At 42.4% G+C, this 144,179-nt stretch overlaps 1 protein-coding gene and 1 long non-coding RNA gene across 3 annotated transcripts; one reads left to right on the top strand and one right to left on the bottom strand.

The window, feature by feature from the left end:
- Window positions 1-33,780: 33,780 nt before the first annotated feature.
- On the top strand, window positions 33,781-124,915 carry NDRG1 (N-myc downstream regulated 1). 2 transcript variants are annotated; one of them, XM_073632273.1, is made up of 16 exons: window positions 33,781-33,936; window positions 60,809-60,871; window positions 66,338-66,373; window positions 88,013-88,118; window positions 89,867-89,987; window positions 92,837-92,899; window positions 95,930-95,990; window positions 98,591-98,677; window positions 101,137-101,193; window positions 104,464-104,564; window positions 107,395-107,451; window positions 111,526-111,577; window positions 113,979-114,026; window positions 116,877-116,912; window positions 119,627-119,678; window positions 122,896-124,915. In XM_073632273.1, the coding sequence occupies exons 2-16, from the start codon at window positions 60,818-60,820 to the stop codon at window positions 123,132-123,134; spliced, it is 1,170 nt and encodes a 389-aa protein (XP_073488374.1). In that variant the 5' UTR covers window positions 33,781-33,936; window positions 60,809-60,817; the 3' UTR covers window positions 123,135-124,915. The 2 variants fall into 2 exon arrangements, with proteins under 2 accessions (XP_073488374.1, XP_073488375.1); XM_073632274.1 differs by lacking the exons at window positions 33,781-33,936; window positions 60,809-60,871; window positions 66,338-66,373 and adding an exon at window positions 80,088-80,219.
- Window positions 60,768-67,125, bottom strand: LOC141145521 (uncharacterized). The gene is made up of 2 exons (XR_012244572.1): window positions 66,947-67,125; window positions 60,768-62,051 (listed from the first exon to the last, which is right to left on the bottom strand). It is a non-coding gene; the product is annotated as an uncharacterized lncRNA (long non-coding RNA).
- Window positions 124,916-144,179: the final 19,264 nt, after the last annotated feature.

Genomic DNA, 144,179 nt, shown 5'->3' with positions numbered 1-144,179 from the left:
TATATATACAGTCTATATATAGATAGATAGATAGATAGATAGATAGATAGATAGATAGATAGATAGATAGATAGATAGATAGATAGATAGATAGATAGATAGATAGATAGATAGATAGATAGATAGATAGATAGATAGATAGATCTCTATACCTGTTTATCTATCTATCTATCTATCTATCTATCTATCTATCTATCTATCTATCTATCTATCTATCTATCTATCTATCTATCTATCTATATATATATATATAAATTATTTAAATGGCAGTGGACAAGGTCAGTAGTTAATTTCTATTATTTTTTTTATTAGAACTTTTTTACAATTTTATTATTTTTTTTTTACAATCTTTTTTTACAATTCATTATTTTTTTTTTTTTTTACTATTTTTTTTTAGGAGTCCCATTGGTGAAATATCAGGGGTTTAAACAGACCCCTAACGTTTCACTTTTGAGATAGAGGAAGGGACTGAGGACAGAGATTCTTCAGTCACTTTTACTGCAGCCAAGCAGCAGGGGGAATCTGCACAGCACAGCGTGATTAGGGTGTGCCCAGGCATACCTGGCACACCCTGTGCGCACGTCTATGCCACCCAATCCCTTCCATTTGACAGCCGACAGTCGGCTTGTCAGATTGACACCCAAAGCAGGTGGGAGCTGTTAAGACGTATCAGTCATGAGCTCAGACACGGCACTGGATGGCTTTACAGCCTGTTGTATGCTGTGACAGGGAGAGAATACAAGTAAACATTCAAAAAACGTTTTAACCTTGAGCCTAGGTTCACACTGTAGCGATGCGGGAACCAGTGCGATTAAAAATCACTCTGTCATTACTAGTAAAAAAAAGTAAAAAATAAATAACAATTCCATAAATCTATCCCATAGTTTATAGACAGTATAACTTTTGCGCAAACCAATCAATATACACTTATTGGGATTTTTTTACCAAAAATATGTAGCAGAATACAAATTGTCCTAAATTGATGAATAAATTTGATTATTTACATTTTTGTTATCGGGTATGTTTTATAGCATAAAGTCAAAAATATAGTTTTTTTTTTTCATAAGTGTCTTTTTTTGTTTTGTCTATAGCACAAAAAATAAAAACCTCAGAGGTGATCAAATACCACCAAAAGAAAGTTCTATTTGTGGGGAAAAAACTACGTCAATTTTGTTTGGGTACATCGTCGCACGAGCGCGCAATTGTCAGTTAAAGCAACACAGTGCCGAATCGCAAAAAATGGCCTGGTCATGGGGGGGGGGGGGGTAAAAACCTTCTGGGGGTGAAGTGGTAAAAACACTCTTTATGAATTCCTCAGACAGTGCAGAAAAAAGCATGGTAGGTCAGCCTGTTATATATGACAGGGAGAGAATACAAGTAAATATTCAAAAAACAATTAACACCTGAATGGTGAGGCTGCAGGTACTGTACATGAATCTCTTGACCCCAACTTTGTGGAGCGGAGGAGGAAGAGAATACTAAAGTGTACACTTTTTATGAATTCCCCAGACCGTGCAGAACAGAGAACGGTAAGCCAGTAATGAAGAAGCAATCAGCGGACTGGTCCTTTGTCCTCTGCCTGCCCTTTTGGGCACAGCTTCCAATAGTTAAAGCGGAGCTCCGCCCGCCCCTTTAAAAATTTAAAGTCAGCAGCTACACATATTGTAGCTTCTGACTTTTAACAACACTTTAAAGTGTTACTAAACCCAGGACTCTGCATTCATTATATCTGGTCTCCCACGGTACACAGAACATGGAAATGCAATTATTTTAGTAAATATAAACTGCTACATACCTTTTCTCATCAGCAGTATATAGCAGTCTTGTGACTTCTATGAGTGTCCGGCCGAGCACTGGTTAAAGCTTGTAGGAGGAGTTCTCATTTTCCTCTGACTGTCCTATATGACTTCAGGACCCCTGACCCTCTGTCTGGACAGTGCTGATTGGCCCTGTGCTGATCACATGCACCCTCCCAAAAAAAAAATTCTCTGGCAATAAACACCAAACTGAGCATGTGCAGAGTACCCCCAAGGCTCTGTTCTATCATGAGATGGATTAGGGACTGTGGAAGAAGGGGAGGATCAGAGAAGACAGGATCAAACAGTCTTTTTTACACAATGTAGAGGATTTACCCCTTAGGTTTTACAGTGAGTATAACAGGCATGCTTTACTGCGTATACACACTGATTTTACTGTTGTGGGTTTAGTAACACTTTAATTTCTTTAACCACATTCAGACTGCCCGCCATCATTGTACGTCGGCTGTTTGACGTTGAATACCAGGGTTATGGCAGTAGATAGCTGCCATAACCCCAGTATCTTTTTAAACAGCAGGCATTCTGCTTTTAGATAAAAGTGGTCTCTGCGGTGGATTCGCCGCAAGATCACTTTTATCGGGGGGGGGGGGGGCGCAAGGGTCCTCCTCCTGCCACTCCCCGGTGGTCTCCGCTGCATCCCGGAGCCTTTGGTAGCGGTGGAGACAATCGGGTCCTCTCCCCTCTGAGACATGGAGCCGAATGAGGGAAAGATGGCCCCCCCACTCGGCTCCATACCATTTGATGACGGAACCAACATCACTTCCGCCCAATGGTCTTGAAGGGGAATAAAAAGGGGAAAATGTTTTTTTTTGTGTAAATATGAGATCTGAGGTCTTTTTGACCCCCAGATCTCATATTTAAGAGGTCCTGTCATGTTTTTTTTCTATTACAAGGGATGTTTACATTTCTTGTAATAGGACTAAAAGTGACCCAATTTTTTTTTTTTTAAATGGATAGTGTAAAAATAAAAAATAAAAAATAAAAAGTTAAATAAAAAATGTAAAGAGCTCGCACGCAGAAGCGAACGCATATGTAAGTCGCGCCCGCATATGAAAACGGTGTTCAAACCACACATGTGAGGTATCGCCGCGATCGAGGAGACAGAAAAAGGTACTACTGAGTATTACCAAAAAGGCGGACTTTATAGGTCAAGAAACAATGGAGAGGAAGAGTAGTATAAACAGTCAGGTTTATTGAAAATTACATTACATTACATTACACAAAATAATCAAAAAGGGTAAAAAACGTAACATATATGCATCTGTGTTTTTGTGCAGTGAGCCCTTGTGCGTCTACGCGTTTCGCCGTTAGGCTTCTTCAGGACACGGCCAAGGTTCACAGACAAAGCAGATAAGAGAACATATTTCTCTATCTGAAATCCGATACAATGCCATTAAAATCACGACTGATACAAAGACAAACTTGTTTAGAAAGAACCATGTGTTGAGTACTTGTAGATACATAGGTCAAGGACGAACAACAGACAGGTACCTTCGTTTGGATTACATTATCATATATACCCTCGATCAGATGAACGGTGAGTTTTGAAGGTATGAACTGAAAGGAAAAGATACAACCAATTTCAATAATTGACAATTTATAATGTGATGCAGCAAGGTTGTATGTTCTATAAGAACAATAGAACTTACTAAATCGCAATTTATTAGCCTGTGAGCAGGGGCAGAAGAAGGCTTGTATTCCTGGTCTGAAAGAGGCCAGCGAGGCCAAAATAACGTCCATCATATATAAGAGACACAAGTCCTTAATTAGGCTCCAGCAGTGCTAGTGGCTAAATAAAGCCTGACAGCAAACCGCTGTATCTATAAACATAGGATATAAAGGTATAAAGTTAGCAAACATCATGACCAATTAGAGGAGAGTCTGCACCTAAATATAGTACTTACATCTAAGATTCGTGTAAAGAGCGTGCCCCTGGGAGACAGCAACTTACTGCCATGATCGCTTGTATCGCCACGATCGTTAGAGCGAGAGCAATAATTCTAACAAAAGACCTCCTCTGTAACTCAAAACTGGTAACCTGTAGACATTTTTAAACGTCGCCTATGGAGATTTTTAGGGGTCAAAGTTTGTCGCCGTTCCACGAGCGGGCGCAATTTTGAAGCGTGACATGTTGGGTATCAATTTACTCGGCGTAACATTATCTTTCACAATATAAAAATTGGGCTAACTTTACTGTTGTCTTATTTTTTAATTCAAAAAGTGTATTTTTTCACCAAAAATTGCGCTTGTAAGACCGCTGTGGAAATACGGTGTGACATAAAGTATTGCATTGACCGCCATTTTATTCTCTAGAGTGTCTAAAAAATATATATATATGATATTTGGGGGTCATAAGTAATTTTTTAGCAAAAAAAAAATATATATATTTTAACTTTGTAAACACCAGATCTCAAAAAGAGGCTCGGTCCTTAAGTTGTTAATACAAGTCTTGGGAATTTTGAGTATCTGTTAGGGCTTGTTCACACGTGAGGTTGGGGGGCAGCAAAACCCTGCGGTTGAGCTGTGTTCTCACTGTCCCCTCAACCACCTCTTCCTTAGGCTGCAGAGGCAGCAGCCAGAGTGTACACATGCCATGGCTGTGTCAAAAATTATACCTTCTGACGCTTGGGGCAGCACAGCGCCCACCAAACATGACTAACTCAAGTTAAGGGGGCCACTCTGCAAACGTCCCGCCACCGTGTGCAATGCATGTGGTTGCGGTAGGCTATTGTGGGGATCAAGGGGTTAAAGCAGATACAACGCCTCCTGTTAAATGCTCTCTGAAGAGCACCACTAGTGTGAACGAGCCCTTAAAGTGGTTGTATACCCCCAATGCGGAAATTGTACCTATAGGAAAGCCTATAATAAGGCTTACCTAGGGGTACTGTAAATATCTCCTAAACGTGCGCCGTTTAGGAGATATTTACCTTTGTAGTGAGCCAATGATGTCATCGGCGCATGCGCTGTGAAGAAACGGCCCTCCGTGCCATTTCTTCACTAGCAAGTGCCGTGACTGATGTCTCCCACGTGGGAGTGACGCCACGTGACTCCAGCCAGTCATAGAACCGGAGTCCGTGGCCCCCAGAAGGAAGAGGGGCGAAGATGGAAGCGGCGACCAGTGGGGACATCACTTCAATTGCAGGTAAGTGGCACATAATGGGCTAGTATGCGATGCATATTGGCCCATTATGCTTTTACTTTGCAGGGGAAAATAGAGGAAGTAAAACCCATCGGCGTTTACTAACTCTTTAAAACTTATCAGTAATGAACTTAGACGGGTCACTGGATGGCCTTAAGCAGAGTACACACGGGCCGAGAATTGGGCGACATTGGCCGGTTCAATAGAAATTTGGCTCATGTGTATGGCAGCCGGTCGAAGGAACATGACCAAAAAAAGGTCTGACGACCGGCTCCGGATCAGCGCTTTCAGCCAATGACTGGAGGCGTTGACTAGAGTGTTCCGGCGGATGGCTGTCCCTAGGGTTGCCACCTTTTCTTCAAGCCAAACCCGAACACTTTAGCCGGGCATGGTAAAATGTTATTTCAAAAGGGGAATGCTGTGGTGTAAAGGGGAACTCGGATGTAAGGGGGTTTCTACTCACCAAACCTCCCACTTACATCAGAGTCCGCAGGGCACCCCTTACATCTGAGCCCCCCTTACCTTAGTGTACTCACTCGCTTAGAGGCAGGAGCGAGAAGAAGGGAGACTTCAGGCACAGACATTGGATGGTGAGCTCACTCACCCGAGCATGGAGGTTCAGACACTGACACCTTTCATCAATGATGTATCTGCCGGTTGCTGAGCTTCAAACTTCCAGTCCACACATCCCATTCTGGAGGCACAGAATGCCAAGGACTGGAGTGTAGGTGGGCAGACAGAGGCGTGGGGGCAAGAGGAGGCGGAGCAGCTCAAGCCCTTTCTCCTCTCCTGTCCGTGTATGGGGCCCATGGTGACTTGGGGAGCCACAGTCCATTCCTAATGTTGTGTCCGCTGGTCTGAAACCCGGACACACGATTCAAAACCCGGACTGTCCTGGACAGGTGGCAACCCTAGCTGTCCCCCTGATAGAACATGATGGCTCAGCAGGGGGGGGGATTGCTGTACTAATATCTAGTTGTTAGTACAGCGGCTCCGACCTGAGCTGTCAGGTTTTTTTCATTCAACCCGCTGTCTTGAACGAAAAGAAAAAAAAAAAACTAGTAGTGTGTACCAGGCTTTACAGCCTGATGTATGTTCTGACAGGGAGAGAATACAAGTAAATAATCAAAAAACAATTAACACCTGAGAGATAAGGCTGCACTATTATATCAGTTTTACATAGTGACATATGGATAAGGTTGAAAAAAAAAAGACAGTTTAACCTCCATGTCTGAGTGTATTTACACATGAAATCCAAAGGCTTAGAGATGCCTTTAAAGAGATATAAATCACTTTGCACGTCAGGAGTCACAAGACTGAATGAGAGTGGAATTACACCCACAACATGATGCAACCTACAGACATATTCAGCAGTTTACAATGAACACCGCAAAGGCAAAACATCAACTCCAAACTACCAAAAAAAAAAACACACACACAGGAAATCACATGCTGAGAGTGAATCATCACAAAATAAATCACTGATTTACAAATACAGCAGGAAAGGTTCAGAGACGGCTTCTGACTCCGATAATTACTGATAGAACTCACATAGACCGTTAATGATCGTAGTTGTAGAAAGTGTAAACTCTAAAAGACTCTAAAGCAGGGGCATCAAATTCAATTTCATCTCGGGCCCAATCAGCATTACGGTCGCCCTCAAAGAGCCGGTCGAATCTGTAAGACTAGATGTCCAGAGCACCCCACCCCCACCTTACATCAGATTGGACATGTGACATTGGTTTCGCTCCAAATTTGTTCTTTAACCCCTTGCCGACACGCCCATATAGGTTGGCACAATGGCAGCGGTGGGCAAATGGACCTGTACATCCCCTTTAATTGGCGGAGGTTGTGGGGCGCACAGCGTGACCATGCCCGCGGGACCCGCGGACTCCATGTCCGCCGGTGTCCCGGCGATCGTGTCAGAACGGGGAGATGCCTATGTAAACAAGGCATTTCCCCGTTCTGCCTAGCGACAAGACAGGGATCTACTGCTCCCTCTCATCGGGAGTAGTGATCGCTGTGAGTTGAAGCCTCCCACAGATAAGCCTCAAACACAGGATCGGACTTCAAACAAACTTTTCCGTGGATTTCTGTTTAAAGGGTGTTGGCCGTGAATTTGTTCTGCATACACACGGCAGGACTTTTACCAGCCAACGTTCACCAAATCACGTGGTTTTTCAGCTCTTTACCGCCACCCTTTGGTCAACTTCTGTATTGTTGTCCGATCTTTTGCATTGGTTCTGAGCATGCATGTTTGTACTTTGGACTAAAGTCCGATGGACTTGTGTACACACGATAGGATTTTGCACCATAGGACTTTTGTTGCCGGAAAGTTTGTCTGTTTGCACGGCCAACAATTGTCCGATGAAAAGCGAAAAAGTTTGTCCGATGGCGCGTACACACGGTCGGATGTTGCCTTTATTATTATTATTATTATACAGGATTTATATAGCGCCAACAGTTTGCGCAGCGCTTTACAAGATAAAAGGGAGACAATACAGTTATAATACAATAAGATACAAGAGGATTAAGAGGGCCCTGCTCAGAAGAGCTTACAATCTAAATTGCCTTAAAACAGGTCATTTGCATGTTTGTTGTCAAAAAGTCCGACCGTGTGTACGGGCCTTTAGAACACCTCCCTAGGACACACTTAACTCCTTGATCGCCCCCTAGTGTTTAACCCCTTCCCTGACAGTTTTTACTCTGTACTGGTCTATAACACAGTTTTTAACTCAAATTTTGGCAGCTCAAGTAAACTACACATAGATATATATGAGTACATGCGTGACCTCAGAATGATGTTGTGTCATGCATTTTAAAAATGTCTGAGTGTCACTGAGAAGGAAGGGCCCCGAGAACCTGAAGTGCCCCTAAGTTACATAGTTACATAATCGGTGAGGTTGAAAAATGACATCAAGTCCAACCTATGTGTGTGATTATATGTCAGTATTACATTGTATATCCCTGTATGTTGTGGTCGTTCAGGTGCTTATCTAATAGATTTTTGAAAGTATCGATGTCCCCCGCTGAGACCACCGCCTGTGGAAGGGAATTCCACATCCTTGCCACTCTTACAGTAAAGAACCCTCTATGTAGTTTAAGGTTAAACCTCTTTTCTTCTAATTTTAATGAGTGGCCATGAGTCTTATTAAACTCCCTTCTGCGAAAAAGTTTTATCCCTATTGTGGGGTCACCAGTACGGTATTTGTATATTGAAATCATATCCCCTCTCAGGCGTCTCTTCTCCAGAGAGAATAAGTTCAGTGCTCGCAACCTTTCCTCATAATTAATATCCTCCAGACCCTTTATTGGCTTTGTTGCCCTTCTTTGTACTCGTTCCATTTCCAGTACATCCCTGCTGAGGACTGGTGCCCAGAACTGGACAGCATACTCTAGGTGCGGCCGGACCAGAGTCTTGTAGAGCGGGAGAATTATCGTTTTATCTCTGGAGTTAATCCCTTTTTTAATGCCAATATTTTCTTTGCTTTGTTAGCAGTAGCTTGGCATTGCCTGCCATTGCTGAGCCTATCATCTACTAAGACCCTCAGGTCCTTTTCCATCCTAGATTCCCCCAGAGGTTCTCCCCCCAGTGTATAGATTGTATTCATATTTTTGCCACCCAAATTCATTATTTTTCATATATCTACATTAAACCTCATTTGCCATGTAGTTGCCCACCCCATTAATTTGCTCAGATCTACTTGCAAGGTTTCCACATCCTGCGGAGAAGTTATTGCCCTGCTTAGCTTAGTATCGTCCGCAAATACAGAGATTGAACTGTTTACCCCATCCTCCAGGTCTTTTATGACTTGTTTTCTAATACAAACTGAAACTTTTTAAATAGGCTAAAATAACAAACATGTTATACTTACCTGCTCTGTGTAATGGTTTTGCACGGAGCAGCCCGGATCCTCCTCTTCTCGGGTCCCTCACCAGTGTTCCTGCCCCCTCTCTCCTGCCGAGTGCCCCCACAGCAAGCAGCTTGCTATGGGGACACTTGAGTCAAGCCGCTGCTCTGTGTGTCCATTCACACACAGAGCCGTAGTTCGGCCCCTCCCCCTCTCTCATCATTGGCTCGCTGACTTTGATTGACAGCAGCGGGAGCCAATGGCACTCATCTGCTGTCGCAGCCAATGAGGAGGGGAGTCCCGGACAGACGAGGCTCTCATGCAACATCACTAGATTGAGATTTGGCTCAGGTAAGTATTAGGTTCCCCATGATTAAGCTTCAAGGGCAGAACGAAATGCGTTGGAGCGTGGCCTGGCGGGAATCCAGGCTGGGGTTGTCATTCTACTAATGAACACCTACGTGGATGTGCGGCTTTGGGGATTACCTCCTCTCTCTTTCTAAGTATTGGGGGGGGCTGCTGCACACAGAAGGTTTTTTATCTTAATGCATAGAATGTATTAAGATAAAAATACCTTCTGACTTTACAGCCACTTTAATACTGTGGAACTGTACCGGTGCCAGGATAGTTATAAATATATTCAAAATAAATCAAATACTTTTGCTTTTTCTGTGGGATCTGTAATACATAGAAGTTTGTTTTGGTTCCTGGCCAGCATGCAATGACATTAAGGTTCTGTGTAACATAAAAAGATTTATTGCAATATCTATAGTAGGTAAAGAAGGTATTAAGGAAAGTGTACCCCATGGTATAAAGATAGCAATAACGTAAAACTGACGTTTTACGTTTTGAATGTTTCCTACTCTTTGCAAAGTTAAAAAATAAAGGTTTGCTTGTTCTAGAACAGGAGTCTCGAAACTTTATAAAACAGGGGCCAGTTAAATGTCCCTCAGACATTAAGAGGAAAGCACTGTGGCCATTGGGAGTAGAAAAATCCTGACATCAACAGGAAAAAACAATGTCCCATCTTTGGTGTCAGTGGGAGCAATTTGCCCTATCGTTGGTGTCATTGGGAGGAATTGTGCTCCATCATTGGTGTAATTTTAGCCCAATTGTTGGTGTCATTGAGATGAATTGTGCCCCATCATTGGTGTCATTGGGCACAGCCATTGGTGTCAGTGTGAAGAATTGTGCCCCATCATAGGTGTCAGTGGGGGAGGAGATGTGCCCCATCGTTGTTGCCATTGGGCCCAATCATTGGTGTCAGTGGGAGATATTGTGCCCCATTGTTAGGGTCATTGGGAGGAATAGTAGCCCTTCATTGGGGTCAGTGGATGAAATAGTCAAAAAGAAAGCAATGGGCCACAGTTTGGAGACCACTGTTCTAGAATATGGAAAGTTTTGCACTAAAGAGTATTTAAAAAAAAAAAAGAATTCTTGGCAGTCTTACGTTTTTTTTCTTGTAGCGCCCTGGGGTTTAGTCAGGGAGCTCCTTTCAAACTTACTTGACAGGAATTCCCTTAGTCAGTTGTTAGAGATCCATTGATTTTCCTTCTAAGTTTGGCCTTGCTGTACTCTTCTCTTCTTCCACTAGGTGGCCGTGCACTTGGTGGTACTAGATTGAGGAGGACAACTCAAGGTCGGGTTATGGGTATATGGGGTATCTCAGGCAATGGGCGGGGGTTTTCTTGAATCCCTTGGCCTGCTGGGAGCACCTATATATTCGGGTGGAGTCAGGTGATCTGTGTTCTGTGCCACCTGGACGGCTGTCTGGGTGGACGTGTGTCATCTGCCCCGGGCTGCTAGGCCAGAGATTGGGCCTGTCTTGGGGATGTGTGGCTGCTGGACTGTGTGAGGGCCTATCCAGAAGTAAGAGGGCAGCACAGGGTTGGTATTGCGGCTTGCAGTCCAACCAGAAGTGACGGTACTGCCGGCTGGAGAATCTGTCGCGGTCGAAAGGTAGAAGGAAAGCTGTCGACACGAAGGGACCAACCACCTTTACCGGGGACCACAGTGAGTAACTGAAGCAAGTATCAGAGCAACATTCTTACCGAACGAGCACGGTGGAGAATCGGGAAACTTGAGGCAGTGATTAAGCCAGGGACCTGACTAGCGAAGGTGACGCTTTTAGAGCAGCCTTGTGAGTCAAGCCAGGGACCGAACCTAGCAAGGGGTGAAGCTTGAGAAGTATTTGGAGTGTCAAGCAAAGGACCCAGCGGGTAAGCGTGGGTGACGCTTGAGGGAGATACCACTGCAGAGCTTGAGGAGCTCAGAGAATTCCGAGTCAGTGAATCAGAGGGTCCAGTGAGAGACCAGAAGCTCAATGGGCTAAAAAACTACAAGAAGAAGTGTAGTGCAGCTGACAGAATTGTTGAACTTTGTGTTGGGAGCTGTTTAAGACTTTTGCAATAGGAGACAGCATTCCTGCACGTGCAGATGTGGCACCTTGCTGGGGGCCTTTCCCTGTATGGCTGTCTTCCTATTGAAGTCTCAGAGTCTGCCAATTGAAATTGCAACTGCTCAAGGGTGTCCTGGCCCTAACCCTCTTTCCCACATAAAAGAAACACTGTAAAATAAATAAACCTCTCTTTTGCATTCAAGAAGTGTCTGTAACTTATATCTTGCACCCACTATGCGTCACAACCCACTACATACAGAAGGATGTGTCAGCTATCTCTAGCTCTGATAGTTCTCATCAGACTGAAAGAGGTTGGAGACCATGCTACATTCTAATTTAAACATGAGTCTGAATAATGGAAAACAAGGGCTACCTCTGCTTATAGGGATAACTTCCACTGAGCTTGGAGCCAAAACTGTGACCCCCATGAACAGCATCATTCACTAGCTGCATACTGTAAATCTATCAGGATATTGGGCGAGATATGCTGATGAAAAGAAAGAAATACACCATAAGCTGGAGTTCACTAGCTGAGTTTTGTCTAATAAAGTGACCCTAAAAAATATAAAAATATTATTAAATATTATTATGAAATATTATTAAAAAATATATATTATACTCTCTTATGTGTTTTTTTGTTTTGTTTTTTTTTATATAATCTTTATTTTATTTTAAGCCATACAAAAAGTGGACAGACAAAAGGGTAAGGTGAAAGGGAAGGCAAAATGCACCTCAAGGACAAATACTGATATCGGTAGTGCCATAAGTCATTACACCATAAGTATAACCAGGGCTTTTTTTCTCAAACAATAGAAGCTAGAACTCAACCACGACCCCCCAAAACCCCTCCCCTCACACACACCCTCCAAATCATATCAAATAGTGGGTGTGGTCATGTAACCACACCCAGAGTATGAAAGGGGTTAAAGTCGTCTAGGACATTCCATACCCAAACACAAAGGCAGCTACCGAACACTTCCATCAGCCGAACCAGGAACCCATACAAATAATTCTCCCCCCAAATAAGAGACAAAGCTCTGTCTTGAGGGTCAAGCCGGAATCAACTCCTTTATTTTCACACATGGGCACAACAGATAAAATAACTCAGAGACTCATTCCCCCCACCCTTGGAAAACAGGGCGGGTTAAACCGTCCAATGACAATAGACACACAGGTCAGGTGTGTTCAAACTTCTCATCAGTACACAGTCTTATCAGCAGGGGGCTGCTGGAGGAATCCCCCCTCCCTCCATAGAGTTTTACATCCTGTGATCCAAGACAGACAGACACAATAGAACATTGGAATACAGCCCCACACCAAACCAGCACAGCAAATAGTACACAACACAATGAGACAGCACACATTATATATACATATATACAGCATTGAGTTTGACTAGCACAGATCATAGTGGGGTTCTCATTCACCCTGTGTCCCTCTTAGTTACTCCCATCACAATGGCATATCCAGGGTCCCCAGAGTCTGTGTGTCTTGGGGGACATGGACTTGAATCCAAAGTAACATTACTTCCAGGGTCCCCAGGCATAGAGCTCACAACGAGCACCGTTCCCCCAAATGCCAGGGCCCATAATCGGTCGGCAAAAGGCTGGCATTCAGTCCCCTCCAAAAGCCTCTGTCCTGGCTAGGTCTGTCACAGGTCATATTTCACAAACAGTAGAAGGGTCTTAAAGGGGCATTAAATATCAGGATTGCATTACATACAGAGTGCAGAGTTCATGGGGGTTACACACAAAGTGCAGAGCTGTCACTTGTAAACACAGAAACCAGACTTCTGTGTTTACAAGTGATTGTGGTGAGCAGGCACCAAAGGGTCTGAGCCAGAGGTGGTGGAACTGAGTTCGACCAAGTTCCCCGCGAAAAAAAGCCCTGACTATAACTATTACTAGTACAAGCCCATATCTGTCCTAGATTTTCGATCTAAGTGGACAATCCCCTCACATTTTGGGGAAAGGAGAGAGGGCTCGCACAATAAATCAAAGCAGAAACCTTACAGTATCTTAGGCTCACAGAAAGAAGGAACATATAAGACATGAAAAAATATACAAAAGAAAAATATATTGAAGTACCGCTAAGGCCTCTATAAATCAAGTATCTGTTCCTAACTCAAAAAAGTCCCTCCTATTGCTCTCAGCTTCTTCCATATCTCCAAATTCCTTTTTCTTTTTTTTTTGTTGCTGAATTACGACTTTCTGTTAGATGGTGGCGACATTCGTTCTCAATAGTCTCATTATATGAATGAAAGAATGTAGCCACCCTTTTTTGCTTGCTCCCGAGATCGACAATTTAATGGATATTAGGAATGAGAACTTAACCTGGAGGGAAAACTTGGTGGGAAGTAAGAGCTTTACATATATTATAATTTATAGAACAAACTTTGCTGGTATTAGGCGTAAGAACTTTAGATATACTATAATTTATAGAAGGAACTTCAAGGATATTGGGAGTGTAAGCTTTAGATAAATTTTATTCTGGAGAGGAAGTTTCATGGGCATTAGGAGTGAGCAGTGCAGTATTTTGGCATAGGCCGACAAAGCCCAGGCCTAGGGTGGCACTTTGTGTGTGTGTGTGGTGGTGGTGGTGGGGGGGGGGGGGCGGCCCCCCATTAGAGAAAAAGCCCCCTCTAATGCTCCCGAGTCAGTCAATTCACTCACTGCCGAGGTTACTGGCTGCAGCGTCTCTCATAGAGCAGAGCGTGTGGTGACAGTTCCCCCCTCCCCCTCCCCTCCACACAGACAGGAGAGGAGAGAACTGGTCAGCCTCCTGTGTTGTGATACCAGCAGGTGCACATGGAGCCTGCAGGGTCGGTCTGTGGATTCAGCTGGCAGAGTAACTAAGATAACGATTTTAAAAGCAGCCAACTTCTGTCAGATTAGCAAACCTGTTAGATGAGCAGGCTTGCTGCAAAATTCAACATCTAAACAGTCAGACAGAGTTCTAAGTACTGTATTTCACTATATAACCTCCGTTTACTGTTTTAAATAAGTGTAAAATGCAAAACTCTGGTGGGTGTAACAAGATGTACGCTTGCCCCCTTCTCAGTGTATCCTTACTGTGGAGAAGTGCTGGGTGTAGTAAGATGGCGGCGATGGAATGTCGCTTCCGACGGGTCGCCGAATCTGTCTCTCCTTACAAACCTCACAGCTTATCTATGCTCCAGATTTCACTTTGTTTCTCGTATCCCCCTGTTATATGAAATAAGGACAACTGTCTGATAATGAACCCTCTGTGTCCTTGCTAGGAGAGGACTGTGCTTTTCTTCTCTGCATCAATGGACACATGTACACTGCTGCTTACAGATATGGTTAACTCTTTACAGCTCAATATCTGCAGGCTGGTGCTTCTGGAATCAATGGCATTTAACACCGGGTGTCTGCTTGTAAGACCCCTTTCACAATGAAGCGTTTTTCAGACGCTTTTGGGCTGAAAATAGCGCCTGAAAAACGCCTCCCTTGCAGCCCCAGCGCGAGAATTCGAGGGCTTTCACACTGGAGCGGTGCGCTTGCAGGTCATTAGAAAAAGTCCTGCAAGCAGCATCCTTGGGGCGCTGTATACACCGTTCCTCCACCGCCTCTGCCCATTGAAATGAAATGGCACCACTCCCGAAGCGCCTGCAAAGCGGTTCGGCAGCAGAGCTTTCTTCAGCCTCAAGCGGGTTTTAAAAGCGCCCCGCTATCGTCCGTAAAGCGACGCTAAATCTAGCGTCACTTTACCGCTGACGCGGCCTGCTGGCAGTGTGAAAGGGGTCTATATGTGGTTAACCTTTCATATCTACCTGTATGGCTAATGCTGGCTTCTGACATATGAAGACAAGTGTAATTTCTCTCTGATTCCCCCCTGTATTGAATTGTATTGTAATTGTACTGTCTGCCCTAATGTTGTAAAGCGCTGCGTAAACTGTTGGCGCTATATAAATCCTGTATAATAATAATAATAATTTCTGATCTTAGATCAGTCTGGATTTTATTACCCATTGTGCTGACTACATTAAGCCCAGGTTCACACTGATGCCGGTTAGAAATTGTGGGAGTTTAGCTGCACTCGCACAATTTCAAACTGACAATGCAGTCTGACTTCGCCGGCGATTTGACAGACATCTGTGCAGGAACGATGTCTATATGAATTGCACCATGAAGTCGCCAAAAGTAGTGCAGGAACTACTTTTGGGAATCGGTGCAGCGCCTCAAAGTCGGCATCGTACCAATTCGGACAGTGCCATTGCCAGCAATAGCCGTCGATTTGGCATGCGATTTGACATGTTAAATTGCATGTCAAATCAGCCCGATGTGAACGGGTGCTTAAAGAGGAACTGCAGTCTACTCACATAATTTGGTATGATTAGAATGCAATTGGAGACCCTTATTGGGCACTGGTGAGGTTGCGCTGATGGGCTCTAGTGAAGGTGCATTGATGGGCACTGATCAGGCTTTATTCATGCCATGGACACTGATGAGGCTGTGCTGATGGGTACTGGTGAGGCTGCATTGATGGCCACTGATGAGGCTGCGCTGCTGGGCACTGAGGCTGCATTGATGGGCACTGGTGATGCTGCTTTGATGGGCATTGATGAGGACTGCATTGATGGGCACTGGTGAGGCTGCATTTATAGGCACTGATGGGGTTTGGTGAGGCTGCATTGATGAGCACTGGTGAGGCTGCATTGATGGGCACTGGTGAGGCTGCATTGATGGGCACTGGTGAGGCTGCATTGATAGGCACTAATTGGCTTTGGTGAGGCTGCATTGATGAGCACTGGTGAGGCTGCATTGATGGGCACTGGTGATGCTGCATTGATGGGCACTGGTGAGGCTGCATTGATGGGCACTGATGAGGCTGCTTTGATGGGCAATGATGAGGCTGCCTTGATGGGCACTGATAAGGCTGCCTTGATGGGCAATGATGAGGCATCCTTGATGGGCAATGATGAGGCTGCCTTGATGGGCACTGATGAGGCTGCCTTGATGGGCAATGATGAGGCTGCCTTGATGGGCACTGATGAGGCTGCACTTGGTACTTTTAATGTACAGAGAGGAAGAGGTGGGGCTCTAAGAGGAAAAAGTGGAGCTTAAAGAGGAAGGGGTGTGGTTTACAGATGACAGGGCGAGTCTTAAACAGGAAGGGGCGTGACAGTGAAAAAAGGGTTGGGTCATGTTTAAATTAGGGGGTGCACAAGTTTAGTCAGGCCTAGGGCAGCAGAAAACCTAAATACACCACTGGGAGCGAGAGCTTTAGATATGCTATAATTTATAGGAGTAATTTAATGGGTAATAGAGAACGTTAGATAACTTCTGAAAAGGGAAATTCAAGGGCATTCATGAGATTATTATTATTTTTTTTGTTTAACAGCATTACAAAAAGTAGAAGAGATGATTGTCCACCAGGAAAAGCAAACTATATAAATATAAAACATGCAGCAGTTATAGAAAAACTTGGTAAAAACATCTACCGGTTCGGTTCCAGACTTAAGAATCCACTTGGTCTGCAATTTTATTGTGGTCCAAGGGAAGGGAGAAAAGAGAGTCAGGGCTAGTGCCTGCACAGACTCTAAGCAAGCAAAGCGTGAACTTCCATTCCACACAAGGAAAGGTCCGGAATGGTGCTTCAGGAGAGAGGACTTTAGATAAACTATAACCTGAAAAGGGAGTTTCATGGGCATTAGGAGTTAGAGCTTTACAACAACTTTAGCCTGGAGAGGGAATTTTAATGGGCATTAGAATGGAGAATTTTAGATATACTTAACCCAAAGGGTGTACTTTGTGGGTATTAGGAATGAGAGTTGTAGATATATGTAACCAGGAGGGAGAACTTTGGGGGGCATTATAAGTAAAAACTTTAGATAAACTTTAGCCTGGAGAGGGAATTTCATGGGCATTAGGGCTGTGAGCTTTAAGCCAGGTACACACTAATGGAGCCGCTCTACTAACCATGCAAGGTTAGTCCATCGATCTCCTCTGTTGAGCTGTTGTGTTCTGATGGAGGGAGGGACGACCCCCCTGCCAGAACACTCCAATCAGCACTCTCTGCCATTGGCTGAGAGCGCTGATTGGGAGTCGGTCGGCTGCTGGTTTTCCAGTAGCCGACTGACTCCCGACTTTGGTTCTGTTGGTCGGTCAGCTGCTGGTTTTCAGAACATCCAGCTTCTGTCAGGCAGACTAACACGGGCAGAATGTCGACCGTTTTTTTTTGAACCGGCAAATGTCTCCCAACATTCTGCCCATGTGTACGGGGCTTTAGATACTGATATTACTATAATTTATGGGAGGAACTTCAGGGGCATCGGGAGGGAGAACTAGATGCTATAATTTATAGAAGGAAATTCATGGGCATTAGGAGATTTATATATATAGTACTGTAGTTTTTAAGAGGAACTTTATGGGTTTTAGGCGTGAGAGCTTTAGTTAAACCCAGCAGGAACATGTGGTCTCTGCAGTGATGTGGGTAATGGAGGGGGGAAAAATTAAATACCATCTAAGCAACTCTTAAAGTCTTTTGCTAACTGGAGTATTGGAAGCACAGAGTTATTGTTTACTTCTTGTAACCAGCTGGGAGAAAGGAATTTTTCCTATTTCTCTAAGACGTTTGTTGCTGGCAAACAGATTATGTTACTTTTCATGGATGGATGTAGCCAGTTCTACTCTCTGTCATATTTTATGATAATGATACTTTGATAGATCCAAGCTTTCCTGTAGTATAGGCAGTGCATAGTATGGTGCCCCATCTCAAGAAAAAAGGACATCTTCTCTCCTTGCAACTTTTCCTGTGAAGTGGCCTCCTGGACATCCCTGACCTTCCATGTTCAATATGTTTCTGCTGGCCACTTGCATGATGGTATGTTATAATAATGTTGTACATGTACACAAATTGGTAAATATTGCCAAATTTTGGGCATGGTTCCCTCTTTGTTTCCTCATTTTCTCTGCTCTTTGAAAGCCACCTTATCTCCCATGGAGCCAACTGAGTTGGGGATGTAAACTCTATCAAAGGGGATTTTTCAAGTAAGCTTTTATGGGATTGTCAAAAAAAATAACTCTAGCTTGTATTGCTTTTTACAACACTGATGTGATAGAATTAAACTGTATGATGCGACCATAGATCTTCAAATTTCTTTTTTAAATTTTTAAAGTTTTGAAGTTTTGCAAGAAAATACAACCATTGCTGTGACAGTTCAGTAACACCATACAACCGGTAGACATATAGTAACATATGCACAGTGGTAAATTGCATGCAAACCTATAATTGCCATTTGCCAATAAAACAGAAGCTACAGTGGCTATAAAAAGTCTACACACCACTGTTAAAATGTCAGGTTTCTGTGATGTAAAAAAATGAAACAAAGATAAATCATTTCAGAACTTTAAATGTGACCTATAAACTGTTGGACAACAAACTGAAATTTTAGGTGGAGGGAAGTAAAAATAAAAAACTAGAATAATACGGTTGCATAAGTGTGCACACCCTTAAACTAACACTTTGTTGAAGCACCTTTTGATTTTATTACAGCACTCAGTCTTTTTGGGTATGAGTCTATTAGCATGGCACATCTTGACTTGGCAATATTTGCCCACTCTTCAAAAACACTCCAAATCTGACAGATTGCATGGGCATCTCCTGTGCACAGCCCTCTTCAGATCACCCCACAGATTTTCAATCGGCTTCAGGTCTGGGCTCTGGCTGGGCCATTCCAAAACGTTATTCTTCTTCTGGTGAAGCCATTCCTTTGTTGATTTGGATGTAGTTCCTCTTCATATTCAGCTTTCTAGCAGAAGCTTGAAGGTTTTGTGCCAATATTGACTGGTATTTGGAACTGTCCATAATTCCCTCTACCTTGAGTAAGGCCCCTATTCCAGCTGAAGAAAAACATCCCCAAAGCATGATGCTGCCACCACCATGCTTCACAGTGGGTATGGTGTTCTTTTGGTGATGCTCAGTGTTGTTTTTGCGCCAAACATATTTTTGGAATTATGGCCAAAATGTTCAACCTTGGTTTCATCAGACCATAACACATTTTCTCACATGCTTTTTGGAGACTTCAGATGTGTTTTTGAAAAATTTAGCCAGGCTTGGATGTTAATAAAAGAAAAGGCTTCCGTGTTGCCACTCTACCCCATTGCCCCGACATATGAAGAATACGGGAGATTGTTGTCACATGTACCACACAGCCAGTACTTGCCAAATATTCCTGCAGCTCCTTTAATGTTGCTGTAGGCTTCTTGGCAGCCTCCCTGAAAAGTTTTCTTCTCGTCTTTTCATCAATTTTGGAGGGACGTCCAGTTCTTGGTAATGTCACTGTTGTGCCATATTTTCTCCACTTGATAATGACCGTCTTCACTGTTCCATGGTATATCTAATGCCTTGGAAATTCTTTGTTTGAATGTGATTGCTTAATTCTGAACACAGCTACATCCCCAGTTATAAGAGGGTGTGCACACTTATGCAACCACATTATTTTATTTTTTTATTTTTACTTTCCCCCTTAAAAGATTTCAGTTTGTTTATCAATTGAGTTGTACAGTTTATAGGTCAAATTAAAGGTGGAAAAAGTTCTGAAATTATTTATCCTTGTCTCATTTCTTCACATCACAGAAACCTGACATTTTAACAGGGGTGTGTAGGCTTTTTATATCCATTCTATATAATCATTATCACTGAAATAAGACAATAAAGCTATTATAGCAGATTTTGAGTCACGTGGACCTATCAACTAGGTCAGAAAAAACTAAGAGAAAATGAAAGTTACACCAAAGAAGGGAAGAGAATAAGGAGGGGAGTTAGAGAAGGAAGACGACATGCGATATTCCCATCCCACACGTTCCTGGAAAAGGCTGTAGAATAAGGTAGAGAGAGTAAAGTAGAGTGCCATAGCAGATATCAACTGGAGACGTGACACCATGAATCAAAGTTTATATTGCCAGCACACTATTGATCAACAAAATTAGCATCCAAAAGTGTATTGAGATCACATTACAGTGGTAAGGTGCATAGTTTCAGGTCCACACAGGACCCCTTCTTCAGGCATGTGACGCCATCAAACGTTGCACCTCCTATCTATCACAATGCTCCTTTAGTGTTACCCATAACTCTGTCTCCTCTTCTCCACTTCCTCTTTCTGTAGGGGTCCCCCAAGGCTCTGTTCTTGGACCCCTTCTCTTCACTATCTATACCTCCTCCCTTGGTCACTTTATAACCTCCCACGGCTTCCAATACCATCTATACGCTGATGACACCCAAATCTATCTCTCTACTGCTCACCTCTCTCCTTCTCTCCTTACTAACTTAATAACTGACATTTAAGCATTGATGTCACATCACTTTCTTCAATGAAATCTCTCTAAGACCGAGATAATAATATCCCCCCCCCCAGTGCCCCTCTCTATGACTTTTCCATCAAAATCAATAGTGCAACTATCAGTCCCTTCCCTCCATGCCAGGGTACTAGGTGTAATCCTAGACTCTGACCTGTCCTATCAGCCCCCAATTCAAACATTGTCAAAAACTTGTAGATTTCACCTCTGTAACATCTCTAAAATTCCCTTTTTAACTAATGAAACCACCAAGCTACTCATTCACTCCCTTGTTATCTCTCTCCTTGACTTTTGCAACTCCCTTCTCAGAGATCTGCCTCTCCATAGGCTATCCCCTCTTCAGTCTATTATGAATGCTGCTGCCAGACTCATCTCCCTTACCAACCGCTCAGTGTCTGCCACCCTTCTCTGCCAATCCCTCCACTGGCTACTGATTGTCCAGCAAATTAAATTCAAAACACTAAAAACAACATACAAAGCCATTCACAACTCTGCCCCGAGCTACATCACCAATCTTTTCTCCAAATATCACCCAAACCATCCTCTCCGCTCCTCTCAAGACCTCATTCTATCAAGTTCCCTTGTCACCCCCTCCCATGCTCATCTCCATGACTTCTCCAGAGCCTCTCCCATACTCTGGAACTCTCTACCTTAATCTGTCAGGCTATCTCCTTTTCAGGCTGCCTTTAGGTGATCCCTGAAAACACATCTCTTCTGCAAAGTCTATCCTGCCTCCACCTAACAACTGAACTTTTATCACTTCCTTCAGCTCATCCCCCACAGTTATAACCTTTTCTACCACTTGCTCTACCCTATTAGATTGTAAGCTCTTATGAGCAAGGCCCTCTAAATCCTCTTGTATTTTATTGTAGTGTAACTGTACGGTCTCCCTTTGTATTGTAAAGCGCTGTGCAAACTGTTGGCTCCAAGTAAATCATGTTTACTAACAATAATAATAATGGTCATCAAAATTTGCATCCAAAGGTTTATTGAGATCACATCACAGTGATCACAAATTGTATTCGCTAATGTCTTCCTGCTTCTCGTCCCGGCCAATCACAATGCGGGGCGGGGAAACCCTAGGATTCCCGGCCAATCGGGTCTCAGGAATCACTTCCTGTTCAGTCGGGAGGAGGAGCAATGGCCCCGGCTTTTACCTCGGCAAGCTGAAGCGAGAAGCAGTGAGCGGAGGGGCAGAAACAGCTGCTTCAATGAGCCCTACCCCGGATCCAGCACTACATCTTCATCGGAAGATAAGGCCACAGGTCGCCGCCTTCCCATCCGACCTGCCAGGGGGGGGGGGAATCGGGGGGTTGTTTGCTGCACCCTCTCAACATATTGAGCACCAGCCACCACTGACGCACACTCTAAGATTTTACTTCAATACTGGGCACTCCCCCCCTACCTGATAGACAGATAGAGCTTTCTTTTGGTGGTATTTGATCACCACTGGCTTTTTTATTTTTTGCACTACAAAATTTTTTTGAAAAAAAAAGTTTTTCTTTGTTTCTGTTATAAAATTTTGTAAATAAGTACGTTTTTGCCTTCACTGATGGGCAATGATGAGGCAGCACTGATGGGCACTGATGAGGTGGCACTGATGAGAAGGCACTAATATGCAGTACTGATGAGCACTGATATGCAGCACTGATGGGCACTGATGAGGTGGCACTGATAGGCACTGATAGGTGGCACTGATAGGTGGCACTGATGAGGAGGCACTGATAGGCATTGCTGATGGGCACTGACTGGCATTACTGATGGTCACTGATTGGCATCCCCGATGGGTACTAATTGGCATAACATGTGGGAATAGGTGGGCACTGATGTCATTACTGGCAGGCAATGGTGGGCATCACTGGTGGGGCACTGATGGACATCACTGGCGGGCACTGATGGGCATTGCTGATGGGTCTGCACTAATTATCAGCGCAGACCCCCCTGTCAGGAGAGCCACTGATCGGCTCTCCTCTACCCACGTCTTGTGCCACGATCTGATGCCCAAGAAAAGGCCGCCGAAGACAGTGCCACTTTACTAACTGATGCTTTAGCTCCACCCACCTCCTCCATCTTCACCAGCCACACAGCATGCTCAGAGGGAAGGGAAAGGGACTTGCCAGGACTCAGTTGAGAGCGATTCTCAAAACTCTGAGGCAAGGCCAGGCACAAGGGATAGATTGGAACCGTGTGTGATGAGCTAGACGTGCACAGCAATGACCCTTACAAAGAGAAGGGGTTTGTGATGTGAACCCCAAAAGTAAAGGACTACAGGTCCCAGCATGAGCCCCTCAGAGCTGAGGATGTGACACCCCCCCTGCCCCCCAACTAGTGCAGGAATACAGCTCTCGGTGTGAACCCGTGAGATCTAAGGGGTCACATCCTTAGATCTCAGGGGTTCAAGCTGGGGCTTGTTGTCCTTCAATTTTGGAGGGAGTCACATCCTAAGATCTAAGGGTTCATTCTAGGACTTGCAGTCCTTTACTTTTTTGGGGGGTCACATCCTTAGATCTCAGGGGTTCATGCTGGGACTCGTAGTCCTTCATTTTTTTTGTGAGGGGTCACATCCTTAGAATAACTGTGAGTGCTCCTATCAGCAGCATTCCTTTTACTTTAGATATAAATCTCTCCCTAGACTAAGGTATTTACCGGTTGAGAGAATAAGGGGAGGGCTGCATGTTATTTTTAAGGGGAGGGGAGGGTTGCATATTATTAAACAAGAAAAAGCATTTGACTCACACTTAGAACCTTCACACTTGAGTTAAAACTATACTGACTCACAACTTTCCTAAGAAAAATAAAACAAATTAAAAAATGCAGTACAAACGAAATCTAGCAAGATTTGAACCTATACTCCCTGAAAGTAGGCAAAGAGTGTGTCTTCCCTTATGTAGGGTATAACAAACTGTAGCTTCCTTTCAGGCAATGGCAACCACTTTCAAGCAGCTTTTGACTGCAAAAACGGTTGGCTAGATTAAAGTAACCAACTGCTAATTTTAATTTGTCACAGTAAAATCCATTTGGTGGTTCTGCTTGGCCTGTTCAGTTATTTCTGAGAACTACAGCTGTTGCAACTGACCAAAAGTTGTCTTATATGGCCAGCATCAGGGATCCAGCATAAAAAAATAATGAATTATGTAGTGTTTCCTTGACTTCAGCCATTGCAGGCTGCAATCAGAGTGTCTGGGCTTCAGCTTTCTGCTTCTATGGTTTAGGTTGTATCTTCTGGTCCTGCTCACTGGTCATATTTCTGCCTTTTACCCAAAGCCCCCTGACCAGCTTACTGTTCTTTGTCTGCAGTCTGCCTTGATTGTATGCCTTCTGGTTCTACCCGAACACTTCCTGAACTAATATTTGCCTATTTATTGAATAGGTTATTAGCCCCCCCGGGCGCGAGCCCTGTGGACTCCCTCTCTTTTCTTCTGTCCTTGTCCTTCTCTTTTCTTATCTTTTTCTCTTCTTAGTTTCCTCTCCCATGCCCACCCTCTAAATTTATCAGGCCACCAGGCATAGACCTGGTTGTGATGGTTACGTTTTTAATAACATTGCGTTTCCCTGAGTTCCAAATCATTCTGGATTATGATGCTTGACCCGTTGCCCATATCTAAGGCCTTCCCTGGAACTTATAGGACTTTAGTACTCTTCCTTCTACTTTGTGATCTCTTTTACACAATATGTATTGTATCCATCTAATTGTTGAGCTTATATGTTGGATTGACTGTTGATAAAATCTTTTGTAAAAGAATAGGTTATTGGCTATTTGGTACTTTGCTTTGGTGGTCTGTCTTCTCCTTGACTGTTGCTAGCGGGGAAAAGCCTAGGGAACCACAAAGTTTCTTGTTAGAGTCTTTTGCGAAGTTCAGGCACTCCTAAAGCCTAGTACACACAATCAAAATATCAGACAAAAAAATACTGCTTTCGAATCGATCATACGGTAATCTGAACGTTAGCTTTTGAGATCCGATCACGACAGTTAATGCTAAATTATCCAAAGGGACAAACACAAAAATGTTTCTCATACGATACCAGATTGAACAACATTTTTGTTTAATCAGTAAAGTATTAGTCCAAAAAAAATCATAAGACCAAGACCATGCATGCTCGGAAATTAAAGAATACAATACAATACAATACAACACATTACATCACTTCTGAAGTTGTATTCTGCCGACGAGAATTTTCGTAAACCTCTCCATTTTCAATATGAGAATAGCATGCAAAAAATAACGGATGATTATTCGTGCAATATTTTCATCGGCTTTACACTCCATGGGGTTGATTTACGAAAGCTAAATAGGCTATTTACATTGTAAGAGAAATTGCTCTTTTCCCCAGTGCTTAGTGAATGTGGTGAAACTTCATTTTCCAAAGAAAAAGCATTTTTGCTTGGGATAAGATTGGATGGTGGAAGTCAGAAGAGCTTCACCTCATTGACTAAGAACATTCCCTTGCTAAGCTCATCTTCTTTTGCAAAGCGAACAGTCTTTTTGCCTTTAGTCAATCCTCCACCACGCCTCAAACCCATGCCTACCACTGGTGGCACAGGCGATCCACACAAGTCCCTGACAGTTGATCAGGCTCCATGAGCTTCCAATTCTTAGGTCCTCTGTAAGTATCCCTTTCTTGTCAGAGGCAGCTATTTTGTAAGGGATTTCTTTCCTTGTAATGGCTACATTGCAATAAGCTGCAATGGAGAAGATGCCCTACTGTTCTGGAATTTTCTAAGTTCTGCCAAAGTGCCAAGAAAACAGTTCAAGAGTTCAGGGATCATCAGCCTCATTAGTAGCTGCCAAATGCAACACAAAGTTAACAAAAAAAAGTACCGGAAGAGCCTGCTGTGATTACCGCTACCTATAAACCATGATTAAACATCAATTAAACTTTCTTATGTAATCACAATAGCAAAAAACTGTCCTGATCAAATAGTCTTACATTTATAAACCTTGAATAAAACACTTACCTATTTTAAAACTTATGTACGCATAGTACCCATAAATACCCAGGGACTGGCATTGGCGGTCTTAGTGGTGGCACTGTTATCTTTGGGTTTGGGCAATCAAAAGAAGGCTGAGGATTCAGGACTGGAGTACAGAACAAAGGTTTGGTTTGGTAGATGTTGGTTAAGTTAGTGTTGGGGTGATAAGGTATAATGCCCCGTACACACGGTCGGACTTTGTTCGGACATTCCGACAACAAAATCCTAGGATTTTTTCGGACGGATGTTGGCTCAAACTTGTCTTGCATACACACGGTCACACAAAGTTGTCGGAAAATCCGATCATTCTGAACGCGGTGGCGTAAAACACGTACGTCGGGACTATAAACGGGGCAGTAGCCAATAGCTTTCATCTCTTTATTTATTCTGAGCATGCGTGACACTTTGTGCGTCGGATTTGTGTACACACGATCTGAAATTCCGACAACGGATTTTGTTGTCGGAAAATTTTATATCCTGCTCTTAAACTTTGTGTGTCGGAAAATCCGATGGAAAATGCCCGATGGCACCCACACACGGTCGGAAATTCCGACAACACGCTCCGATCGGACATTTTCCATCGGAAAATCCGACCGTGTGTACGGGGCATTAGAGTTATTTGATATACCTGATTTAAAAAAAAGCAAAAAACAAAAAAACAATTACACAGGGACAGACATTGGCGGTTTTGGTGGTTTAAAAACTAACATGGGATCCCTAGCTGTGACAGCTGGGCACTGTTACCCTTGGGTTTGGGCTATCTACAGAAGGATTCAGGACTGGAGTACAAAATGAAGGATTGGTTTTGAAGGATTAGGTTAGGCTAGTGTCAATGTTAGGGTAATAAGTTGTTAGAGATATTAAACATTTCCTCAATTAGTTGACCCTGTGTCTTCTGCGACAATTTTAAACATATGAAACGAAAAAGAATCCAGAGGAGCCTACTATTATTTCCATTATCCTCCAAAATCCCTTCTGTGCTAGGACCCTAACTTCCCCCCCCCCCCGCCACTACCACCATCCAAGAAGAGCACTTCAGTGACCAACAAAAGCTCTGTTATTAAATAGGATAGATTGAATAGATTGATGGGTGAAGCTTCTCCCAGAAGTCAGGCAAGTCAAGATCCTAAGAACAAATTGAAACTAAATCATGACAGTAGCTTACTGTATAAGAAGGTGTCCTACCTAATATAAGTAGCAGCAGGTACTTTTAGTGGTTTTTCCAAGGCTTCCAAGGGAAGATTTGTGTTTTTAAATTGGATGACAGGCCTACTTAAAGATGAGAAATTGTAACATTATGAAGGTTTATAGGAGGGTCCATGTGGCTTTTTTTAGTGCACTTAGTATGATAAAATTACTTTGAAGGTACCTAAAGCTGTTGGCCAGTTTGTCTCTCTCTTCTATCTGTAATTATTTAATTATTCGCTTGCAAATATGCTATGAGGTGCAGTTTTCTCACCGGCACCATCCACATCACTGTCTTATGCCTGCATTCTACTAGAATTGCTAAGAACCATGGGTCTGGTCTATCTAGTTGGGTTTTCCTAAACTTCCTTGTACCATCCGCTCCACCCTCCATGGCAGACCCCTGTAGCAATGGCCCTTAAGCTTCAAACTGCATATTATACAACTTGCTCCCAACAAGGCTGTGCATCACAATAAAGAACCATTATGGAAGCTCTTTGGGTAGGATTGTAAAATTTGTATGGATACAAAACAATAAGAATAAAAATGAATGCGGCTATGTACCGTATGAAGTATTGCACATATTGCTTTTAGCATAACAACATGCCAACATAGGTAATCCTTGATTTTACTTAGATGTTCAAAAGGTAAAGCACTGCAACGCATTTCAAAATAACCTTATTTCTCAGGGATTCCATCTATAGGTTCAAAGAGTACACTACAATTGAAAGAGTACAGGAAATTAATATCTAGAATAACATACAGTACAAAAAACTGTTTATATATGAAAGTCATTACTGACCTAATTATGCAATATAGATAAACATATATGGCCGCAAGTTAAAATCAGGATAAAAGCAGTGTTGCCTATAATTAAGCAGTTGCCTATAATAGTCTAATTTCAATAGAGGGTATTTCTTGGTCTTATTTGTATAGGGATGATGGCTACCTATTAGCACCCTCTAGTTAGGTAGGTGCTAGAGTGAGGATTTTTCTGATAGAGTAGAAAATTTTAGGCAGGCCTAGCTAGTGGCTTTTATTCTGGGGTGGGAGTGGCTCAGGGCAGGGCTGGGTGACTCACAGGCAGCATCACTATCACTGTCGCCTCCCTCTTCTTTCTGAATGGTGCCAACTTGGATTGGCAGGGGGCAGGCCTCCTTAAATACCTAGGGTCAGCCTAGTTGGGGAGGCGTTGTTGGGTAGAAGAGCTGGAGTGAGAGAGTGTGAAGGCTGTCGGGGCCCACAGGGAGCTCCCCAGTCTGGGGGGTGGGTAGTGACCCTGGGCTGGGGCTCGGGTGCATCCAGAAGGAGAAAAGAGATCCTGGAAGGAGAGGCACATGAGAGAGCAAGGAGAATACAGTGGGAGAGAACACTGCTAAGAGACTGCAGAGAGGACAACTGGTCGCAGCCAAGAGGGCTGGTGAGTGAAGCACAGTCGAGAGGACTGGGGAGGCACATCTGAGAGAACTAGAAGTTTGCAGTTGAGATGGGTGCAGAACCAGAAGAGAGGACTGTGGGAAGGGCAGTGGAAAGACGTAATTGCAGCCCAGCTGGCTGGCAGGGCCTGAAGAGAGCTATCTGGGATTGGTAGTTGAATAGAGGACAGTTAGCACCAGACCGATTTCTACACCACATGTCCCAAGCAAGTTACCAGGAATCTTCTGGGCAGCCCATAATTTCCCTTTCCCATCCAAGTTCAATGCCCTCAAATAAAAAACAAACAAGCAAAGCTTATAGACTGTCTCTGAGTGCATGAGAGATGGATGCTGGACTGGCCAGGGTGACAGGTGAACCACAACATTCAGCAACCCCTACGGGGGGCATGGCTACACTGTTAATATTTTTCTATGGGTAGAATTGGGTGAGGCCATGCTTGATGTTTTCTGTTAAAGTCAAGATTTGCATATAACCTGAGCTGCTTTTATCACTTATGCCGCATACACACAAGTGGAAAGTGTCCGATGAGAGCTTTTGGTCTGAAAATGTGACCGCGTGTATGCGCCATCGGACTTTTGCTGGCGGAATTCCAGCCAGCAAAAGATTGAGAGCATGTTCTCAATTTTTCGGTCAGAAAAAGGTCTGATCAGAAATTCTGATCGTCTATACCAATTCCGACACGCAAAATTCCTACGCATGCTCGGAAACAATTCAACGCATGCTCGGAAGGATTGAACTTCATTTTCATGGCTCGTCGTAGTGTTGTACATCACTGCGATCTTGACGGTCAAAAGTTCACCAAACTTTTGTGTGACCGTGTGTATGCAAGCCAAGCTTGAGCGGAATCCCGTCAGTAAAAAACCATCCAAGATTTTTCCAACAGAAATTCCGCTCATGTGTACGCGGCGTTAGTCTATTGATCATTTTTTTAAACATGCTTTTTGGTTTTAAAGAGGGCCCATTTACACTAATGAAGAGGTTGGCAAGGTGCATTTGGGTGTCAGAATAAATGGCACCCATTGCTCCAATACGTGTGAATTACCTCAGCATAATGGTTTGAATGGCCCCTAAGGGTCCCCTCTGATTACGTATTATTTTAACTTTGTGGTTTTTGATTTCCATACAATCTCTACTTTTCTCAAAATATAGGGACTCCCCAGGTATGTCATAAACAGGCATAGTCAGAGCAATGGCACATGTTTAGACCTCAATAAATATATATTGCTTAATGATGTGGGGTAACATGCCAGTGCAGTAGAATATGTCAACCTCTAGTAAATACTGTATAAATAAGGTCTTTGTTACTTTTTTGTTTGTTGTTAATAAGCAGACCAGGCAGCTCATTAGAACACCTAATAATGGACTGTTTCCTATAGTCGCCCTCCAGCGTTTCCTATTGTCATTCTTCCTTTGTTCAGCATTGTTGATCAAGCAATCAGCTTTCATGCACCTGTTTTAAGCCACTGGTTAAAACATTACCTGTTTTTACTATGTACATAGAGGGGGTCTGATTTAAGCTGTTTGTACAGTCAGGGATTCTGACGGTAGATTGTTTCATGCTGATTGTATCTGGAAGTGAATAGGTCAGCACAATGATACCGTAGAGCAGGGGTCTCTAAACTTTCTAAACAAAGGACCAGTTTACTGTCATTCAGCATTGAGGGGGGGGGGGGGGGGGTTGGGATGACTGTGACCAGCACCAGTGGAAAACACCCTGGCATCAATGGGGGTAAAGAATACACCATTGGTGGTATAAGTTGGAGGAATGGTGCCCCATTGTTGCTATCAGGGCAGGGGGTAGAATCTTATTGTTGGTATCAGGGAAGCAAAAGCGCCTCATCCTTGGTGTCAGTGGCAGGAATTATGCCCCGTTGTTGATGTCACTTTGAGAAATAATGTCCTGTATCAGTGGAAGGAAAAGTTCCCCAAGGGCCAGATAAAGGCAAGCAAAGGGCTGCATCTGGCCCATGGGTCGCAAATTGGGGACCATTGCCATAGAGAATCAGCCTTCTCCAATATTCTGCCAACCTTTGCAAATCAATCTGCTTCACACCACGACCCATGGTCATACTTAAAGATGTAACATTTCGAGAATTTTGAAGCCATAAGAAAAAATTGAAAAAAAAAATATTCAGTGTGGAGTAGTTTTAAAAATTGAAGGTCATTTTGTTATACCGGGAAGGTGAAAAGTATTACGCTTGAAATAAAAGTACAGCTTATTAAGTAAATAAAGTAAACTTGCTTTTTAAAATGTTATTTTTTTATTACAAATGGAATAACAAGGACAATATATGATAAGACCATCTCACCTATAGATGAGAACAAGTAACGTCTGCCCCCCCCCTTATAATAATTTAGAAGCTTCCCGCCAATATGGATTTTCAGTTATGGGTAATGCTGATCCAGAAGTCTATATTGCTCTATGAAGAGATTGATGAATGTTCCCCTGATTTTCTAGTGTCCTTTTCTCTATAAATTAAGGGATTGTGTATTTTGTGAGGCCGTGGTTTGTAACATTTCCTTACCTGAAGATGTTATACCGAACGGCCCTATTCACTTGAATGGGTCGAGTGTGGAAATGCAACTGCGGGATAGTTTTTGCTATGTAGGATGTGTATACCCCATACCGATGCCTCTTTATTTTTTTCTTTCTTTCTTTCTTTCTTTCTTTCTTTCTTTCTTTCTTTCTTTCTTTCTTTCTTTCTTTCTTTCTTTCTTTCTTTCTTTCTTTCTTTCTTTCTTTCTTTCTTTCTATCATTCTTCTTCTTTCGCTCTTTTATTCACTCTATCTCTTTCCCTCAATCTATCTCTATTTCCTACTTTTCTCTTTATTTCTTACTTTTGCTTTCTTTCTTTCTCTCTTTCTACCTCTTCCCTTCTCTCTCTTTTTCTAATGTTCTCACTTTCTTACTTTCTCTCTCTTTCTTTTACTTTTTTCCCTTTCTCTCTCTCTCTTTCTTTCTCTCTCTCCCTATTTCAAACCCCCTCTCTCTTTCTCTCTCTCTCTCTTTCTTTCTTACTCTCTCTCTTTCTTTCTCTCTCTCTTTGTTTCTCTCTCTTCCTTTCTCTTTCTATCATTCTTTCTTTCGCTCTTTTATTCACTCTCTCTCTAGCTTTCTATTTCTTACTTTTGTTTCTCTCTTTCTATCTCTCTCTTTCTTACTTTCTCTCTCTTTCTTTCACTTTTTTCCTCCTCTTTCTCTCTCTCTGTAACTCTCTCCATCTCTCTTTCTTTCTCTCTCTTTCTTTCTATCATTCTCTTTCTTTCGCTCTTTTATTCACTCTCTCTCTTTCTCTCAATCCCTCTCTATTCCTTACTTTTATCTCTATTTCTTACTTTCGCTTTCTTTCTTTCTCTCTTTCTATATCTTTCTTTCTCTCTCTTTTTCTAACATTCTCACTTTCTTACTTTCTCTCTCTTTCTTTTACTTTTTTCCCTTTCTCTCTCTCTCTCTCTCTCTCTCTCTCTCTCTCTCTCTCTCTCTCTCTCTCTCTCTCTCTCCCTCTCTCTCTCTCTCTCTTTCTTTCTCTCTCTCTCCCTCTTTCAAACCACTTCTCTCTTTCTCTCTCTCTCTTTCTTTCTTTCTCTCTCCCTTTCTTTCTCTCTCTCTTTCTTTCTCTCTCTTCCTTTCTCTTTCTTTTACCTTTTTTCCCTTTTTCTCTCTCTCTTTCTGTGTCTCTCTTTTTAACTTTCTTTCTTTCTTTCTTTCTTTCTTTCTTTCTTTCTTTCTTTCTTTCTTTCTTTCTTTCTTTCTTTCTTTCTTTCTTTCTTTCTTTCTTTCTTTCTTTCTACCATTCTCCTTCTTTCGCTCTTTTATTCACTCTATCTCTTTCCCTCAATCTCTCTCTATTTCCTACTTTTCTCTTTATTTCTTACTTTCGCTTTCTTTCTTTCTCTCTTTCTATAGCTTTCTTTCTCTCTCTTTTTCTAACATTCTCACTTTCTTACTTTCTCTCTCTTTCTTTTACTTTTTTTCCCTTTCTCTCTCTCTCTTTCTTTCTCTCTCTCCCTCTTTCAAACCCCTTCTCTCTTTCTCTCTCTCTCTTTCTTTCTTTCTCTCTCTTTTTCTTTCTCTCTCTCTTTCTTTCTCTCTCTTCCTTTCTCTTTCTTTTACCTTTTTTCCCTTTTTCTCTCTCTCTTTCTGTGTCTCTCTTTTTAACTCTGTTTCTTTCTTTCTTTCTTTCTTTCTTTCTTTCTTTCTTTCTTTCTTTCTTTCTTTCTTTCTTTCTTTCTTTCTTTCTTTCTTTCTTTCTTTCTTTCTTTCTTTCTTTCTTTCTTTCTTTCTTTCTTTCCTTCCTTCCTTCCTTCCTTCCTTCCTTCCTTCCTTCCTTCCTTCCTTCCTTTCTTTCTTTCTTTCTTTCACTCTTTTACACTCTCTCTCTCTCTCTCTCTCTCTCTCTCTCCATTTCTTACTTTTGATTCTCTCTTTCTATCTATCTCTTTCTTACTTTCGCTCTCTTTCTTTCAGTTTTTTTTTCTTCCTCGCTTTCTTTCTCTCTCTCTCTCTCTCTCTCTCTCTCTCTCTCTCTCTCTCTCTTTCTTTCTCTCTTTCTTCCTCTCTCTTTCTTTCTATCATTCTCTTTCTTTCGCTCTTTTAATCTCTCTGTCTATTTCTTACTTTTCTTTCTCTCTTTCTATCTATCTCTTTCTTTCTCTCTCTTTCTAACTGTCTCTTTCTCTCTCTATCTCGCTATCTCTTTCTTGCTCTCTCTCTCTCTCTCTCTTTCTCTCTCTCTCTCTCTTACTAACTCTCTCCCTCTCTCTCTCTTTTTCTTTCTCTATCATTCTTTTTTTCGCTCTTTTATTCCCATTCTCTCTCTCTCCCTTCTCTCTCTCTTTATTTCTTACTTTTTTTCTCTCTCTTTCTATCTATCGCTTTCTTACTTTTTCTCTCTTTATTTCGCTCTTTTATTCTCTCTCTCTCTCTCTCTCTTTAATTCTTACTTTTCTTTCTCTCTTTCTATTTATCTCTTTCTTACTCTCTCTCTTTCTAACCTTCTCTCTCTCTCTCTATCTTGCTATCTCTTTCTGGCGCTCTCTCTCTCTCTCTTTCACCATCTCTTTCTAACTTTCTCTCTCTCTTTTTCTCTATTCCTTTCTCTCTCTTCCTTTCTCTTTATTTATGACAGGTATTTATTTATGATACTTATATACTAACTATGGCACCAAAAAATTCCCATCTACAAATAAGTATTCCCATGACGCTATTATAAAAATAACAAATTTCTTCAAGGGGGGAAACAATTTTTGTAATATTATTTTTATTATTAGTAACATTATCTTGGCTCTTCTTTCTTTTTCTCTCCCTCTCTTTCTTTCTCTCACTTTCTTTCGCTCTCTTTATTTATTTATATTTCTTTCCCTCGATCTCTATTTTTTCCTTCCGTCTTTATTTATTTATTTATTTACAGGTATTTATTTTTGATACTTATATACTAACTTGGCACCTAAAAAGTCCCATCCACAAATAAGGATTCCTATGACGCCATGACTTCCTCTATGGCTCATGCAAGCCATGTACACTCCCTCTGTGCACGCTTCCCCTTGTATGAGAGTACGTGTGTAGAGCCTGGAGTGGGAGGGAAAGCCAGCTCCATGCTGCTCCCCTGTTTACAAGGCGTGCCTGGCTGACCCACTCTCAAGCCAACCCCTTCCATCCATTGCCTAGCCTGGGGGGGGGGGGGGGAGCTAGGGTGGGGCTCCGCCAGCTCCATATAACCCCCTCGCTGGGCTGGACAGATTAGAATAAAAAAAATAAAAAATCACTAGGAGGACAGCAGCATCTGGGGACAGACTGTGACATCTGATTGTGAGAGGTAAGTCAGGGGCACAGGACCAACTTTCTGCACAAAGCTGCTGGGGTATTCAATTCTTAACATTTTTCTAAACCTTTGTGTATCAGTACTGCTTGGACCAAGAAGAAGGGGGGATAAGACCCCCCAAAACTTGTCCTGAAAATGTAACTGTTAGTGCAAATAAAAAAAAAAAAAAGGATCATGGACAGTTAGCAACTGTGTTGGTGCGAGTGCACTAATACGGCTACAATCGCCTTGAGCGCCGTGGAACTACAAGTATTCACACGTGCAACAGTTGTGGAACTACAATTGACAACATGCCCTGATAATGGGTGGCAGCACTTGTTGGGTCTGGTAGCTGACATTGAACTGTTGCAGAAGATTATATAATTTTCTGGGTTTTTTTATTATTATTGTTTATATTATTTGTATTATTTTATTTATAGTATTTTCTTCTTCTTTTTCTTCCTCTTCTTCTTCTTCCTTTTCAATTTCTTCTTCTTCTTCTTCAATTTCATTTTCTTTTTTTTTCCGTATTCTATTATTATTTGTATATATATTTGTTTTACTATATTTTTTTAAAAATTATTATTATTATTGTTTATATTATTTGTATTATTTTATTTATAGTATTTTCTTCTTCTTTCTCTTCTTCTTCTTCTTCGTCTTCTTCAATTTCATTTTTTTTTCGTCTTCTTTTATTATTACTATTTGTTTTACTATATATTTTTTATGTATTTGCTTTTTATCAAGAGCAATTTGTTTTTACTATTCTTGTTACTTTGTTGTTATTTTTATTATACTGCACGGCACTGATACTTTGGCTATAGATAGATGCTCATAGATGGAATTCGTTGGCATTTGGGGGGCTCCAGACTGGAGGTATCAGGAAAATTCAGATGATAGTTGACCACACACGGGGCACAATTCATGCAATTTCAACCGGCTATCAATTGCAACAATGACCAATGTGACTTACCCTTGGCAGTTTCTATCTACACCGTGAAATGGTCAAAGGTAGGTCCCCCCAACCCCCCCGATCTTTTGGGTGACATTTAGCTTTGAAAGCTGGTTGAAAAAGGGTCAGAATATTGCTGAGTGTGTCACCAGCATATCCTCCCCCAGCCATACAGTCTTATTCTTCTCCTTCTGTAGAAAAAAAGAGTCTCAGACTTCCTGTTACAAGATCTGAAGTTCAATATTAACTCCTTCAGCTCTCATACCTGTATAGACCAGAGTGGTATTTACATTTCCACCATGGGTCTGTTTATTCCTCTATAACTTTGTTATTAATAAAGATATCAAAGTGATACATACTTGGGGACAAGCTTGGCATTCTTTTGGCAATAATGTCCTGGAATATTGATTTTACTTTCTATGTAATTTATAAATCCTGTACAATAATTTTAATAATAATAATAATATGCAAAAATACATACAAAAATGAATAAATGTCTTTTAAATTCCCTTTTAAACTCTGTATTTAAATTTTACTATATATATGTATATATATATATATATATATATATATATATATATATATATATATATATATATACGTTTTATTCTATTATTTGTCCCATTTAAAATCACAGTAAAAATATATCTCTGGTAAAAAGCATGGAAACTTTATTTTCCCCCAAAAAAGGGCATTTTTTTAAATTAAAAAAAAAAAAAAAAGTCTGAGAAATATAAGAGATAAGGTGATAAAGAGAGGAAGTTTATTAGGGCTGATTGGGTTAACAAAGGGTTAGTAAGAGGTTAAATAGGATTATATTTATTATATTTTTGTACTTTTTTTTTTTTTTTTTGCCAAAATATGTTTTTTGGTACAAAGTATGGTAATATGGCATTATTTATAATAAAAATTAATAAAAATAAAGTAAAAAAAACAAACAAACTGAAAATAAGGGGTTGAATGGAAATAAATATATTTTATTTATTTATTTGCTCTCATTATACTAAGATGATGTTTCTAGCACAAAAAAATGGCGAAGTTAGGCTGCATTCACATATGTGTGGCTGTGGTTTGCGGTCCGGAGTCTGGTGCATTTCGGTTCACCGGTTCAGGTGCAAATTTTTCCCTGAATTCACACCTGAACCGGACCCAAAAACGCACAGGACCCTTTCCATGACCGCCCCGCGGCCACCCCGGACATGTGTGAACCTGCTCCATTGAGAGCCGGTCACATTCACATGTTATGCGAATTGGATGTGGTTAAAAACGCATCAAATTCGTATATATGTGAACCTGGCCTTACTGGCAAATGAGAAGGTTTTTTTTTTTTTGTTATTAAAAAAAAAACTTTCAGAAGAAAGAGAAGGGGAGGAAGACGTTAATTATAGCTGATTAAGGGTCAATAAGGAATTAAATAGGAATCTGTCTATTTAATTTTTTTTACTTTTTTCTTTTTTTTTTTTACTAAAATGATGTGTCTGGTACAAAGCATGGCAAAGTTGCTTGCAAATAAAAAAAAAAAAAATAAAAAAAAATGTAAAATCTGCAGAAAAAAATGAGAGAAGGGAAGGAGGGATTTATTTAGGGCTGACTAGGGTAAACCAAGAGGTCAATTTGAAAATATGTATCTGTTTATTTATTTATTTTCATAGTTTTTTAACTGATGTCATGTGCAGCTCAAAGGTCACACATTTCACCTACATATGAAGAAAATAGTAAGTACAATGAAAGCATACATTGCTACATTGTACATACTCAGTGACATGTACAGCATTTGACAGCCACACCTGCTGTGCAATACATAGCATTTCCCAGCTGTCATTTTGACAGCCGGTAATTGCCAGGAATAGCAGCAGGGGGAGCAGCAGCGGGGTTGAGGAGCTGAACTTAGGAGATAAATCGTAGAAACAACCTACATTTTAACAGCCACTCCTGCTCTGTGATACATAGCAATTCCCAGCTGTCATTCTGACAGGCGGTAATTGCTGGTAATAGGAGAAAGTGGAGCAGCAGCACAGTAGAGAAGCTGAACACAGAAGATAAATTGTAGAAACTTTTGTTGCAATTTCTGCAGGACATACCTCCAACGTTTAAAATCCTTAAATCCTTTAATAGAGATATTAAGGCAGGAACCCTTCCAGAAAAGTCCCTTAAAGATCCATGTAATATGTCCCTCACTTTGGAAGGATATCCTTTCACTTCCTGTTGAGTGTACAGGACAGAAAGTGAAGTCTAATGAGTCACAGATTTGTGAACGTCGGCAAAGTTATTCAGTCTAAGGTCATTGCTAAGGACAAAGGAGCACTCTTCAGGTTTATAGGAGAAGAGATTTAACCTCTGCATTTGGAAAGGCTTCTTCACAGTAAGAGCTGAGAAAACGTGGAACAGACTCCCTCAAGACATAGTTCTAGCCAGCTGAGTTAATTGCTTTAAAAAAAAAAAAAAGTTAACTTAAATCCACCAACAACACCCCCCAAAAAATATTTTTTTTAATATATGTATATATATATATTACCAGAAGTATTGGGACACCTGCCTTTACACGCACATGATCTTTAATGGCATCCCAATCTTAGTCCATAGGGTTCAATATTGAGGTGGCTCATTCTTTGCAGCTATAACAGCTTCAACTCTTCTGGGAAGGCTGTCAACAAGGTTTAGGAGTGTGTCTATGGGAAGGTTTGACCATTCTTCCAGAAGCGCATTTGTGAGGTCAGACACTAATGTTGGACGAGAAGGCCTAGTTCGCAGTCTCCGCTCTAGTTCATCCCAGAGATGTTCTATTGGGTTGAGGTCAGGACTCTGTGCAGGCCAGTCAAGTTCCTCCACCCCAAACTTGCTCATCCATGTCTTTATGGACCTTGATTGTCACAGTTTGTTACAAGTGACATTCAGATTTGTGAATATCCCCCGGTATCTAGCAATGTGTTTTGCACTCTTGGGTTACGGCATGGTTTGTGTTTTCACTATAAAAGTCAGAGGGGTGGAGCGTGTTTGAGTAGATCATATACATAGAAAACAATCTGGATGGCATGTTGATCACCTATACAGTGTCTGGCTTGTGTGACGAGATCACAGTGTTATTAGGTTGATTGAAACAATGTAGAAAGTGCTTTTATTTTTTAAATCACAGTGTCGATGCTGAGTAATCATAAAGGGCTCAGAGCCTGGATGTTGTAGATAAAAGTTATGTTGGCTGTGCCTACCTTGAATTGAATGCATTACAATATAACATTTACAGCGATCAGTGACACCATTGCAGCATATCTAAACACCCTTTCCTTGGTGACGGGCCCTTTTAAACATAGATGTCAGTTTCCTGTAGACAGATCAGTGAATAATAAGAATCCAGAGTTAAACACTTTGCAGGCTACTGAGTTGTGAGAGGAGGAAGCCGGGATGGTTGGCGTAAAAAGGCCGCAGCTGCTGCAGAACCTCTCTGTACAGCCGGAGGCAGCAGTCATTATTCAGTGCTGAGGCTTATCCTGGCTTAGCCCAGAGACACACAGGAGGGGATCCCGGGCCATCTGTACAGGGCCACTTCAAGAATCATACTATAGTCATCATTCTATGGGGTGTGTCACCATAGTGCTCCTGGTGTCATGGTGGACTGGGGTGACCTCATACAGACTCTCTACACTGGAATCTATAGAGAGCTGGGACACCAGTCAGATAGATAGAATATTAATGATTCATAAATTAGCTTCATTGTTTGATATTAAGACCACCAAATGTAAAATCGATGATAAGAATGGGGTTTATGGAGTTCTCAAGTCTCTAACAGCCACACACATGTACAAGAATTAAAAAAAAAAAAGTTAGAATCCGCTCTTCTTCCTCACCCTTCATTCTTCTTCCTTGTTCTTCCTCACTCTTCTTCATTCCTCTTCCTTGTTCTTCTTCTTCTATTTTCTTCTTCCTCACTCTTCTTCATTTTCCCTTCCTCGTTCTTCTCTCTCATTCTTCTTCCTCACTCTTCTTCATTCTCCTTCCTTGTTCTTCTTCCTCACTCTTCTTCTTCATTCTCCTTCCTTGTTCTTCTTCCTCACTCTTCTTCTTCATTTTCCTTCCTCATTCTTCTCCCTCACTCTTCTTCATTCTCCTTCCTCGTTCTTCTCCCTTGTTCTTCTTCCTCACTCTTCTACTTCATTCTCCTTCTTTGTTCTTCTTCCTCATTCTTCTTCTTCATTTTTGTTCCTCCTTCTCCCTCCTTCTTCTTTCTCACTCTTCTTCTTCATTCGCTTTCCTTGTTTTTCTCCCTTGTTCTTCTTCCTCACCCTTCATTCTTCTTCCTTGTTCTTCCTCACTCTTCTTCATTCCTTTCCTTGTTCTTCTTCCTCTATTTTCTTCTTCCTCACTCTTCCTCTTCATTCTCCTTTCTCGTTCTTCTCCCTGGTTCTTCTCCCTCTTTCTCCTTCCTCACTCTTCTTCTTCATTCTCCTTCCTCGTTCTTCTCTCTTGTTCTACTTCTTCACTCTTCTTCTCCATTCTCCTTCCTCGTTTTTCTCCCTTGCTCTTTTTACTCGCTCTTCTTCCTCATTCGCCTTCCTTGTTCTTCTCCCTCATTCTTCTCCCTCTCTCTTCTTTCTCACTCTTCTTCTTCATTCTCCATCATCGTTCTTCTCCCTCGTTCTTCTTCCTCACTCTTCTTCTGCATTCTCTGTCATCGTTCTTCTCCCTCATTCTTCTTCCTCACTCTTCTTTTACATTCCCTTTCCTCGTTCTTGTTCCTCATTATTCTTCCTCACTCTTCTTCTTCATTCTCCTTCCTCGTTTTTCTCACTTGCTCTTCTTCCTCACTCTTCTTCATTCTCCTTCCTCACTCTTCTTCATTCTCCTTCCTCGTTCTTCTCCTTCGCTTTTCTTGCTCACTCTTCTTCTTCATTTTCCTTCCTCATTCTTCTTCTTCATTCTTCTTCCTTGTTCTTCTATCTCGTTTTTGTTCACTCTTCTTCATTCTTCTTCATTCTCCTTCCTCACTCTTCTTATTCATTCTTCTTCCTTGTTCTTCTAACTCGCTCTTGCTCACTCTTCTTCTTCATTCTCCTTCCTCGCTTTTTTTCCTCACTCTTCTTCTTCATTCTCCTTCCTCGTTCTTCTTCCTCGGTGTGGTGCAGATGTTGACCTTGTATTTATGGACTCAGATAACAGACAGGACTACATTAAACACAATACAGATTAGATATTGTAACTACAGATAAAAATGAGTCAAAGTAACACTGATGATATAATCAAATATTGATCGTCTAGCACTGAGGTCACTCTGTATAGGACAAGATATCCTTCAATGAAGGTTTATAGACCTATAGAGTATTACATCTTCATCTTCACCGCTCTCTGTATAGACACATTAATAAATAGAATAGAAACAAGGACACATACAATAGAAATAATAGAAATGGTTTGTTGCATGCATTGCAAGAATTTAAAGCGGCACTAAGAACCGGAGTACTTACCTCTGCTCCAACGGTTCGACATCAGTGACTTCCCACACTAGCACTGGCTACTTCTGGGTGCTGGTGTTGAGCCATCTTGATTGGCCAGCACAGTATAACATCATCGAGTGACATCATACTGCACCAGTCTATCAAGATGGCTGACCACCAGCACCTGGAAGAAGCCAGTGCTGGTGTGGGAAGTCACTGATGTCAGACCGTTGGAACAGAGGTGAGTATTCTGGTGCTGGTGTGTGGCCATCTTGATTGGCCGGGGCAGCATGACATCACTCCTACGCAAGCACGGGAGTCACTTTTTCTGACATACTCATTCACACCTCCATGCACAGAAGATCCATCGCACTGTTTTCTTTTTGTGGTAAAAATTTAAATTGAATAATTATTAAAAAATTATATATTCTTTAGCAAGGCAGTGGTCGTCTTGGAGGTGTGTTTGGGGTCGTTATCATGTTGGAATACTGCCCTGCGGTCCAGTCTCTGAAGGGAGGGATCATGCTCTGCTTCAGTATGTCACAGTACATGTTGGCATTCATGGTTCCCTCAATGAACTGTAGCTCCCCAGTGCCGGCAGCACTCATGCAGCCCCAGACCATGACACTCCCACCACCATGCTTGACTGTAGGCAAGACACACTTGTCTTTGTAATCCTCACCTGGTTGCCGCCACACACGCTTGACACCATCTGAACCAAATATGTTTATATTGGTCTCATCAGACCACAGGACATGGTTCCAGTAATCCAGGTCCTTAGTCTGCTTGTCTTCAGCAAACTGTTTGCGGGCTTACTTGTGCATCATCTTTAGAAGAGGCTTCCTTCTGGGATGACAGCCATGCAGACCAATTTGATGCAGTGTGTGGTGTATGGTCTGAGCACTGACAGGCTGACCCCCCACCCCTTCAACCTCTGCAGCAATGCTGGCAGCACTCATACGTCTATTTCCCAAAGACAACCTCTGGATATGACGCTGAGCACGTGCACTCAACTTCTTTGGTCAACCATGGTGAGGCCTGTTCTGAGTGGAACCTGTCCTGTTAAACCGCTGTATGGTCTTGGCCACCGTGCTGCAGCTCAGTTTCAGGGTCTTGGCAATCTTCTTATAGACTAGGTCAGTGATGGCGAACCTTGGCACCCCAGATGTTTTGGAACTGCATTCCCCATGATGCTCAGCTACACTGCAGAATGCATGAGCATCATGGAAAATGTAGTTCCAAAACATCTGGGGTGTCAAGGTTCGCCATCACTGACCTAGGCCATTTTTATGTAGAGCAACAATTCCTTTTTTTCAGATCCTCAGAGAGTTCTTTGCCATGAGGTGCCGTGTTGAACTTCCAGTGACCAGTATGAGAGAGTGAGAGCGATAACACCAAATTTAACACACCTGCTCCCCATTCACACCTGAGACCTTGTAACACTAACGACTCACATGACACCGGATAGGGAAAATGGCTAATTGGGCCCAATTTGGACATTTTCACTTAGGGGTGTACTGACTTTTGTTGCCAGCGGTTTAGACATTAATGGCTGTGTGTTGAGTTATTTTGAGGGGGCATCAAATTTACACTGTTATACAAGCTGTACACTCACTACTTTACATTGTAGCAAAGTGTCATTTCTTCAGTGTTGTCACATGAAAAGATATAATAAAATATTTACAAAAATGTGAGGGGTGTACTCACTTTTGTGAGATACTGTAAAAATGTAAATGAAAAAAATATGTATATATATTGATTGTTGCATTGCGTTGATAGGCATGACATGCGTTTTTATGCATTGCATAGAAATGCAGTCATGCTGTATATTTTTTGCAACACACCTGTATGGTGTGAATAGGACATGCGTCTTTGCAGTGTAAATCATCACAGCTCCATGGATAAGCCCATAAACAGAAGGCCAGACGACAGAGTAGCTTGATGCTATAGCTAGGGATGCACAACAGGAAAGCCACACACTTCGAGGTTAAGGGGTGCACCCGAACCTAGAGCTGACCAATCAGCAGGGGGCACAAGCTTTAGCTCTGGCTCAGCAAGTAACATATCAGAACTCTGCAGAGGGACCACTGCTTCCCTACAGAGAGCAAGGGTCCTTCTCTGCAAGCATGCTGGCAGGGGACAGGCTTTTCCACTCAGGCTGTGGCTGCTTTCTAGAGAAAATGAACTTTAAGCAACATTTTCTTGCAGCTCAAATGCTAGTTTAGAACATTTAATTGGGGCATCAATGAAACACAGGAGAAAAAATTATATATATACAGTAGTGCCAGCAGGTAATATTGAGCAATGATGCCGACGGTAAGAATACTGGTGCCTAAGACCTAAGGCATTAGTAACTGGCTGCTTACCTCTAATTAAATGTGATTATTATAATACGCACTTGTCAGTATTTTTTAATGGCAGCCGCACATCACAAATAAAATTTCCGGTAATGTGATTGGCGTCCCGCTGTGATTGCGGGATGACAGCTGACTGCCGCTTTGCCCATTAATTCACTTATACTGTGCTGGCATGTGGTCACATTTGACCTCATTCCATTGACTTGTTTACTGCTTGCTGTGCCCTGTTCTAACCGTCAGCCCTCTGGCTCCATCTAGAGGAAGCTGGCTGATCTGCGGCAAGGTGAACGCTGAGCAGAAATAATTATTAAACCAGATAACCCCAAAATCAAATTGCAGCTACAAGTGTATTATTAACCTCAAGTGGATGTAAACCGCAACTGGAGGACAGTTGATAAAGCCCTGTGCATTTTTAAAAATTTTTTTTTCATAAAATGGTTTTTTTTTATCATTTTTGTATTTCTGTGCTGCTGATCTCCTCTAGCCTCTTTCAGCCACTGCCTGCCTATATACAGTCACTATAACGTCATTTGCATAACACTGCTCTGGTCTGCTGCGGTTGATGGTGACAACTGCAGAACATACCTGCTCAATGCATGTTGGCACGGCTGCTTTTAGTCTCCAAGACTACTTGTCTTGACCACTTGTGACAACACTGGAGAGAATTTGAAGACAGTTGTCACCCCATAGCAGGAAGTGCCTGGACAAAGATGTTTATGGCAGGATCACCAAGTGCTTTTTTTTATTAATGAAAGCTGCTGATTTAAAACAATTGAACAAGATATATACCCAGGGCCACCATTAGAAATCAAGGGTCCCTATATAGCCTCCCTAACTGGTCCCCCACTCTTGGCCAAGGAAGACCACTCTGGCCACCTGGAATCACTGGCAAGGTTATTTGGGGGAGATTGGGCTTGTGATGTTGCTGATTTAAAAAGATTAGGGATATATACCCAGGACCACCATTAAAAACCAGGGGGCCCCATATAGACCATCTGACAGGCCTCCCCCACTCTTGGTCAAGAAAGACCACTCTGGCCCCTGGAATCACTGTCAAGATTATATGGGGGAGATTGGGGCTTGTGATGATGCTGATCTAAAGAATATCTAAGAATATTTATACCCAGGGCCACTATTAGAAACCAGGGGGCCCCATATAGACCATCTGACAGGCCTCCCCCACTCTTGGTCAAGAAAGACCACTCTGGCCCCTGGAATCACTGTCAAGATTATATGGGGGAGATTGGGGCTTGTGATGATGCTGATCTAAAGAATATCTAAGAATATTTATACCCGGGGCCCCATATAGCCTACCTGACAGTACCCCCCCCCCCCCCAATCCCTTTCTTACACACACTAGTTCAAGGAGGACTACTCTGGCCCCTGGAACCCCTGGTAAAGTTTTATCGGGGAGATTGGGGCTTGTGGTGATGCAGATTTAAAAAGATTGAGAACATATACCCAGGGTCACCATTAGAAACCAGGGGGCCCCATATAACCTTCCCGACAGGCCCCCCATGCTTGGTCATGGAAGAATATTCTGGCCCCTTGAATCCCTGACAGGGTTATATGGGGGAGATTGGGGCTTGTGATGCTGCTGATTTAAAAAGATTGAGAAATATATACCCAGGGCCACCTCTAGAAATCAAGGGGCCCAATATAGCCTACCTCACAGGCCCATTGTGCTTGGCCAAGGAAGACCACTCTGGTCCCTGGAATCCCTGGCAGGGTTATATTGGGGATATTGGGGCTTGTGATGATGTGCTGTGGCCCTCTGGGGGTTCTAAGCTTCAACCAACCACCAGGATCAAGCTGTAAGCTGCTACTAGAATGGGGGTGGGCAGGGGCAAGTTATCTCGCCAGCGTTGGCTGAATCTCTGTGTATACATGTGTTTAACCCCTTTATTGCCAGATGGGGAGAAGCTGGGATCCTGGCATGCTGCTGGCCAGGGGAAGGATGTCCACTTCTCCTTCAACTCATCACTCTTGCTGACCCCATGGGACCTTGTACTGCCTGTATGCCCCTCTCGGCAGTCCTGCACATGCCTACAAAAATAGTGCAAGACAAGTAGGTGGGACTCACACTGCCAGAAACGAGAACATAATTTAGCCGGAATTGTTCCATGTTGTCATGTTGTGCTTGGACTTGACCAAAATGAAGAATCAGTTCCTATGATGGAACTCTGCCCTATGCTACATTTGCCGAGGATGCAGTTTTTATGAATGGACTTTACCAAACTGTCGTAAAAAAAAAGACAACTGGTATATCGGAACTGTAATATGTTCACCGAGGGAAAAGACAATTTTTACCTTTGGACTCTACCAAGATGCCATGGATAAAATGGACTTTGACAAGGAGATAAGTACCATTAATGGACTGTACCATCTTGCTTCTGATGAAAAAAAACATGTTTTTGGGTAGGATTGCACCTTGTTGCCTGAAAAAAAAGGAAAGTTATATAAGTGAAATTAACCATCTTGCCTTGGATGATAGGACTGACCTATGCTTATTATTCAGTTTGGACTAAAGCAGTTTGCTCTAAAATTGGAGTTGGTTCGTACGATTGGACTGCACCATTCTGCTATAAAAGGGGAGTTGGTTCGTACGATGGGACTTTACCATTCTGCTATAAAAGGGGAGTTGGTTCGTATGATGGGACTGCACCATTCTGCTATAAAAGGGAAGTTGGTTCGTATGATGGGACTGCACCATTCTGCTATAAAAGGGGAGCTGGTTCATATGATGGGACTATACCATTCTACTTTCAATGAGGAGGCAGTTCATGACGGGACTGCTCCATTCTAATTTACGCACGGGGGGCAATTTTTATGGCTGGAGAATCTTTCAGGCATCTGTAATTTTTTTCTCCAAAAAAAAAACTATACCAGCAACCACATTTATAAAGATTTCTTTAAAAAAATATACATTTTTCAAAATTTGATAACCGAAAAGTTTGTTTTAATCAAATTACAAGTTACCTGTTAAAGTATCATTGATGGATAGATCTTCCTAAGTATTTTTCCTGTTGGGGCTATTTTTGAAAGCTCTTATATATGACAATTATTCAAGTTTATAAGACTAAATTATACAGCCGAATGGAGCATAACGGAACCTGAAGGCGTTAGAAGGTCGTCAGATGTCAAGTAGCAATTTGCTATTTTTGGGATCTTTGTTTCCTCTGACATCAAATACACAGGTCTTCCTATATCAGCATGGATGTTCAGCAACTGTGACACAAACACCCTATAGTGCCGGGACAATAAGAACAATAAAGGATCATGTTAACATTTCTAATACAGCTGATATTGTTTCCCGGACAAAGAGCCGTCTTTAGGTTTTCAGCCATGAGTAATTTGAAAGCTGAATATGAGAAAGCTAGTTGTATGTGGTTGGAATACATACAAATACTACAAATACATACAACGCTACAAATGTCCCATCACACATATATACTGCAAGCTTCTTGGACATCCCATTCCAAAACCATGGACATTAATATGGATTTGGCCCTCCTTTTTGGCTATAATAACCTCCACTCTTACTTCTTCGTGTAACTCTCACAGATAATGAAAGTAATCATCTCAAGTAAAAAAAAAATGGGCAGGAGTGGATTCATTGATACAGCTTTTGCTAAAAACTTGTGGACACCTGACCATCACTCCTATATAGGCTTGTTGGAGATCTGACTACAAAACCCATGGCCACTAATATGGAGTTACCAACCTTTGTGGCTATGACAGCCTCCACTCCTCTCGGAAGACGTTCTTCAAGAGTTTTGCAATGTGTCTGTGCGAATCTGTGCTCATTCAGCCAAAACATAATTTGTGAGCTCAGGTACTGATGTTGGATGAGAAGATCTGACTCACAATCGGTATTCCATGTAGTGCCAAAGGTGTTCCTTGATGTTGCGGTCAGGGCTCTGTGAAGGCCACTCCAGGTTCTCCACACCAAACCGGTCAAACCATGTCTTAATGGAGCTGGCTTTGTACACAGAGGTACAGTCTTGGTAGAACAGAAAAGCACCTTCACCAAACTGTTGCCACACAAGGATGAAAGTGCACAATTGTCTAAACTCTTTGTATGCTGTAGAATTAACAGTACCATTCACTGGAAATACCTGAACTCGGAAATTTGGAGAGCTCTCCTCACACTGTTGTCCATGTAGCTAGGTGTGATGGTCTGGTATCAACAAAATGTTGGCCAAATAATGTATGTTTCAATGATTTTACCTGCAAAATATGTGTAATTCTGTTTGTCCAGGGTTTGTGTGTCGTACATATTTGCCACATTTTCTGTAATATTGTAAGGAAACACAGCAGTGTCAACTCCTTACCTTGGCCTTTTGATTGCACAGTGAAGGTTCAGTAGCACCAAACAAGTCATTCATCTCTTTGTCTACTATACTACTAAATCACAATGTTCAGCAGGTGCTAGCTGGGGTTGTAAATGGGGATGGGAGGTCTTAGAGTATACACCAAAGCACTAAGATTTTATAACAAAAATACTACTATAACTAACTACTAGTTGGCGGCGGGTAATTAGTTGGAGAAATAAAGTTTTAAGGTTAAAAGATTTTTCACTGCACTATTGCTCTTTTCTTGCAATATATCCACAGCACTGGTCCCTAGTACTGTACTCAGGGCCCTTTTGGGTGGAGTTCCACTTTAACTACATGAACAGTCATTCTGTACAGCAAAGAAAGAGTGGGAAAATACTACATACATAAAGTAACAAAGCTGTCCTGTGCATATAATATATCTGCTAGAATAATGCCTCCCCAGCACTCTGACCCCTCTACACCCCAGATATCCCCCCTAACACTCTGACCTCTCTACACCCCAGATATCCCCCCCACCACTCTGACCCCTCTACACCCCAGATATCCCCCCTAACACTCTGACCCCTCTACACCCCAGATATCTCCCCAGCACTCTGACCCCTCTACACCCCAGATATCCCCCCAGCACTCTGACCCCTCTACACCCCAGATAACCCCCCAGCACTCTGACCCCTCTACACCCCAGATATCCCCCCTAACACTCTGACCCCTCTACACCCCAGATATCCCCCCCAGCACTCTGACCCCTCTACATCCCAGATATCCCCCCAGCACTCTGACCCCTCTACACCCCAGATATCCCCCCTAACACTCTGACCTCTCTACACCCCAGATATCCCCCCAGCACTCTGACCCCTCTACATCCCAGATATCCCCCCAGCACTCTGACCCCTCTACATCCCAGATATCCCCCCAGCACTCTGACCCCTTTACACCCCAGAAATCCCCCCCCCAGCATTTTGAGCCCTCTACACCCCAGATATCCCCCCCTAACACTCTGATCCCTCTACACCTCAGATATCCCCCCAGCACTCTGACCCCTCTACACCCCAGATATCCCCCCTAACACTCTGATCCCTCTCCACCCCAGATATCCCCCCCAGCACTCTGACCCCTCTACATCCCAGATATCCCCCCAGCACTCTGACCCCTTTACACCCCAGAAACCCCCCCCCCAGCATTCTGAGCCCTCTACACCCTAGATATCCCCCTAACACTCTGATCCCTCTACACCCCAGATATCCCCCCTAACACTCTGACCCCTCTACACCCCAGATATCCCCCCAGGACTCTGACCCCTCTACACCCCAGATATCCCCCCAGCACTAGTAGATAAGCTACCTGATTGGTAGATCATTTACTCTACAGTTTTCAAAGAGCTGAGAAAAAAAACATCGTACATTACAGGGATTTTAACAAACTTTGTTGCAGATTTCTACCTGTTACTGCGGTAAAGCAATAGCTGCTGTGTGCAGAGTGAATCTGAATGGGAGTGACTTTTTCATTAATAATCAGCTGATGTACTTACAGTGTTCTAACAAGTAAAATGGCAGGGTCTAAATTCCTTTGGAAATGATTAACCCTTTGGGTGAATCTCACCAAAAATTACATTTCTGTTGAGGAGGTTGCCTAACATCTGACTTGTATCTTAGTACAGACTTCTAGGAAAATCCGTGAGCCAATCACAGATGCAGGAAATTAAATCTGTGTACAGAACGCCTCCAGGTTGCCATACTGCATTGAATTTTACAGAAAATTACAGAGCTGCAGATTGCAAAGGAAAGACAATTTTTAAAATAATATTCAATTACACTATGTCTTGTGTAGCAAATGTATACGCTATATTATTGTTATTATTATTTTTATTTTTTTGCTACTTTTTTTGTACCACAGTTCAGTTAGGGCTAGTTTACACTTACTTCAAAATATTTTTTTGGACACGCTTTGTTAAAGCTCCCTGAACGCCAGTCAAAGTTCCTGTCACTAAATAAAATGGTCAGCTTACAGTCCTGTTTACACCTTGATTTGGCTTTGCTTTGCTTCGGCTTAGCTTCAAAAATTATACCCCATGTCGCTTTAGTGGTGCTTTAAAGCGCCTTCAAAGCCTCTCTATGAGAAAGCTCGCTTGAAGATCACTTGAAGCACCTGTGGCTTTTGAGAGGCTTTAATTCAGCTTTAGCTTCACTTTTTTTGGAGAAATTGCAGGTAGGAGATATCCACACACACAGGGCATCTGTCAAGCTTCAACAGAGCATCACCGAAGCATCACCGAAGCTTCACTGAAGCATCAACAACCTGATTTGATGGCTTGATAGCGCTGCTGTAAATCAAATCCAATGACGCGGGCGCCGGGAGGGCTGGGCCGAGTCCTGCTTTCTGTGTGAATAGATGCAGAAGCAGGACATGGGAGCGCGCCCACAAGGGTGTCCATGAAGGAGAGAGCTTCTCCAACAGGGCACTCGAGAAGAGGAGGATCCAGGAGCACCACTGAGGGACCCCAGAAGAGGAGGATTGGGGACACTCTGTGCAAAACCAATTGCACAGCCGAGGTAAGTATGACATGTTTGTTTTTTTTGTTTGTTTTTTAAATCCCTGAACCTTTACAACCCGTTTAAGAGTTCCCTTCACTGGAACTAGGGGGCCAAGCTCAACCCCTGAAAAACAACCCCACACCATAATCCCCCCCTCCAGTGCATAAAGCAAGGTCCATAAGGACATGGATGAGTGAGTTTGGGGTGGAAAAACTTGACTGGCCTCACTGGCCTTCACTAGCCTCAGTCCTGACCTCAACCCGATAGAAAACCTTTGCCAGGAGCGGAGACTGCAAGCCAGACCTTCTCGTCCAAAATCAGTACCTGACCTCACAAATGCGCTTCTGGAAGAATGGTCAAACATTCCCATAGACACACTCCTAAACCTTGTGGACAGCCTTCCCAGAAGAGTTGAAGCTGTTATAGCTGCAAAGGGTGGGCCAACTCAATATTGAACCCTACAGACTTATGCCCCGTACACACGGTCGGACTTTGTTCGGACATTCCGACAACAAAATCCTAGGATTTTTTCCGACGGATGTTGGCTCAAACTTGTCTTGCATACACACGGTCACACAAAGTTGTCAGAAAATCCAATCGTTCCAAACGCGGTGACGTAAAACACGTACGTCGGGACTATAAATGGGGCAGTGGCCAATAGCTTTCATCTCTTTATTTACTCTGAGCATGCGTGGCACTTTGTGCGTCAGATTTGTGTACACACGATCGGAAATTCCGACAACGGATTTTGTTGTCGGAAAATTTTATATCCTGCTCTCAAACTTTGTGGGTCGGAAAATTCGATGGAAAATGTGTGATGGAGCCTACACACGGTCGGAATTTCCGACAACAAGGTCCTATCACACATTTTCCATCGGAAAATCCGACCGTGTGTACGGGGCATAAGACTGGGATGTCATTAAAGTTCATGTGTGTGTAAAGGCAGGTGTCCCAATACTTTTGACGATATATATACTGTATTACTATATATATATATATATATATATATATATATATATATATATATACAGTATTTATACACAGTATATGTATTTATTTTTTACCAAAATAAAAAAATAACATTTTAACAGAGGCAGAATCTGTTTTCTTCCATTCTCTCCAATTGTCCTTACCTTCTGCTTTTACTAGTTTAGTCACAAGACTGGTTAACTATTACAGATCAAAGGTTAGGAATTCACTGATTCTGCAGTTAAACGTCTTGAAGGTGTGTCACTTTGCGTAAAATGTTTTTAGAGTGTTTATAAGTTACAGAATTGCCAGAAATTAAGCCATCAGTACCTCCTTAACAAGGTTTAACAAGGGTGAAGCACCTAAATGTAAAGTGAAACTCGAGTTTTCTTGAGATAAAATGCAATCCTCTCCAGCTGCACCATAAAGGTTGCAAGGATTATTTTTCAACATTTATTGCCAACTCTTATCTGTTTCTGGTGCAAAGAACTAGCTGCAAACATTATAATATGAGAATGTCTTAACTTGTGGAACAGTCAATAAACATCCTGAAAGACTTTAGTTTAGCTCACACAAGCCTGTTCATTGGTTTTACCATCCAAACATCTCTTGTTGTGCAACCGCATGACAATTTGACCCAACTCCTGTTGAATTGTATTATGGTCATGTACAGTGGTGGGTCATGTTGGAGGTGTAGTGTTCTATGTATAGAACGTAATAGAATTGTATTATGATGGTGTCCAGTGGTGGGTCATGTTACAGGTGTAGTGTTCTATGTATAGAGTGTAATAGAATTGTATTATGATCATGTCAGGTGGTCGGTCATGTTGGAGGTGTAGTGTTCTATGTATAGAGTGTAATAGAATTGTATTATGATCATGTCCAGTGGTGGGTCATGTTGGAGGTATAGTGTTCTATGTATAGAATGTAGTAGAATTGTATTATGATCATGTCCAGTGGTCGGTCATGTCGGAGGTGTAGTGTTCTATGTATGGAGTGTAATAGAATAGTATTATGATCATGTCCAGTGGTGGGTCATGTTGGGGGTGTAGTGTTCTATGTATGGAGTGTAATAGAATTGTATTATGATCATGTCCAGTGGTGGGTCATGTTGGAGGTATAGTGTTCTATGTATAGAATGTAGTAGAATTGTATTATGATCATGTCCAGTGGTCGGTCATGTCGGAGGTGTAGTGTTCTATGTATGGAGTGTAATAGAATAGTATTATGATCATGTCCAGTGGTGGGTCATGTTGGAGGTATAGTGTTCTATGTATGGAGTGTAATAGAATAGTATTATGATCATGTCCAGTGGTGGGTCATGTTGGGGGTGTAGTGTTCTATGTATGGAGTGTAATAGAAGTATATTATAATCATGTCCAGTGGTCGGTCATGTCGGAGGTGTAGTGTTCTATGTATAGAATGTAATAGAATTGGATTATGATCATGTCCAGTGGTCAGTCATGTTGGGGGTGTAGTGTTCTATGTATATAGTGTAATAGAATTGTATTATGATGGTGTCCAGTGGTGGGTCATGTTGGAGGTGTAGTGTTCTATGTATAGAATGTAATAGAATTGGATTATGATCATGTCCAGTGGTGGGTCATGTTGGGGGTGTAGTGTTCTATGTATATTAAGGTGACCAGATTTTTAAAATTAAATCTGGGGACATATTTTTTTTTTTACTTGTAATGGCAGCAATCGGCGACTCTTTGCCCGTCTCCACCGCCTCCGCCCGCCTCACAGCCTGTCAAGTCTAAAGCCCCATACACACTATCAGATTTTCTGCTGATTTTTTCCTACAGATTTACCAAAACCATATAATAAGAGGTCAAACCTTAGGAGGTTCAATTTATATGCAATTAGGCAGGCCCTTGCACTACATGGTTTTGGTAAATCTGAAGACAAAAATCAGCAGAAAATCTGATAGTGTGTATGGGACTTTACTCTTCGGGCCCCGGCAACTACTGGGTGGGGAGCAGAGGAAGATCCCTCCACCAGGGAAGGCAAGGAGGTAAGCAGGCAGGCGGCTGGCTGGGACTTGAGCCAAGGCAGAAGAACATGCGAGTGGAGCTGAATGGGCATGCGCCCGAAACTGAAGGAATAGTCCCTCCGCTCCGACCAGCACATGATCATCAGAAAGGGGCACAGATAATGGAAAAAAATAAACCCCCATAAGCTAGTAGGAGCGGCAGAGGAGGGGGGGTGCAATTCAGATTTTTTCTTTTTATTCTGCACGGGCTGTCTTTGAAATTGCCCCAGCCCCTGTTCAAATCCAATCAGGGGACAAAACTGGGGACAGACTTGGTCCAGGGACAGTGTCCTCTATCCGGGGACTGTCCCCAGAAACCGGGGATGTCTGGTCACCCTAATGTATATAGTGTAATAGAATTGTATTATGATGGTGTCCAGTGGTCGGTCATGTTGTGTCACGTCTACCCCAACGCAGGTGGTCAGACACTATAGCTGGTTACTGTTTTCTTTACCTATAGAAGCCCCCTTTCCCATAAGGCAAGCAGGCCTACCGGTACTCGGTTGCATTAGGTCTTATACACAATGCCAAAGTGCCTACCTACCAAGCCAGGGCAGGCTCGAACTGAGCAAGACAAACAGGTACTTGTGTTTGGCAAACAGGTAGCGTGGTTCTATGACAGTCCAGGTAAAAGGCAGGCCGGGCTCAGGGAATAATCCAAAATCCGGTCCAAGGTCATACACAGGAAAGTCCAATCTAGCAGAGCAGGGCCAACAGACAGGGGGCTTAATCAGGAATCACACACGTATCACTCTCTATCACAAGCATGCGAGTGAGGGTTTGGCTGGCTTATAACAGGTTTGGTTTGCACCCAGAGACTGATCACATTAATCACCTTGCAGGTGGACAGACAGACAAGGAGAGTGCCATAGCCAAAACCCGGATGCTGGAATGAGGAGCAGGAGCACTAGATGCTCCTGACATGTTGGGGATGTAGTGTTCTATGTATAGAGTGTAATAAAATTGTATTATGATGGTGTCCAGTGGTCGGTCATGTTGGGGGTGTAGTGTGCTATGTATATAGAGTGTAATAGAATTGTATTATGATGGTGTCCTGTGGTCGGTCATGTTGGAAGTGTAGTGTTCTATGTATGGAGTGTAATAGAATTGTATTATGATGGTGTCCTGTGGTCGGTTATGTTAGGGGTGTAGTGTTCTATGTATGGAGTGTAATAGAATTGTATTATGATGGTGTCCTGTGGTCGGTTATGTTAGGGGTGTAGTGTTCTATGTATGGAGTGTAATAGAATTGTATTATGATGGTGTCCTGTGATGGGTCATGTTGGAGATGTAGTGTTGTATGTATGGAGTGTAATAGAATTGTATTATGATGGTGTCCTGTGATGGGTCATGTTTGAGGTGTAGTGTTCTATGTATGGAGTGTAATAGAATTGTATTATGATGGTGTCCTGTGGTGGGTCATGTTGGGGGTGTAGTGTTCTATGTATAGAGTGTAATAGAATTGTATTATGATGGTGTCCTGTGATCGGTCATGTTGGAGGTGTAGTGTTCTATGTATGGAGTGTAATAGAATGGTATTATGATGGTATCCAGTGGTGGGTCATGTTGGCGGTGTAATGTTCTATGTATAGATTGTTATATAATTGTGTTATGATCATGTTTGGTGGTTTGGTCATGTTGGGGGTGAACACCTGTATTTTGCACATGCCAAGAGGTAAGGAAAATACCTGCGTCACTGCTGCATCATGGCACCACAATGCCTGTGTCTGTGCCAAATATCTATCAGAGGTAAATACATCCCGTCTTGAGTTTATTGGAACCAAAGCTTCACGTGCCCCATTGTTGCTGATGCTCCAAAAGCGTTGGAGGAGTAACATTAATGATATTTCTCTATTCTGGAACAGAAATATTAATGAATTATACAGTATATATTTGATCTGTGTATTTATCCAGTGCCCAGCCAGCGACCTCCTGTGTTCTGAATAGCAGGACAGCCACTCGGTACGAGACCGGGAAGCTAGTGGGGATCATTGTAGTAGTGTTGTCTACTTCAGTGATCTCCAGCTTTCACATGGATTGGCTAGGTATGGTTAATACATAGTTACGTTGATCCAAGCTGGACCATTGTAGCTACTGTATGTGAAAATATAACAAAAAAAGCCCTGTCCAATTTAACTTTTTTTTTTCAATCCAGTTTAGCATGAAATAAAACCTTCAGAATGGCAAACGTTATCTCCTGCAATCCCAAACTATGGGAAACAGCCAGGAGATCAGGGACGGATAGCAAATTTTAAATGCAAGATTGTTATTTCTCCGTAACCAAACTGCAATCTGCTACAAAGACAAATTAGCAGTTGGATACATTTCTCCAAAAACCTATTACAAGTCAATTACCTGATCAATCCATTTTGTGCGTTGGGATTAATCAGATGTCCTTTCAGGTTGGCTGAACTTCTATAAATGTCACGTTCGTGATTAAGATTTGAACTAAAACGGAATTGATGAATAACAAACTCTTGGTAATGATCCAGCGAGAGATTTACAACCTCAGATAAAATGCTTAAAGTCTGAATGGCATATTTTCAGTAGCTTCTACCAAGAAAATTGAACTGGAAACTGCGGGGAAGGAAGTGATTAGTTGCAAGTACAACAACTTAGAATATAAGAATGTCTTAACTTGTGGAACAGTCAATAAGTATCCTAAAGGACTTTAGTTTAGCTTAACCAAGCCTCTACGGGCATTGATTGTACCAGCCAAACATCTCTTGTGCAACTGTATGACAATTTGTCTGCGCACATGCAGTTCGGTACTATTTGACCTTTATTGAACTCTGTTAGTTGCTCCAATAAACATCCTGAAGGACTCTAGTTTAGCTCACACAAGCCTCTAACGGCATTGATTGTACCATCCAAACATCTCTTGTGCACCCGTATGACAATTTGTCTGCTCACCTGCAGTTCCGGTACTATTTGACCTCTTTGGAACTCTGTTAGTTGCCCCAATAAACATCCCAAAGGACTTTAGTTTAGCTCACACAAGCCTCTACCGGCATTGGTTGCACCATCCAAACATCTCTTGTGTACCCGTATGACAATTTGACCCAACACCTGTAGTTCTGGTACCGTTTGACCTCTTCAGAATGCTGTTAGTTTCCCCATGTTGCCCTACATCAACCTTGTATGACCTACATATGTGTTTGTAATGGTGATTTAGTTGTTTTTCAGTTAGACTACACCTTCATATGGTGTTTCTTTTTTTTATTGTCCTTTTCGCTGTATTTTTATAGATCTAAAACGGATGTCCAGGTATGGTCTTTATAGCATAGTTACTTTGAGACAGCTTGGAACAATGTTAGTATGCATATCTCATACCTGAGGGTCTACTGGGCAAGATGACAATCACTGTAGTGGTCGGAGCTGAGATATTCTGGGTCCTGTGCTGAGCAACTTCCCCAATGTACACTGACCTAAGGGGGCTTGCTTGTTCTACACTGCTGCCATTCAAAGACTGACTTGTATTTTTTTCAAGGAATACAAGGTATCCTGTGACTGAACGAGGTGGAGAATAGGGGTGGCAATGTCATAACCTCTACCTCGTCCAATCAGTGGATGCCTTGTATACATTACAATGTGTTTTTTTAAAAGGCGGTGGTTCCATGAAAAGGACCCCCCCTCATCGTTACTTTGAAGAAGGGCAGCCACTCAGCACAGGACCCGGAAGAGGGCTGTGATCACTATAGTAGCACCGACTACAACAATGACTTTCAGCTTCCCAAGCAGTTTCTTAGATCTGAGATCTGATCATTCCTGGGGTTCAGTTTTTAAGTCGAATTCCTGCCTTCCGCCAACTATTCCTAAAAATGACCTCCTTCTACAACCTACCCCGTATACCCTATGGCAAAACAATGTGTATACCTACCTGTTGGATGACGTCAGTGTTCCCGGAATTCCAAATGCTCCCTGATACAGGAGAGCAGGAGCTGAGGGATCATGTGACCAGAGCTGAGGGATCATGTGACCAGAGCTGAGGGATCATGTGACCAGAACTGAGGGATCATGTGACCAGAACTGAGGGATCATGTGACCAGAGCAGACTGAAAAAAATGTGTATACAAATCTTTTTGACATAGGGCAGGTTCGGTAGCAGGAAGGGGGATAGATTTTTTTTTTGTCAAATAACTTTTTATTGAACCTTTTACACAGTTTCTAGAAATAGGTTACAGGTGAATAGATTATATCGCAATACAAGAAAAGAAAAGGGTGTAAAGGAATAAAGATAAGCCAGTTTTCTGTCGGGATGGAACATTTTTAAGGATAGTTAGTGTAATGCCGTGTACACACGGTCGGACTTTTCAGCTACAAAAGTCCGACAGCCCGTCCGACAGACTTTCGACAGACTTTCAATGACCAGACTTGCCTACACACACCAAAGTCCGACGGATTCATGCGTGATGACGGACACCGGACTAAAATAAGGAAGTTGATAGCCAGTAGCCAATAGCTGCCCCAGCGTGGGTTTTTGTCCGTCGGACTAGCATACAGATGAGCGGATTTCTGGGTCCAGCGGAGTTACGACGTAAAGATTTGAAGCATGTTCCAAATCTAAAGTCCGTCAGATTTGCGACTGGAAAAGTCCGCTGAAGGTCCGGTGAAGCCCACACACGATCGGATTGTCCGCCGGATTTGGTCCGTCGGCGTCCATTGGACAAGTCCGGTCGAAAAGTCCGGCCGTGTGTACGCGGCATTAGGCAGAAATTCCACTTTTTTTTTGTTTTTGTTTTTTTGAAAAATTATTTTTATTGTCGTTTTCGTACAGCATACAAAATAGCAAACACAGAACAATTGAGAGTCAGTATGATACCAGACCTCGCTCTCCAACAAATTCAAAAATAAAACTCAGGACACGTCTCAGCATTGGACCCGCAGCATAACCCTGAGGCTGGAAATAAGAACATAATAGCAGTATATATCATGTGTGCTTAAATTCAGCATCAAACAATGGCATTATTTTAGCTCTATACATCTATGACCTATGGCCCGCCATTACCACAGACACTAGACCCACAGATGTAATCCCTCACATATACCCAGTGAAGTGAGTGGCCTCGGGTGATACACAGCGATAAAACAAATCATCCTACCTGCTTGTGACCTGTTTATCTGCAGCAGGGCCACTGTTAGGAATCATGGGGCCCCATACAGCCTACCGAATGCCCCCCCCCCCCCCCCCCCGTGTCAAAGCGATATTTTCACAAAAAATACATGAAAATCATCATTAGTGGACATAAACATTCTGTTTCACCCCAAAAAATCACCCGCCTAGCACACATCAAACTTTCTATTCTAAAACAAATCTTCTCCCCCAAATCCCCCCTCCCAGCACAAATCTTTGCCCCTCCAATCCCGTACCGTAGCTCAAATCCCACCCGAATCCCCCCCTCCTAGCACAAATCTCCCTCACCCCAAAAATTTACCTACCTAGCACACATCCTCTTTTTAAACTTTCTATCCTAGCACAAATCTTCTCCCCCACCCCCCAAATCCCCCCTGCCAGCACAAATCCCCCCCTAATCCCTTCTATTAGCCCCGAATTCCCCCCACACCTTTCTGGCACAAAATCCCCCCGCATCTCACCTCCCAGCACAAATCTTCTTCAATCCCCCTCCTAGGACAAATTCCCACAAATCCCTCCAACTAGCACAACCTCCTCTTAATTACCTCTCCCAGAACACATTCTTCCTCCCTACCCAAATCCCCCTCCCAGCACTACTCCCCACCCCCCCTCCTCCTAGCACAAATATCCCCTCTCCTGGTTCAACCCCCCCCCCAGCACATATCCCCCCTCCCCAAATCCCTATTACTTTTCCCAACACAAATAGCCACCCCTACCCCCCCAACTTACAGTGGGAAGACACCACAAGGCCAGCAGTAGGTGCGTGCTGTGTTCTGCTCTCCCCTCCTGTCAGAAGAGCATTCCTCTACACTCAGTATACAGCACATGAGGCCGAATCGTACTGTATATCGCATTGCACTGTATACACACACCAACACCATCCCCCTATCTCATCCAAAGGTTGCTCTTTAGGTTGCAGCAGGAAATGTGGATAGGGGGCGCTGTGTGTATACAGTGCAATGCGATATACAGTAAGAGCGATCCGTGGTCTCATGGGCTGTATACTGAGTGCAGAGGAACGCTCTTCTGATGGGAGGGAGAGGACAATACAGCGCACCTCCTGCTGGATGTTTCCTCTCTGCCTCTTCTCCTCTCTCTCTGCTCCAGCCTCCCGTCTCCTGTCCCCAGATGTGAGGACCAGCAGGGGAAGGAGTTCAGCGATGGCCAGCTCATCATCCAAGGAAGGGACTGCCTGGGCCCCCCGTGTCTCTCATCCAGCAAACCGGCTTTCAGTTGCTGGGTGAGAGACACGGAGGGCATTGTTCTGTCATCAGTTCTTCTCTGTTCTTCTCTGTGTGCCGGGTCCCCCTACAAGAGGACCGGTGGTCCCCTCCTATCAGCAGCCCTGTCCTGCAGCCATCTCGTCTCTACGTCCATTCAAAGTCCAGAATTTATACAGCATGTCTGAGCTTCAGGAAAGCAGGGGGCAGAAAGCTGAAGTTATGCTTTGCAGAGCTCAGTGAGGAGTGTGGTGGTTGTATGAGGTGTGCTTCCGGTATGTCTCTGAGTTGTTTGACAACGTTGTCATTTTTAATGTTTGCATCAGTGGTAATTTTTTGTACTAATTCATTTTAAACATATTAATTAAAGTTGATTTTTTTTAAGTCCATGGTGTTCCTTTATAAGGTTTCTTGGTGATCTCTGATCCCCATTTTTTTCATGTTTATGCATGACCTAAACCACTTCCGGACCGCCCACCGTCGTTATATGTCAGTACTTTGAAGAGGAATATCGTTGTTATGGCAGCAGCTAGCTACCTTAACCCTGGTATCCTCTTCTTCAGCGGGCGGTCAGCTTTAAGATAAAACTGGTCTCTGTGGTGGATTCGCCGAAAGATGAGTCTTATCGATGGCGGGAGAGGAGCGCCCCCCTCCCGCCACGCTCTGGCGCCCTCCGCCGCTTACCGGAGCCGTCGCCAGCAGTGGAGGCGATCAGATGTTGCTCCTTGTGTGACATGGAGATGAGTAAAGTGAAGATGACCCCCAACCCGTCTCCATATCATTGCAGAAACGCCACTTCCGCCCATAGCTCTTAAAGGGCCTTTTTTTTTTTTTTTTTTAAATGGCAAAATTATTTTATTTTTTTTATTGCATTTTTAAGGTCTTTTTGACCCCAGATCTCATATTTAAGAGGTCCTGTCATGCTTTTTTTCTATTATAAGGGATGTTTACATTCCTTGTAATAGGAATAAAAGTGACACCATTTTTTTTAAAGAATAGTGTAAAAATAAAAAATAAAAGGTAAAATAAATTTAAAAAGAAAAAAAAAATTTCAAACGCGCCCGGTCCCGACGAGCTCGCGTGCAGAAGCGAACGCATACATGAGTAGCGCCCGCATATGAAAATGGCGTTCAAACCACACATGTGAGGTATCGCCGCAATCAGGAGAGTGAGAGCAATAATTCTAGCCCTAGACCTCCTCTGTAACACAAAACATGCAACCTGTAGAATTTTTTAAATGTCACCTATGGAGATTTTTAAGGGTAAAAGTTTGTCGCCATTCCACGAGCAGGCGCAATTTTGAAGCGTGACAGGTTGGGTATCAATTTACTCGGTGTAACATTATCTTTCACAATAAAAAAAAAAAATTGGGCTAACTTTTCTGCTGTCTTAATTTTTTATTAAAAAAAGTGTATTTTTTTCCAAAAAAAGTGGGCTTGTAAGACCGCTGCGCAAATACGGTGTGACAGAAAGTATTACAACGACCGCCATTTTATTCTCAAGTGTTAGAAAAAATATATATAATGTTTGGGGTTCTAAGTAATTTTCTAGCTAGACAAACAGTTTTTAACAACAAATCTCAGAAAGAGGCTCAGTCCTTAAGGGGGAACCACAACTGTTCATTTAGGTGGGGGCCTCAGCATAGGGATACGATTCTGACTTTGAACTACCCTGTGCACTAATTAATTTTTGGTCTGCCTGGGTGTCTTTTTATACATGTTTTTGAGAAATGACACTTAGCGCTCTGGACTGATAAGTCCACACTATAGAGGGATAGGCTTTGTTCATATTTCATGTCTGAGGTTTACAACCACTTAAGTTACAATGCATTTTTAATTGTGAGTCTTCATTAATGTCCTTCTTGTGAAAATGCATGCTTCTTGAGTTTTACTTTAATTATATAATTTTTTTTTTTTTTGCTTTCAGGCTGATACAATGTCTGGACAAGAATTTAACTTGGGAGAGGGGAAGCCGCTCCTGGTGGAAGAGGTATTCTTTAAAAATTAATTTGGGTGAATGTGTTAGAATTGGGGATTGGATTCTCAGTGCTTCTAAAAAGTACATTTTGAAGCTGATATGCTAAAGGAGCGGGGCATGTTCACCTACCAAAAAAACTATCCAATGACGTGCATGTCCAAAGTGAATTTTTACACTAAGTTAAGGGACCTGCTCCACTCCTTTAGTAAAGCAACCATTCCAAGATAGAAACAGCAATTGATAGCAACTGATCGCCAAACGGATGGAACAAATGCCTCCTTGACAAGTAGCAGAAATTAGGCAAAGAAAGTCACACCTCCACCAAGTCCTTTTTTTTAGTAAATACCCTCTAAGTATCATTTCTTTTTGCTGCTTCCTTCCTTTGCTATCCTTATGAATCACTTCTGACAAGTTTTACTGACACCAAGAGAAAAATGGTGACAGGGGAGGGACCTCCGGCAGATTGACAGCACCAGCTCTGTTCCTGTGAGCTGTGTGAAGGGGGGTGTGTCTCTTCCCACCAATCAGCTCTCAGAGCTCTCCTCACTGAGCTCTGCAGATTGTAATTTAAGCTCTCCGCCTCCCTTTTTTCTGAACTCTCAGACAAGCTTACAAATTCAGCACTTTGAATGGATGTAGAGAAGAGAAGACTGCAGATAAACAAGTACAACTTACAGGAGGATTTGTTTAAACTCTGTGCATCACCTGAGGATAGTCCCTACACTGGGTATATGGTTTATAACCACTTTAACTGCAATGGTGACAATACGCTAAACATGCATTGCTGGGGTGCCATTCATCTTGAATGGCACCCCAATGCATTGAGGCAATGCACCTGTAGTGCAGCATGCCACAACACATGGCAACGCATGGTAGTTTGTTATTGCAAATTGCATTAGAAAGTTAAGGTCACGTGCAATTTCTGGGATGTTTTATTGCACTGGCAGACTATCCATTTCAACAATCCGCACATTATTGCATTGTAAAAATGTAAATGGGCCCTAATGCGTTCGGTACAGATAGGTTCATTTTAGAAACAAGAGTGTATCAGGATTTCAAGGTTGACGCCGAGTTCCTCCAAACTCAGGGCGTGTTTGCTAAACATTTTGGATGTGAGCAATTTTCCAGGAATTTCCTTCGGCCTCGTGGCCTCCTACAGCCTGGCTTCAACTTCATCATCATACGAGAGAAACTGTGATAAAATAAACATGAATCATGAGCCCAGGAAAACACGAGATGAGATCAGACAGCAATATATGAACATGCCAAATAACTGCCAGCTGTCTCTGACTTCCATGGACAGGCCATGTGTAGGAGCTTAGACCCTAGAAATTCTGTCCTTGGAAGTAAAAAAATGAAAAGAGAAATCCTAAATGTTTAAAGAGGGCAGACTTGATGAACCACTTGGTCTTTTTATGATGTCACTATGTAATACTGCTCTGTGGCCCTCATCACCCCCCACCCCAACCTAAAGTACCCCACCCTCCCCAGATACATACTTACCTCCACCCTGCAGCCACGGCCTCCTGCAATGTCTACATCCTTCACGTAAAAAAAATTCTCAGCTGTCTGTACCTACACATTAGATCCCCATAGACCTCTATAGACCCGTATACTGAGGTCGGGGACACTTGGCAAATGGTGCCATAACAGTCTATGGGGATCTACAGCTCAGAGAAGATTCTCCCCGTAAAGGACGTAAACTCTGCATGACGCTGGGGGATTGGAGGAAGGTGTGCAACTGGGGAGCGGGAGGGTTGGTTACTTTACATAGTGGGTCAAAAAGCATGAGTACCCTTTGTTTGAAAATGCACTTATCCTTAAAAGCCCCACTCCAGCTAAAACATTTTTACTTGACCTAGATAAAGTGGGGAAGGGTTAGCTGCCTGTGTTCCTATTGCTTAGATGTCCACTTTACGTCCTGTCAGGACAAATCATGATTGAAAATATCTCCAGTGGGGAAAGAAAACCACAATTTTCACTAAATGCTTTGTCCAGTTATCTTGGGTTATGTATCCACTCTCCCTGGGAAGGCCTCCCTTGTCTTTGACATCCAATAGGCCTGAACCTCTAATGCAAGAGTCTCAAACTAGTGGCCCTCCAGCTGTTACGAAACTACAAGTCCCATGAGACATTGCAAGGCTGACAGTTACAAGCATGACTCCCACATAGTTACATAGTAGGTGAGGTCGAAAAAAACACAAGTCCATCAAGTCCAACCTATGTGTGATTATAGGTCAGTATTACATTGTATATCCCTGTATGTTGCGGTCGTTCAGGTGCTTGTCTAAAAGTTTTTTTAAACTATCGAAGCCCCCCTCTGAGACCACCGCCTGTGCAAAGGAATTCCACATCCTTGCCACGCTAATGCCCTGTACACACGATAGGATTTTCCGAAGGAAAATGTGTGATAGGACCTTGTTGTTGGAAATTTCGACCGTGTGTGGGCTCCATCACACATTTTCCATAGGAATTTGCGACACACAAAGTTTGACAAAATCCGTTGTCGGAAATTCCGATCGTGTGTACACAAATCCGACGCACAAAGTGCCACGCATGCTCAGAATAAATTAAGAGACGAAAGCTATTGGCTACTGCCCCATTTATAGTCCCGACGTACGTGTTTTACGTCACCGCGTTCAGAACGATCGGATTTTCCGACAACTTTGTGTGACCGTGTGTATGCAAGACAAGTTTGAGCCAACATCCGTTGGAAAAAATCCATGGATTTTGTTATCGGAATGTCTGATCAATGTCCGACCGTGTGTACGGGGCATTACAGTAAAGAACCCTCTACGTAGTTTAAGGTTAAACCTCTTCTCTTCTAATTTTAATGAGTGGCCACAAGTCTTGTTAAACTCCCTTCTGCGAAAAAGTTTTATCCCTATTGTGGGGTCACCAATATGGTATATTGAAATCATATCCCCTCTCAAGCGTCTCTTCTCCAGAGAGAATAAGTTCAGAGCTCGCAACCTTTCCTCATAACTAATATGCTCCAGATCCTTTATTAGCTTTGTTGCCCTTCTTTGTACTCGCTCCATTTCCAGTACATCCTTCTTGAGGACTGGTGCCCAGAACTGGACAGCATACTCTAGGTGCGGCCGGACCAGAGTCTTGTAGAGTGGGAGAATTATCGTTTTATCTCTGGAGTTGATCCCCTTTTTAATGCCAATATTCTGTTTGCTTTGTTAGCAGCAGCTTGGCATTGCATGCTATTGCTGAGCCTATCATCTACTAAAACCCCCAGGTCCTTTGCCATCCTAGATTCCCCCAGAGGTTCTCCCCCCAGTGTATCGATTGCATTCATATTTTTGCCACCCAAATGCATTATTTTACATTTTTCTACATTGAACCTCATTTTCCATGTAGTTGCCCACCCCATTAACTTGTTCAGATCTTTTTGCAAGGTTTCCACATCCTGCGGAGAAGTTATTGCCCTGCTTAGCTTAGTATCGTCCTCAAATACAGAGATTGAACTATTTATCCCATCCTCCAGGTTGTTTATGAACAAAATAAACAGGATTGGTCCCAGCACAGAACCCTGGGGGACAGAACCACCACAGGCAGAGGCATGATGGAACTTGTAGTTTCGCAACAGCTGGAGGGCCGCCAGTTTGAGACCCCGGCTCTAATGCAAACTTTCTCTACCTTTTTTAGCCTGGAGGAACCCTTTTGTCTTCGGGGGAACCCTTGCTAATAATTATTATATTTGCAACTCATAGTACATTAGTGTGATGGTCAGTGGGCAGAATGCAGCTTACATTTGTGGTCAATGGGAAGATACCCCTGCCCCCCCTTACAGATAGCTAAAAAGATCATTAGTGTCAGTGGTTACTCATTTGAAAGGCAGAAATTGCTCATTGCTCAAGGAACCCTTAGCGTCCTCTACAGCAGAGGTCTCAAAACTTTCCAAACGAAGGGCCAGTTTACTGTCCTTCAGGCTTTAGGGGGACCAGACTGTGGCCAGTGGGAGTGACCTCAGTGCCTCATCATTGGATGTAATGGGAGGAATAGTGCCCCATTGTTGATGCCAATGAGAAGAATAGTGTTCCATTGATGATGTCAGTAGGAGCACTGGAGCCCCATCATTGATGTCAGTTGGTGGAGTAGTGCCCCAAGGGCCAGATAAAGACAAGCAAAGGGCCACATCCAGCAACTGGGCTGCAGTTTGGAGACAACTGCTCTAGAGGAACCCCAGTTGAGAAACCCTGCTCTAATGGTTGTCACTATCTTGGATATGATGGCTGTAGACCCAACAGACTCGGAGCTTTCACTCCAATGACATTCTGCGTTGATCCCATGCACATGCAGAATTGCTGGAGGTGGGCATGTGCTTAAGTTCAGAAAATTAAAAAATAAAAAGGTTTAAATAACTAGTGGGGAAAATATAAAATATTGAGTATGATGTAATGTTACAGATATTTCAAATAGAGGCTTCGGTCTGGTAGCAGGGGCTCTTTAGGCTTATCCCATTTAGATGTACATTTTAATTCTCTGATGCCCAACCTTAATCCCTTTGGAAATTTTTGTGCAGCCCATGGGGCCACTAGACGTCTCATGTAATGTGTCTCCAGTCTAGGACTTTCTCCTGAAGCATATCCCCAACAATATCTATAGCATAAAATGCAAAACGGATCCACTGCGCTCAACCCAGTTTCCAGTGCAGATAATGAGATGCACGGGGGCAAAGACAACTGCCCCTGTAGGCAAAGTTCAAACATTGGAAGTCCAGCAAAAGTCGGCAAATGGCAGGATCTAATAAAATATGAAGGCTTTATTTAGACATATAGTAAAATCAAAACGAATCAGACCCATTTACATGTTTCAGCCTAACGGCCTTAGTCATAGATATATCATAGCCTAATCATAGAGCTATGATGAAGGCCGCTAGGCTGAAACATGTCAGCAGGTCTGACTTGGATTTTAACCTTACGTCTAAAAAAAAAATGCCTTTTATTAGCCTTTTATTAGATCTTGTCGTGTGCCGACTTTTGCTAGAATTTCAATATCTATAGCATGACTGCAGCCTTGGACCATCTCTTGTAGTAGGTCTGTATTATGTGTGTCCAAGAGCAATATTTGGGGGCCTCGCTTATCAAGAGAGCTGACCACCACTTTTTTCATAGTAAATCACTACACTACACCACATGTAAGGACCAAAAAACTGCAATATATTACATTTTGTTTTTGGGTTTAGATACCCTTTAAAATAAATGTGAATGGATGAGACTTGACACTGCTGACCTCCTCTCCTAAAATTCCAAGTTGCCAAGATTTCCTAGTTGCACCATATGCATATATGTTTCAGAACGATACACAGAAAAAAAATATTACTAGAACATAATAAAACACAAGCAGTACATTGATCTTTTTACAGGCTAACTTTTTGTATTTAATGTTATATTAGAGAATGTATTAGAACATGATCATTCATTGGAGTCCTCATATGTCCTTTGCTTTTTTTTTTTTTTTTTTTAGGGAATAATCGTGTTAACGCAAGATTATGAAATTCACGTAAGAGATACATTTTATGGCTACCTTCAATTGTCTTCTTGTAATTGTTTTACGTGTAGTACGCCTGCTGTAATAGATGATGTAAATGATAAAATAATACATTACCCTAGATATCACTGCACACTGTGAAATTCTCAAAGCGTGCATTAGGAGCTGATAATAATAATAATAAAAAAGTACAGGTGCATTGAATGGGAACATTTAAAAGTTTGTCTGGACAAAATTTAAAAATGTTGTTAAAATTTAGCATTTTGAACCCAAACGGGATATATGGTGAAATCAAAAGATAAAAAAATATATAGTTTGGTGTCAAAATAACTGAACTTCTCCCTACCCAAGATCCAGTGCAGAGACACTGTTAGGTGGTGTAACACTGAAACACCCAATAAAAAACAAAAAACAAAAAAATATTTTGAAGGGTTTGTCCACCTAAATAATTCCATGTGCCAAATATTTAGGTGGACAAACCATTCAAGGCTTCAGCAAAACTCAGTTAAATTCTTGGATGTGTCTCTAGCTCAGTACATATGCACTACATAAAGGCACAAAAGCACCATCTACAAAATCCCATACCTGTTCTCCTGGCCTTCCCCTGATCACAAAATCAGGTCTCAATGTTCTGTGATATCTGCATCCCCCTCTTCCCGGTGACACATAGGTTGGGTTATGTATAAGTGTGCCACTAAGTGAACGGAGGCTAATCCATTTATCCACCGTTATATCCTGCAAGCCCCAAATCTTCTATACTTCCAGATCTGCTTAGACTGTCGATAAAACAAATATAGACAAAAGCCTTGGAAAAGGACCCTGCAGCTTATGCTTTATTTAGGGGATGCCAACTTCATTACGTAAGCAAATGTTTTTAAAACGTGCGAAATGTTCCATTCTGATATTTAAGTTGCTACCGGTATTTGCCGGGCAAATGTAACATTACCTAATACCCTAAGGAGATTCAATCTTAAGATAAAAGAGTCTAAGAACATTTTACCAGAAGAGAAAACAAATCTAAAACAATAGCCTAACAACAACCCCCCCCAACAAAAAAAAAAATAATATTAATACATAATAATAATAATAATAAAAAAATAGCCTAAAAACATTGAGCTAAAAATAACCTCAAATAGTAGTCCAAGAGCATTCAAGTAAGAGAGAAAATAGCCTAAAGCAATAGCCTAATAAGATTGGACTATAATAGCCTAAAGCAGTGATGGCGAACCTTGGCACCCCAGATGTTTTGGAACTACATTTCCCATGATGCTCTTGCACTCTGTAGTGTAGTTGAGCATCATGGGAAATGTAGTTCCAAAACATCTGGGGTGCCAAGGTTCGCCCATCACTGGCCTAAAGCAATAGCCTAAGAACATTTGTCCAGAAGAGAAAACAGCTTAAAAGCCTAAAAACATTCAAGCGGGACAGAAAATATCTTAAAATAATAACCTAACAACATTCCACCAAAAAAAGCCTCAAACAGCAGTCCAAGAACAAAAATTATAATACGTAATAATAAAAAATAATAGCCTAAAAACATTCCACCAAAAATAGCCTCAAACAGTAGTCCAAGAACATTCAGCCAGGGGAGAATAGCCTAAAGCTCCATACACACACTATCAGATTTTCTGCTGATTTTTATCTTCAGATGTACCAAAACCATGTAGTGCAAGGGCCTGCCTGATTGCATACACATTGAAACTCCTAAGGTTTGACCTCATATTATATGGTTTTGGTAAACCTGAAGGAAAAAATCAGCAGAAAATCTAATAGCGTGTATGGTGCCTAAGAACATTGGGCTAAAATAGCCTAAAACCAAAGCCTAAGATAAGAACAGAAGAGAAAAAAAGCCTAGCAGCCTAAAAAACATTCAACCAGAAGAGAAAATATGCTAAAATAATAACCTAACAACATTCGACCAAAAATAGCCCCAAATAATAGTCCAAGAATATATATATATATTTTTTTTTCCCAATAAATTTTTATCGAGTTTACAGCTGTTAACAAATCAATAAAATAGTAAAAAAAATTTTAAAAAAATAGTTCAATGCACACATTATGTATTGTTATACATTCATCAGCATTGATCATCAATAGTCATTAATCCTGTGGGGCTTCACATGTTGCTATATTTCTCTGTCCAAATTGGCCAGTTTTTATCAAATAATCCAAGAATATTAAACCAGAAGAGAAAATAGACTAAAACAATAGCCTAAGGTATTCTCTCTTCTAGTTGAATGTTTTAGGACTATTGTTTGAAGCTTTTTTTTAGGTTTTTAGGCTATTATTTTAAGATATTTTCTCTTCTGGTAAAATGTTCTTAGGTTGTTATTTAGACTGTTTTCTCTTCTGAACAAATGTTTTTAGGCTATCGTTTTAGTCTATTTTGAATCCAACATTATTAAGAACTTTCAATTTCGCCCAATTCGCATAACAGTTACGCTGTGTGAAGAATTCTGTTTAGTTTGCACTGAACTAATTTACGTGCAGTTTCCCTGGACAAATAGCCATGCCAATTTTTTAAAGAAATAAACCTCTTTGGGTGTTATTTACTAAAGGAAAATCCACTTTGCACTGCAAGTGCACTTGGAAGTGCAGTCGCTGTAGATCCGAGGGGGACATGCAAGGAAAATAAAAAACAGCATTTTAGCTTGCACATGATTGGATGATAAAATCAGCAGAGCTTCCCCTCATTTCAGATCTCTTTCGTAACTAACCCCCTTTGTATTTTTCTAGGCAAAATTGCTAAGGGTGCAGTCACTCTAAATCTAAGGGGTAGATCTGAAATGAGGGGAAGCTCTGCTGATTTTATCATCCAATCACGTGCAAGCTAAAATGCTGATCAGACGCCTGTCCATAGGAATACATAGACCTTCCAATCAGGCGGATCTAATCAGAACACCCATCTGAAAAGGGCAATTCTGGATTTCATATGAACTCTATTATTTCAACTTTGACTTTTGGCCATTATCGCAGCATAAACAAGAATGAGGACTGGTCCCCTGTCTGTCTGAAACAAAGTGTTATGCCCTTTACACACGGTCGGATTTTCCGACGGAGAAAGTGCGATCGGATTGTGTTGTCGGAAATTCCGATCGTGTGTGGGCTCCATCTGACTTTTTCCGTCGGAATTTCTGACACACAAAGTTTGAGAGCTTGCTATAAAATTTTCCGACAACAAAATCCGATCCTTTAAATTCCGATTGTGTGTAGAGAAATCCGAGGCACAAAGTGCCACGCATGCTCAGAATAAATAAAGAGATGAAAGCTATTGGCTGTTGCCCCGTTTATAGTCCCGACGTACGGGTTTTATGTCACCGCGTTCAGAAAGATCGGATTTTCCGACAACTTTGTGCGACCGTGTGTATGCAAGACAAGTTTGAGCCAACATCCGTCGGAAAAAATCTGATGGATTTTGTTGTCGAAATGTCCGATCAATGTCCGACCGTGTGTACAGGGCATTAGAATTGTGCCTCATCATGTCCCTCTTTCACTGTCGTCGTCTTCCTCCAGAAGGTCAGAAACATCTGGAGATTGTTTATGAGTACAGGGGGTATCTCCTGCAACTGGCCAGCTGCAGAGGGGAACTCAGGAGGCAAATGAGTGATGAGAGATGAACTCTGAAGCTGGAGATCTCTGGTGAGTGAGGGACATCAATGCACTTTCCTTATCCTCATATTCTGGATTTCAAATTAACTCATATTTTTTCGACTTTGGCTTTTGGACATTATCACAGCGTACATGAGAATGAGGCCTGTCTAAAACAAAGTGTTATGCCGCGTACACACGGTCGGAATTTCCGACAACAAATGTTCGATGTGAGCTTGTTGTCGGAAATTCCGACCATGTGTAGGCTCCTTTGGACATTTGTTGTCGGAATTTCTGACAACAAAAATTTGAGAGCTGGACCTCAAATTTTCCGACAACAAAATCCGTTGTCGTAAATTCTGATCATGTGTACACAATTTCGACGCACAGATTTCCGCGCATGCTCGGAATCAAGCAGAAGAGCCGCACTGGCTATTGAACTTCATTTTTCTCGGCTCATTGTACGTGTTGTACGTCACCGCGTTCTTAGCGATCGGAATTTCTGACAACATTTGTGCGACCGTGTGTATGCAAGACAACATCCGTCCGAAAAAAATCCAGGATTGTGTTGTCGGAATGTCTAATCGTCTGTACGCGGCATAAGAATTGTGCCCACCACCATCTCCTTCATCATGTCACTGTATATGGTATCTCCTTCCTTCAGAGGGTCCGAAGCATCTGGAGACTGTTTGTTTATGAGTCCAGGTGGTTAAGGTTAAACTCAACTGTCCTTGGTGGGTATGCAAATCGTGATGCAGAGCTGTCATAAAAAAAACAAACAGAAAGTTCACATTATCTTAATTCTGATTTTCAGCCCAAGAGTACGCTGTTCTGCCCTGTTCATGATTCCGTTGTAACACCAACAATTTACTGACCTCAGCAGTGACAAAAATCTGAGATTTCCACTGCAAAATCTGGATGCAGCCTTGCTAAAATCCCATATAGTACAATTTCAGGTTCCTGTGCATAAGTAAAAATGGGAGTGTACACTATTATTTTTTTTTTTTTAATTCTGAGGAAATTCAAGACATTTCCCCAAAGTTTCAACACTATAGCAAAGTGCATTGGAGTCACATCCTTTCAGGTATTAGTGAGTCATTTGCACTGGAATAGCTTGGAAAAACCCGTCTGATAACCCTACTAATCCAAGAGATTCTTAGTCCAGAATAGATTGAAAAGAAGCATTCTAAGGTGATGATCTGACCCGCTCTATTGCCAAGCTGGTCTTAAAATAACAGAACACAACTCCTTATGCTGCCCACACGTTTGACGTTAAAGAGTCATTCCAACCAAAACTGATCTTTCCCTTTTTGCTAGATGCTAAAGAATTAAACCACCTTTATTATATAACTCAAGGACTCAGGAGATATATGCATTCAGTTCCTGTGCTTGCTTTGCTTTTAGATCTTTAGGAGTCATTGGGTGCCATCAGTGGTGGACAAAGTTACCAAAGGGCCCCTGTACAAGACCGATTTTTTGGAAGTGGGAGTTTTCACTTAAAAAAAAAAATTCTGATGACATTCAAGACATTTCCCCAAAGTTTTAACATTATAGCAAAGTGCATTTGAGTCACATCCTTTCAAGCATTAGTGAGTCATATGAACGTGAATAACTTGGAGGAACTTGTCTGATAACCCTACTAACCCAAGAGATTCTTAAGCCATCATTTTTGGAAAAGAAGAATTCCAAGGTGATGATCTGACCTGCTTCAATGCCAAGCTGGCCTTGAAAAACAAGAACACAACTCTTTATGCTGCCCACACTTTTGACATTAAAGAGGCATTCCAACCACAACTGATCTTTCCCTTTTTGCTAGATGCCGGAGAATTAAACTACCTTTATTATATAACTCAAGGACTCAGGAGATATATGCATATAGTTTCTGTGCTTGACTTGCTTTAAGATCATTAGGAGTCATTGGGTGCCACCAGTGGTGGGCAAAGGAAATTAGAAAATTTGCCCCCCCCCCAGTCAACCACTGGTCAAGTAAAAAGACTTGTGTGTAGTGAATGACAACTAGAAAGAATTGAACAGTATCCTAGTCTATATAGGGTTGATTTACTTGAGAGTACAAAATCTGGTGCAGCTCTGCATAGAAACCAATCAGCTTCTATCTTCAACTTGTTCAATTAAGTATTGACAAAAAGAAAACTGGAAGCTGATTGGTTTCTATGCAGAGCTGCACCAGATTTTGCACTCTCCGGTTTTAGTAAATCAACCCCAATGTGTTAGGAGGAGCAGTCTCAGCAAACCCAGTCAAACCCAGCATCAGTTTAGCAACAATGGACCTGTAAGTCACCGAGGGCCCTTGTGCAATTGTGCAGTCTTTGCAAATGGTATTTCCTCTACCCGGGAGCTATGCTGTGTTCCTGCCTACCATCATAACTGACACGGGAAACGGAGCTGTAAATATAATATCCAATTGGTTCATTGGAAAAAAAACTTTATTCCTGGTTCTGGACAGCCCCAAGGAATGGCAAGACATGGGTCCAGTTTAAAAAAAAAATCCACATATGTAAGACTTGAATATAAAAAAAACTTATATTTTGGTTTCTTCTGTCTGTGCATCCCAAATATGATTTTAGTTTTTGATGAATACTGCTGGGGTGAACCACCCATTAGCTCCATATTAGTCTCAGGACCTCCAGCGTGGAACGAAAATTCCATTCCAGTGCTAGGACAGGGTAGTTTAGCACCCAAGGCAAAAAGGCCAAAGTGCACCCCCCACCATTGAGGCAGTTCCTGTCCTTTATGCACCCCCACCTTTCTGCTGAAGTGCTCAAGGCCACCTCTTCTGCCTATCCCTCAGCCCGGCTCTGCTGTACCCCACTTCCTAGATCTGCCAGCTATGGAGATCAACGAGCGGCCAATCAAAGCTGAACTATGAGCTTTGTGTGCATTGAGCCTTTGAATGCTATAAATGTCCTAATACCACCAAAACCAAGATGGAGTAGAAGACTTCATTTCTTTACCGCCTTGTGTACCGCCTGACTCCACAATTCATGCTCGGTTGAGAAGAAAGTTCTATTCCAGTCTTAGGACAAGGTAGCTTAGTACCCAAGGTGAAAAGGCCAAAATGCGGTCCCATTATTGAGGCAGCAGCATTCATTGCAATTTATTGCGCTCAAGGCCATCTCTTCTGCCTGGGGTGAACCACCCATTAGCTTCATATTAGTCTTAGGATCTCCAGTGTGGAAAGAAAATTCCATTCCAATGCTAGGACAAGGTAGTTTAGCACCCAAGGCAAAAAGGCCAAAGCGCACCCCCCACCATTGAGGCAGTTCCTGTCCTTTTTGCACCCCCACCTTTCTGCTGAAGCACTCAAGGCCACCTCTTCTGCCTACCCTTCAGCCCAGCCCTGGTGTACCCCACTTCCTAGCTCTGCCAGCCATGTAGCTCAGCAGGCATCCATTCACAACTGGAATATGAGCTTTGTGCGCACTGAGCCTTTAAATGCTATAAATGTCCTAATACCACCCAAACCAGGATGTAAGAGAAGACTTCATTTTGTTTCCGCCTTGTGTCTGGATGCACAATACAAGCTCGGCTGAAAGGTCCAGCTCAGCTCATTAACCACGGACGTGGAAAAGGTCCCAGTGACATTTCAAAGTGTTGTTCTTCCTTCGTATGCACACACAGCTGGCGTTTTGGTTGGAACAACACTGAACTAGATAAAGGTCATGGTGTCTGGACAGATGGCAGGAGCCTTCATCCCTCCATCAGATTACCCAACGAGACGAAGTCTCTATCCCTCCCCTTCCCCTGAGATGGTGTTTTAATGCAAATCGGTGTTTAAAGAGCATGTTTCCCTAATAACACTGACGTTGGCTCGTTAGGAGAAGCCATCTGTCTCTGCGGTCTGAACTTCATGTGCAGGTATCTCAATCTGTAAATGAAGGATAAAGGGCAGAAATGAAAAGTACGCGCCAAACCAAAATGAAGGAATTAAACTGAGATGTATACAAGAAACATGGACTGGCTGCTGAGTAATTCAGCTTTTCTCCCACGCAGGCGTCGCTGTAGTATATCAGTCGACCTCCGTCCTTTGTGTCGGATATAGGCCTCATGCTCACTGGACGTTTTAAAAGCCGCTTCTAGAGGCGTCTTGCTTTTTTTTCCTGCCATTAAACGCCCCTCGATGTTAGCCTATGGGGTTGATTTACTAAAGGCAAATAGGCTGTGCACTTTGCAAAATGCAGTTGCTCCAGAGCTTGGTAAATGAGTTAAAGCTTCAATTTGCAAAGAGTACCCAATCACGTGCAAGGAAAATTGAAAAAAAAAAAACGGCTTAATGTATGTCGAAAGATGTCACTCAATTTATAGCAGAGATAACAACAACGAATAACGCCACAGTTTGTCCCAAAAAAAAACATATCATCACTTTATTAGTTTAGTTCCGAATTCGTTTTTCGATGAAATTCAACAAATTCGTTATTTTGGAAATATTCAAATTAAGGAAATATGTTTAATGAATTTTATCGAAAATTCGTAAATTCGAAAATTCAAACATCCGAAAATAAGAACGAAAATCCGAAAATAAGAACGGAAATCCAAAAATTTGAAAAACCGAAAATCCGAAAACCTGAAAATTCGAAAATCCAAAATAATAACTAACTAATAATAATAACTATTACTAACTATTAAATTATAGGTAATGGAATTTCCTTTCAAATTTGGCTGTTAGTGAACGTATACGAATTTATCTGAAGTTATGAATAACACCACGGTTTGTCCCAGAAAACACATATCATCACTTTATTAGACACGTGCAATTAGTTTAGTTCCAAATTCGTTTTTCAATGAAATTCAACAAATTCGTTAATTTGGAAATATTCGAATTAAGGAAAACCCGTTTGATGAATTTTTCCGAAAATTCGTAAATTCGAAAATTCAAACATCCGAAAATAAGAACGAAAATCCAAAAATTTGAAAACCTGAAAATTCGAAAATCCAAAATAATAACTAACTAATAATAACTATTACTAACTATTAAATTATAGGTATTGGAATTTCCTTTCAAATTTGGCTGTTAGTGAACGTAACGAATACGAATTTATCTGAAGTTACGAATTACCCGAAGTAACGAATGCCAAATCTAAACGAATGGAACACAACAAATTATTAATAATAAAGAATAATAAATAATAATAATAATAATTAAAACTTTTTATTATTATTATTTTTATTTATTATTATGAATTTGTTACGTTCCATTCATTTAGATGTGGCATCCGTTATTTTGGATAATTCATATCTTAAACATAAACAGCCATAAACAGCCAAATTTGAAAGGAAATTCCAATACCTATAATTTAGTAGTTAGTTATTACTAGTTAGTTAATTATTATTTCAGATTTTCGAATTTTCACATTTTTGAATTTTCGAATTTCCGGATTTTCGAATTTACAAATTTTCGAATTTCCGAATACTGCATCTAAACGAATGGAACATAATGAATTTCAAATTTTTCCAAAGTTATGAATTTATTTGAAAATTTTATTACGAATTTTGATCATAACGAATGACCCGAAAATGACCCGAAAAAACGAAACAAACAAACTAATTTTTCGGCAGTGCACATGTCTACACTTTGCCTGCAGACACAATTGTTCGAAATTTTTTGTTCACGAAAAAACTTCATCACCCCACCATTCTTCCATGCATGCACTAACACTGTTGTCTGCCATCTTGATTAATGGTCTCTGGGCTGGCCTGCGACATATTTTTTTGCAACATATATTTTTATATCTGTAAAATGAAAAGTCCCAGTTGACTTGAACGCCCCCTTGTATAACTATCTTAAAGTGGAACTTCACTTTCTCAGTTAGCATTGACTATTTTTAATCCTCATGCTACTAGCTTTAGTAAATAGATAAAAAAGGCATATTATATTTCCTAGTGTTAAATGTTTTTTTTTTCAGTTACTTTTTAGTTTCCAGGCCTAGGCAAATGATGTCATACATCCCAGGAGTCTTTGGAAGGGGAGGAGGGGCTTTCTCAACTAACCACACCCTCCTGCATGCATGCCTGAGCTAAGGGCAGGTGGATTCCCAGAATAAATCGTTTCTTAAATTTCTCAGCAAAATAAAGCATGGAGACATTATGGGGGGGGGGGGGGGGGGGGGTTTGCTTTGAATATTAAAAATGAATTAAAATAGTGTTTTTAGTTTGTGGTGCTCAGATACAGTGTAGTTCCGCTTTATCTATTGACCAAAATCCTCTTCTCTGTGTGTGGCATATCAATTGAATGGGTTGTCAACTATAAGTCGACTTCTCCTATCGGAAGAGATTGATCATAAAAGAAATTGATCATTTATAGAAGCATGCATGGCCAACCATTAGACTCAGTTTAGGCATTTATTTAAAGAAACTTGGGATCTGAGCATTTTGTGGTGATGTTGGAGCATCGCTTGTATATCCAGTTATACCGGAGCTCTTATTGTATCAAGTTTTACTTTGTGGCCTCCAGCTTGGAAGTCACTTACTAGATCAATAGAGGACATCAGAATACTCATTACTGTTGATTATGACCTCTGCAGCACAATGCACATTGCTGAATCAATACTGAATTCATATATTCTTAAGCCTCATTCACACGGGCAATGACATATGTAGGTTTATAGGGCATTTATGAACACCTACAGCACACATTGAAAAGCACTGAGAAGTTATTTACAAATGAAATACATTTTTTTGCGCTTTTTTTTAGCGTGTAAATATATGGTGTATATAAGGTGTGAAAATTTTAACGAACAAAGCAAACAAATAAAACGTTTTAATTATTAATAGTTTATAAAATAGAAGTGAACAAAATAAAAAACAGCACGAAAATAATAATTAAATGGAGAAGGAGAATAGGGAGTTAATTAAGGCTGATTAGAGTACATTAAGGGTTAATAAGGGGTTAAACAGAGGAACATGTAATAAAAAAAAAGAAAAACATTTTTTTTTTTTTTTACTTGACAGGTTGCTTTAAACTGACTTCATCTGCAGATCGAAGTTCATCCCTTTGATCGGTAGATGAATAAACAGAAAGATACAAAAAGAAACAATGTTTCTTTTTATCTTTCTGTTTTAGCGGCTCAGCAATGTTGTTGATAAACGCTGAAAATAAAAAGGGGATTTTTGGGGACTTTGAGTGAGGCACACACAGCTTAGAAAAATATAAAAGCATATTTATTGATGTGGGCATAGGGCATAACACAATATACACACATGAATGTTCATTATTTCATATATATATATATATATATATATATATATATATGTACAAACATGGCATAAAAATGCATAATTCATGTATATACATATAGATCACACTGAGCACATTATTATAACCTGATGATATAAGCCAGTGATATAAAGTGTCATATGGTGCATAACAAACGAAACAGTCAGTTGAAGAAGTAGACTATATTGTTAAAAAACGTGGCCGCATCCAAAAAGCTTGACGCGTTTCGTGGTTAAATACCACTTCTTCAGGAGCCGACGCAGAATATATCTGCAAAAGACAATGAATACCAATGTTGTCCAATATTTGCCAAAGTCGTGAAAAACGAGTAAGGACAGGAGGGAGAAAAATATAACTACCCTGTTGTACTTACATATCAGTTGTCAGATTAAAACACAAATCCCCTCTACCATATCACTGCTTCTAGCACAAACCCCCCATATCAACCCTCCTAGCACATATCCTCTTCTCCCATCCCCCTCCCCCCCGAATCACCACTCCTAGCACACACACCCACATTTCCCCTGTTAGAACAATTCTAACCCTCTGCTCCCCCCCTCAGATTTCTCCTTGCAACACAATTCTCCTCCCCCCTCAATCTCCTCGTGGTACCCCCACCTCCCATGATACCACAGTGCCCACCCCTTGTCCCGAGCCTGTCCCCAAGCACAGCACCAGAGCACTGCCCATAATTCACATGGGTCACCAAGCACAGCACCAGAGCATTGCACTTAATGCGCATGCTTTCCCTGAGTACATCGCTAAACCGCTGCCCATAATGCGCATGCATCTCTTGGGCATGGTACCAGAGCACTGCCCATAATATACATACCTCCCCCAAGCACAGTATCAGAGCACTGCCCATTATATACATACCTCCCCCAAGGACAGTACCAGAGCACTGCCCATAATATACATACCTCCCCCAAGGACAGTACCAGAGCACTGCCCATAATATACATACCTCCCCCAAGGACAGTACCAGAGCACTGCCCATAATATACATACCTCCCCCAAGCACAGTATCAGAGCACTGCCCATAATATACATACCTCCCCCAAGCATAGTATCAGAGCACTGCCCATTATATACATACCTCCCCCAAGCACAGTATCAGAGCGCTGCCCATTATATACATACCTCCCCCAAGCACAGTATCAGAGCACTGCCCATAATATACATACCTCCCCCAAGGACAGTACCAGAGCACTGCCCATAATATACATACCTCCCCCAAGGACAGTACCAGAGTGCTGCCCATAATATACATACCTCCCCCAAGGACAGTACCAGAGCACTGCCCATAATATACATACCTCCCCCAAGGACAGTACCAGAGCACTGCCCATAATATACATACCTCCCCCAAGGACAGTACCAGAGTGCTGCCCATAATATACATACCTCCCCCAAGGACAGTACCAGAGCACTGCCCATAATATACATACCTCCCCCAAGGACAGTACCAGAACACTTCCCATAATATACATACCTCCCCCAAGGACAGTACCAGAGCACTGCCCATAATATACATACCTCCCCCAAGGACAGTCCTAGAACACTTTCCATAATATACATACCTCTCCCAAACACAGTACCAGAGCACTGCCCATAATACATATGCATTCTCTGAGTACAGGGCCAAAGCACTACCCATAATACTCACGTGTTCCCCAAGTACAGTGCCAAAAAGCTACCTGTAATACCCATGCATCTCCTGAGCACAGCACAAAAGTACCGCCCATAATATGCATAGGTCCCCTAGGCACAGTAGCGCACCTCAGCACGGCATCAAGTGGATTGTGAGAATACAGCCCTGGCCAGGAGTTCACATGTCAGGATGGCTACTTGGGGCCTCCAGGGAGACCCTGCAAGACAATGGAGCCATCCTATTGGTGGAAATTAAACACACCAAACTGTCAAAGGCTCATTGGGGTTGATTTACTAAAGGCAAAATGACTGTGCACTTTGCAAAGTGCAATTGCACTCTGCACGTGCAGTTCCTCCAGAGCTTAGTAAATGAGCAGAAGCTCTGCTGACTTTCATCATCCAATCACATGCAAGCAAAAATGCTTTTTTTTTTTTCCTTGCACGTGATTGGGTATTCTTTGCAAAGTGAAGCTTTATCTCATTTACTAAGCTCTACAGCAACTGCACTTGCAGAGGGCAACTGCATTTTGCAAAGTGCACAGTCTATTTGCCTTTAGTAAATCAACCCCATTATGTTGCAAAGGAAACAATAATGAGGTAAGGTATGCCGCTACTTTTATTACTCATGGAGGATTTAATAACACTTTAAGTTAGATTTTGTTGACTGTGTTTTTGTCTACTTTTGATTTTATATAACATCCTCATCTTGGTGTGGAATTTCTGCCTTTACAGAATTGCCCATAGACCTTGTATAAGGAATGGGGCTTGTAAAAGCGATAGGACATATTCTTTGTTCCATCGTGGATCCCATTCTACTTCTAGAAATATGATGTTGTTGTTGTTGTTGTTATCTCTGCTATGAATTGGGTGACGTCTTTTGACATACATTAAGCCCCAGCCTCCTCCTGACAGTGACAGGTGTAAGCTGCTTTATTGTGACAGATTTCGAGTTGTTGTTTGCATCCTTGGGGGCAGCCCTGAAATGCCTGGCTTACATCCGCAGCCTTGCACTTCTTAAGAGGCCGTGGAAAGAGATTTATATCGCTGGTGAGCCGCCAGACCGCGTTGTCCCCCCCAATCTTTTTCTTGCCTTGACCTTGTATTTGTTGTCTGAGCTGGATTGGAAAAAGCATTTGTCATATCATGGACCTTTGACACAGATCCTGTTTAAGAACATCCTCATCCCAACTTAGCTTGTTCGGTTGGCAATGCATGCTGGGAGTTAGCGTGCTTAGGCGGAGTGGCATGTGATCTATATAAGCTTCTTACATGGAAAGCTCATTCTGAATTGTGCAACCACCAGCCAGTCACCAAGTGTGATCGGACTATCCCGCTCTCCCCGTCATGGTTCTGGACATGGATGAGTGTGTCTTCTTCACAACCATCGAAGTAAGTACAAAGAAATAGTCTACCGCTTTCCAGGAGCTGGAGATACATGGAAGGGTGGATGGAGATATTGATACATGGATGGATAGAGATGTATGAATAGATAGATAGATAGATAGACAGATAGATAGATAGATAGATAGATAGATAGATAGATAGATAGATAGATAGATAGATAGATAGATAGATATGGGCAGAAATTTGGATATACAGCAAAACCTCGGATTGCGAGTAATGCAGTTTATGAGCGTTTTTCCAATACAAGCTTTTTTTTTAAGTCCTGACTCAGTTTGCCAGCGTTGTCTCGCAAGACAAGAAGGATTCAAGCCTCTGGGGTGTGCAGTACCGCATTTGGCCAGAGGTGTGGGGGCGTCAGTGATGCTCAGGGACACTTGGAGAAGCTCAAAGAACACTCGGAGACACACGGAGCCGCTCGGAAACACTCCATTCCCGAGTGTCTCCGAGCATCTCCGGGTGGTCTCCGAGCGTGTCCGAGTGGTCTCCAAGCGTCTCCGAGTGTTTCAGAGTCTCTCCGGTGCCCCCCCAACTCTGGCCACATACAGTACTGCATACACTAGCAGTGACACTGGAACGAATTGTCTGAGTTTCCATTGATTCCTATGGGGAAACTTGCTTTGATATACGAGTGCTTTGGATTACAAGCATTCTTCTGGAACGGATTATGCTAATAATCCAAGGTACTACTGTAGAAGGATATGTATTGAGAGCTGGATGGATATTGATACATAGATGGATAGAGAAGTATGGATCAATAAATACTGTAGATAGATAGATAGATAAATAGATAGATAGATAGATAGATAGATAGATAGATAGATAGATAGATAGATAGATAGATAGATAGATAGATAGATAGATAGATAGATAGATAGATGTACATGGATGGATATATGGATAAAAGGATCGAGAAAAGTGCTCAACTGGTTCAACAGCGTGTGGATCGCCTGTTGCACCTTTAATTGGATGTCTGTAGATTTCCATCTGTTTCTGTTACATTTCAGATTCTTAGGCCCATCAGTCCCAAGAGTTTCTGGAAGGCCTGCTATCATCTAATATGTCTTAGCATAGCTTTGCCTAGCATGTGCATTAGCAATGCCTTTTATTGTATATGACCTTTTTTTTTTACAATTTGTGTTTTGCTTCCTCGTGTTGTTCCTTGATGGCTCCAATGTCACCAATATATCCTCCCAGTGCCACCATCAGGTTTCCCCAGTGGCACCAGCATGTCTGCCATCAGAAGCGTTTCCCCCCATCCCATATGCAGAGAGGCATGACCAAGGGGAAATGGTGGTAAGACATGGCTACCTGCTCTGGCTGGTGCCCACTAATCCATCTCTCCCATCCATCCTATGTATGTATTGTCACATGCAAGTGCCTGGGATGGATGCGAGAGGCAGAAACACCAAGTGCCACTATTATGTTTCCCAAGTGGCACCAGCCATGCCCACCATAAGAAGTATTTTCCCTCTCCTTCACTATATGCAGAGTGGTGCATGGAAGTGGCGAAAAGACATGGCTAACGGTCCTGGCATGCTGGTCTCCACCATCCATCTCTTGCATCCATTCCATGTATGGACGCGAGAGGAGGATCATGAGGACCAGTATGGCAGAAAAGGTAGCTATGTCCCATCGCCTCTTCCCTGCGCCACTCTGCATATGGGTGGGGGCACTTCTGACAGAGCACTGTAGGAAATGTATCTACTCATCACACGACCGCGATTGACTTAAAGGTTATTACACTGCCGAGATTTATGTAAAAGGAAATGGCTTCAATATTCTATCTGGGAGATATTATAAGAACATTAAAATCTAATTAGGGAAATGCACCTTCATCCCGAGGATCTAAGAATTCCTCAGCCCTCCAGTCCTGGTCCCGGCTTCATTCCAGTTTCCTATGTAAAAACACGGAAGAGACATCACAACGTCACTTCTGGTTTATTCGGCTGCCAATGGCGCCGATTTTTTAAAAAATTACAGTTTTCAGAATCGCCGTTTTTTGAGATCTGAATACTTTGAAGCACAAAGGAGGGATTTGTGGTCTTTTAGACCCCCGATCCCTCCATAAAGAGTACCTGTCACCAACTATTACTGTACTGTATCTTCTTCCAGAGGATCTAAGAATTCCTCAGCCCTCCAGTCCTGGTTACATAAGCAGCAATTTATTGGCATTCAGAAGCCTCTGCTCAGGTGAAGGACAAAACACCTGATTGGCCCAGTCTGCCTGAAAATCGGCTCTCCAGAGCTCTTCGACAGAGATCACATGGCCTGTGCCAAGGCATAGATCACATGACCAGGACTGGAGGAAAAAGCCATTCCCAATGACAAGAGAGACAGCTTTTCATTGAATAAAACATAAAATATCACAGTAGACTTCTCTTCATTTGAACACACAGGGCGGCTTTAAATTCCTCAGTTTTTAATGGATTATATCCACAGTGGATGGAGTCAATTTTTTTTTTTATTCTCCTGAATCTAGTCAAGCAGATGCACAGTATATGACCTGGGCAGAATCTTGTCATTCATAATTCAGGATTTATTATCCATACGGTTCTGTACGATTCTAAAGTAAATGAATACAATGTATCTCTCAGCACATTCCATTAGACATTTCTGGAGTTCTTCTTTAAAGTAAACCTGTGATGGGAGAATATAGACGACGTCATTGCTGGGTCAGCCAGAACCAGCATGCCAATCAGAAGAGAGAGAAGTGTCAGAAATCTGCATACATGTCTGGTACTGTGATCTGAAGTATCGAAGCATGACAGCTACAGTAGATAACCCCTTAGTGCCAACCGTACGCACATATGTGGCCTCGGCTTGAAGGTATTATACCGGGGGGGTTTAAGATTTTTTGTAGAGCGGACGGTCGGCTCTTTAGGGATACCGACCAATGCAGCTAAAAGCCGCTCGGCTGTTATCCTAAGGAGCGGGAGGGGACTCCTCCCCACCTCCCGCTGCCTTCTGCTGCTCTTCCCAGGCCTCCCGTCCCACCTGGAGACCCGATCCACAATACGGCACATCCGCCGACTAGGCTGAGACTGGAACAAAGCCGTAAAGGGCTTTGTTCCAGTCTCCTATGTAAAAACACAGAGGAAACATCACAACGTCACTTTCGGTTTACTCGGCTGCCAATGGTGCAGATTTTTCACAAAATTACAGTTTTCAGAATCGCCGTTTTTGGCGATCTGAATACTTTGAAGTGCAAAGGAAGGATTTGGGTCTTTTTGACCCCCGATTCCTCCATAAAGAGTACCTCTCACTAGGGCTGCAAGGATTAATCGATATTATTGATAAAAATCGATAATGAAAATCGTTGTTAATGATTTTCATTATCGATTAGTTGGTCCGCACCTTCCTCCCTGTCGGTCCATTAGAATCCTCCTGTGTACAAGGCGGCGCCGGCGCTGTATGTGACCAGGAGTGTCTGCGCCGCATGTCCGCGCCTCTCCTTTTCGCTGACGTCAGCTCCCCACTGATATTCTGAGCCCCACCCACTGCTGCCTTAAGGGAGACAGAGAGGCAAGAAGCAGCCGTGAGAGCCAAGCTGAACACTGCAAATACAACTCAGTCAGTACAGTAGTACATTAATTTCTATGACAAGTGCCCCATGATCCAAAGTATTTCTGGGGGGGAAGTGCCCCATCATTGGTGTTCCGGGGGGTGGGTGGAATAGTGCCCCATCATTGGTTTTCCTGGGGGGGGGGAATAGTGCCCCGTTGGTGTTCCTGGGAGGGGGGAATAGTGCCTCATTGGTGTTCTTGGGAGGGGGGGAATAGTGCCACATTGGTGTTCCTGGTAAGTGGAGGAATAGTGCCCCATCATTGGTGTTCCCGGGAGGAATAGTGCCCCATCATTGGTGTTCCCGGGAGGAATAGTGCCCCATCATTGGTGCTCCCGGGAGGAATAGTGCCCCATCATTGGTGTTCCTGGGTGGAATAGTACCCCATCATTGGTGTTCCCAGGAGGAATAGTGCCCCATCATTGGTGTTCCCGGGTGGAATAGTACCCCATCACTGGTGTTCCCAGGAGGAATAGTGCCCCATCATGTTTTCCTGGAAGGGGGAATGGTAGTGCCCCATCATTGGTGTTCCTGGGGGGGGGTTTCTTGTATTATAAACCCCATCATGACAGGATACCTGTATATGACCTGTGTATACCCGTGTAACACTCCGGTTTTTTCATTATTATTTTAAATAAACAAAAAAATTGCATATTACGTTTTTTTTCATGATTTTTTTCTGATTAATCGAAAAAATAATCGGCCAACTAATCGGTTATGAAAATAATCGTTAGTTGCAGCCCTACCTGTCACCACCTATTACTGTCACAAGGGATGTTTATACTACCTGGTAACTGGTACATTTTTTTAAAGCGTCACCTATGGAGATTTTTAGGTACCGTTGTTTGACGCCATTCCACGAGTGTGCGCAATTTCTGAGCATGGTATGTTAGGTATCTATTTACTCGGCCTAACAACATCTTTCGCATTATACAAAAATATTGGGCTAATTTTACTGTCTAGTTTTCCTTTTATTCATGAAAGTGTCTTTTTTCCCAAACAATTGCGTTTGAAAGACCGCTGCGCAAATACCGTGTGACATAAAATTTTGCAACAATCACCATTTTATTTTCTAGGGTCTCTGCTAAAAAAAAAATATATATGTTTAGGGGTTCTAAATAATTTTCTAGCAAAAAATACAGATTTTAACTTGTAAGCAACATATGTCATAAATAGTCTTAGGCATGAAAGAGACAATCTGTGTAATGCGACAGACCAATGTGTGCTAACAGTGGAAAATGGCCTTGATTCCTCCCAAGCCACACTCTGACGCGTTTTGCCCTGCCCTCAAGGCTTAGTCATAGACCTCTAAGACTAAGCCCTGGGGTGGGGCAAAACACGTCAACCAGCGTGGCTTTAGAGGAGCGGAGGCTGGGCCGTTTTCCACTTTTATCACACATTGGGAGTGCCGCGACTTCGCATTACACAGATTATCATGATTTCTGGATGGATATCTTGGATCCCGGCACCCACATCAACATGGATCGTGGTATTGGAGACATTGGTGCTTTGAGTGGCGCTCCAAGCCAGTAGAACGGCACGACAGTTAGTTAATTACTTAAAGTGGACTGTTCATTAAGTTTAAGTGTGTGCAGCCAATTGTATTAGGGTGTGCACCCCAAAGCTCAAACACGCATTCCTTTTCTTCAGCCTCAGCTGCACTGGGGCAGTGAATGAATGGGAAGTGCTCTGTGCTGAGCGGCTTCCTGGGCATTCACAAACTGAAGCATAGTAAACACAGTTTTCAATGCTTCTGTTATAATTGAACACAGAGAGTGAGTGTGTTCACTATGTTCATTTAGAGAAGGAAGGGACCAGTAAATGACATATTGAGCATATTGATTAGCCCCTTTTCTGCTCTCCATCCTGAAACATCCCCTGCAGCAGCCGGGGGGGGGGGGAGAGGAGGGAAGCTGGCAGCACTGTGGTGGGGGCACAACCCGAGGAGAAGCACGGGCATTAGGGGGAATCGGCACTACACAGAGTGATTAGGGTCCAGGCACACCCCCTGCGCACGCCTATGTACATGATCAAAGTCCTGACATGTCACAATATACAGCAACAGTAACCTTTTTCATTTAAAGCTCCACCTATCGTTATTAAATTGCACCCGCCAAGCTCCTGTCCGATGACTTTGCCTAGGCTGAGACATTGTCATCAGTCTGCTGCAGGCAGCAGGAAACATTTCCTCAGTCTCCCCCCCCCCCCAGTGAACAGACTGCAACATTGTAACTTTGTAGTAAGTCACAAAGTGAGAGTCTGATCTGCGCCAGACATTTATGCACAGCCTAGAACCAGGATTTGGCATCTCGGTCTAGGAAGTAGATGGGGGACTCTGGATGATGCCTGAACAAAGATGGCTCCGTCCTTCTGGAGAGAAAAGCAGAGGAAAGCATTGTCAGGGGGTGAACTGGGATCTGTATGAGATGTAACTTAGCATGTATACACTTATTAGCGTGTAAATTCCACTTTACCAAGGAGAGCTGGTCAGTTGTTACATAATGTACTCAGTAGTTCTCACTTCTGAATTTGCAGCCTGGAACTTGCAAATGTTTAGTGACTCTTCATACTGGTGACATTTAATCCATATTACCATGGAAACTCCAGTACAAAGCATTTTTCTGCCTTGTTTTATCTGCCGGGAGGATTCATGGAATCAAAGGACCCTTTATGAGAGACAACCTCTTAACTAGACTACGTAACCCCTATGGACGTATCTCCCTGTATATCTGGCTGGAGGGGGGCTTCAGGAACTCTGCTAATTGCTGTATGCCATTAAATCAGCAATATGAAACAAACCAAATTCTAATTTCAGGACCACGCCATAATTGCTCGCCTACCAAAAACTATTTCCATCGTTAAAAAAAACAAAAACAAATAGGCATTTGGGAGTCAGCATTGTCTCCTGAAAGCCTGCAAACCAATTGCCTCTGAGAGGTGACCCACCGCAGATCACTTTTTAGCGGGGTAGTGAACCCTACCACCAATGTGAACGAGGCCTTGTCGAAGAAAATTAGAGCTTATTATATGCATACATGTTCCAAGTCGGTCACATAGAAAGTACTGAAGGGAGGTGGTCAAGATAAAGCCAGGCAAGCAGCATTTCTAGGAGAGGACAATACTGCCAGCCTCCATATTTTATTAATGAAAGTTTTCCTTTAAATGTTTGTATGTATTTCAATTGCACTACATTGAATATATATTACAAATTTCAGAGTACTACTAAGAACTTTTATCTCATGGTAACAGCGAGTATACAGGTACCGTACCAAGGACCACAACAAAGACCATAACCAAGAAGCATATCAAGGACCACACCAAAGACCATAATCAAAGACCTTACCAAAGACTATAACCAAAGACAATAACCAAAGACAAAAACCAAGGACCATAACCAAAGACCATAACTAAGTACAATACCAAAGATCATAACCAACGACCACACCAAAGACCATAACCATAGACCATAACCAAGGACCATACCACAGACCGTAACCAAAGACCATACCAAAGACTATAACCAAAGACCATAACCAAGGACCATGTCCAAAGACTATAACCAAGGACCATAACCAAGGACAATACCAAAGGCCATAACCAGCGACCATACCAAAGATCATAACCAAAGACCATAACCAAGGACTACGCTAAAGACCATAACCAAAGACCATAACCAAAGACCATACCAAAGACTATAACCAAGGACCATAACCAAAGACCATATCCAAGGACAATACCATAACCAAGGACCATACCAAAGACCACAACCAAGGACCATACCAAGGACCACACGAATGACCAAAACTAAGGACCATACCAAAGACCATACCAACGACCATCACCAAGGACCATGCCAAAGACCATAATCAAGGGCCATACTAAAGAATATAACCAAGGGCCATACCAAAGACCATAACCAAGGACCATAACCAAGAACCATACCAAAGACCATAACCAATGACCATACCAAGGACCATAACCAAGGACCATAACCAAGAACCATTCCAAAGACCATACCAAGGATCATACTGGGGATGGAAATAGTTTATTCATGTGAATGTGTATTATTATTTTTTAAATACTTTTTTTTTAGTTTTTAGGAATGTGTATTAATATTAACACAGCTTAAACTTTAAATAATTTGCTACAAGTTCTGTATCGAAGACTTGACTTTAATAGCTTGTTCATTTTCATGTCCCTTTTTAATTGCCCCCAGGAACATGACATCGAGACAGCTCATGGGATCGTCCACGTCACTATGTGTGGGACACCAAGACAGAACAGACCTGTTATACTGACGTACCATGACATCGGACTGAACCGTAAGTCAGATTTAATACCACTAATTATTCTATACTTGCGCGCTATTCTTTTGTTACTTTTATTTAATTCTTTATTTAACTCTGTTTTTTATTTATTACCTAACATTATTATTATTATTATTTATTGATTTGATTTGGAATTCAATTTAATCATTCCTTATTCTTTGGTTCTATTCTTCTGTTCTTTTATTATTCTATTCTAAAATTATTTAAAATATTAACATTATTTAAAATGGTAATAGACAACCGTTCCGTCTGAAATAGAAATGAAAGGCAAAACATTTGATATAAAAAAACATTATAAACACTTTTTTTCCCTTTTTTTTTAATAAGTGATCACATTCCCTCTGTTTTCAGATGTATAAGAGCTAGGGGAGGAGAAACAGCAGCACACTGAGCTTCCCAGTGAATGGCTGTGCATGGAGGGGGGCGTGTCAGGATAAGTCTGATCATTGGAGAAGAAAAGAACTGACCACGGGGTGTGCTCTCATACCTAATGTGGTCAGTTTTTAATGGGAAAGCAGGGAGACTGGCAAGAACACCAGGGATTTCACACAAAGAAAGCAATAGAAAGAGAACAGGATACTTTCTCATACAAATATATGGTACAGCAGACACACATCAGGAATACGAAGTGTTGGGGTAACATACCGTATTCTGTAACTGGTAATTGCGCGGTCATGAATGAATATACCCAGCACCCACTGTAGCTCTTGCGATACTTTATTTACTTGAAGGAATACAACATACAATCCTCCAGGCTCACACGCATTGACCCTCAGGCTACAATTAAGACCCACTGAGGGTTGATACACGTGAGCCTGGAGGATTGTATGTTTTATTCTTTTAAGTAAATAAAGTATCACAAGAGTTACAGTGGGTACCGGCTATATTCATTTATTTACATGTGTTGGAGCTGACAGGATTTTACCCTTACCCAGAAATGCTGGATCATGTATATACTGTACACTATATTACCAAAAGTATTGTGACGCCTGCCTTTACACACTCATGACCTTTAATGGCATCCCAGTCTTGGTCAGTAGGGTTCAATATTGAGTTGGCCCACCCTTTGCAGCTATAACAGCTTCGACTCTTCTGGGAAGGCTGTCCACAAGGTTTAGGAGTGTGTCTATGGGAATGTTTGACCATTCTTCCAGAAGCGCATTTGTGGGGTCAGGCACTGATGTTGAACGAGAAGGCCTGGCTCACAGTCTTCGCTCTAATTCATCCCAAAGGTGTTCTATCGGGTTGAGGTCAGGAGACTGTGCAGGCCAGTCAAGTTCTTCCACCCCAAACTCGCTCATCCATGTCTTTATGGACCTTGCTTTTTGCACTGGTGCTCAGTCATGTTGGAACAGGAAGGGGACATCCCCAAACTGTTCCCACAAAGTTGGGAGCATTAAATTGTCCAAAACGTCTTGGTATGCTGATGTCTTAAGAGTTCCCTTAACTGGAACTAAGGGGCCAAGCCCAACCCCTGAAAAACAACCCCCCACCATAATCCCCCCTTCACCAAATGATTTGGACCAGTGCACGAAGCATACAGACTGTATAGAGATAAGCGCAACAGGTTCACATGGTGGCCAAAACCACTGTGCACCCATATGTCAGCCCTGACGAAAAATAAATATTCTGTTAAAACCATTCTGTGGTAATGAGTTAAGTAAATCATTGCAGTGTAATGTAAATGTAAGTATCTAGTCCTTTAATGATTGGAACCTTGACGCTGTCTATTGGCTTTACAGATAAAAGCTGCTTTAACCCTCTGTTCAGCTGTGAGGACATGCATGAAATCACACAGCACTTCTCCGTATGTCATGTGGATGCTCCTGGCCAACACGAAGGAGCCCCTTCCTTTCCATCAGGGTAAGACACCGATTATTACATGATCTTCGTGTGATCTCTGCTTTGACCTTGTGTGATGTGAGAGGTTAATGGACCACTTAGACCTGTCAGTCTGATGGAGATTTACAGGAATTAAGATTTAACAAAGATTAGGGAGTTTAGGAAGGAGACTGTCAAGAAATCATTACTCTAATGATAAGGAGCTTTCTTCCTTGCCTCCTCCATTTCCCTCTTCCTTTATTCTTCTATCGCTTTCTTTCCTGCAGTGCATTTAATTGGACATGAAAAACCATAGATATGCATGTTTCTTTGCTTCCCTCTACCGCTCTTCCTTATTTCCTTTCTTCCATCTTACTATTTTCCTGCATTCTGTTTTTTTCTTTCTTATTTCTATGCTTGTATCCATCCTTCCGGCCTGTAAGGCCTGAATGATTGATTAATTACTTTATTGTAGAGCTTGGACGGCCATAATGAAATAAAGGGGAAACGTTACACACTTCTTCATAGATTAAGACCAGTCTTATAACTCTGTGAGCTTCTGGGACCATGTAGTCAGCCATGTGGTGAAGCTACGTCCTCCATCATTAAATGGGTTCTTTAAGTGACTGTGAAGGTTCTCATTTATCCAGGTCAGCCTTCCTCAACCTTTTCAACACAGAGGAACCCTTGAAATAACTTTCCGATCTCAGGGAATTTCTGCTAAAAAAATTACTATATCTACAACTCATGATACATTAGTGTGATGGTCAGTGGGAAGAATGCTCCTTTCACTAGTGGCCATTGGGAAGAAATACCCACTTACAGAAAAAAGATTGGTGTCAGTGGGAACTGAGAGGCAGAAATTGCTAGTTGCTCAAGGAACCCCTAGCAACATCTGGAGGAACCCTAGGGTTCCATGGGACCCTGGTTGAGAAACCCTGATCCAGGTTATGGTAGTCACCTTAAATTGGACTTGTTCTGTAAGGTTGAAGATGTTTTGTAGCTCATCCAAGCCGCCTATTCAGTTATATTGAGGGTCAGGAAAATTCCCTAGCTTTATATCCACACAGGTAGGTTCTCTGAATGGAGTTGTTTGAGACCTAACGCCATCCCCCTTAAGACATGAATAACCCTTCATCTCTGAGATTTAAAACTCATTCATGGAGACCTCACACATTTTTCTTCAGAGGTCCAGTTCTTTCTAACCCCTTCCTAGGTACCAGAACCAAGTAGACATCTCTCATCTGCTTTTCCCACTTTGCATTGAAACCTGCTTTTCTACATGCTTAGGAACATTCACTAAAGACCTCTCATAGGTTAAAGCACATACCGTCTTGATATTCAGACCAGGAACTCTCTTCAACAACAATAACATTATTCATAACTGGCACTGTTTAACAGTCCTAATCATCGGAGTCTCTCACTTGTTTCCGCAATCTATGGAGGCCCCGGGGGAATTGGGGGGGGGGGGGAGGGCATGGTTCCAGCATGTCCATGCTGCCAAAGGATATGAGCACTCTATCTTGAGCTCACATGGCATGATTCAGTAATCTTTCACCAGCAGATCAATGGTATATCTTTGACTATAGAATGACCATCAAACTTCAGCAACAGGCACCATTTCTAATAATTGAGTCACCAATCAGGGAACAGAGCCTCAATTATGCAATGATGAGAAAATAGGGTCAATGTTCCTATAGACCCTATCAAAAACCTTACATTCCTTCTTGCCTTCTTTTCTTTGCTCTAGAGCAGTTATTCTCAACCAGGGTTCTGTGCAACCCTAGGGGGTTCCTTCATAGGATGCTTGGGGTTCCTTGAACTGTAGCTGATTAACCTCCCATTTGACACCTTTTTCTGGTCCAACATCACATGGCAGAGCCAACTTCATGAAACCAATTATCTTTTTCGCTGTCTGTAATGCCGCGTACACACGAGCAGACTTTTCGACCGGACTGGTCCGACGGACTATCCGATGGACTTTCAGCGGACTTCCAACGGACTTTCCCAACGAATGGACTTGCCTACACACGATCACACCAAAGTCCAAAGGATTTGTATGTGATGGCGTACGACCGGACTAAAATAAGGAAGTTTATAGCCAGTAGCCAATAGCTGCCCTAGTGTCAGTTTTCGTCCGTCGGACTAGCATACAGACGAGTGGACTTTTCGATAGGAACTGGGTCAGGCGGAGTTCTGACGTAAAGATTTGAAACATGTTCCAAATCTAAATTCCGTCAGATTATCGACCGAAAAAGTCTGCTGCAGGTCCGATGAAGCCCACACACAGTCGAATTGTCCGCCGGACTCAGTCTGTTGGACCAGTCCGGTCAAAAAGTCCGCTCGTGTGTACGCGGCATAAGAGTAGCATTTTGACCACCATTGTAAGAGGGGCATTCTTACCGCTGGCCACCAACATAAGGGGCATTTTTCCCACTAACCACCAATAAATTGGTTTTAGCAGGGGTTGCCCAAGACATGAAAATTATTTCAAGGGTTCCTCTAGGGCAAAAAGGTTGAGAAAGGCTGCTCTAGAGCCTTCATGGGCACATAGGCGCTCCATGGGTTATCCTGTCTAGGGGTTATCCTCTTGAGGTGGAAGATATTTGATTGTTTGCTGGCTGCTTTGGTGCATGCATGCTGTTCTTGAATATCCATTTTTTATCGTCTCCCACACACTGCGAGTGATTAGCACCCCACCTAGTGGGAAAGGAAGCTGGGATTGGAGGGAAGCGGAATGCAGCTTTTGCTCCAGTTTTAATTTTCCAGATTAGAAGAGCCGTTTTACTCTTGGAAAGATTTATATTTTAAGATGGCATTTTTCTAATTAGAAGGTATTAAAGTTAATGTGAATATGGCTGTTAATGTCTTTCTTTATCTATTCAATATAGGTATCTGTACCCATCCATGGACCAACTGGCTGAAATGTTGCCTGGGGTAGTACAGCAGCTTGGGTAACTGTCACATTTATTGTCTGAAAATCTGCATAGCAATTGTTGTTTTTGTTGCATCACAAACTGCCAACCCTGGTTGAACCCGGCCAACCTCTGTGCAATGCAGCACTGGGCACAAAACACTGCACCACCTCAGTGTTCATGTTGTTTTTCAGTAAGCATTGGTTAGGTCCGGTCCACACCTAAATGATATGAAGCATGCTTCCCAAAGAGCTTCAATGCTCAACAACAAGATTCCCAGGATATTCAATGGTGCCTCTTCACACCTGAGTATCATGTTGCTTGAAGGTTACGTACTCAAAGCTTAAAAATTAGCTTGTTTATGAGCTTCTTTGGAGCCACTCGTTTTTGGACCCTGCAGTCTTCAATGGGTGTGCCTAAAAAAATTACCTAAGAATAGAAGATAATAACACTTGCCATTTCTTCTCCTAGTAACCAGCTTCCCATTGGCTAACACAAAAATGCTCAAGTTTACGAACAGCTAAAAACGGCTGAAAAATATGCTTGGAAATAGGAAAGTCCTGGACTGCCGCACTTCATAAAAAAAGCATCTTTATTGAATGTAGATAAAATCCAAAATCGCAGACAAATAACAAAAAGTGGACATAACAGGGATCAAATCGCTAATGCGTTTCACATCCAAAGATGCTTACTCATAGCAAAAATATGCTTACAAGCACACCAAAAAACAATGCTCCAAGAACACATGAGAAGCTCAAGATCAAGTGTGAACCTAGCCTTAAATGGTTAACCAATTAAAGAAGGATAAAAATTCAGTAACAAGTACTCATTTAAAGCTGAACGCTAGGCAGATATAAAAGACGTAATTGAATGCAGCTCTGTATTAATTAATACATCATCAAGAGCCCATTTAGATAACTACTGCTACTGTACTAACCATCAACGGGGAATACATAGGGGTGAATAAAAACACCACCTCTCACCACCAGTGGGGAGAGAATAAATAGCACGGCTACTGAGCACCAGTGCGGAGAAGGGGTGTTAACATCAATACCACCAATGGAGGTTATTATTGTGTTCACTGACACCAGTGTTGGGGGTTATTTTTGTGTCAAATGATACCAATGCTTGAGGTTATTATTGCATCTATTGATGCCAGTGCTGGGGGTTTTGATGCATCCACAGACACCAATGCTGAGGATTATTATTACATTCACTGCCACCAATGCTGGGTAATTATTGCTTCTATTAATGCTAATGCTGGGGGTTATTACTGCATCAACGGATGCCAGTACTGAGGATTAATATTGCATCCACTGAAACCAATGCCGGGGGTTATTCTAACATCCACACTGACTCCATTGCTGAGGGTTATTATTGCATTCACTGACACCAAAGCTGGGGGTTATTATTGCATTCACTGATGTCAGTGCTGAGGGCTATTATTTCATCCACTGACACTAATTCAGGCAGTTATTATTGTATCCACTGATGCCATTGCTGAGAGTTGTTATTGCATCCACTGAAAACAATGGTGATTGTTATTATTGCATCTGCTGACACCAATGCTGAGGGTTATTATTGCATCTGCTGACACCAGTGCTGGGGTTATTATTGTGTCTGTTGACACTGTTAGGGGCTATTGCATCCACTGATGCCAACGCTGAGGGTTATTTTTGCATTCACTGACATCAATGCTAGGGGTTATTATTCCATCCACTGACACCAATGCTGAGGTTTATGTTGAGGGTTATTTTTGCATCCACTGACACCAATGCTGGAATTTATTATTGTAGCTAATGATGCAATGCTAAGGCCCCTTTCACACGATCGGACCGTTCAGGTCCGCCTGTCAGTTTTGACGGCGGACCTGAACGGGCGATCCATGTTAGCCTATGGAGCGACGGATGTCAGCGGAGACATGTCCGCTGACATCCGACCCCGTCCGATCCGCTAAAAGCAGACGTATGGCTCTACGTCCAGATCCGTCGCTGGCGGATCGGATCGGGTGAGATCTGACGAAAACGGACACGCTGTCCGTTTTCGTCCGATCCCTCCATAGGCAGCAGCGGCGCCTGACAAGCCCCTCCCCGCTCAGTGAGCAGAGAGGGACCTGTCATCCGCCGGCTCAGCGGAGATCAACGGACAGATCTCCCGCTGAGCCAGCGGACTGAGGCGGGCTCCGTAGAAACGGAGCCCCCCTCGTGTGAAAGGGGCCTAAGGCTTACTGTTGCAACTACTGACACCGATGCTGGGGTTTATTGTTGCATCCACTTTCACCAATGCTGGAGTAATTGCTTCCACTGGCACTAATGTTGGGGGTTACTATTGCATTCTCTGATACCAGTGCTAGATGGGTTTATTGTGTCCACTGACAATAAAGGTGATTCCAACTTCCTCTTCATTGTGCATTGCAGTATGTTGCAAAAATGCAACAGTATCAAAACTTTAGTGCTTTGAGGTGCATTACAGTATATTCACTGACACCAATGCTGGGGGTTATTATTGCATCAAAAAATGCCAGTGCTGAGGGTTATTATTGCAATCCACTGACACCAATGTTTGGGATTATTATTGCAATCCAATGACACCAATGCTGGGGGTTATTATTGCGTTTACTGACATTAATGTTGGGGGTTTTCATTAAATTCTCTAACAATGATGCTGGGGGGGCAGGGTTATTGCAGCCACACCAATGATGACTCCAACTTCCCCTTCATTGCAGCATGTTGCAAAAAAAAATGCAGCAGTATAATAACTTTGAGCTTTGAGGTGAATTACAGAATATACATTTTGAATGGGTTTTCCTAACTTGATTCATTTCATCTCAATGCAAGTAAAAACACGCTGCCATTGTGTGGCCCTCTGGAAGCGTCAAGGGCTGCACTTGAGGTCCTCTATTATTACTGGTCTACCCAATTCCTATGTATATGGCGTCTGCTTATGTAGTCTGTTGTGGCTGTACGGTGCCCCCTGCTGGACATATAGCATTGAGGCAGTTGTATCTTCAGGTCATATCACAAAGTGATTGTGTTTTTTTTTTTTTTTGTTCTTTTTTTGTGCCTATAGTCTAAGAAGTGTGATTGGAATGGGAATCGGAGCTGGAGCCTATATCCTCACAAGATTCGCTGTAAGTAACCTTCTCTTTTTCCAATGTACGTTTTTTTTTAAATGTAAAACTGATCTGAACCCTTGCCTTCCCATTCCACTGACCTATCCCTAATCTAGTCTAATAATTACTTACCAGTGACTACAGGCCTCCATTCAATCAGAGCCTGACTACAGCAGTGGAGCATGTGACTATTGGGTGACAACACTCTCTGGAGCCTGCAGTTCTGCAGTCTTGGTGTCCTTGCCCCGCCTCCTACCTGCTCTTAAAGGGTTGTAAACCCTTGTGTTTTTTCACCTTAATGCATCCTATGCATTAAGGTGAAAAAACACCTGGCAGTCACCGGCCCCCCAGCCCCCTGTTTTACTTACCTGAGCCACTTCATCTCTTTGTCGGGGACGCTCTGTCCCTCTCTCCACGGGTTCCCGACTCTTGATTGGATAAATTGATAGCAGCGCAGCCATTGGCTCCCACTGCTGTCAATCAAATCCAATGACGTGGGCACGGGGGGCGGGGCCGAGTCCGGCATTCGTGTCTATGGACGCAAATGCTGGACTTGGGAGCGCGCCCGCAAGGTAACCCCCCCGGGAGAGCGCTTCCCCTAGGGTGTTATCTATTGTGGGGAGGAGCCGCGAGAGCCGCCGGGGGACCTCAGAAGAGCATGTTCGGGGCCACTCTGTGCATTTTATTTAAAAAAAAAAAAAAATGATCCTTTACAATCACTTTAAAGTGTTACTAAACCCACAACAGTAAAGTCAGTGTGTATTAGACATGTGCGCCGTCAATAAATTTGTTTCGTTTTGTTCCGTTTCGTATTAAAATGAATTCGTAATTCGTGTCCGAAATTCAATTCGGATTCGTACGAAATACAAATTTTCGTTAGGTTCGTAATATTTTCATAACAATAACGAAAGTTCGTTATGATAAGTTTATCATTATGAGGGGCTCTCATCATCCCTGTGCTGTGCTGACTTTCTGGACTTTTAACTTTTAGTTTTGTTAACTTTTCGTAACAATAATGAAAGTTCGTAATGATAAATTTATCCGAAGTTTGTACACGAAATTTCGTACAAAATTCGTATGCATAAAAATTCGTATTTCGGATCCTTACGAATGTACAAATTTTTGGAAATTCGTACGAATTTCCGATTCGTACGAAACTAATCGCACATGTCTAGTCTGTATACGCAGTAAAGCATGCTTGTTATACTCACTGTGAAACCTAAAGGGTTAATCCTCCGCATTGTGTAAAAAGGATGCTTGATGCTTCTCCCACTCTACAAGACTCTGGTCCGGCCGCACCTGGAGTATGCTGTCCAGTTCTGGGCACCAGTCCTCAGGAAGGATGTACTGGAAATGGAGCGAGTACAAAGAAGGGCAACAAAGCTAATAAAGGGTCTGGAGGATCTTAGTTATGAGGAAAGGTTGTGAGCACTGAACTTATTCTCTCTGGAGAAGAGACGCTTGAGAGGGGATATGATTTCAATTTACAAATACCGTACTGGTGACTCCACAATAGGGATAAAACTTTTTCGCAGAAGAGAGTTTAACAAGACTCGTGGCCACTCATTACAATTAGTAGAAAAGAGGTTTAACCTTAAACTATGTAGAGGGTTCTTTACTGTAAGAGTGGCAAGGATGTGGAATTCCCTTCCACAGGCGGTGGTCTCAGCGGGGAGCATTGATAGCTTCAAGAAACTATTAGATAAGCACCTGAATGACTGCAACATACAGGGATATACAATGTAATACTGACATATAATCACACACATACAGTAGGGTGGACTTGATGGACTTGTGTCTTTTTTCAACCTCACCTACTATGTAACTATGATCCTGTATGTACAGATCCCCCCCTCCCTGCATTGTCCCCCTGGACAATTCTGGATAAGACAGAGCCTTTGGAGTCAGGCTGCACATGCTCAGTTTGGTGTGCATTTCTAGAGAGTTTTTTTGCTTGCTTGGGAGGGTGCATGTGATCAGCACAGGGCCACTCAGCACTGTCCAGACAGAGGATCAGGGGTCCTGCAGCCTCATAAGACAGCTCAGTGAATTTGAAAACTGCTCCTACAAGCTTCACCAGTAACTGATAGAAATCACAAGACTGCTATATACTGCTGATGAGAAAAGGTATATAGCAGTTTATATTTACTAAAGTAATTGCATTTCCATGTTCTGTGTACCGTGGGAGACCAGATATAGTAAATACAGGGTCCTGGGTTTGGTAACAGAGAACATCACCATACTGATTCAGAGAGCACTTCCACTGTAAGCCTGATTTTGGCTTTCAGATGGTGGAACTTCATTATAACAAGAGATTTCAACTGATTACACCAACTGAATAGAAAAAAAAAAAAAAAAAGCTTTTGAAGAAATGCCTAAATAGTATAAATGCTTCTTCATGTATTTGCTCGGAGTTGAATCTTAAAACTGTTCACTGCCCAGATTCTAAAGTTCTGATTGGATTACACGCTCAGCATTAAAGAGAGTTATCTCCTCGCCTAAATTCACGGTGAACTGCCCTGAGAATAGGAATTGGCTGCCATTGTGCGGACAGCACGTTGGTGTCATATCAGTGGAAAATTGTTCTCTGAACAAGGAACTCTTTCTTTCTCTTCTAGCTAAACCATCCCAGCATGGTGGAGGGCCTGGTGCTTATTAACATTAACCCTTGTGCAGAAGGATGGATGGACTGGGCGGCCACCAAGGTAGGTGGACTACATGATTCCGTTCAATGCAATTCAAGTTTTTATTCCATTTCATCATTTCTTTTTTTACCTTTACATTTTTAAGCTGATGATTTATAATTTTTAAGGATTTCTATAAAATCTTTTATTTCACAAATAAACATTGAATTCTGCAGCCATTGTATAGTAAGAAATGGCAGTCCTACCTGCATGCTTGGCGGCAGCCTGTGTATAACTGACTAGGTCAGATGCACAGAGAAGGTCGTTTAGCACTGCATGTAATCTGATCTTTCCCGCTACTCTAGCCTATTATTGATCATTTTTTGATGATCACATTACATTAACTTTTTATTTTACAAATAAACATTTACTGCTTTGGGCAACAGTCACTGTATAATAAAAAAAGGCCAATCCTGCCTGCATGCTTGTTGGCTGCCTGTGTGTAACTGACTAAGCCAGATGGAGAGAGAGGGTGAGGGACTGCCTCTGATTCATTCAAAGATAAGTTTTTTGTTTTTTTTTGTTGCAGGTTTATACTTACCTAGGTGGATACAGCATCGGTCCGACGCTGCATCTGCCTCTTCACTGAGAACCGAGCGATCGAACATTGACGATGGCTCAGTTCTCACAGATCCCCAAGAGGAGAGCTCTCTGTCAATCAGCAGCTCTCCGCCCTGCCCCCTCGTGCTCACTGGATCGCTGAGCTGTGGACGGGGGGAAACGGCCGGTTCAGGCTCTCAGTGCCTCACTGAGAGGCTGAGACAGGTGTCAGTCCAGGCACTTGGTGGATCCAGACTTTATTGTCGGGATGACGCGGTGCCTGAACTGATTCCTGTGACGTCACTAGAGAGCGGACTTCAGACCGCTCTCTGCTGAAAACGGGTCACAGGAGTGCAAAACGAATTGCACACCTGTGACCCATAGGAGAAGCCCAGCCAAACGAGCCCAGGCTGGACTTCTCCTTTCAGCATTGTATGTAATCTGATCTCTCCTACTGATCTGGCCTACTTTTCAGCACAGATGTAGAAAAAGCTTCCAGAATAATTTTTCTTAACCACTTGCCGACCGCCCTATAGCACATATACTGCTACAGGGCCGCCGCGCTGTGCAGGATCACGTATACAGCATATATACATGATCCTGCACTTCCGGGAAAATCCGAAAATCCAAAAATTCTAAAAAATAATGAACTAACTATTAATAACTAACTACTAAATTATAAGTATTGGAATTTCCTTTCAAATGTGGCTGCTAGTGAACATAACGAATACAAATTTATCTGAAGTTACAAATTATCCGGAATAACGAATGCCGCATCTAAACAAATGGAACGGAAGAAAATAATAATAATACGTTTTTATTATTATTATTATTATTAATTCATCACGTTCCATTCGTTTAGATACGGCATTCATTATTATGGATAATCGGTAACTTCGGATATACCGTAATTTGTGTTCGTTAACAGCCAAAATTTGAAAGGAAATTCCAATACCTATAATTTAATAGTTAGCAATAGTTAAGTTATTATTAGTTAAAACCCGAATTTTCAGGTTTTTGAATTTTTGGATTTTCATTCTTATTTTCAGATTTTCGTTCTTTTGAATTTTCAAATTTTCATTCTTATTTTTGGATTTCCGAATTTTCGTATTTTCTAATTTCGGAATTTCTGAATTTTCTATTTCTGAACTTCTAACTTCCGAATTTTTAATTTCCGAATTTTCGAATTTCCGAATTTCCAAAATTTCACATTTTTTGATTTTCGAAAATTCGGAAATTTGTATATTTCCGAATTAACGGATTTGTCTAAATTCATTAAAAAAACGAATTCAGAACTAAATGAATTGCACATGTCTAGTAGCTACAGCCATAGCAGGCCGTGCATTTGCTATGGGGCCCAGAAGTACAGTGGCTAGCACTTGTAACACAGTGTTTTATATTCGCAGCAATAACATTTGCAACATCAGAAAAATATATTTAGAATTTAATTTGGGAATCTTTACAAAATTGTTTTAAATGGTATTAAATTTCACCAGAGGAATTACCCTTGAGATGGATATTTCAGATACAGCGGGACCCTTAGGCTGGGTTCACACTATTGCGAATTGGATGTGGATTTCCCCGCATTCAATTACCACAGCATAAGATTGTGACCGGCTCTCTATGGGGCACACATCTCCGCAGCGGCTCCTGTTGTTTCTAATAAATTTGCTAGCCTGGCATGTATGAAAAGCTAGTAAATGCTTATTTCATAGACACTGCTAAGAAAAACACACAGCTCTGTTCATAAAATCATTGGTTTTTTTACATTCCTGTATTTTTTGGTGCTTACACTTTTCTCTTTTTTCTTTTTTTTTTTTCTTTTTACGCTTTTGTTCGTTTACTTGCTCTGGTACCTTTTCTATTAGTAGCAGTGCAAGTTCTTGTTTGCTCTCTGTCAATTTTTGCATTTATTTATTCATCTGTCTATGTTTGTGCAGCTCTCTGGATTGGCCCACGGCTTAACCGAAATGGTGATCTCTCATCTCTTTGCCAAGGTATGTTGGAGAATTTAAAGAAAATGAAGTAATAGCCTTTTTTTCATTGTAAGAAAAATGCTTCTCTGTGTTATCCGCTCTCACTTGTCTGGCTAAAGTATTAGTAGTAGCTTGATGAATACAATACCAACCCCAATAGTGAGTCTATCTGCAATCCTTACATTGGAGTAGAGTATTTTCAAATTTTATGGCTATGAAGTGAACCGGTAAAGGGGTTCTTTTGACATCTCAAAGTGACTCCAATGCCTCGGACACACGATCGGACTTTCCGACAACAAAACCGTGGAATTTTGTTTGAAGGGTGTTGGCTCAACTTGTCTTGCATACACACGGTCACACAAATGTTGGCCAACAATTACGAACGTGGGAACGCGGTGACGTACAACACGTATGACGAGCCGAGAAAAAGGAAGTTCAATAGCCAGTGCAGCTCCTTTTGCTTGATTCCGAGCATGCGTGGAACTTTTGTGCGTCGGACTTGTGCACACACGATCGGAAATTCCGACAACAAAGTTTTGTTGGTGGAAAATTTTAGAACCTGCTAGCCAACATTTGTTGGCGGAAAGTCCGCCAACAAATGTCCGATGGAGCATACACACAGTCGGACTTTCAGCCAAGAAGCTCACATCCAACATTTGTTGTCGGAAAAGCCGGAAAAGCCAATCGTGTGTACGGGGCTTAAGGGAATTTTCTTTCAAAACAAAACATGTCATACCTACCTGCTCTGTGCAGTGGTTTTGCACAAAGCAGCCACAATCCTCCTCTCCTGGGGTCCCCCACTGGCCCTCTTGGCTCTTTCAACCTGCTGAGTGCCCCCATAGCAAGCCACTTGCTATGGGGACACTCATGCGAGCTCGGTCCCTGAGCCGTGCTCTATGTGTCCATTGACGCACAAAGCATGGCTCAGCCCCCCCATACTCTCTACCAACAGCCTGTGATTAACAGCAGCAGGGGCAAATAGCTCCCACCGCTGCCTCATTGTCCAGTGAGGGGAGAGAAATCCGATCCAAGAGAGCTGCTGCTCTTGAGCACAGAGCTGGATTGAGATTGGGCTCAGGTAAATATATAGAATGCATTGGGGTAAAAAACCTCCTACCTTTAGAACCACTTTAACAACTGCCATATGCTGTTGGATCCCTATATTTAATGTGTGTTTTTGCTAAACTGTAACTAGCCTGAGCTATTAATCACAGCTTCTGAGCCTGCAAGTCTTCCCTAGGCTCAAGGGTGTTAATTGTTCCCATCTGTCGATGGAAGGAGGCTTCAGTATACAGTGCGGGGGGGGGGGGGGGGGGGGCAACTTTCTGGATTTTGACTATTTATCTGACCAGCCAATCCTTGAGCAGCTGTTTTCAGAGGTATGACTTGGGTAGGTCCTAAATATTTGGAAGCACCTTTCCAGAACTCTCTTTCCCTTGGAGTTCTGCTTGGGCCTTTCCTGGGGGTTGGGGTATCTGCTGAAGGCCCAAGAACCTGAACTGAAGATGGTATGTTTTCCTTAGGGGATCTAGGCTTACAAGGAATTGTCTAACTGAAGGGTGTCACAGAGAAGCTGGGTAGAAGCTGCTGCTGGACCTTGTAAGAAGGATTAATTGCCCACCAATCAAGGTACCTTTGACTTATACCTTGACTGGTGGCTAATCAAGGTATCATTGGCTGCTATCATAGGGCCAAGAGCCAGATTGATTGAGAGAGATCCACTGTAACTAAAAAAGACTGTGACTGCTCTTACAGAGTCATAGATCCTGTTGTCTACTCCTCTAATTCCAGTATTTACCATGGGGCTGTTCAGAAATGGCCTTCTGCTGCTACTATTGGTAATTAAAAGTACCCAGCCTCCATTTTTGTGCCATTTGTTTGGGTATCCTGCTTCCCTAGGCCAAACGTTCTCTCCAGTCTTTGAGTTTGGCAATAAAAGGTAAAAAATAGAGACTGGAGCCTATTTGTTGTCCCGGTTATGATGGTACATTGAGCCAGGTTGCAGGGTTGGTTACCCATGGACAACCCAAACATCTCAGCAGCTTCTTAGGGAGTCAGTGCTACACAGGTCACTTGCACATCATGCCCTCCACCCACTAGGTGATCTCCAGTCAGCAAATTAACGAACCAATAGAAATTTGCCCCTTGTAAAGGGATGGCGTTGGTGCGCTGCATTATCATGACTTAACTGCCCATAGTTGGACTGTCCAGTGAGCAGTGAAGGCCAAGATAAATGGCCAAGATATAAAGCAAAGACATTTAGCAACATGAACCCAAATGAAGAAAGCAAAATGCTTTCCACCCTATGGTTAACCGACTTCTTGGCTTCTCTATGCACATCAGACAGATCATGGCTGGTGGAAGGAGCCAGCAGGGTGGTGTCTCCCTGAAAACATCTCAGCACCCTGCCTCAATACTCCTCTCAAGAGCCCTCAGTCCTCAGCGGTGCGATTGTCAGTCCATTCATGTGACCAAAAGTAGCACATGCGTTACTTTTAAAAACGCACAACAGCTGGATCACATGGTACTGCGCTACAATGCTATCCAGTGCAGGCAAATGCATTGCATTTGTGATCTGCATTTAAGGTGGCATTAGGAATACATTGACACCCATAGCAGTCTTGCGTTTTGAATGTGGTTGCGGGAAACGTGCATGGAACGCGGGTTTCCCGCATTGCGATCTGGTGTGAACCGGCCTTTAGCAAGGTTAAAAGCACATAAGAAGCCTGAGCAATGAAGTCATGTGGTGAGTAGTTGACTATATTATTATATTTTATTATATCATATTATATGATATAATATACCTTAAAAATATGTGACCATAGAATTAATCGTTTTCATTTTCTGGGCTAAAAACAAGGAGATGCCCTTTAATTCTTTAGCATTGCACAACCATCACTGATGTACTGGAACCCAAATGACGTAGGATAACAAATGATTAACAATCACCCCTTTTTATTAGTTATGAAATGTATTTTATCAAGTCATATGCAGCGCATTTCATCCGGGCGTGTGTAAATAAACCCCTTTTTGCTATTGTTAGTGCAGACAATAAGCTAAGTGATTGCAGATAACTCGCGGAGAGCTATTATGGGTATAATAGGCAGAGTACGGACATGGTCCTCATGTGTACGCAAAAGATCTGGTGTTGTTAATGTTGTCGGGGCTCTAGAGAAACAGCTTGTGTCCTGACCTACTTTACAAATTCATAACCGCAGGGAATCGCTGCCTAGCTCTTTGTAGTATAATTGTTTTCAGCTGAGACTTTACGTTTTCTATGTGTCTGTCTAGGATGAAATCAACAACAACCATGATTTGATTTACACCTACCGCCAGCACATCATGAACATCAACCAAAATAATCTAGCGCTTTTTGTGAAGTCCTACAACAGGTAAATGTGGAATGGTGCAGAGAGTGTAAGCACGGTCTAGGCAATGTGTACACATAGTCCCAGCATGCAGCCCGTCTATGGGTGGAGGGCTGACATAACTCTCTGCCATGCTATATATACTAACTCCACTGGTCATTGATGCATTGGCTTTCGGCTCCACAACACCTTGCCAAACCGTTGGGCTATACTTGAGCTGTCCAATAGTTGATCTCCCAAAACTACAAGATTTTTTTTTCTAGCAGAGCAGCTAAGAATAGACAGGTAGACAGGAAAAATTAGCCTGAAGCTCCACCTGCTGGACAGAAGTGAAAATGCAAAGTAATCATAAATTACATTCATTATCGGTGGTAGGCAACCTCGACAATCCTAAACTGTGATAAAATTCCTTTGCACACGCAACTACATCCAATCAATGAAAGTAGAACTATGGGCAAAACATTTTTTTTCTTCATTTTGGTCTAATTCATCCCAAGCAAGCAAGGTCCATAAAGACATGGATGAGTGAGTTTGGGGTGGAGGAACTTGACTGGCCTGCAGAGAGTCCTGACCTCAACCCGAAAAAACACCCTTGGGATGAATTAGAGTGGAGAACGCAAGCCGGGCCTTCTCGTCCAACATCTGTGCCTGACCTCACAAATGCGCTTCTGGAAGAATGGTCAAATATTCCCATAGACACACTCCTAAACCTTGTGGACAGCCTTCCCAGAAGAGCTGAAACTGTTATACCTGCAAAGGGTGGGCCAACTCAATATTGAACCCTACGGAATAAGACTGGGATGCCATTAAGTTCAAGTGTGTATAAAGGCAGGAGTAATTTAGTGTGTGTATGTATGTGTGTGTGTGTATATATATGTATATATATTATATAGATATAAAATGCTAGTGCTCAAAACTAAAAGCGTCAACAAAATTAAATACATCGCAATCCAGTTGTAGTGAAACCCCAGATCGTGCAGATCCCCAGAGTCGTGCAGATCCCATGAGTACCTGCACGACTGGTATGACTCCCATAGATATAAGCATGATGGGCTTTGTATTTTCACCACAGATGGAGTGCCACAGTTTCCTACCCCTTTTTTATATTTACTTCACTAAAATAAATTTTTTTTTTTGCCCAGATCATGAGTAAAACCGATATACATGCCCTTAAATTTCTATTTATAGCCCAAACATCTTTTAGATTTTGAGTGGGGAAGGATAAGAACCCCTGTCAAGTTTTTTAATACTGTCTGTGTCCCCACTAAGTAGTTTCTACAACTAAGTGATGGGATATCCCAAATTCTACAGTTGTCGCCAGAACTAGAATACTGTATAGGGTAAGTCTTTCAATGGAGACAACTGTCTAAAAGGGGAATTCCCTTCACTTTGAAGAGATTTGCTGTAACTTCACCTTGTGTCTTGGGGAAATGAATTGAAGGCAAATCTCCCCAATGGGACACAGAAAGGAACAATAAATCAATAGGGCAGCCTTTCTCAATTTTTTTACCCTAGGGCAGTTGTCTCCAAACTGCGGTCCGGGGCCAGATTGCCCTTTTCCAGCCCTTGAGGCACTACTCCTCCCACTGACATTAACAATAGGGCACAATTCCTGCCACTGATACCAATAATGGAGCACTAATCCTCCCACTGACACCAGCGATGGGGCACTAATCCTACCTCTTACACCCATGATGGGGCATTGTTACCGAAGCCAGGACATTTTCTACTCCTACTGGCCACAGTCTGGCCCCTCTAAACTCTGAAGGACAGTAAACTGGCCTTTTATTTAGAAAGTTTGGAGACACCTGCTCTAGAGGAACCCTTGAAATAATTTTCACGTCTCAGGGAACCCCTGCTAAAACCGATTCAATAGGGGTCCATGGGAAAAATGCCCCTTACATTGGTGGTCAGTGGGAAGGTTGCCTCCTTTACAGATAGCTAAAAAGATCATTGATGTAGCTGGCTCTGCCAAGTGGCATTGGCCCTGGAACTAGGCAGGCACCATCAAATGGGAGGTCAATCAACCATAGCTCAAGGAACTCTTAGCAATCTTAAGAGGAACCCTAGGTTTACTCAGAACCCTGGTTTAGAATAAGGGTTTAAACATTAGACTGCTTTATCCAAAACAAAAAACAAAACAGTTTTGGCTATATTTTTGGCTACGTGCACATGGGCTTTTCTCCTGCACTGGTTAACCAGCAATGTGTGGAGCTTCAATCCAACAGGATTTGCAGAAATGTACTTATCTGCCAGAGAATAGTAATATGGTGGTAAATCTTATCTCCCTTTGATTTGTGGTTGCCCCTTGTTCAAAAGTAAATTTTTTTGGATAGCATAGAGTCATATTAAGCCATAACAGAGCGAGAAATGTCACCAGCACACCATGGGTCTCCAGAATTGGGTCCAAAACTTTATTAGGTGATCACATTATTACAGCAAACAGCAACGTTTCGGAAGCCTTGCAGGACCCATTCATCAGACATGTGACACACATCAGGCCACATGATTGATGAAGGGGTCCTGCAAGGCTTCCGAAACGTTGCTGTTTGCTGTAATAATGTGAATGCCTAATAAAGCTTTGAAGACCCATGGTGTGCTGGTGAAATTTCTGGCTCTGATTGTTCACGGTTCCAGCCTGTGGTCACTTCAGCACCCACCGATACACACGGCCACGTCTACAGGAACGTGTGTGTTGGGAATAGTGCCATGGAATCTTAAGCCATGACAGAGTACATGACCACTGGCCCTGTTAAGGTCACTTCCTGGAACCATCTTGTCACCACCCAGCCCATGGGGCTAGAAATTGCCTACATAGATATGCATTAACTCCTTATTCTCTTCTATTTTTCAGCCGAAGAGATCTAGAAATTGAACGTCCATTTCCCGGGACACACCCAGTAACATTAAAGTAAGTGTGCCATTTCTGTCTTCAGTTGTAATCAATGGTTTAGCAGCAAAGGTCAGCCGAATGAATTATAGGGAACTGTTGTCGTCTGTGCTTCACGGATTTCAGTGCTGCATAGAAAGAGTCTTTGTTGTTCTTCAGATGATGACCCGGAGCTCTACATCTGCGTGCATATAATATTAGAAGCAGATGTTAAGCGTTATGCAAAGATTTCCTGGCAGATTGTCAGTAGTATGGAAAGCTACAGGATACATAGCTGTTTACAAACAGTGGGCATAATAGTGTCAAGGGGAGGAACCTGCTTCTGCAAATCAAATCAGATAGCGGAAATAATATGACTGGCTGTCAAAGCTGAACTCCAGGCAAAAAAAAAAAAAAAGTCTAAATACATTTGGCATTCGGCGTGCTTTGTGTATTTCTTCCAGATCTGTGCAGTAATGCAGTGTGAGATTTTTCCTTCCAGTAATAAAGACCAATCACAGGTTCTCTCTCCTCTTGTGCAGGGTGACTGGTCTTGTCTCCACCCCCTCCTGTAGTTCTCTGACGGCAGCCTGTAATGGGTGGAGCCTACAGGGCCCCTCCCACAGCTCGCACTCTCTCCTTGTGCAGGGTGACTGGTCTTGTCTCCACCCCCCTCCTGTAGTTCTCTGCAGGTAGCCTGTAGTGGGTGGAGCCTACAGGGCCCCTCCCACAGCTCTGCTGCTCTCTCTCTCTCCCCTTGTGCAGGGTGACTGGTCTTGTCTCTGCCCCCTCCTGTAGTCCTCAACAGGCAACCTGTAGTGGGTGGAGCCTGTTGGGCCCCTCCCACAGCTCTGCTTTCTCCCTTTGTGCAGGGTGACTGGTCTTGTCTCCGCCCCTTCCTGGAGTTCTCTGCAAGCAGCCTGTAGTGGGTGGAGCCTACATGGCCCCTCCCACAGCTCTGCTTTCTCTCCTTGTACAGGGTGACTGGTCTTGTCTCCTCCCCTTCTGTAGTTTTCTGCAGTCAGCACTTAGTAGGTGGAGCCTGTTTGGCCCCTCCCACAGCTCTGCTCTCTGCACAATTTATGTACCGCACAACGATGACATCACCACTACTTTTACATATATACAATATATAGTTAGGATTGTAAATATGATTGTAAAGTTCATCGGTGCACACAAAGGGGATTTACAGTTGGGGAAAAAAGTATTTGATCCCCTGCAGATTATGTAAGTTTTCCCACTTTACAAAGAAATGAAGGGTCTATAATTTTTATCATAGGTGCATTTTAAATGATAGAGACAGAATATCAACCAAAAATCCAGAAAAAAAAAACATGATACAAATGATATAAATTAAGTTGCAGTTCAGTGAGTGAAATAAGTATTTGATTCCAAAGCAAAACATGACTTAGTACTTGGTGGGGAAACCCTTGTTGGAAAGCACAGAGGCAAGACATTTCTTGTAGTTGGTGACCAGGTTTGCACACTTCTTTACAGATCTTCTCTAAATCCTTAAGGTTTCTTGGCTGTCGCTTGGCAACTCAAAGTTTCAGCTCCCTCCATAAATGTTCTATGGGATTAAGGTCTGCAGACTGACTAGGTCACTCCATGACCTTGATGTGCTTCTTCTTGAGCCACTCCTTTGTTGCCTTGGCGGTATGTTTTGGGTCATTGTCCTGCTGGAGGATCCATCCATGACCCATCTTCAGTGTTCTGGCTGAGGGAAGAAGGTTCTCATCCAATATTTTACAATGTATGGCCCCGTCCATTAGCCCTTCAATGCGGTAAAGTCAGCCTGTGCCTTTAGCAGAGAAACAGCCCCAAAGCCTAATGTTTCCACCATTCATGCTTGACTCTAAGGATGGTGTTCCTAGGCTGATAGTCAGCATTTTTGTTCCTCCAAGCACAGTGAGTCGAGTTAATGCCAAAGATCTCAATTTTGGTCTCATCTGACCACAGCACTTTCTTGCAATCCTTCTCTGAATAATTTAGATGTTCATTGGCATGACTGTACATGTGCCTTGTTGAGGAGGGGAACTCACTGTGTTTGGAGGGGAAAAAATGCTGGCTATGACCCTAAGAACACCATACTTATGCCCCGTACACACGGTCGGATTTTCCGATGGAAAATGTCCGATCAGAGCGTGTTGTCGGAAATTCCGACCGTGTGTGGGCTCCATCGGACATTTTCCATCGGATTTTCCGACACATAAAGTTGGAGAGCAGGAGATAAAATTTTCCGACAACAAAATCCGTTGTCGGAAATTCCGATCGTGTGTACACAAATCCGATGGACAAAGTGCATAAATAAAGAGATGAAAGCTATTGGCCACTGCCCCGTTTATAGTCCCGACGTACGTGTTTTACGTCACCGCGTTCAGAACGATCGGATTTTCCGACAACTTTGTGTGACCGTGTGTATGCAAGACAAGTTTGAGCCAACATCCGTCGGAAAAAATCCTAGGATTTTGTTGTCAGAATGTCCGAACAAAGTCCGACCGTGTGTACGGGGCATTACAGTCAAGCACAAATGGTGGAAACATTATGCTAAAGGCACACTTTACCGCATTGAGGGGCCAATGGACGGGTCCATGTATTGTAAAATATTGGATGAGAACCTTCTTCCCTCAGGCAGAACACTGAAGATGGGTCATAGATGGGTCCTCCAGCAGGACAATGACAAACTTCAAGTTGCCAAGCGACAACCAAGAAACCTTAAGGATTTAGAGAAGATCTGTAAAGAAAAGTGGACCAAAATCCCTCCTGAGATGTGTGCAAACCTGGTCACCAACTACAAGAAACGTCTGACCTCTGTGCTTGCCAACAACGGTTTCTCCACAAAGTACTAAGTCATGTTTTGCTTGGGGATCAAATATTTATTTTACTCACTGAAGTGCAACTCAATTTATAACATTTGTATCATGTGTTTTTGTTCTGGCTTTTTGGTTGATATTCTGTCTCTATCATTTAAAATACACCTATGATACAAATTATAGTCCCTTCATTTCTTTGTAAGTGGGCAAACTTACAAAATCTGCAGGGCATCAAATACTCCCCCCCCCCTCCTCCCCCCCAACTGTATATCCTTTGTGGCTATAAAAGAATATATTTTAATTGAAAATGTTTGAGCCTTTTTTTTTCTTACCTCCCTTTTTTTGTATATTATAAAACTGTCAATAAACACAATCGAACAAGTAAATGTTTGAGTCTGGAGATCAACTTTTATATACAGTACAATAGAATTTTACTACACTTTTTTTTGTTTTACTCCTCTTTGCTACTTGGGACAGATCCAGGCAATGCAAGGGTCTCGCTTGGGAAATGAGAGCTATAGCGGGCTCAAATTTCCATGCTAATGGAGCAAAGCCAGATTAATGGGTCCTGTTAATTAAGCCTGGAGACTCTGGCTAATCAATAAGATGTCCAGGTCTCCACCTCACAGAAAATTGACAAGAAGAGACAGGAGAGTGAGTAGAGAGATGCACATTCCCTGTCCATTCAGTAGACCGAAGGGAGGGATAGGACACGTCTGTATTCCAAAACTATAATGTCATCCACCTGACTGTGCTGTTGAAGTCTCAGGACTGGATTGACAGAAATGAAAATAATTATATGGGACCAAACGTGAAAAGGCTTATAGACAACAGCTTACAATCAATTTATACCGTGATACTCAAACTTTGTAGAAAATAAAACAAGAGAAAAATTGAAAAAAAAGTGTTATTATTATTTTTATTATTAATATTAATAATAATAATAATAAACATCAAAATAACAAGAGAAAAATAAGAAAACATGCTATTATTATTTTTATTATTATTAATAAATAAATATATTAAAAAAAACCATACATTTCATATATCTATATTCCTTCTGTAAGACCCCAAAATGTAAAAACTTTAAAAATAACCGAACCGCACATGCGACTGATGTCCACAAAAAACAAATCAAAAACAAAATTGAAGTCTTGACTCTGTGGTGATAGCTATATGTAAATAAATTTACCGTCCATGAAAGTTAAACATTTTCTTGAATTTACTTGTTTGACATCAGTTTAATCCTGTGCAGTGTTCTGGGTGTTTCACTTCATTTCATTGAGTGTTTTTTGTGTTGTAGGTGTCCGTCACTGCTGGTGGTTGGTGACAATTCTCCTGCCGTGGATGCAGTGGTATGTATCAAGATTGGCAAGACACAAATGTGATAATACAGAGTTGCTAGAATTCAGTTATGGGAATACTTTGCTGAAAAGGCGGTCTTTGAAAGGGAATTTACTGTACTGTGTATTGATTTTGCATATATTTTTCTATTTTACTATGGTCAGGAATAAAAAAAAAAAGCAAAGATATTTTATTTTTATTTTATTTTAGTCTAGTAAATATGAACTAATGCATATACAGTAAATATTATGTATTTGTATTTCAGCCCAGCAGGAGAAGCTCTAGTCTTTTTTTCAAGCTATCCTTTCCTGCTTGTTATTTCCTGCTTGCTATATAAATCCTGTATAATAATAATAATAGAGCTCAATAGCTCAAGTGACTCCTCCTCCCTGGCTGCCAAGTTCAGACAGTTTCTTAAAAAGTTTAAATCAGAGAGAAGGCTAGAAAGAAAAAACTGTGCTCTCATTTTAGAAAACCAACAATGCTTTGTGACATCAGTGTCATGGTTTCACCCCGTATTATTCATGTATTTATAAAACAAAGATTATAAATAAACAGCGAAGAACATTAAAGCTTTAAAAAAACTATAGGCCTGATAATCTTTTCTATTACCATTTTGGAGCATTGCTGAGATTTACAACATATTTCAAATAGGGGACTTTTGGTACCTAGTCTTCTAATTTAAAGATAGAGTTTCAAATAATAATAATAGTAATATGAAGGAAAAGTATATTTTAGGTTTATTATAGTATTTAAAAGTTTATAAACAAATAGTTTCATTTTTTTTTATTATAACCTCTCTACTTTACAAATATTTATTACATAGGGTACCTCTGTGACACTCTTTTTGCAAAGAATGCTGCAAAAAGTTTGGCACTACCTGAATATTAGTTTGCAACCTGTGCATAACTCCATAAGCAAGTCAATCTGGTCTTTATTAGAATAGTGGGGTTGTCCTTCCTCTTTACCTGACTCTGCAGTCTGTGGAATCTGATTTCCCTGGTCTATTTTACATTTCATCTGTGAAGCAGACACCAGAGAGCTGCTCTTCTTACATGGTCACCTGTTGGCTACAATTTTAAATACATAGTATTTCTATGAAATATTTCATTACTTAACTTTTTTCATTTATATTAATAAAAAAGTGTTTTTAGTTCTGAACATGATACAATATATATACAGTGGCAATTGGTGCTCCATTTTTTTTTGGGGGGGGGGGGGCGCAAACAAAGTCCCAACCAACCCCCCCGTCACTCGCCCGCGATAGGGCCTACAGACAGGTAGATAAATAGATATATACAGATTAATAGAGATAGATAGATAGATAGATAGATAGATAGATAGATAGATAGATCGATAGATAGATAGATAGATAGATAGATAGATAGATAGATAGATAGATAGATAGATAGATAGATAGATAGATAGATAGATAGAAGAACAGAGACCTGGTGAAGGTGAGGATATACTGTAAATCATGGCTCTAGGACATATTGCTGGGACCTCTCATGGTGTACACAGTGTACAGCAGATGTAATGAAACGATCCAGCAGATTGCCATGAATGACTGGAGATTGATTTCTGGGGCAGGGCGGAGGTGAAGCAGGCCCCCCCCCTTTCAGTCCAATCCCAGGATGAGAAGACACAGTACAATATGCTGTGCTGCTGTATATGGATGCACAGACACTGACAGGGTGTCAGATCACATTACCTTGCTTCTCCATCCACAGAGCCGATTTCCCACTGCACAGTGAAACCGGACGTGGCGCTGCTGCCCGGGGAAAGCACCGTCCATGTCCTACGGCGGTGCCAATCAACAAAAAGACAACAAGAAGAATGACACATAAGCGAGTGTAGAGGTGCTCTGCAATGCGCCACAAAGCATCACAAAACCCGGCAAATTAAGCGTCTCACCTGCAATCACATGATTGCATTGGTGTCATGCTTCCCATAGTGCACTATGTTCGGCGCCCGAACACAGTGCACTTGAAGGAGCTTTTTTTTTCTTTTTTTTTTTAAAGGGCCATTTCTTTTTTGTGACTAGCTATGGCAGTGGTTCTCAACTCCGGTCCTCAGGACCCACTAACAGGCCAGGTTTGCAAGATAACAGAAATACTTCACATGTGATATCATTTGCTGCTCAGTGATTGCAGTATTCTTGTCTGCATCTCCCCCAAGGTAATACATAAAAACCTGGCCTGTTAGTGGGTCCTGAGGACAGGAGTTGAGAACCACTGAGCTATGGAGATATAAAGAAGATTTCAGACTTAACTGTTGCACTGAACCAATGAACCAATTGTATTTATGGTATTTATTCTGAATCATGGGTAATATGTAAAGAGTAGTAATACACAAACTGCAGGAAGATCCTGGATAAATATGGTAACATTTTTATTATTTTCATTCTTTTAGGTTGAATGTAATTCAAAGCTGGACCCAACAAAAACCACATTGCTGAAGGTAAGACCAAAAATACTGAAAGGGGTTATAGAACTCAAAAACAAATAATTCTGCGCTAGTGATAAGAAATGTATCCAAGCACTTAGTGTCTCAATTCTCCTGTGTCAATATGAGTGCCATCATAATAACATGTGAATAAACAATAACATAATACTAATACATAATACATAATAATATAATACATTCAAGTATATTTCTTCTTATAATAATATAAACCCCGTGCTTAAGTGCAATTAAATAGTTAATGAATAATGTCAGAAAAAAGTTTTAACTACTTCCCACTTGGCCACTGCACATGAACGACCGGGTGGTCCTTTCCTCATTCTGAGTGGATGGTCAGGAACGTCCCTCAGAACGAGTGCTCGCAGTGCGGCCACGAGGCGCGCTGCGGCTCGATCCTGTGATCATTATGATCACAGGATCCAGCTGAGCAGAGATCAGGATATGGGCACTGTGATTGGCCCTCCCAATCACCTGACGGCTGTGTCCAATCACAGCCGTCACAATCTAAATAGAGACGCGTGTCTTTGCGACAGGTCTCCCCGCCGAGCTCAGTGAAAGCTCAGAGCGGGGGGAGGGGAATCTGCAGATCTGTGACAGCGCTCTGTGTGAGGATGATTTTACACAGAGAGCTGTTACAGATCTCCCCACAAAGTACACCAAGCACCACTGATACCCCTGTCCCTATACACATTTCAGTGTCCCAATAAAAAAATTGTCTGTCCCCCCATCACTGCCACACACCAAATAAACACTGATTTGGGCTATTTTTACCAAAGAAATGTAGCAGCATCATTTTTGGTCAAAATTTATCAAGAGAAATTACTTATTTGCAAAATTTTATAACAGAAACTAAGAAAAATGCATTTTTTTTTGAAAATTTTCGTTCTTTTTTTATTTGTAGCGTAAAAAATAAAAGCCCCAGCAGTGATTAAATACCACCAAAAAAAGCTCTATTTGTGTAAAAAAAATGATAAAAATTTCATTTGAGTGCAGTGTTGCATGACCGCGCAATTGTCATTCAAAGTGTGACAGCGCTGAAAGCTGAAAATTGGTCTGGGAAGGAAGGGGGTGAAAGTGCCCGGTATTGAAGTGGTTAACTTGTTGAGTCTTCACAAATCCTCAAAAATGCTTTGTATCTATTCGCCTCGGTGCTCCCCCATAAGAAATGACCTCACACTTAAGTTTGGTCAAATAAAGCTTTTTAGTCACCCCGGGCTAACAGATCATGCTTTCCTCCTCATTGCCCCATTGATGTACCTCTATTATGACTCGATATATGTGAGGAAGAAAGAGCTCCAAATAGTGCTTATATCGTTTTAAACAATATGCAATTTATTAAAAAATTTGCATAGAACTCACATTTAAAAGGTGCTCCAGTGCACCAACTGTATGCAGCATAGGTCATATAAAACCACGATGCTGCAGCTACTTTGTGCCTCTCCATGAAAAATGCATAAGCATCTTGCCAAACAAATCTGCCCCCTCCCCTACGCGTTACGTCACAGGGTCTTGGGACTCATCAGGGGGATGAGCACCTTTTAAATCCTGTGGACAGATTCTCCCACCTGAGCTGTGGATCTCTGCAGCTCCTCCAGAGTTACCATGGACCTCTTGGTTGCTTCTCTGATTAACGCTCTCCTTACCCGGCCTGTCAGTTTAGGTGGACGGCCATGTCTTGGTAGGTTTGCAGTTGTGCCATACTCTTTTCATGTTCAGATATTGGATTGGACAGTGCTCTGTGAGATGTTCAAAGCTTGGGATTTTTTTTATAACCTAACACTGCTTTAAACTTCTCTACAACTTTATCCCTGACATCTCTGGTGTGTTCCTTGTCCTTCATAATGCCGTTTGTTCACTAAGGTTCTCTAACAATGCTCTGAGGACTTCACAGAACAGCTGTATTTAAACTGAGATTAAATCACACACAGGTGGACTCGATTTACTAATTAGGTGACTTCTGAAGGCAATTGGTTCCACTAGATTTTACTTAGGGGTATCAGAGAAAAGGGGGCTGAATACAAATGTACCCCACACTTTTCAGATAGTTATTTGTAAAAAATGTTGAAAACCATTTATCATTTTCCTTCTACTTCACAATTATGTGCCACTTTGTGTTGGTATATCACATAAAATCCCAATAAAATACGTTTTTGGTTGTAACGTGACAAAATGTGGAAAATGTCTTAGGCAATGTATATATTGTGACAATGTGAGGCCCTGCCACAGTGTGAGTTTGGTAATATGGTACAGAAAGGACACAGGATTCTCCAAGTTATGGTTTGATAGGCTTCGGTGTGTTTATTGTGAGCAAAGAAAACTCTGTACGCTTTCTCTGGTTTTGTAATCCCAGATCAGGGCCTGGAGTTTGAAGGTTCCGAAGTACCTTGGGTGGGACAGGCCCTTCAATCCTTTGTCTTGGCTTTGCTCATTGCCTGCAGCCTGTGTGAGTGCACAGGTTTGGAGGATCATTAGAAGCTAGGACTGAGAGGAACTCAAGGCAGTTGCTGCCATTCAAGAAGCAAAGCCTTTGTGTGGTGTGCTCCAGCCAAGAGGAGTGACCTTCTCGGGGGACTACTCTAGCCACTATTTTGTGGTGAATCTTGAGGTTGTTGTCTTCATGAAGGTGTTACCTTCATGGTGTAAATTTTTTTCCATGTACCCGTTACAGAGTTTTCCCATCACTTCCTATCCTAAGATTTTAGGCTAATCTCCCCAGTTGGGATGCAGACAGCAATTTGAACCTTCCCCACTTCATCCAAAACAAAGTTAAATGTTCCAGGTCAATTGTTACTGCTAAAGTAGTGTATTGTTTAAAATGAACTACTGACATCTTTTCTCTCTCCTCAGATGTCAGACTGTGGAGGATTTCCCCAAGTCGTTCAGGTAACTTAGATCAATATTAGATGTTGGTTATGCTGTCCATACAACACCAACAACATAAAACTATACAACAAAATAGATTTAATAACGTCAGGTGCTCTTATGCCGCGTACACACGAGCGGACTTTATGGCAGACTTTGCCCGGCAGGATTTCGTCGGACAATTCGATCGTGTGTGGGCTCCAGCTTTGTTTTCTCAAAAGTTGGACGGACTTAGATTTGAAACATGTTTCAAATCTATCCGACGGACTCGAGTCCGGTCGAAAAGTCCGCTCGTCAGTATGCTAGTTCGACGGACAAAAAGCCACGCTAGGGCAGCTATTGGCTACTGGCTATGAACTTCCTTGTTTTAGTCTGGTCGTACGTCATCACGTACGAATTCGACGGACTTTGGTGGATTGTGTGTAGGCAAGTCCGTTCATTCAGAAAGTCCGTCGTAAAGTCCGTTGAAAAGTCCGCCGGGTAAAGTCTGCCGTAAAGTCCGACCGTGTGTACGCGGCATAATGGTTGAAAACAAATGTTTGACACAACAAAAGAGAAGATTAATTTAATTCTTCATGGATCAATCATCCCTTTTGGATGGAAATTATTCTTTATGGATTGTGTCTTGTAAATTTTCCAGATAGGCAACTCCAAACCTAATATTTATCAGTGCTTCCAAATTATTAATGCCATTCTGCATTAGGAAACAATACCCAAACTTTTTGCTCAAAACATTTGAGGCTTTTTTTTTATAAACATGCTTACGTAGGTATCAAATTGATTATTGCAAGAAGTACATAGGCAGGCTGGTTTCTTATCAAGGTCTTATGCCGTTTACACACGATTGGACTTTACGGCAGACTTGGTTCGGCGTACTGGATTTCGTCGGACAATTCGATCGTGTGTGGGCTCCAGCGGACTTTGTTTTCTCCGAAGTTTGACGGACTTAGATTTGAAACATGTTTCAAATCTGTCCGACGGACTCGAGTCCGGTCGAAAAGTCCGCTCGTCTGTATGCTAGTCCGACGGACAAAAACCGACGCTAGGGCAGCTGTTGGCTACTGGCTATGAACTTCCTTGTTTTAGTCCGGTCGTACGTCATCACGTACGAATTCGTCGGACTTTGGTTGATTGTGTGTAGGCAAGTCCATTAATTCGAAAAAGTCCGTCGTAAAGTCCGACGAAAAGTACGCCGGACAAAGTCTGCCGTAAAGTCCGCTCGTGTGTACGCGGCATTAGGCTCCATGCTCACTGGAGCTGATAAACTGCAGTTTATTGGAGTTTGGGCGTTTTTTTTTAAAAGCCCATAAACTCCACTCTATGTTAGCCTATGTGTCCATGCACACATGGACGTTTTTCAGCTTTAATGAGCAGTGGAGTTTTTGGGTTTTTTTCTGAACCCCCGAAAATCGCCTTCAAAGTGCCGTTTTTGACCTAAAAAAATGCTAAAAAAAAGCAAACGCCGATAAACGCTGATAAGCGCCAATAAGCACTCAAAAACGTGTCTCACCAGTGTTTTTTAGCGTTAGCATTGCGCTTAGCATTGAAAAAAAAATGAAAAAAAAAAAACGCTGAAAAACACTAAATAACGCTGATAAACGCTATTGCAAAAATGTTAAAAAACGTTGAAAGACTCACTGCAAAGCTACTGGCGTTTTTATAACTTTATTTTAGCATCCAGTGTGCATGGAGCCTTATGCCGCGTACACACGACCGGTTTTGCCGGCGGACTAAACTCGGAAGGTTTCTCCGACGGAACTCTGACGGAATTCCATTCAAGCGGTCTTGCCTACACATGGTCAAACCAAAGTCCGACCGTCCAGAACGCGGTGACGTACGACGGGACTAGAAAAAAGGACGTTCAATAGCCAGTAGCCAATAGCTTCCATCTCGTACTTGCTTCAGAGCATGCGTCGTTTTTGGTCCGTCGGAACAGCATACAGACGATCGGTTTTCCCGATAGGAATTGATTCCGTCGGAAAGATTTAAAACATGTTCTATTTCTAGGTCCGTCAGAATTTTCGAAAAAAAAAAAAAAGTCCGATGGGGCCTACACACGATCGGAATGTCCGATGAAAAGATTCAGTCGGACTTTTCCTGCCGGAAAGTCCAACCGTGTATATGCAGCATTAGGAATGTGAGTACAGGGGAAAAGAGTAAAGCTGGCCATAGACCATGGGTTGCAGGAAAGAAAATTGCTTGATTCCCACATCAACACAGCCAGTGTTGATAGGGAACCCCTCCCACTGAGCCATTGTGTTCTCCCGGCACGGGGGGCATAGGAAGCCATCCCCGCCAGGAGAACACAGTGATTACTGCTATAATAGCCGCTAGCAATAATCACATATAAGATCTGTCTGGTTGTACCCAAGTTAATGGATCAATCAACTTGTGTACATTCAGCCTGCCCAAACATGGTTCGAATCTCGGCCTGTTCACTGGACCAGCTGAGATTCGAACTGTCTGTGGCCGGCTTTAGTATGATGCCAAGGACATTGGCTGCAGTGGGCAAAGCATACAGAATGAAATATATTTATATATTTTTTTTGAAAAATTCACATCTGCAACTATTGTTTGATGCATTCAATTTCCAAAAGATGTGATTCTTCATTATACAGATTACAAGATTATATTGCTACATGCATGGTCAGCAGAAAACCTACAACTGTCTCTTTTAAGATAAAGGTGTTAACTAGTAAAATGTATTATTTCATGTTTTCTTTCTTTTTTTTTAGCCGGCAAAGCTTACCGAAGCCTTTAAATACTTTGTCCAGGGCATGGGCTACAGTAAGTAATGTTTTTATTAAAAAAATTATTTGTAGTCATGTTTTTTTTTTATCTATGTTTGAAGGAGATTGTCCTAAACCTGAATTCCTGGCAGATATAAACTTGAACTTTATCAAATGTTTTGTTTATTTGTGAGTCCAACCTTATTGGAAACTATACGTTCTTGGTTAGGTTAAAGTGGTTGTAAACCCTCCATACACCCAGTGAAGTGACTGGCCTCAGGTGATGAGATGACAGAGATTAAACAAATCATCCTACATAAGTTGTTCCTGTATATCTGCAGTCTTCTCTTCTTGACAACTGAGACTGTCAATCAGCAGGAGGTCCCCCCCCTGTCACCATTTTTCTCATGGTGTCAGGAAAACTTGTCAGAAGTGACTCATGCTGATAGCAGAGAGAAATTACACTTAGTGCTCTTAACTGAGGCAAGTACACACTATAGAGGGATATGCTTTGTTCATATTTCATGTCTGAGGTTTACAACCACTTTAACTAAACTTAATAAGTAGATCTTAAAGTGAACCTTTTAGGCTTGACAGAGAGTGAAAACTAACGGTATTGGCATTTAGTTTTTATGCTTATTGGCGAGATCTTGGATCTCAGGCCCAAAGTACAATAAGCGTTCTTTCCAAACCCCCGCCTCTTCTTGGCATCACATACCAACTGAGGTTATGGCACTTGACTGTTAAATGGCACATATAGGGTTTAGCTTCAGGATAGGCAGGCTTTAGCAGTGTCTTGGGCAGAAGTCATATGTTGAACATGGACTTGAAAGCCAGTGCCCTCCCTAGACACTAAGCTATTTTAATTTCACATTTTTTTAAATTAATTTAAGAAAGAACACTAGTACTTTCTTACCAGTACCCTTATCTGGTTCACTTTCTTAGGTCCAATGGCGTCCCTAGGGGGGGGCAGAGGGGGCCCTGACCCCCCTCCCCCAACATTATGCTACGCCCCGCCATGTGCCCCCCCCAATTAAAAAAAAAAATATTATTTTTTTTTAATGTTTACAAAAAGGCAATGTCTTTTTGTTTGCATTCGTAGCGGATGTGCCGCATCTTACACGGGCCGCCGCTGGAGTAACACAGTCTCTATTGAGAGGGAGAGCGTCCCCAGTCAGCTCCTGCGGGTGATTCCTCTCCCCTCCCTCTGCTCGCTGACACTGCATAATGAGAGCGCTCACACAACCACGGCCGCTCGATCTGCTCCTTTAGTTTAATTGCTAATTACCTACCATGGTATAGAAGTGACCACTTGAGGGAGCTTTCACAAAGAAAATATATAAAATGTATCATTAAAATAAAGAACAAACAGGAAATAAAAAATGTAGAAAGTCAGAAGATCAAAAGAATCAGCAGCAGAGATGGTCAAATCTGTGTAGCTACACTTAGGAAACTGAGAGAAGACCAAGTGTGCTTTAAGTGAGATTTATTTACAGTAAAACATAACCCATCCAAACACCAGCAAACAGAAAACATAACGATGTAAGTGAACCAAAAAGCCAGTGACAAAATACCAAACTAAACAACCACACATAAAGCCTAAAGCCTCGTACACGCGATCAGACTTTCCGACGGGAAATGTTCGATGACAGGCTGTTGGAGGTAAATCCGACCATGTGTACGCTCCATCGAACAATTGTTGTTGGATTTTCCACGGACAAATGTTGGCTAACAGGTTTTAAAATTTTCTGCGGACAAATGTCTGTTGTCGGATTTTCTGATCGTGTGTACACAAGTCCGTCAGACAAAAGTCCAAAGCACAAACACGCATACTCGGCAAGCAAGGACGAGCCAGAAGTGGTCGGTCTTGTAAAGTAGCATTCGTAATGGAGAATTAACATTCGTGACGCGGCAAATTATGAAATGTCCAAATGCAGCGCACAATTCTCTTCTTCTTTAATGGGATAATAATGAAGCTGCTTTGCTGGTGATACTGATGGAGTTATTGCAAACTAATTTTCAAAGGCTTTTTTTTTCCTAGTGATATCAAGAATAATATTATTATGTTTTTTATTTTTATTTGGGCAAGTTACCACAACACCATTATCCTGTAGTTTTTAAGATCAAAGATACAACTATGTTGGTGTCCCCTGTAAATTTTACATTGTGTTTTTTTTAATGTAACTACTACTCCCAAACTGTCATTTGAAGTAAAACACATAGACAAGTATTATTCTCCACAATTTTTTTTATTGTGCATTAAAAAAAGAAAACAAATAAATTAGACATGCTATCTGCCAATAGAACTTAACCAAAAAGTGCATTCTATGCATCCAAAAATATAGAAAATATACCAAATCAAATCATTATTCAACCAAAAAATAATGTCAAAGCAATAACTCCAAGGCCAATAATAAATGACATGTTATCTCCTCCAATTCCGCAACATGTCTGGTTGACGAACGGCCGTTCAGTAACTAACTGAAAAGCGCGAGATGAAAAGTGCGAAATGAAAAGCACGAATCAACACTCACCAAACTTCTACTAACACGAAATTAGCAGAAGGAGCCCAAAGGGTGGCGCTAAAGGGCTGAAAAACAACGTAGTACGTCACTACCTTCATATTTGTTTGCCAATAATTCCTTGCCGTTTGTATGCAAGAGAAGTTTGTGCCAAAAGTCCATGGTTTTGTTGGCCAACAATCCGATCGTGTGTGCAAGGCTTAACATACATAAAGGCCTAACTAGCAACTAACTATATAAAATATATTCAAAACGGGGAACACAGAAAAGCCGGGGAAAACTAGAGATGCACAAGCTGCAAGACAGGAGCAAGATCAGGATCAGTATATATGACACGCAGTATCTGGCAGCAGAGCAAAACACTGGAGCAAGAGGCACTAGTAGGCGAGGACCTAAATACCCTCCCAGCAGCCACCATCAGGTGGAAACTGATTACTGGGATCTTCTGTCTGCTGGGAGACACCGGCTGGTGGACACTGGAACTACAACCTTCCGCTCTGGGAATCACAGTGCCACTAGCAGATGATCCAGGTCCTGACACAATTTTAACATAATATCTCTGAATGTGGACTTACTAAAAATTCATGTGAATATAATAAAATGAGTGTTGTAAGCCAATAATTTGAATGACCTACTGAAGTAGATGTCTGTACTGCTATGGGCATCTGGGTTGAGTATGTGACAGGCATCTACCTATTTTTATTGCATGTTATGATCTTCATTAAGAGTTCATTCTTTAAACCTCTTTCACAGTGCCCGCAGCCAGCATGACCAGGCTGATGAGATCCCGAACAAACTCTGGCGCCAGCGTCTCCTCCCTGGATGGAAATAGGAGCCGGTCTCACACCAACGAGGGCTCACGCAGCCGCTCCCACACCGGTGAAGGCAACCGCAGCCGAGCGCAGACGGGAGAAGGGAATCGGGGACGCTCTCACACGGACACCAAAATGGACGACCAGAACAATGTTAAAACCATGGAGGTTTCCTGCTAAACACCAACCCCCCCCCCCCCATTCCCACTGGGCTCAATTTGCACCGATGAAATCTAATCTGCCAACTGTACATATTAACCTGACTTTAACCTCTGGGAGGTCTCAGACCGCCGAGAGGTTAAATTTTATGTTCACTCTTATAAACAGAGCTATGAGGACCAAAGATTGTTTTGAAAGGCAGTCACCCCATGTACTAGCCATTAGTAGCCACGCTTCTTCCATTACGTTTTTTTAAATTTTACCCTGTGGTGTTGACCCAAAAAATATATTGATAATTGAGGTGTAAGATTTAGATAGCACAAAAAATGGTTACCTTTGCTAGGTTTTATTTGCTGTCTGTGGCAGAAGGAATCAGGAAGTAAGGGAATAAATAATCCCACCAATGGTGTACAAGCAGTAGCAAAAACCCGACAAACATTCTAATAGTTTTCCTTTCTATCCGAAGTAAATTGTAACGGCTTTTAATAATTTTAAAGGTAGAATTCCTGTCATTAGAAAATGTATCAGTTCATCAGTAAACTTTAAAAATATTGTCACGTTGGCACTGTATTTTTTTTTTTTTCTTCTTTTTTTCTTTTAATTCTTTAATTTTTTTTTTTCTAATGCGGGCTGTAGAAGTACCTCCATCATCATCACTTTTATAGATTTAATTTTGGGATCACACTGTCACACCCATTGTTTTTTTTTTTTTTTTTTTTTATAGCTAGACCAGCTGTTTCCAGCAAGAGGACTTTAGAGCTGTGACAGGCTGCAAAAAAGGGGTAGAAACAACATAATTTCTTTCAAAAGCAAAAAGTATTTAGGCAATGGTTTAATTACAGTACTAGATCTTGTGTTTCACTAGAGTTTAACTTTGATGCCATTAGACTCCGATAGATCTCAGACACACAATAGGCTGCAGAAGGTGATATATCGCAAAATTGTAAATATTCACTTAAAATATTTATAAAAGTGTTGTTCATTTAAAATCTATTTTGATAGTTTATAAATAGTAGAAAACAAAATAGTTTCTGATGATAACCACTGGCTTCTGGCTGTTTCCTATATAATTATAATATATGATTTTTTTTTCTTACATTTTGGAGTCTTTTTTTTTTTTTTTTTATTGCTAATTTTCTGGGCTTTTCAGTTTATCAAAGCAAAAAAATAAAAAATAAAAAATGTTTTTTTATTACTTTACAAAAATTAGAAAGCAAAATATACAACATATAATGAAAAGGTTAAAATTATTATTAAATAATTATATAATATTCAGATCAAGAAAAAGCAAGTTTGTAGTTTAAATACTAAGATGATATATTTTGGTTGCCATTTCTTATTGAGAAAAAGATAAAACGAGCTTTGGTGCTGATGATAATCTGTTTAATAAACAATATCTTAAACTGTTAATTGCTGCTAATTATTATATTGATTTTTTTTTTTTAATGTAATCCTTGTCACCTGAAAGTAACAAAACTAAAATAAATAAAATATATCAAATTGTTGAATACCTTTTAAGATAAATGAAACTTCTATATTCTTTTTTGATAAATTAATGTTTTATCGCTGCAAAATACTTCTAATCATTGCTTATTATTTTGTAAATGTGTTGATTTGAAAACCTTTAGCCCGTCTTCTATGTTACTCAATAGTATCCAGTGTTCTATATTTTTTTATTTTTTATGTGTTTTGGAGCAGAAAATACTGTGATTTCTAGCTTTGTGGAGGCTGAAGGAGCATATTGTGTATACACAATTGGGATCATTGTATTTATTAAAGAACAATAAACTGGTAACTTTGCACTGGGGTGTCGCCGAGTTTCTCTGTTATGTGATTCACAGGATAAAGTCGGCTTTGTTTATTTTTAGGCATGCGTTGTGTTCTATTAAATTGTTTAAAAATAAAACAGCTGTTCTATTTTTAGTTTAAGATTAAAGTGTATCTATGCTCATTTTTTTTTAGCTCTGAATACATTGGGGAAAGGGGGGACCCCTTCCAGATTTTACCCCTATCTTGGGCTCCATTAGAGAGATTTCCCCTAAGGCAGCCCATACATGAATATTTTTTTTTTTTTGTTCAACCAGCGGGTTAAATAAAAAAAAAGACTCAATTCCTCCATCCACACACTCGATGCGGATGGGGGAATCACTCCCGTTGAAGTATTGTATTCTGACAATGGGGAAAATTCCCAGGTGTCAGAATACATTGATCAGTGCTGCCAGCTATAGCTACCTTTGAGACCAACTTCCAGTAGCCACCTTGAAGAAGCCACATGAATTAGTGGCGTAACCTGTAGGGCGCCAAGTGACGCCACCTCCGGTCTGAGAAAGTAATGTCACCAGCACCTCAAGATCTCCGAAAATGAGTCCAAAGCCTTAACCACTTCAGCCCCGGAAGGGTTTACCCACTTACTGACCAGGCCATTTTTTGTGATACGGCACTGCGCCGCTTTAACTGACAATTGTGCGATCATGCGACGCTGCACCCAAACAAAATTTGTGTTTTTTTTCCTCACAAATAGAGCTTTCTTTTGGTGGTATTTGATCACTTCTGCGGTTTTAATTTATGTGATATAAACGAAAAAAGAGCGTCAATTTTGAAAAAACTCAATATTTTTTACTTTTTGCTATAATAAATATTCCAAAAATAAATAAAAAAAAAACAAATTTCTTCATCAGTTTAGGCCAATATGTATTCTTCTACTTATTTTTGGTAAAACAAATCGCAATAAGTGTATAGTGATTGGTTTGCGCAGAAGTTATAGCGTCTACAAAATCTGGATATATTTATGGCATTTTTACTATTAATTTTCTTTTTGCTAGTAATGGCGGTGATCAGCGATTTTTAGCAGGACTGCGACAGCGGACAGATTGGACACTTTTGACACTTTTTTGGGACCAGTGACATTTATACAGCGATCAGAGCTAAAAATAGCCACTGATTACTGTATAAATGTCACTGGCAGGGAAGGGGTTAACACTAGGGGGCGATCAAGGGGTTAAGTGTTCCCTAGGGAGGTGTTTTTAACTGTGGGGGGAGGGGACTGACTGGGAGTAGAGAGACATCGCTGTTCCTGATTGCTAGGAACAGCAGATCTCTCGCTACTTCCCTGACTGAACAAGGATCTGTTTGTTTACATTGACCGTTCCCCCGTTCTGGGTCTCTGAGGAATGATCACAGGTCGCCGGCAGACATCCCGGCCGCCGAACACACGCATCAGCTCCCGCGTCACGCACGCGTCCCCTATAGCCCTTAAAGTGGCCGCCGCACACCTGCAGAGATTCACGCAGGAGAGTCAACCTTCTTTATATTTTATACGGAGGCTGGTTGGCAAGCGGTGAATCAGCGATCACATCATTACAGCAGAAAGCAACGTTTGGGAGCCACATAGGACCTCTTCATCAGGCATGTGGCATGTGTCGCACTGCCTGAGGAAGGGGTCCTGCGTGGCTCCGAAACGTGATCGCTGATTGAAATTTTTTTGGACTCATTTTTGGAGATCTTGGTGTGCCGGTGACATTACTCTCTCTGACTACACACGATTCCAGCCGGTGGTCACTTCAGCACCCACTTTACAAATACAGGTTTCTCTACAGGAATGTGTGCATTGGGAATAGTGCCATGTCTGGGGCCACAAACCGCAAGTTGGTTTAAATCAATGCTGGTGAAGTCATTTTAGAATGTGAGGGTGTTTTTGCTGCTGTTGGAAATATTTTTTTTATTAAAAAACGTATTACATAAAAGGAGGCTTCTTCTTCTTACCCTTGGGTGAGTCCATTTAGCAAACAAGTTGGGGAGTCCAATGTTGAGGGTTTAAAGAGAACCTGCTGCCACCATACAGGAGGATTTAAAGGGAACCTGCCACTTTACAGCCTGGTCCTTAAAGTGGTTGTAAAGGCAGAAGGTTTTTTATTTAAATGCATTCTATGCATTAATTTAAAAAACCTTCTGTGTGTAGCAGCCCCCCTAATACTTACCTGAGCCCCATCTCTGTCCAGTGATGTGCACGAGTGCCTTAGCCTTCTGGGACTCTCCCTCCTGATTAGTTGAGACACAGCAGCGGGGCCATTGGCTCCCAAATGTCAATCAAAGTCACCTAGGCAATCAGGAGACAGAGGGGGGCGGGGGCTTTGTGTCTGAATGGACACACGGAACTGCGGCTGGGCTCGGGGAGGAGGGAACACTCCACAGGAGGGAGGGGCCAGGAGCGCCGAAGAGGGACCTGAAAAGAGGAGGATCTGGGCTGCTCTGTGCAAAACTATTACACAGAGCAGGTAAGTATGACATGTTTGTTATATTTATAGGAAAAAAATAGACTTTAGTAATACTTTGGGGATTTCAGTTGGTGGATGCAGGGATTTATATCTAGTGTTAACGCCTTTGAGACCTGTAAATTTATTTATATGGGCGCTATTTATACTTACCTGAGCCCCATCTCAATCTAGCGATGTGCATGAGAGCAGTGGCTCTCCCGGGTCTTTCTCTCCTTATTGGCTCACACAGCAGCAGGAACCATTGGCTCCTGCTGCTGCCAATCACAGGCAGTGAGCCAATGAGGAGAGAGCAGGGGGAGGGGCCAGCCATGCTCTGTGTGTGTGTGAATGAACACACAGAGCGGGGCTCAGGAGTAAACCTGCTTAAGTGCCCCTATAGCTAGAGGCTTGCTATTGGTGGCATTCGGCAGGGGAGAAAAGCTAGGACCGGCGGTAGGGGACCCTAAAAGAGGAGGATCAGGGGCTGCTCTCTGCAAAACTATTACACTGAACAGGTAAGTCTAACATGTTTGTTTTTTTTTTTTCTTTAGAATTAATTTAAAGAGGAAGAAAGACTACATAACAACATACTTGTTAAATGTGTCTTCCCAATTGCTTTGATACTGCCTGCAGAAATTTTCTACTAAATCACCAATTTTTCCAAGTCTTTCTATGCGGTCATGTGACCGGAATGCTCCAGCCAGTACGGGTTTCTCTGCCGACATTGCTGTTAAATCCTATAGGATAGTGACGTCACCTGCCAGCATCCATAGCTCCAGCTTGGATGGCAAAGTATTCATGCACACCAGCCGTAACAACATCAGAAAAATGAGTTGGAGCTTTGCGGATACGTGTGTTTAGAAGGTGATTTCAGAGAAAATGTCTCTGGGTCATATCAAAGCAATGGGGAGGCAATATTTAACAGATATTAACAGGTTATTGTCTTTCCATCCACTTTAACTCATATAGTGCATTTGTTCCTCACTGCTGCCTTTAACCTTCTCAGTCTGCCACCACTTTCACATTTTTATTTTGTCTTCCATTGTGTTCTCCACTAACATGCTAAATACATTTTTAAATCAAACCTTTCCATATTCATGGCATATCTCATTTTATACCCAGTGATGTCATCACTGAGTCCCTGTGCTTCTCTATGCAAAACAGGTAGGTCCTTTATATTACGAATGTATAATGCGCTAATATTAACCTCCCAATATAACGCGGTGTGACCTCCTAATGGTTAATCAGTGAACCATGTGCAAAAATAGGCAAATGGAACCTATTATAAATAACATAACATCCTTCACCATAACAAAATCCTATAACTAAATATCAATGTGATAATAAATGATTAAACACAATAAAAAAGAAAGAAAAATTAGATATATTAATGTGATGAACCACAGTGCACAAATATCTCAATAGGACAGCATACCGCTGTGAAGAATTGTCTTTGGTGATTGATGAATTTGGACAGGTTTCAATGAGTAATCCCAGTGATAGATGACTTGCTCATATATTCAGCTGCTCATTAGCATGGGCTGGCTTCTGGCTTTCAAAGAACTTCCCCAGTATGAAACAACAAAGAGACCATTGCGCAGATTGTATATTAAATATTCCCTATAAGCTAAGGGTAAACTTCACTCACACGTTCCAGCAGAATGAATTCCACATGGTAAGGTCAGTTGCATACAGCTAACAGCTGGGATCTCCTCACATGCCAACAATGCACACACAGCGCTGCTCGTCACTGGAGGAGCCAGGAACCTAATGCAAGCTGTGGACTGGCTCCTGGGAGGAGGAGTTTAGCAACAATCAATATGCTTTGATGGGTGGGTCTCAGTCAGGAGGAATGGGTATTCCAGGACAGGCTTTATTTTTTTTTATGCAGACAATGCTGAGCCTCCATGATCAAAAGAACTGAAAGCAAATGAATGCAAGGGGCGGGCCAGGGGCAGTCAGGCAGGGAAGGAAAGGTCTATATGATGCTGGACGTCCTCCAGACAGGAATGAAGTAGGCTCTATCCAACTTGCTGTGGCCTTCTAAAGCAATTTCAGTACAGGAGTGTATTTGCTCTGCATCTTTTAAGGTTCTTTGCGGTAAAAGCAAAGAAGCATAAAAACCTCTGTTATGTATTCATTCTTTACTAAACAAAGTATGCTGCACATACAATTGTAGGAAAAACAATTCACAGCATACAAAGTAATGCAAAATACGCATACAATATACACGTGCACAAGCTATCTATCCTTACTAGCAAAATTAGCATGGATAATATAATAGTGATACACTAAAAAGTTACTTGACATTGGTTGTAGATTTAGTGCTATCCCCAGGTAAAGTTTCTATTTTCAGTCTTTCTTTATGATGGAGTCATCATCCAGGATCACTTCCTTGTTTCTTGCTTCTTGGAGTCTTGCAAAAAAACCTGCTTCTTTTGTGTCCTTAGCACATGGCTGTGTTCAAGTCCTTTGTTCCCTCCCCCTACTTCCTGCCAACATAATTTCCTGTTTCCGGAGCATCATGAACCAGTCCAACAAGTTAATTAGCATATGAATAGGGAAAGCCTAGCTTTTACTTAAATTTATGCTAAAAAATCACTAAAAGAGCCATAGCAACACAAAGTGGAGCCCGTACAACTGTGCAAGACTTAAGGTAAGGCTAGAGGTCAGCTTTAATCTGAACATCATTTATTAAATTGCTGAAGACATAATTATTCATGGCTTCTTTGGTGTTTGATTTGGGTAATGCTGGGAAAGTCTCATGCTAAGCATTATGTTTATCAGAAGATCATACTGTAATCATGAACATAATACTGAGATCAGAGGGAGGATTAAAAGTCATCTTTATAGCACGCTCTGCTGTGGAAATTCTGTGTAAGAAATAAACTTTTCCTTTTCGGAAAACAATCTCATTTCTTTAAATAAACAATCGCCCACCAATGCCGCCGCTTACCATTCTTGATAATTAATGACAGTATAAATAATTCATATCGCTTTGGGAAATCCTGTTTTTAGAAGAAGCCTTTATCGGCTATTAAAATTTATAAAGTGTAGGCGTTCGTATTTTAAAATAACACAAGCCATGTTAACACAAAAAAGAAATACAACACACAGGGCTTGTTTGGGGTGTTAAAGGGCCATTATTTTTGCAGATTATATTTGAATATAATATTATAAATAATATTTATTTTAGATAAATAGTTCTGCACAGTTTTTTTTTCTATGGCTGAATTTTATTATTAGTTCCATCATTAAGGCCTGGTTTACATCTATGCATTTTTTAGTGCGTTTTCAGTTTTGCAGAAACACACTACAGTCTATTTAACATGGTTTTCTATGGATGTATTTCACATCTAGCATCTATGCATTTTATAGAAAGGGCCGGGGACTTTTTTCTGGTTTGTGGTTCCATAGACTTCAATGGATCAACAATGTGTATTGAAAAAAATACACCTGGAATATAACAAACTGCAACCTGCATAGGTGTGAACCAGGCCTCTTGGAAATATATGTATCGCAAACCCCCCCCCCACCACAAGGGGTTGTCCCAGATTCTTTTCCCTCTGAGTAGCAGCAGTCAGACAAACAGCAACATTTACTCCTTCAGCTCAAAAATACAAATAAAAGGTTGCCATTTTTTCCAAGTTTATTGCAGAGTAATTTGGATGGAGGCTGTGGGATACTCCAGAAAACTGAACAGAAATGTGTGAACACTCTTCCCTTTATATCTACTTTTCAGGACAGCCTCTTGAGCAGTTGGGCATGAAGTGAACAGCACTGGGATACCATAAATAATGTTCCAGGCCAGGCAAACCTTAATACTGGCGTATTAAGGGTTAACAGCAGCAACAGTCCCCCTCCTGTAGTATATCCGCAGCCTCTGTCCCCCTCCTGTAGTATGTCTGCAGGCAGCCTCAGTCCCCCTCTTGTAGTATGTCTGCAGCCTCTGTCCCCCTCCTGTAGTATGTCCGCAGTCTCTGTCCCCCTCCTGTAGTATGTCCGCAGGCAGCCTCTGTCCCCTCCTGTAGTATGTCCGCAGTCTCTGTCCCCCTCCTGTAGTATGTCCGCAGTCTCTGTCCCCCTCCTGTAGTATGTCCGCAGTCTCTGTCCCCCTCCTGTAGTATGTCCGCAGTCTCTGTCCCCCTCCTGTAGTATGTCCGCAGCCTCTGTCCCCCTCCTGTAGTATGTCCGCAGGCAGCTTCTGTCCCCCTCCTATAGTATGTCCGCAGCCTCTGTCCCCCTCCTGTAGTATGTCCGCAGTCTCTGTCCCCCTCCTGTAGTATGTCCGCAGCCTCTGTCCCCCTCCTGTAGTATGTCCGCAGGCAGCCTCTGTCCCCCTCCTGTAGTATGTCCGCAGTCTCTGTCCCCCTCCTGTAGTATGTCTGCAGGCAGCCTCTGTCCCCCTTCTGTAGTATGTCCGCAGGCAGCCTCTGTCCCCTTGCTGTAGTATGTCCGCAGTCTCTGTCCCCCTCCTGTAGTATGTCCGCAGTCTCTGTCCCCCTCCTGTAGTATGTCCGTAGCCTCTGTCCCCCTCCTGTAGTATGTCCGTAGCCTCTGTCCCCCTCCTGTAGTATGTCCGCAGTCTCTGTCCCCCTCCTGTAGTATGTCCGCAGCCTCTGTTCCCCTCCTGTAGTATGTCCGTAGCCTCTGTCCCCCTCCTGTAGTATGTCCGTAGCCTCTGTCCCCCTCCCTCCCCTTCAATTGTTGAAAATGTTAAAATTTTATGCACATTATATGCAACAGCAGTATTTGCACTGTAAACCTTTTTCATTTATATGATGTGTTGGTGAACTTTAACTGTATCGCTATGCTGTGATTCCTGTAGGCTTTGCGTGCGTGCGTGTGGGGGGGGGTCTCCATGTCCATTTTGCTTGGGGGCCCCCAAATTCCTTCAAACGGCCCTGACTCACAGTGTTCCTGGGACTTGGATGTCTCCTGGCAGTCTTTCAATTGAGCCTCCAGACCAGATCCTCGGTGAAACCTCTCTCTTTTAGCTCTCTAGGAACTTGCAGCAGAAGAGGTCTACCAGCTATGCGTGAGACTAGCGGGATTTTCAGCTGGACTACCAGGAAAGGCAGCAGCTCTTATTTTATGCACTCTCCCATCCAACATCTGGGCACCTTACCCCAGGGAAAAACTGGAGCTGCATGAATATTAAGGTTGCTCATTCGATTCTCCCACCCACTATATACTGAAAGCCTCCAGAAGACAGGGGGAGCAATAAAACTCACAGCCCGCAGAGCCCAGAGCAGCCCAAAACAATTACATGCTGCTCTGCTGATTACAACAGAGCCACAAAGAAACAAAATTTGCCTAACCTTACTAGCAGCCTATCTGGGAGGGTGCTACACATATATACTCACCTCTCTGATCTGCTCCTGCAATGCTCACTAGAGCATCCGCAGGGGAGGGGGCTCTGACTCCCAGCTGTACACTGAGAGGCGGAGCCAGCTGTCAATCAGGCAGCTGGATGGATCCTGATGAAATTGTAGGGATCTTTTCAGAGCTCTGCCAGGTCAGCTATAGTGTTTGTATGTCTGTCATAGCATTGTATACTCAAGATTAGTACAGCAGCCCTCAAAATTTCCACTCGCCTGCTCACATTTGGCAAGTGGAAATTAGATGAGGGCGAGTGTGGAGCAGGGGAACGGACTGGGCTGACAGTTTCCTGGCTGATCGCTTCTGGCAGAAGCGTTGCAGCCTTTTTTACAGGGCATCTCATGCAATCAGCCAGGAAACTGTTGGGAGGATTGCTGGCCGGATCACACAGCTTGTATAGAAGCGGCTCCTATGATAGACAGCACACTGGTCCAATGCTGGTCCAGGAGGCGGGACTGTGTTTGACAGTGGCCGGCGTTTCAAATACAAGCTGTGTCACAGCGAGAGATCCCAGTTCTGTGTGATCCGGACAGCAATCCTCCTAATTCCTCCCTGTGATCCCTGCTGCATTGATTGAAACTGATGGGCTGCACTGATGGATACTGATGGGCTGCAATAATGGGCACTGATGAGGCGGCAATGATGGGCACTGATAGGCTGCATTGATGGGCACTGATGAGGCAGCAATCATGGGTACTGATGAGGCAGCAATCATGGGCAGTGATAGGCTGCATTGATGGGCACTAATGAGGCTGCACTTATTCGTATTGATAAGTTGCATTGATGGGCACTGATAAGGCTGCACTGATGGTCACTGATGAGCTGCACTGATGGGCTTGCACTGATATGCTGCATTGATGGGCACTAATAGGATGCACTGATGGCCACTGATGAGGCGGCACTGATGGCCACTGATGAGGTGACAATGATGGGCACTGATAAGCTGCACTGATGGCCACTGATGAGGCTGCACTGATGGCCACTGATGAGGCGGCACTGGTAAGCTGCACTGATGGGGCTGCACTGATAGGGCAGCACTGATATGCTTCAATGATGGGCACTGATATGCTGCACTGATCAGCATTAATAGGCTGCACTTATGGGCACTGAGAGGTGGCACTGATGGCCGCTGATGAGATGGCACTGATAAGCTGCACTAATGGGGCTGAATTGATAAGGCAGCACTGAAATGGCCACTGATGAGGCTGCACTGATGGCCACTGATGAGGTGGCACTGATGGGCACTGATGAGGCTGCAATAATAGTGCAGCACTGATATGCTGCACTGATGGGGCTGCACTAATGAGGCTGCACTGATGGGGCTAATGAGGCTTCAGTGACGGGCACTGATAGGCACTGATGAAGCTGCACTGAAGGGTACTGATATGCAGCACTTATGGGCACTGATGGGGCTGCACTGATGGGTACTGATAGGCTGCGCTGATAAGGCTGCACTGATGGCACTGATAAGCTCCACTGATGGGCACTGATATGTTTATGTTAATATTGTTAAAGTTGCTCTTGTTAATATTTATTTTTTTGTAACTTAATTCTGCATAAAACATTTATAGTGTCATTTCATGAGATAATTTACGAGGGTGTGTTTAGGGGCGGAATAAGGGCTGGGGCAGGGTAGGGATTGGGTGGGGCAACTGGTGGCGAGTAACTCTTAAAGCCTGGCTAGTAGCTCAGGACTTGAAATTTAGAGGATGAAGAATGTCAGGAAATTAGAAAATTCATTTGTAGGTGGGGTGCAGCATGGTGCGACAGCAATCATCCACAGTCCAGCACAATGTAAAACTTGTTCTGAAGTAATGCAGCAACAGACCTGGTTTGGAAGGCTACCCAACATGAAAAAGCAGTTTCCAGCCAGACTGACAGCGTCTGTAGAGAGGAAGCAGAATGTAACCTGGCCGTCTCATGCCCAATTGGGGAGGTGTCCAGAAGAGATGTGACCCTACGCTTTATCTCCTCGTCAGGAACCTTTCCCTCGCGCTCATACTGTCGCTCACATGGGGCTGCAGCATCTAGTCCAGTGATGGCGAACCTTGGCACCCAAGAAGTTGGAACTACATTTCCCATGATGCTCAACTACACTGCAGAAGTGCAAAAGCATCATGGGAAATGTAGTTCCAAAACATCTGGGGTGCCAAGGTTCTCCATCACTGATCTAGTCAAATTGCTTTCCCAGTGACCCAGGACACTATAGGGGATCCATGTTCCCCTTGACTTCCTCCCACTGCAGATAGCACCACCTGCAGCAGAGAAAGTAGACTGCACCTGCCTACACATTCACTAATCTTCTCTGGTTATAATGAGCGAGTCTAAACACTTTCAGGCTAAGAGCTTTAATGTATGTCTTTGAGGGTTCTCATTTATCTAGGTCATGGTATATTATGTAGTAGTCACAATCATCTGGACTTGTTCTCTTGCACTTTAGATGTTTTGTAACTCTTCCAAGCCAGTTCTGAAGAAGGGCAGTGTCTGCACGAGCTGAAAGCAAGGGTCAAATAGACATCACGTTGACCTTAACACAAAAACCTAAAAAGTAGCTTTCCAAACATAGCCTTCCAAAACCTTTACCCATAGCTTCTAACTCTGACCTATATCCCCCTTAGGTAGGCCATACACTAAGCAAATTTGCTCGATTTCCCATCCACACAGACGGTGTTGACTGGGGAATCCTCCTCCCGAGCCATTGTATTCTACAGGCGGGGAGGTGGGGGAAGCTGCTCCCACCGGGAGAAGACAGTGATTATCGATGGTGGCTATACCAGCAGCTAGCGATAATCATATGTAGAATCCGGCATGCCGGTTGTACCCAAGTTGATCGATCAATCAATTTGGTACATTCAGCCTGCCCATACATGGTTGGAATTTTGTCCGGTTCCTGCTGAACCAGTGAAGATTCAAACTGTCTATGGCCAGCCTTATGCCCCGTACACACGGTCGGATTTTCCGATGGCAAATGTTCGATGGGAGCTTGTTGTCAGAAATTCCGACCGTGTGTAGGCTCCATCGGACATTTTCCATTGGAATTTCCGTCACACAAAATTTGAGATCTGGATCTCAAATTTTCCGACAACAAAATCCGATCGTGTGTACACAATTCCGACGCACAAAGTTCCACGCATGCTAGGAATCAAGCAGAAGAGCCGCACTGGCTATTGAACTTCATTTTTCTCAGCTCGTCGTACGTGTTGTATGTCACCGCGTTCTTGGCGTTCGGAATTTCCGACAAGATTTGTGTGACCGTGTGTATGCAAGTTTGAGCCAACATCCGTCGGAAAAAATCCATGGATTTTTTTGTCGGAATGTCCGATCATGTGTACAGGGCATTAGTCTAACTCTAAACTTTAATAACCAACTTACTGTAAAGCTTCCTAATCCATGCTTACCTTTTTTTCACCAGAAGTCACCAGAAGTGTCAAGCATTCACGAAGAAATAGGAGAAAAAGCGCCTGGCTTCAAAAATTACCGCTTTGAGGAAAACCACATGAGCAGAACTTTTTTTTTCTTCTTTTCTTTTTCTTTAATCAGTATATCCAAACCCACGTTTGTATTACTTTATGAGGCTTGTGCATTGCACTTTTTAGCTACTGTATCTCTAAGGGTGGCATTCTGACCATTGCTTTAAGGGAGGCATTACACCCACTAACCACAAATTGTAAGGGGCATTTTACCCAATGACCACAAATTAACCACTTACGGACCGCCCGCCGCAGGAATACATCGGCTGTTTGAAGAGGAGTATCGTTGTTATGGCAGCAGCTAGCTACCATATCCCCGGTATCCTCTTCTTCAGCTGGCGGTCCGCTACTAGATAACAGTGGTCTCTGCGGCAGATACGACGCAAGATCACTTTTATCGGCGGCGGGAGAGGGGCCTCCCCCCCGCCGCTCTCCGGTGCCCTCCGCCGCTTACCGGAGCCGTGGGCAGCGGCGGAGGCGATCGGGTCTGCTCCCTCGCTGTGTATGGAGACGAGTGAGGGGAAGATGGACCCCACCCGTCACCATAACACTGCAGGGCGGAAGCGACGTCAAAACATCACTTCCATCCAATGCTCTTAAAGGGACATTTTTATTTTTTATGAATGACAAAATTTTTTTTTTTATTGCATTTTAGTCCAAATATGAGATCTGAGGTCTTTTTGACCCTCATATTTACGAGGACCTGTCATTCTTTTTTCTATTACAAGGGATGTTTACATTCCTTGTAATAGGAATAAAAGTGACACAATTTTTTTTTTTTAAACAGTGTCAAAATAAATAAAATAAAGTAAAATAAATAAGAAAAAAAACATTTTTTAAAGCGCAGAAGCGAACACATACGTGAGCAGCGCCCGCATACGAAAACGGTGTTCAAACCACACAAGTGAGGTATCGCCGCGATCGGTAGAGCGAAAGCAATAATTCTAACCCTAGACCTCCTCTGAACTCTGAAACTCAAAACATGCAACCTGTAGAATTTTTTAAACGTCGCCTATGGAGATTTTTAAGGGTAAAAGTGTGTCGCCATTCCACGAGCGGGCGCAACTTTGAAGCATGACATGTTGGGTATCAATTTACTTGGCGTAACATTATCTTTCACAACATAAAAAAAAAATGGGCTAACTTTACTGTTGTCTTATTTTTTTCAAACTCAAAAAAGTGTTTTTTTTTTTTTCAAAAAAAATGTGTTTTTAAGACCGCTGCGCAAATACAGTGTGACAAAAAGTATTGAGACAACGCCATTTTATTCTCTAGGGTGTTAGAAAAAAAAATACAATGTTTGAGGGTTCTAAGTAATTTTCTAGCAAAAAAAAACTGTTTTTAACTTGTAAACATCAAATCTCAGAAAAAGGCTCGGTCCTTAAGTGGTTAATTGATTTTAGCAGGGGTTCCCCTAGACCTGGAAGTTATTTCAAGGGTTCATCTGTGGTAAAAATTTGATATGCTAATGGCTGTAAAGGGACTAGGAGAGGATGCCCATTGGCCAATCTACAGAAAAAACCCTCTAGTGGGACTTTTAAGGGCATGAACTCCAAAGAAGTAGGATTTATTGTAAAAAAAAAAAGGGACCAAAATTCTATTTGTAAATAATAAAAGCCAAAAACTTGTGGTGCAGAATTAAAACAATACAGTTGATGTGGTTACAGTAAATACATGATGAATACAAAATGAATAACCACAGTTCTCTGTCAATGGTACAACCAAGATCAGAGTAATACCCAACGTGCTTCGAGAGATTACGTAGTTCCTCTTCTTCAGGGGTAGGTGGTGATAATTACACAATAGTATCTACAGTGGAAAGATTAGGGGGAAGGGAAATACAATTAGAGACTTCAAAAATATTTTTGATATAACATAATTTCATTATGCAAGTATCTACTAACCATATGTGAATATGTTGATATCCTTCAATGCTGCATCATTTAAAAACAAAGAAAGTTGAGATGAGACACCAGAAGTCCTAGAAGATGGGGAGCAAGGGGCCCAACTCAAACATAAATATGTCACCCATTTTATTACTGGTTATTAATCAATCTCAGTAAGATTATTAATGCAGGTTTAAAGGAAATTTGTACTTGAGAATTATAAAGGCTGCCTGGCCCCTTTCCGAAAATGCTAGTTACCATGCTGTCTTTGGCTTCAGCCAGACAATTACCATCTTCGGGAACCAGTGGTCAGCAGTGGATTACTGTATTTAAAAAAAATTAGCACCTAAAAATGAAGAACTCTTCTTGACTTTTGCTGGCCATACACTATGCGAAAAATCGAGCCGAACCCATTTTCGATTAAAAAAACGAACATTCGACCGTGATCGCGCAAACGATAGTGCCATCATGTAATGACCGATAAATCGTTCAGTAGACATAAATGAATGCATTTTTTGTTCGTTTTTTTACATATACCTAGTGCAAACAGTTCAGACGGGAAACACATTAACCTTTCAATTTATCGTTCGTTCGGCAGACAATTTCTGAACTTGTCCTTCGTTTTAACGGCTCAAAAACGTCCCAACGATTATCGATTTTGTGTCCATTAACTGGACGAAAAACGAACGAACTGTCTAAATGAGCGAATTTCAGACGATTTTTTGTATAGCGTATGGCCAGCATTAGACCAAAGTTATTGTTTATGAAAGGGGTTAAGCCTGTAAAATCCATTTCACAGAAAGTGTTTTCTATTTTTGGTGGTGGTAATATTGAGGAGGGATATGTATTTATTTATTTTTATATTTATCTCAAGCCTGTTTAAACTCATACACGGTAGATTGATTGCATGCCTTGGCTTAAAGTTCCAGGGAATAATATTTTCTAAGATTAGTTCAGAACTTTCCTCCTGCTAGTCTGAGGTCATGTCCCCGGTGTTCTTGATCATGGCTTCATATTGAACATGCTGTCCTCCCGAATCTTATTCACCCCTGTAAAGGTAACTAAACCTTTGATACTTGCACATTATGACATGTTTACTTTACAATTATCTTTGTCCAGGCTGTCGGTCACTCCATCCACTGCCGCCACCATCTCCTCCTGGTATTTCCTGCTTCGCCATTGTCCTCTTCGGCCACCGGGTGGCTACTGATAATGTAACGCCTGTGCGTGCTCACCGGTGGAAGGTTGTTGCCAGGGGCGTTGCTAGGTCTACAAAAGATCTGGGGCTAGAGCCCATAGCAGCGTAGTGAAGAAAGTCATACGCTTGGGCGGGCATACACATGTATATAATATAAGTGTGTGTGTGTATATATCCCCAGAGAGCCCTCCTTACATCAGGGTCCCCAGAGAGCCTCCCCCTTGCATCAGGGTCCCAAGAGAGCCCCCCTTACATTAGGGTCCCGAGAGAGCCTCCCCCTTAAATCAGGGTCCCAAGAGAGCCCCCCTTACATTAGGGTCCCGAGAGAGCCTCCCCCTTAAATCAGGGTCCCAAGAGAGCCTCCCCCTTAAATCAGGGTCCCCAGAGAGCCCCAACTTATATCAAGGTCCCCAGAGAGCCTCCCCTCCCCTGGGGACCCCTGCAGAGACTCGGGGCTATGGGCCCCAGATTCGGGGCTATAGCCCCAAAAGCCACCCCCTAGCGACGCCACTGGTTGTTGCCAATACCTGACTCTATTCTTGTCTCATACCAGGAATGACCGGGAGTGTACACAGACAATAAAATATTGCTAGGGAAAAGTGGAAAAATTTTATTTTTGGCCGAAGAGACTTGGCATTCCCTCTGTCAAAAATTTTTTTTTTTATTATTTTTATTTTTTATTTTCAGTGTTTAGTTCCACTTTAAATCTGAACTCCAGACAAACAGCTAAATACGCTGATAAAATACATACTGTATATAAGAGCTGTGCTACCTGTTATAGCATATATATGTCTATCTATCCAGTCCTAGGACTTGCACGGCTCTGCCACACAGTGCAGCCCTATCTGTAAGGGCAGGAGATCTAATTTCTCAGTTGTAGTTCGGTAACAAATCTTGTTCATCCCCAGCCTGTGACTGGGGAATTAGAGAGTGGCAGGGTTCTGTAGTCCTATCTTGTCCCTATTGTTTTTGTACAGCACAGAGAGTAATGTTATTCTAGGACAGGAAGTGTTACTGGCAGAATCACTAAGAAAGAGAAATAAGGGAAAAAAAAAAGCTTGAAAAAGCAGGCACCTTATCTAAGTACAGAAGAGCCCTGGGGCCATCTTAACAGAAATTTACGAAACAAAATTCTGACTTTAAATCCCAAAATCCTAACTGACTTTTAAAGTCAGAATTCAGATTTTTATTCTGAGAGTTCTGACTTTAAAACCTAGCATTCAGAATTTTAACTACTTCAGCCCCCGGAAGGATTTACCCCATTAATGACCAGGCCATTTTTTGCGATACGGCACTGCTTCACTTTAAATGACAATTGCGCGGTCGTGCGACGTTGTACACAAACAAAATTTGTGTCCTGTTTTTCCCACAAATAGAGTTTTCTTTTGGTGATATTTGATCACCTCTGCGGTTTTTATTTTTTGCGCTATAAACAAAAAACGAGCAATAATTTTGAAAACAAAACAATATTTTTTACTTTTTGCTATAATAAATATCCCCAAAAAATGTTAAAAATAAAATGTCTTCATCAGTTTAGGACAATATGTATTCTTCTACATATTTTTGGTAAAAAAAATCGCAATAAGCGTATATTGATTGGTTTGCACAAAATGTCTAGCGTCTACAAAATAGAAGATATATTTATGGCATTTTATTTATTTATTTTTTTTACTAGTAATGGCAGGGATCAGAAATTTTTAGCAGGACTGCGACATTGCGGCGGACAGATCGGACACTTTTTTGGGATCATTGACATTTATACAGCGATCAGTGCTAAAAATAGCCACTGGTTACTGTATAAATGTCACTGGCAGGGAAGGGGTTGACACTAGGGGGTGATGAAGGGGTTAAGTGTTCCCTGGGAGGTGTTTCTAACTGTGGGGGGAGGGGACTGACTGGGAGTAGAGAGAAATTGCTGTTCCTGATCACTAGGAACAGCAGATCTCTCTGTACTTCCCTGACAGAATGGGGATCTGTCCGTTTACATTGACAGATCACTGTTCTGGCTTTCCGAGGAGCGATCGCGGGTCGCCGGCGGACATCGAGGCCACCAGCCACGCGCATTGGCTCTGGCGTCATGCTGCAGGTGCGCGTACGCGCCCCCTATATCTCCTAAGGCAGCCGACGTACACCTACGGTGATTCGTGTAGCCGTGACAACCTGCCACAGTATAATGACGGCAACTGGTCGGCAAGCAGTTAATCATAGAATTCTGACTTTGATATTCAGAATTGTGTTTGAAACTCAGAATTCTCACCTTTAATCTTGGAATTCTGATTTTTCATTAAGTCAGAATTCTGAGAAAATAAGATCTGAATTATCTAGGTGTGCCATCGGGCCGCCACATTGAAAGCGGTGTGTTCTGCCACGGCCCTCTATGTGGTGGCTGGCCGAAGTCTAGTACCTCCCCCATTGGACGGGGGGGGGGGGCCTGGATTTCCCCAGTCATGGGGCTATAAAAGCTGAGTCTCATGGTGGAGTCGGCCTCAGCTGCATCTTCTTTGGCTGGTGTACACTCTATTGCTTTGCATTTCAGTCAGTTCTTTTTGTTGTCACCATGTGCTACACTTGTTAATACTTTTTCTCCTCTTATGTGCACACCAGTTGTACTTTATGTCTTCATTATATGGTGTGTTGACCTATGATCTATAGCATGTACACTGAATCTGCATTACTATATATTGTGTATGGTTTCTTTCTCTTTCCACTTAGTTTTATTCTATCGCTATCACGTTTATTCTATCTTCTATTACATTTTTACTTTTTTTTTCTTTTATTGGTTTACTCTCAGATTCACCTGGTGTGGCATTTCTTGTCTATACTACTACATAGATGTTTTATTACTTTTCTATCCAATTTTCACCTCTGTTTTCTGTCTCCAGCATTTTGCAGCTAGGCTGGCTACTCTCCTTGTTTTGGCTTTTGCTGTATGCCCCCCCCGATTTGGGTTGCCCGTTTGGGTTGCTCCCGTGCATGATTGACTTGGTTGGTGCTTCCTTGTCGCATGCCATGATTTGGCCCCAGCCTTGTTGCCAGAACTGTTTTTATCACCTGTGTGCAGGCCCGGACTGGCCATAGGGCAGACCGGGCATTTGCCCGGTGGGCCGCCCGTTCCTGTGGCCTGTTGATGTTCAGGCCGCACAGCGGGAGGTAAGCGGCAACCGTGGCCTGGACAGGGTTAACATAGGCCACGACCGCCGCTTGCCGACCGCTATGCGGCCGTGCCTTCTCCGGCCGAACTAGCGGCTGCATGGGCTGAGCTGTGTGTCTCTCACACACAGCTCAGCCTCAGAGCCGTGCTGAGAGTTCCGCTCTCGGTCCCTCGTTCCTCCTCCTCTGGGCCACTATCAGGATGTCCCCTCCCCTCCCCCTTTCTTATGTCAGGCTCGTCGGCAGCACGGGACGGGAGAGAAAAAAGCTTCCTGCTTGTTCTTCTTCCCTCCCAATTGGCCACAGCAGAGGGCCAATCAGAAATAACTAGTTGGGCATTATGGGAAATGTAGTCCCAGAGATAGAATGCCCAATTGATCTCAGCAGGGAGACGGCTACAGTCCCCAGCATGCACTCTGCTGGGGGGGGGGAGAGAAAACCCGGAAACAAGCAGGTACTACAGGAGACATGGAAAAAGAAAGAGGACTGCGCTGGGGGAACTAATAGCCCCAGCACCACCAGATAGAGCCACGCTGTACCCCCACCAGAGAGAGAGCACCTCGCTGTACCCGCACCACCAGAGAGCCACGCTGTACCTGCACCACCAGAGAGCCACGCTGTACCCACACCACCAGAGAGCCATGAGAGCCACGCTGTACCCGAACCACCAGAACACCACGTTGTACACGCACCACCAGAGAGCCACGCAGTACCCACACCACCAGAGCGCCACGCAGTACCCGCACCACCAGAGCGCTACGCTGTACCCGCACCACCAGGGAGAGCCATGAGCTCTACGCTGTACCCACACCACCAGAGAGAGCCACACTGAACCACACCACCAGAGAGAGAGAGAGCCACGCTGAACTACACCACCAGAGAGCCATGAGTGCCACGCTGTACTGTACCACCAGAGAGAGCCACACTGTACTGCACCACCAGAAAGAGAGCGCCATGCTGTCCAGGACCACCAGAGAGAGCAGGTCAGTGTCACTGGGCAGTGTCGGCACAATAGGAGACAGACAGTACTAGCATTGTATGGCCACAATAGGACTGGGACACTGTAATATAAAGGGGACTGCACTGCAAAGGGGGACTGTAATCATTACAGTCCCCCTTTACAGTGCAGTCCCCTTTATATCACAGTGTCTCTGCACATTACAGTGTGGAGGACTGACACAAGCCATCCCCGCGAATGTCTACCGACACCTCTTCCCCCCGGTCCCTGGAAAAGTTGGCTGCTCAGTCTAAAATGCCCGGGCCTATTTTTTGTCCCAGTCCGGGCCTGCCTGTGTGTAAGTATCAACTAACTTTCATCGTGGCCCATTGATCTGACATGGGGGAGTTTTTTCTGTTTTAACTATTTATTTAAAATATAGTAACACCCTTGTTTCTCTGTAGACACAGCATTATTATAAATTTTCGCATCTCCTAAGGAAGTGATCGCTGTTTCACAAAACGCGTTGAGATCTGTGAAAGAACTTGATCTATTTTAATGTGTTGAACATGTTGTATGCATTATGACTATTTTTTTATTCTATTCTGTACTACAACAAGTTATTTGCTTATGTTTGTGTTTATTTTGGCTTGTATACCTATTTTAAAAAAATGTTAAGCTTTTAACACCTTAGAGCCAGCGCCTGCCACCCTTTAAGTATGCGGGGAAGCGGCGCGGGGTTTAGGGTCATGTGATTACCGTGATTGGCTGTCACGGTGGTCACATGATC

The sequence above is a fragment of the Aquarana catesbeiana genome, linkage group LG05 (genome assembly GCF_042186555.1).
Source record: "Aquarana catesbeiana isolate 2022-GZ linkage group LG05, ASM4218655v1, whole genome shotgun sequence".
NCBI classification, from domain to species: domain Eukaryota; kingdom Metazoa; phylum Chordata; class Amphibia; order Anura; family Ranidae; genus Aquarana; species Aquarana catesbeiana.
The sequence above is the reverse complement of the archived record's forward strand: the minus strand, read 5'-3'. Positions and strand labels throughout refer to the sequence as shown.

Coding starts and splice junctions, on each gene's coding strand:
- NDRG1 (XM_073632273.1), top strand. CDS start 60,818: ATGTCTGGACAAGAATTTAACTTGGGAGAGGGGAAGCCGCTCCTGGTG. Junction 66,374..88,012: donor CGCAAGATTATGAAATTCAC/GTAAGAGATACA, acceptor AATTGCCCCCAG/GAACATGACATCGAGACAGC. Junction 116,913..119,626: donor GATTTCCCCAAGTCGTTCAG/GTAACTTAGATC, acceptor CTTTTTTTTTAG/CCGGCAAAGCTTACCGAAGC.